Below are 141,939 nucleotides of genomic sequence, written 5' to 3'. Positions count from 1 at the left end.
AATGCATTGGGCTAGAATAACCACCCTGGTGCTACAACCTTTGCTAATAGGGGTTTACGTATTGCTAACCCTACCATCCGATGGTCCGAGGTGGGGAAATTTCTGGTCACCGAGGTGGTGGGGATGCCAACGTCGTGACAAACCCTTCGCGAGATGTTAGATTCTGTGTTGTGGTATACCCTTCATATGATGTTGGATTCAGTGAAGTGGTATTATGGGGGATTATTAATAGGGTTTGCTGGGTAACGATGTGGTTTTAAAGTCGGCACACTCTTGACCCTCACTCGCTTGCATTCATCTAATTGTATTCTATATTATTGTGATTGAGCATTGATACTTGTTTTTGTTTTATTTCATTGATTGGTGCGATTGCTTATCTGTGTATCCCTCACTGGGCTTCATGGAAGCTCACCACCATTGTCACACCCTTTTTAGATGATGATCTAGGGAACCCTCCGGAGTCTGTGGCTAAGAAGCTAGCTCTCTATGGAGGTGATCTTCAGATCGAGGAGCTAGCTATGCACAATGACAACTACGTATGTGATGACTATGATTTTGGAGCACATTATTTTCTTTTCTTTTTGTATATATGCGTTGTAGCCCTAGGGGCATAACTATAATTATGGTTCGCTGTGGAAAATATTCTTTTGTGTAAATATGATAATTATCATTAGAACTGACCAGTGATATTACATTATGACTACTATTATCTATGTGATTGTATAATCATTTCATCATTTTATGAACTTGAAGTACTGCATTGTGGATGCTAGATGGATTGTGGACACGTGTAAGTGTCTGTGTCACCAGCCTTCAGGTAAGTGGATACAAGGTGTGACAAGATTAGCGTAAGAATCTTCCGAGAAGATCTTCTGTAATTAGGGGCCCTGCTCTGTTTCACAATGATAGGAGTATCAGAGGAAGGGGTCAGAGGGGATACAGAGGCTGGCTGTTATTCTATTACCAAACCACCAGCCCCAGAATTGGCAAGAGGCAAGGATTCGAAGTCAGACGGTGGCGAATGGTCACACTTAGGGCCCGTTTGATAACGTTTCTGCCGTTTCTGTTTCAAGAAACGGCAGAAACATAAATTTCCATTTCTAGAAATAGAATCGGAATTGAAGGTATTTGATAAGTCATGTTTTTAGAAGTCGATAGTAACCAATGAAAGAATGGCCACAAGTTGTTTCTAGAAACGGCAACTTGTTTCGTCTAGGTCGTTTCTTGAACCATAAATAAGTAAAAATTTCTATTTCTATTTACGAAAATAAGTGAAACGGAATAGTTTTATCAAACACTTTTTACTCCGTTTCTGTTGTTTCTGGAAATAGAAACGGCAGAAACGCGTTTCTTGAAACGTTATCAAACGGGCCCTTAGAGTCAGAAGAACTGGAACAAAAATCAAGGGATGATGTGGAAGCAGCTTCATTAGTGGAGACATCTTCATCATTAAGAGGATGGGAGTTTCGATGAGCATAGGGCAAAGAACCTATTTGGACCAATGGTTTTAGAGTTGAGAACCACCGGATCAAGCAATGGCCCAGATTTAGTTACCGGAGTCTGCATTTTGTCTAGGAGGGTCATGCGACTGTGGCTACGCCTACGCCGGAGCCTATTACTTTTCCTTTGGCGACCTGGCTTAGCAGGGATAACAGCTTCCAAGGGGGTTTTCTCCTAGGGGAAGCCTGAGAGAGGTCGGGCGCAGGAGCATAGGTTCAAGTATGGTGGCCGAAGGATTTACATGTAGTACAATGAGGTGGAAGCCAATCGTATTGGACTGGTTGCACAAACGAGAATCCATTTTCTTCGACAATGGTGATTGTGGATGGCGGCGGTTCATTGGCGGGGATGTCAACATATATTCGAGCAAATCCATGTCTATCCATTAGCTTGGAACGATGATCGGAGACAAGAGGCTTCCTGATAACTGATCCCACAATACTGAGACCCTTTTCTCCTCAGTAATGAAGAGGTAAGTTGGGGAGAGAGATCCATATGGGGGCTGATCTGAAGTCAATTTTTTTGAGATTAGAGAATGGGTCCCATTTTCTAAGGAAAATAGCCTTACTCCCAGCACACCAGGGGCCTTCTTCCGTGGCACAAACCATGTCAGAATCGTGAGTGAATTTGAAGATAAAATATCCATTGAGCATGAAAGATTGCATCCAGCCGAGAAGACACCATTGCTTCGAGAGGGAAGCTTGGACAATGCTAAACGGTGGCCTACTACCCATGAAATGATCCACAACACAAAGCTGCCACTTCGAGACATCTAGTACCAGGAGACCTGAGGGAGAAAACCTCACCTTCTGATCATCGATAATAGAGGGAGGATCAAAGACCAGAGGGAGGCCGACTCGAGAGGGGGGACAAGGATAGGCTACAGAAGACCAGGTTTTAGTCAAAGCGGATGGAGGTGTTAGAGATATATTAGTTATGTTTCACTAAGGGTAGTTTAGTAATTTGTCATGTTATACCTTGTAAATATATTAGTGAAGGTAATATATTGGTGTTAGTGAGATTTTACTCACAACACATTATTCCCTAATACCATCGATTCTCTTCTTCTCCCTCTTCTGCTTCTCCATCTTCTTCCTCATCCCTCATCTTATTGTTCTTCACTCATCCTTATTTTCTAACTGGAGGATCAGGGGGAGGAGGGAAGGGAGGGAGAGAGGAGGGAGATGGCTGGTCAAAAGGTGGCATGGAGGAAGAGGAAGTGTCTACGGCTACAGGCATTTATGTTATTTCATCATATTGTGGGCAAAATCTGTTTTTAGCTAATGATCTTTACCGGTTGTATATTTCAGTATTTTATATGTCTAGAATAATATGTGAATGTGCTCAACTATTCTTTGATTGTAGAAAAACATGCTAATGATCTTTACCATTTTTTACCTTTAGGAGTATTTTACTCATTTGACCATTTTCAGCACTTTGCGGTCTATATAGCCATTTCAATTCTTCTCAATATAAAACTGCAGAAAACATAAGACAAAGCTGTAGTTGGTTAAATGTAGGATGATAATATGTTTTCAATGTTTATGTAATTTTAGTTCTTAGATTGATAGCAGGATTTACAACTTAAAATCATTAAACCAGTTCATAACAGAATTTTTTACCATGTAAACTTACGACCAATATTTGCACAGGAATAGACCAACAGAGGATGGCCACAACAGAACTTTACCACCAAGTGAAACTGTAGAGCATGTAAACTTACCACCAATATTGTGCACAAGACTAGTCCAACAGGCCTCCCGTCACCAAACTTCCTTCAATAAAAGAAGCTTTACAAGGCTTCTTAAATTTGAATCCTACATTCTTACCACCAATATTGTCCACACAAATAGACCAACAGAGCATTACCTCCCCATACAAGACTTCCTAAATAGTAATCTAACATACTAACCTGGTATGGAAATCCACTACTAATAGATACCTTGGGGGAAACGAAGAACCCTTAATCAAGTAGGCTGATGAATGACGCTGGTTACTGCTGCAGCACTACAAGCATGCATCTTCACTATAGAAAAACAAACAGTAAGAGAAGCAACCGATATAGTGGATAATAAACAGTGCTAGTTACTGCAGCTGCACTATAGTCATGCATCTTCACTGCAGAAAACACAAAAGGTAAGAGATGCTCAGATTTAAATAAAGAATCATGGAGAAAATGTCCATACCAGTCGACCAAATTTGATAAATATGTGCATTGGAAGAAAGATCCCTGCTTTAAGAAGAGGGAAATATAAAACAGAAATAATCCAAAACATAACATATACCTAAACCTCTCTGCAAGTCTTCACACGAACCTCAAAAAGATATTCACATTTAACTACAGAATCATGGAGAAAATTATTATAAATAAGCTTAACCTACCCGTACACAATATAAGTAACCTTTAAAGCAATCTTCAGTAGAATACCAAGCTTAATAATAAAAATAGAGCAATAAATGGCAATGACACGACAAAAGTAACCCTTTAAAGTACCAACTTTGATTCTCACAGTTTGCCCAATGGAGAATATTCCATCTCTATCTCCTTGGAAATTGAGCAATGAAATTAGAAGTTTAACAACAACTAAAGCTATTAGGACCATGCATTTTGCAAAATCCAGATACATACAATTGTGAGAGTTGCCCATCACTACCCATAGTTTTCTGGGGGAGAAGATTTGGGGATGATGGACGTGCTGTAGGAGATGACATGGAACCTTGGAAGCCTAGGGCCCCCGGTCCATCATCCTACAAAACCCAAAAATAAAAGTTTCAGAATAGGAACTGAGATTATTTAACCCACACCAAATCTTTGGTTTAACATACAACATTGAAGCATATGCTTCAAATACTTCAATTTCTCAAAGAATTTTGAAACTTAGTACACAAGCAACAACTATTCTCCAGTTGGTTTTCATCATAGATAAAGAGGGTGCCTTAGTTCATTTGCTTAATAACCCCCCAACCGATCCTGAAATACAAGACTATACAACGAAGTTATTAAGGAATTTAAATTTGTATCTAACTATCCATTTCAGCAAAAGAGGAAAAGCTCGTGAAATCAAAAAATCGTACCTGAAATGGATAAAAAAAAACACTAACAGCTTCAAGGATAATTTCATTACCTTTGTGAGCAAGATCACATCCCTCATTATCAGTTTGTACACATGCTTCTAGGGCTATTCAATTAGCTATGGCACCTGGTACATTTCCCTAAGGGTGTCTTCAAGTTCTTCCACCGAACTGTAGTACGGAATCATCCCCAAAAAACTCGGTCAAAGTGGGTAGTAGACCATGTTATGATCTAAAGGGTTAAACTTTCTATCATCAAATCCACTTCTCAACTTCACTTGCTCAACAGTCACATTTCCTACTACCCCCCGCTACCTTTTAGTTTTTAGTATCGAAACAACTAAAGGTAGACATAAACAACCAGTGCTAAAGAGAAGAAAATAAACAAAATTTGACTACTTGGAATATATCACTCCTCTCCATGCCTGTGATAACACTAATATCACACCCACTGCAATACAAGAGAAAAACAAAGTCTACATTTTGAATCATTTTGACAACCTGATAAGAGCCATAATGGAGGCTGCTTAGACATCTATCGACAGTTTGTAGTCAAGTGCTCTTTCATGCTTCACAATGTGTTAATCATGTACTTAACCCAAGTCATAATAAGCCAATAAGCCCATCTGCCCAAGGTTCTAATGTTAGTTTAAACCTGGGACCTATTCGAAATAGTTGCAAACTTAATGCCTACTAAAATTACAATTCTTGTGGAGAAAAAATCAGGTTAGTTTTGGGGAATTGAGTACCTTTTGTTTGTAATAAAGAAGCTCTGCGAATCAATTCCAGATTAAAATTTTTCCATGATAGTTGAGCACATTTTGATGAGGAAGCTCTGAAAGCAAAACAATCAACTTTAAAAATTCCAGTGAGTGAAAACTTCATATGAACATGAGAGAAAAATTTTGTTGTAAAATTTCTCTTTTCAAGCACATGATTCTCTTTTTAGCTTCAGATTTCAATAGGTATGAAAAGTAAGAAATAAAACCTTTAGTACCTGCACATATTGGTCATAAGTTGGATACTTCGAAAAAGCCTCTCCTGCAAAGCAAGGGGTAAGGTTGCGTATATTTGCCCCTCCCAGACCTCGCTATAGCAGGAGCCTTATGCACTGGGTTGCACTTTTTTCTTTTTTATTACTCATAGATAGACAGTCCTACAAATCACCATGTTGAACTCAACTAAGCATCTACAGAGTCATCAATTCATAATACATATACAACAATAATATTCTATGAATAAAAATTTATTGAAAACAAGAACAAGGTACAGGTCAAATGTGTATTACAAGCAAAAACAGGTAAAATCTATAAAAGGCTGAACTTAAATGTAATTTATTCCCGTTAGCATAAGAGCGCTTGTGCGAGACTCATCTGTATGATGGGGAATGTGACCTTTGAACCAAGTAACATTGTTCAAAGTGACTCTTGAGGAAGTCGTACGAATAAGGTTCCCGATAGAGGCAGAGGAGAAGCGGCCATTGGAAAAAGGTCCCCAGGAAATCCTATCCTGGCGTACATTGCTGGGGAGGGAGGAGGACAACCAAGATATCAAGTAGGGATGGGGAGAGGAGAGTGGACCAAGCATCATTTAAATTGATGGAGTCGACCATGGCATTTCTAGGAATGCTAGAGGAGTACACAGTGCGAGGGCTGACAATGGAGAGGATGACCCTAGTAGGATGCCAATTGTCCAACCAGAAGTAGGTGGAAGACCCATTACCGATGGAGGAGAAGATGGAATTGAGGGCTCATGGTCTGAGGTTATGGATGTTTCTACAGACCCAGGAAGCATCAGATGTAGGGGAGACCATCGAAATGCATTCCCTTTTAAGGAGATTAGAGTATATCCATTTGACCTAGATACTATTGTGCTTGGAGGCAATTTTCCAAGTGAGCTTGAGAGTGGCAACTTTGATGCTATCATTGACTTTTCTCAGATCAAACCCCCCTCAGATTTAGGGAGGTAGACAAAGGCCCATCTAAGATGGTGAAGAAATTTGGATGGATCTGTGCCTTTCCAATGGAAGGCACAAAGGATGGATTTAATGGCTTTGGAGATAGAAACAGGGGGAAGAAGACACCCGACCAGAAGAGGTACATCGATTGAATCATAGATCTAGCAAGGACAAGGTGGCCCTCATAAGAAAGAAACCTTCCTTTCAATAGTTGGAGTTTTTTCCTCATAGGGTCAAGCTGGGGGAACAGTGATGGGTGAAAGTCTGGTAGATATGAGGGGAAGCCCATGGTACTTGACCGGCAATGAACTAAGAGAGAAGCCAGAGATCTGAAGGAGGATTTCTTTAACTGAGTCAGAGACTCCAGCAAGAAAGAGACGGGACTTGGTCAAGTTGATCCAAAGACTAGAGAGGGATCCAAATGGGTTGAGGGAGGAAATGATGAAGGAGATAGAGAGAGGGTCTGCTCTGGAGAAGATCACGAGATCATCAATTAAGGCAAGATGTGTGAGGTTGACAGATATGAATTTGGGGATGGAGATGATGAGGTGAAGGTCAATGGCCGACTAGATGGATCTGGAGAGGACCTCAAGAGTGAGGGCAAAAAGGAGGGGGAGGGAGCACAGTCTTGATTGATACCCTCAGAGGAGTTGAAGTAGCCAGTTGGAATAACGTTAATAAGGACAGAAAACATGGGGGTGGAGATGGAGGAGTGAATCCTCGGATCCTCGTCACATCAATCCTACTGGAGGAAATTGATAGTAACACCTTATCTGGATTCCATTTAGTTAAAAATCATGAAGAGGAAGACTCACATTTTCCTCGAGCACAGCCAATACAAGCAGTCCAATTGAAACTACAAATTGCTTGGCATTTTTATTACAGGAAGTATACCCAGTAGCTATACCAATAACAACCCAAGAAAAACATTAGAGTTTCAGATTGAATTTCATTTAGTCACTACTATAATGTTTGAGGTCTTTTTCTAGGAAATGAGCCCTAAGAGACCCAGAGTTCAGTGGTCCTCTCTACCCCTTGTCAACCTGTACTTTTCTTCATATTTTATATTATTAGCACTTTCCTTTTATAGCCTCCAGTCCGGTCTAGTTATAAGAACCATAGATTCCAGTCCATATAGAGAGACCGCCATAGTGTTCCTTTTAATGCTTCACAAAAGGTGGAACTGAACCAGAAAACTGTTGTAGAAAATCACATTGTTATCAGGCATGTCCCATAATCAGCGCGCCCTTAAAATTAACTAATATTAATTGGTAGTGGTAAGACTGCCTCAGCCTCATATCATGCCATTACAATATCTGGTTATCAGGTGTACCCACATATTAATTATTAGGGGAAAGACTGCCTCATACAGTTTTGAAACATTTGAGGACTTCAGCAGTTACAAGACTCGATGAGATTGCTGTCACTGAAAATTTTAGTGCTAATGCGGACCTACAAATGAAAAAAACCCAGAAATTCGTATCAATCAAACGTTCTAACGAGATAATTTTATTTTGTTCTAAATCAAATAAGATAATCTCCCCACCATTAGAAAGAGACAAAGTCCTGAAAAGAAAATGATGTAGAGAATAGAATAACAACAAAGCGGTAAAAGGAGGGGGAAGGGTCTATAGAAGCATTGCAGGAAAAGGGAAGATTAAATAAGAATTCTTGAGATTAAAGCATGCAGAATCAATGCCCTCATTGACCATTCTTCATGCACCTTGGGATCTTTTGCACATGTATCTTTTACTCATATGCTTGTCTTATATTTTCAATCATTGGATGATATAGAAATCCAATGCGGTTCCAATACCATCAGAAAGATAACGCTTCTTCCAGTAAGTTAACAGGCACACCTTACTAGAAAGAGAGAAGGGTTGACGGGATGCATGAGATAGAGAAACTTCCCGGACTTGATAAATCAAGGGAAAATGAATGTAAAGGGCGAAGATTTACCTTTCTAGGGTAAGAGAGTGAGAGAGGAAAGACTTTGCAACCAAGATGCAGGCATTCTACGAGTATAGGTGGGTTCCCCATCCAATCACTGTGGGCAAGGTTGCTGAGTCACATAAGATCCGGTAAATGGGTGCATTCTTTTTTTTTTTTTTTTTTTTTTTTTTCACTACAGGTTTCTGTTCTTGTCCTTCCACTGGCTGCAAATCTATGCACAATTGAATCTTAGTCAGGAAATCCAACAGAGGTTTTGGATACAAGCAGTCGTGTGCTCCCCAAGATACATCACATCAAATATACACTGCTATGAACAAGTTCATAAGACATGTCCTAATCCAAACAGCTGTGGATGGAATAAGTTACCCTCAGATGTAAATGAAATAAGCTACACACCATTCTTTTGTTCAATACCACTTCCAAAGTGAGGGACTGATCAATACTGCAATGCTTAGTGGCTAATCAACTTACAGACACCATATACTTGAATACTCAGAATCCAGTCATAAATCCTTCAAGAGTATATAATAACTTTTGTTGGTGTTTTAGTTCCCTTTAATTTCAATTATTAAACACCAAAAGAATTCTCTACCATAACTCCCTCATTTCTGTATCCATCATCAATACCTTTGCCAGTATTCTCTAGTCTCTGCTCTCCATTGAACCCAATGGGAACACCAAGTGAATCACACCTCCCCACTTGTCAAGACTACCAATTGGGAAGGGGATTTAGTGTAGGAGACTTACGCTAGCAAGGTCGGTGGTTCAATTTGAGTCCATGAACCACATATTATGAATTCCCCTCCTTAAACCCCAAGTTTAGGCAACTAAACCCTAGAAATGGTGAACCTTGCCCAAATTTTCTATAACCAACCATTCTAACCCCACATTAGGTTGGGGAAAATGAAACTAAACATATGTATGGTGAGTTAGAGTAATCACACAAGCAATGATGGTCCTCTCTTAAGCTCAACTTAGATTCTTTCAAATTTAGCTTAACCTAGGTATGTACATTATGGAATCTGGGTACATTGTGTAACCCTATACTAATTGGACCACTTATTAGACTAAGCTCAACAAAGTGAGGTGTGTGAGTGTGCCCTACCCATAAACCAACCCCAAAACCACCAAACCTAACTTCTAAACCATTCAAAGAAAGGTAAAATTGGAAACAAAGTTGCAATAGGAAATCCTCACAAAATCACACACACACATATACATGGAAAAGGACCCACGTGGCCTGAAGACCAAATCTAGGTAGAGAAATAGCCAAATAGGCTTCACGGGTCAATGGTCACAGGTGGATGAACACCAATCGGTAAGCATCAGTTGGTGAACCTTGTAGACAGAATTTGGGTTATCCACCCCTCTCGGTTTTATCAACTAGTGAGTTCTCTGCTAGATAGGTATCACCCGATGACCATCCACAGGTGAACCATCCTAAAACTGATTTTCGAACCTGTCACACCCCAGTCCCGGCAGACCCAACTTACCATTAGGAATACTGGTGATGTGAGTAAGACATGTACCTGTCTTACAAACCTACCAAGATCTCTGATAGCAGTACCTTAACATTTTTACAATCTCACATCACAAACCAACATAAGCAGCGGAATCAGAGTATAGCAACGGAATTTATAAATAAAATGGGGAAACATCTAATGGTAATATAATAGTAATAGCCGAGTTATTCTGTTACATTCATCCATGACATATACTATAATCTCAAGAAAATATAAAATCTACAACTATATCCAAAAATATCACAATAGGATGTACAATCTCACGGTGCGGCGTAAGCACAGTGGTCGCAAGCACAGTCCTGATCATGCTCCTCTGCTTCTGGCATCCACCAGTCGCTCACACCGTACTCCGACCCAAAAGATACTGGATCACCCACCATCGGTACCACAATACCTGCATCATCATCTAAAAATGGGTGTATAAGTGGCGTGAGCTTTCCAACTCGCTCAATGAGGGGTGGGCCAAGCACATCCAAGCAAGATAATAGTAGTAATAATTTATGATGATTATGGAAATTAAACACATAGTCCATGATGCTCGTGATGCAGTTCATTTATTTATTATCCACCTAACAATACAAACTATGTCTGGTAAATGCTATTATGGCGCATTAGGCTGTATCCCTCGTCTCCGAAATGACATTGACTACGCAACGATATAAACCCTAGCAATGATTAGAAGCTTGTCGGTCCCTGTATGCTTCCATGGGTCACCCAACAAACCCCTAATAATCCCCTCCTGGCAGTCACGGCACCGGTAACACATCGGCCACGTCGGACAGGTTCCCGCCTCTGGCAACAATCACATCGTATCATAGGAGTACCACTTCGAAAAGGCTCATCAAACATACCACAATGGGTTATCCAACACCTCATCCCCTATTGGCAAGGGTACGTAGCGTAGGGAGTGATACCTAACCATATATATATACTACATGCCTTCATAATGATACAGTTAGTATGGATTACACGATACCAGAGAGACCTTAGCCACAAAGTGTAATCCATCTCCAAATACAGTCCCGGGTATACGATACCAGAGAAAACTTGGCCAAAGAGTGTAACCTAAGACCATTTACCTAATTTAGCATGCAAATAGCAGTTGAGTATGGACTATGCAACACCGGTAAGACCTCGACCACGAAGCGTATCCATTTCTAAATGTAGTCATGGGGTACACGATACCAGCGAGACCTTGGCCACAAAGTGTAACTCGCAACTACAACTAACTCTAATGCACATAATCAATGCATGAATGCAACATACATACGGCAATCACGTTACCAGTACCACCTCAACCACGCCGGATTTTTTCTCACACACACACACACATCCAAACATATAGTGATCAAGGTACCGGTACCACCTCGGCCACATTGGAGCCCATCATACATTCCATACAATTCATATCATGATCATAAAATGATAATTTCATATAATTCTAAGTATGTGAGCAATTTAATAAATAATAAACATTTCAAAAGTAAACACAGTCCATCCCTCACCTGTTTTAATATTGGTCGTGTTTGGGTTCAAGTACGGCCACCGATCGATCAATTCAATTTTGGCTTTGGAGCACGTGCATGTCACTATCTTAGACACAAGGGAATCATACATTAGTACACGTCAGAAACATCGGGAGGGACCCACACAGGTCACCCCCAAAGTGTACAGACACTGTCTCCCAATGACAGTATTGTCACCAGAAACAACCATTGGAAACAGGGCATTTCCACCAAAAATATTAGACTTGTTTCCGGTGGAGGTAACAGAGAGCATGTAAAGGTCACATGTTCACCAAAAATATGCCACCAGAAATAGACCCAGTGGATCCGATTGTCAGGATTTGTTCCTTGGAGTTTGTAGGGGGTCCCTAGCATCATTCTAAGCCAAGAAAATTCTAATTCCACCGAGCCATTTGGGAGATACGTCGATCGAATGATCGAAACCCTAGTTGGTCTTTTGGCATTAGATGTTGCCGGAGCTCACCAGGCTTGGCTCGAGCTCGGCAACAACACAGGGAGGGTAGCACACCCATCCTACAACCCTAACATGGTGTGTACACCAAGATTCCATCCATTCCTAGCTTTTTCTGGGTCGAAATGAAGAGAGAGAGAGAGAGAGAGAGTAGTATGAGAGGTTTTACCTACCTCCAGCAGCGATTCCGGCAACAAGGCAATAGCCGGCACCAAGGTAGGCCTTCAATCCCCTTCTCCTTCCTCTTCTTCTTCTTCCCCTCCTCTTTCTATCCTCTCCTACATTGGGTGCAAGGGAAATAAGGAAATGAATCCTCATTTCCCAACTTACAACTTAAGTTGGCCTTAAGGGTTTGTTTGGTTTGGGCCACTTTTGAACTAATCGGGTTAAAGTGAGTTTCAGGGCACGAGGACCTGCACATTTAGGTCCATAAGGTGTTCACATCAAGAGGAAGATGTGAAGAATGATTTGGGATCATCCAGAACCATTTACGATGCGAGTAACGGGACCCACGGGCATCGAAACCTCAATAGCAGCCTGTGGACCCACTGAAAATAGGCACCAGATTCATGCCTAGGTTGCTTCTGGTGGCTTGTTTCCAGTGGTCAAGACTGCTTCCTGTCCCATGGTTGGTCTCGTATGGGTGGTTGTCCTCGGACATTCCCAAGGCTTTTCGGTAATTATGATGCATGCCGAAAATCAAGTGTGGGGAGTCGGATCACTTACTGTCTAGGATCGGAAGGTATGAATTCCCTCTAGTTAGATAGGCATGAAATGCACAAACATGTGGGGTCATCTCTACCCCTTCTAATGCACAGCCGTGAGCCAAAACCCAGTCGTACTTTCGATCTCCGATCTGAGGCCTGTCACAACAGTTCAAATTTGACCAGATTAGGGCATGGGTGTAACATTCCCCCACCTTACATGAATTTTGTCCTCAAAATTGAACGTACCTGGAAAATCAAGCAATCCAAGATATTGCTTCATCATTTCATCTTCTCACTCCCAAGATGCTTCCTGTTTAGGGTGGTTCATCCACTTCACTTTGACGAAGGAAATGGTGCGATTGCGAAGAACATGGTCCTTCCGATCAACAATCTTCTCCGGATACTCCACATAGGCAAAGTCCTCATCCAGCTCATGGGGTATGTAAGTCAAGACGAGAGTCGGGTCAGAAATGTACTTCCTCAACATAGATACATGGAAGACATCACGTGTACCTTCCAACTTTGGCGGCAAAGCTATCTGGTAAGCTACTAGTTCGATCCTCTCTAGTACATCATACGGTCCCATAAACCTTGGACTAAGCTTTCCGTTCTTGCCGAACCACATTAGCCCTTTAACTGGGGAGATCCGCAAGAACACCTTGTCTCCAACACCAAACTCCAGATGTTTCCTCCTAACATCTACATAGCTTTTCTGCCTGGATTGAGCTACCTTGATCCTTTCTCTGATCACATTCACCTTCTCACTGGTAGCCTATATCAAGTCTGGACCCAAAATATGCCGCTCACTAACCTCATCCTAATAGAGTGGAGTCCGGCACTTCCTGCCATACTATGCCTCGAATGGGGACATACCGATGGTGGCCTGATAACTGTTGTTGTAGGAGAACTCAATAATGGAAATGTGCTCATTCCAACTATAACTCATATCTAAGGCACATGCTCAGAGTAGGTCCTCCAATGTCTGAATAGTCCTCTCTGACTGACCATCGGTCTGAGGGTGAAAGGTAATGCTGAAAGCTAACTGTGGGCCCATAGCCTTCTGCACACATGTCCAAAACATGAAAGTGAAGCTGGGATCTCGATCAGAGATGATACTAACTAGTACACCATGCAACCTGATGATGTTATCGACATACAACTTGGCCAACTTGTCCATAGAAAATGTAATCTTGGTTGGGATAAATTGAGCTACCTTGGTCAAGAGGTTCACAACTACCCAAATGGCATCCATAACCTTCTATGTACGAGGTAGGCCCATGACGAAGTCCATGGTAATATTCTCCCATTTCCACTCCAGAATAGGTAGGGACTGTAATAACCCATGGGGCCTCTGTCTCTCAGCCTTGACTTGCTGGCATGTGAGGCATCTAGACACATGCATGGCCACATCATTCTTCATTCCTTTCCACCAGTAGGAGCCTTTGAGGTCCTTGTACATTTTAGTGCTACCGGGGTGAATGGAGTATGGAGAGCTATGTGCCTCTCTCAAAACTGTGTCTCTCAAATCACCATCAATAGGCACACACAACCTCCCTTTGAACTTGAGAATCCCACTTTTAGTCATCGAGAAATCTGGGTCCTTTTGGGTTCCTTCTTGGCATTCTGCTATTAGCTTCTATAACTTTGCATCAGTAACCTGAGCTACAGTGATCCTATCCACCAGACTAGGTTGTACCACCAATGCTGATAGTGACAAGGTGACACCCTCTACTAATAGTTCCAAGTCTAGTCTCCTGGCCTTCTCTAGGAGATACCCATTGGTGGCCAATGATGCAAGAGTCTGTGACTGGGATTTCTAACTAAGTGCATCGGCTATCACATTGGCCTTTCCTGGATGATAGTGGATAGTACAATCATAATCCTTCATCAGGTCTAACCAACACCTCTGCCTCATGTTGGGCTCCTTTTGGGTAAAGAAGTTCTTGAGGCTCTTATGGTCACTAAAGATCTCACTCTTCTCACCATATAGGTAGTGTCACCAGATTTTCAATGCAAAAATCACGGCTGCCAACTCCAAATCATGGGTTGGGTAGTTCTTCTCATAATCCTTCAACTGATGGGATGCATAAGCAATGACTTTCCCGTGCTGCATCAATACATAATCCAATCCCAGATTGGAGGCATTAATATAAACAACCATACCACTTGTACGAGTCAGAATAGTCAAAATTGGAGCTGATACCAACTTTTGCCTTAGCTCTTTGAAGCTTCTCTCATAAGCATCAGACCACTAAAATTTTACACCCTTCCGTGTGAGTCAGGTCATCAGAGTAGCAATGCAGAAGAAGTTCTCGATAAACCTCCTATAATATCCGGCCAATCCCAGAAAACTACGTCTGTCTGCTACACTCTTGGGAGTCTCCCATTCTAGAACTGCCTTCACCTTGCCTGGGTCAACCTCCTTGGCTGAAACAATGTGGCCTAGGAATGCCACTTGTGACAGTCAAAACTCGCACTTGCTGAATTTGGCATAGAGTTGCTTCTCTCTCAGCTGTTGTAGTACTAACCTTAGTTGAACAACGTGTTCCTCTACACTCTTGGAGTAGACCAAAATGTCATCAATGAATACTATCACAAACTTGTCTAAGACATCCTGGAATACCCGGCTCATCAAATCCATAAATGCAGCCAGTGCATTGGTCAACCTGAATGACATCACCAAGAATTCATAATGTCCAACCTTGATCTAAAGGCTGTCTTACTAACATCACTATCCATGATCCTGAGCTGGTGGTAACCTGATTTAAGGTCGATCTTAGAGAACACCTTGGCACCTTGCAACTGATCAAATAAATCATCTATCCTTGGTAAAGGAAACCGGTTCTTAATGGTTAGCTTATTAAGCTCCCAGTAATCGATGCACAGTCTCATAATTCCGTCTTTCTTCTTGACGAACAATACTGATGCTACCTATGGAGACACACTAGGTCTAATGAATCCCTTCTTCAGAAGGTTCTGAAGTTGCACCTGTAATTCCTTCAATTCCATGTGGGCCATGCGGTAAGGGGCTTTTGACACTAGTGCCAAGCCGAGGAGTAGGTCTATAGAAAATTCCGTCTCTCGATCCGGTGGTAAGCCTGTCAAGTCATCCGGGAATACATTAGGAAATTCCCTCACCACATCTAGCTCGATCAATGGCCTAATCTCTACCTCAGTATCCATCACAGTTGCTAAGTAACCTTGATATCCCTTATCCAGTAGCTTCTTCATCTGGAGTGTGGATATGATAACTTTCTTGGGTTTATTGGGCTTATCCCCTTAGAACACAAACTCATAATCATCACGAGGTCTGAAAATGATAGCCTTCTCTGCACATAGCACACTAGCTCTATATGTGGACAACAAGTCCATTCCTAAAATCACATCTAAGTTAATCATTTCTAACTTGATCAAGTGAGCATTCAATTCATGATCACCTATGGTCACTGGGCAATGCTCATAAACATAGATCAAACCCATGACACCTCCTGTAGGGGTACTCACAGCCAAACATTGAGTCAGTGCCTTAGGTGGAGTTCTCATCTTCTTCATAAATGTTGGTGACACGAACGAATGTGAGGCTCCTAAGTCAAATAACACATGTGTAGGCAATAATGATATCAATAATGTACCTTTCACTACACCGGGAGCAGCCTCAGCATCCTCTATCATCATAGGAAACACTCTACCTTGTGGTCTCTGGCCTTGTAAGGACTGTGTTGGCCTAGGGTCTGAATATGTCCGTTGGGGCCTAGGTGGCATAGTGTAGGTGCATTGCCTGGCCTTCGGTGGGGGCATATCCTCGCCATGTGGCCTGGTTGATCACAATGAAAACATCTCGGGCCCAATCCCAAAACTGGGATACTGCACTAGATCGGGAGGATTAGGAAGTCTGACTAGCATCAAGCCTCCTAAACTGCACTGGAGTTGGGTTGACATAAGGCACTTGGAAAAGTTTGCTGCCTCTCATAGAATCAGTAGATCCCATTGGCCTCTTTCCCATTCCTTGCTGAGCCGTGTAGTTATCCCTATGCGGGTCCTCAATAGATTTGGCCACTTGGACCACCTCAGCATAGGTTTGTAGTTTCAACCCCACAATGGTTGACCCAATACCTGGCCTCAACCCTTTCTCAAACTTCTTTGCCTTGGCTCTATCACTTCTCAGATGCTCAGCAGCAAAATGGAATAGCTCCTCAAAGCGCTGCTAATACTCAAGCACAGACTGGGAAACTTAAACCAACTGAGAGAACTCACTCTCTCTCCTATCTCGGAAGCTTTCTGGAAAATAGTTCTCAAAGAAGGCCCCTTTGAAGTCTGCCCAAGTAGGGTTCGGGTTACTAGCCCTCAGAATAGGCTCGGTGGCACTCCACCAATCGCCTGCTTCATTTTGTAACTGATAGCCCATACACAAAATTTTCTGCTCATCGGTGCAGCCCATCAGTCTAAAAACCTTCTCCATTCCACCAATCCATCTTGATGGATACAATGGGTCTTGCCCCACCTTGGAGAAACATGGGGGCCTAAGTCGTTGAAACTTCTCCATCATATTTGTCAAGTCTATCCAGCCCTCCACATGGGCTTGAGCTTGTTCCGGCATTGGGTCTTGTATATGCCCATGCACTTGTGCCCCACCAGATGTTTGAAGGGTAGCCAATCCAGCGGGTATTGGAACAGGTGCCGATGGAGTAGAAGGTACGGGCAGTGCATTGTGGGCTTCCATTTCCACTTGGATTCTATTATTGATCCCAGTAATAAACTGGTTTTACCTTTCTTCCACTTCTCGCATCATGTTATTCATGGTGGATGCCACATACTGGGTCGTAAGTACAGGCAAGGCCAGTGACGTATTGTGGGGTCTACCCCAATTCTGTGTAGGGGAAGTGGGAGGTGACGAGCATAATTGGGAGTAGGATCGGGTGTTCCAGCGTGACATGATTCCTGTGAAGGAATCCGATTAGTACACATGCATAAACAAGGTTGCATGTAATTGGAACACATGCATACACAGTGGGTCCCACACGTACACAATTGGCAAAATTAGGGTTAGAGCATGCATAAGTGGGGTCCACACATATTAAGATCTGATTACTCACACATCCCAAGGAGGCACACCATCAAAGGACCCAAATAAAACTTAGGTTTTGAAAAATTAACATGATTTATTTTTCAAATGAATCCATAGGAAACAAGGAGTCAAACCATCGAAAATATGGTTTAATCCACCAAAAATATCAGTGGTATTTCCGATGGGCAAAACAGAAGCCAAAAACCCAAATTCTACTTCATCGAAAACAGACACTAGAAGCATGCCCAGTGTTTCCAATGGGCTGTTTTCGGTGGCACTAAATCGGCCATAAATAGGCTCAGGCCTTGGGTTATTCACACAAAATCCTATTTACTCTTGTGAGAAAGGTGTGGAAACAGCCAAGGAGTCTTTTGCTACCCATTCCCTACCTTCCTCGCTCTATTTCTTGATCGATTGGTGCTGCATTCGCATCCAAGGTATGTTTTCTCTCTCTGAAACCTAGTTTTTGTGATTTTCTTCTCTGTGAGTTTTGCATGCACTAGGTTTTCCATTCCAAATCCTTCAGAATCATCTTGCAACAATGTTTGGACAATGTATACGTACCCGACGTGCTCTTTTACAAAAGGAGCAAGATGTCGCTGAGCAGTTCAACCCAATCCCGTTCCGCTCTGTGGTTAAGCGAGACCATTGGGAGTTCTTTGAGTGCCGCAACATCGACCCAGGAGTCTATATGGGGACCAACGATTTTTGTGCATTTCGTCTTCATCAACGGTTTGAGGAGATCGATGGTACTACATCCTGAAACCCAATCGATACTACTACCCCACCCTGGTCAGGCTATTCTACTCCAATATAGAATACGTGAACCGGGGTACCAAAGAGATGTGGATCACCTCCTATGTGAAGGGGGTGGAGATCTCCTTTGACATGAGGCAGCTGACAAATATTTTGATGATCAGCAATGCCAACGGCCTAGTGTACTGCCCACCTCGGACTCTGGCATTTGAATTTTAGAGTCTCGACACCTTCCAGGAGATCAATGACATGCTAACTAAAGAAGCCTAGGGATGGAAGCGTTCAGTCAACTACTTTTCCATTCCAAAGGTTGTATGTCGTGTGATTTAGCTGAATGTCCTCCCCACCTGTGGACATTATAATGAGGTGTCTTCCCTGCAAGCCTACGTGACATACTGCTTGTACATTGGGGCACAAACACGTCTGCCTTACCTCCTAATGTGGACCATGGTAACTCGATTTGAAGGGCAGGATCACCGAGTAGGGAACCTATGCTACGGGAGGATATTGACCGACATCGTTCGCCACTTTGGGGTGGACTTGGAGGGCGAGGCACACTTGGATGAAGTGGTCACAAACTTTAACCAAGACTTACTGAGGAAGATGACCATAGATCTGAGGGAGGTGACACCTATCCCAGGAGAGGGTCAGCAGCCTATGGAGGTAGAGGGTGACGGTGTCGGTGATGTTGGTGGTGCGGGAGGAGAAGCTGCTAGGGCTGGTAGGGCTCCACCACATAATCCCTAGGCTATGAGTTTGATGGCAGCTTCTACATCCCAGAGTACTAGGGGTGCGAGGCCTTACGGTCTCAATGATGTTATTGCCCGTCTGGATACCACTATGTCATTGATGAGGAGCATGGACAGGACCTATTGTCTTATGGATAATAGAGTGGCCTCCCTAGAGGCACAGATGCAGGCAATGGTCTTCCACCTCGGCATTTTGGTGCCTCCTCCAAGAATGCATGGTCCAAACCAGGCTCAGGGCCAAGAATAGAACCAACAGCAGCAGTAGCAGTAAGAGTAGTGGCATGCGTGCCACTGTAGCCTTTAGGATTTCCATTTTCATGTTTTTATTTGAGTTTGATGTTTTAGGTTTAGTTGAACTTTTTCATTATATCATATGCTTCAGTTGTTTGATTTCTTAGTCTTAGGCTAGTTAGGATTTCCTGCTTTCCGTACTTTAAATTTTTCATAAAAAGTGTAAGCTATGTATTCAAGTTCTTCATTATAATGAAATGGCTTAACACCTGTACTTGTCTCCTAATTGTCCAAATTCTATTACTGTTGTCTTGAGATTTTTATTAAATCCTAATTTCTCCAAAATCATAGTTTGGTTGAGATTGTGAGTTAAGACAAAGCTTCACGCTCTGATACCATAGCTGTCACACCCCACTCCTGACAAACCCAACTTACCATTAGGAATACCAACGGTGTGCATAAGACACGTACCTGTCTTACAAACCTACCAGGATCTCTAATAGCAGGACCTTAACATTTTCACAATCTCACATTGTAAACCAGTATAAGCAACGGAATCAGAGTATAGTAACGGAACTTATAAATAAAATGGGAAAACATCTAATGGTAATATAATAGCAATAAATGAGTTATTCTGTTGCATTCATCCATGACATATACTATAATCTCAAGAAAATATACAATCCAAAACTATATCCAAAAATATCATAAAATGATGTACAATCTCACGGTGCGACGTAAGCACAGTGGTCGCAAGCACAATCATGATCGTGCTCCTCCGCTTCTGGCATCCACCAGTCACTCACACCGTACTCCGACCTAGAAGATACTGGATCACCTGCCCTTGGCACCATAATACCTGCATCATCATCTAAAAAGAGGTGTATATATGGGGTGAACTTTCCAACTCGCTCAGTGAGGGGTGGGGCAAGCACATCAAAGCAAGATAATAGCAGTAATAATTTATGATGCATGATTACGAAAATTAAACACATAGTCCATGATACTTGTGATGCAGTTCATTTATTTATTATCCACCTAACAATACAAACTAAGTTTGGTAAATACTACTACAGCGCATTAGGTTGTATCCCTTGTCTCAGAAACGACATCGACTACACAGTGATACAAACCCTAGCTATGATTGGAAGCCTACCAATCCCCGTATGCATCCATGGGTCACCCACCAAACCCCTGATAATCCCCTCCTAGCAGTCATGGCATCGATAACACATCAGCCATGCCAGATAGGTTCCTGCCTCCAGCAACAGTCATATCATACCATGGGAGTGGCACTTCGAAAAGGCTCATCAAATATACCACAATGGGTTATCCAACACCTCAACCCCTATTGGCAAGGGTGCGTAGCATAGGGAGTGATACCTAACCATATATATACTATATGCCTTCATAATGATACAGTTGGTATGGATTACACGATACCGGAGAGACCTCAGCCACAAAGTGTAATCCATCTCCAAATACAGTCCCAGGCACACGATACCAGAGAGACCTTGGCCACAAAGTATAGCCCGAGACCATTTACCTAATCTAGCATACAAATAGCAGTTGAGTATGGACTACGCAACGCTGACAAGACCTCGGCCACGAAGCATATCCATTTCCAAATGTAGTCCCAGGGTACACGTTACCAGCGAGACCTTAGCCACAAAGTGTAACCTACAACTATAACTAACTCTAATGCACATAATCAATACATGAATGTAGCATACATACGGCAATCATGGCATCGGTACCACCTCGGTTGTGATACCCTACTTTTTAAACCCGGTCTAATTACACGGTTGACCCAATTTAACCATGTAGGACCCGAACCGGAGAGAGTTAAGGTGGGTTCCTTATGGACCATGATGGCAAGGGTAACTTTGAACACCGGTTGGCCGGACAAGTCCAAGTCAGTGCTAGAGGAGATGGGTGTACCCAAGCCGTGTACATGCACATATCATAAGGCCATATACGGATAAAGCAGGTATGTAGCCATATTCTAAAGCGCATACGTACAATAAACCTTATACCGAGAGTGAGATTCATGCCAAGAGTCGAATCCCATTAAAATCCCACTTGTTGGCCAATTTTTGGCCCTCAGGTGGGCGGTCACAGGTGGGCGCATCCGCCCACCTGAGTGACCCACCCATGTGGTTACTTAGTTATTTTAGAAAGTATTAATAGCATTTATGAGTTTTCCATTTTCTCATTTATGACATTCAGGTGGTTGGTGAAAAGAGTAAAGAGGAGAGAGGAAAGGAAGGAGAAAAGAGAACGGAGAAGAAGAAAGGGGAGGAAGAGGAAGAAGGAATGGATTTAAGTGGCACCAAGGCTTGATCTTCCCATTCCAACGCCGGAAGAGTGATCCCCAACACGAGATCTGCGTTTAGAGGTGAGCAAAGGCTATATTCCCTAAACTTTCACCACACCCAAGTAAAACCCTTGATTTGGGTAGTGTTTCTTGAGGTCTTGTAAATCCCCCTTGAGATGATGAATCTAAGGTTTAATAGATGGTTTATGTGTTGATTTTGAAGGATTTGAAGAAGTGTTTCCACGGTTGGAGGAGCATTGGTGATTTGAAGTGATTTTGGGGTTTTTGAAAGAGTTCTTGAGTAAAGAAGGTAAGATGGCTTCCATTCCTTAAATCTAACCTAGATCTAGGTTAGAACCATCTTATGAGACCTTGAAAGTGTGGAGAATGGATTTGGAAAAGCCCCATTTGATTCTCCAAAGGTTGGGGAAGGTTTTGGGAAAAAATGGCATTTTCCCGCCAAGACCGGTGGGCCAAATGGCCTGCCTGAGGGCACCTGCCGGAGGGCACCCACCTGAGAGGGTAGGCCCTATCGGTGGGCCAACTTGCCCACCGATCTTAGTAGGGCCAATCGACGGGCCCTATCGATGGGCCGACCGGCAGGACCTATCTATGGGCCGACCGACAGGCCAACCTGCCCGCCGGTCTTAGCAAGCCCTCGGGCCAACCAGCGGGCCGACCTGGCCTCCGATCATGACTGGTGGGTCATGATAGGTGGGTTGTCCGACCCACCCGAGAGACTCCCAACGTGATTTCTACGTCCGAATGGACCCAAAACGGACGTGCGACCTTCTTTTAGGATTCTAAACCTGATTTTGTCATCAAATCTTGTTAGTTTTAACCCCCAAAGTGGTAAAATACTAACCCCATTTACTTATAATAGGTTCACCAAAACTTACGCTTCTCGCACCGGATCTCACCCGTACCGGGCATGAGTCTTTGTACACTACAGGTAAGTGGGGAGATGACGTTTGGCCTTATTTTAAGGCTTGTTATGCATCATTTAATTGTATCTAGATTAGCCATGTCATCATGAAAACTATGCGTAGCTTAGTCATCCTCATATGATTATGACATGTGTGAGGTGTTTTACTTTTTCAATGCTAAATGATGATGTGATTAAGTGATGAATGATGACATCTTTGTGCATAATGCATTAATAGACTAGTGCCATAGTCGGCTTGGAAACGAGTGCATTGGTGGCCCGTGGAATGGGACGTGGTGGCACTATGCAATCGTACTATGTCATATAGGAGCATGCGGTTTAGGATTATCATCTTCCCGTGCTACGACCCTTCCTAACAGGGGTTGAGGTTTTGGGTTACCATTTGGGGGGAAGCAGTGGTTGCGGTTGTCGGGTCACTGTGGCGGTTAGACATAAGCCTGGTTGGTCATTAGGACAGTCGACAATCCCGATGGTATATTCAAGAGGGCTAGTCGTACTGCTTTTAAATTGCTGGAGTCAGCACCTTTAATTTATGTCATTTACTTTTATGTTGAGAGGCGGTGGTCGGCATGCTTTACTTTTCTGAGTACTCATGGTGTGCCTTCTCCGACAGCCCTATGGGCGTATAACGGGATGGAGTTCACGGTTCGTACCCGAAGTATACGCGCACTGTGGTTGTAGTAGCACTATACCCAAGACTTAGTAATGTTGTTAGGTGGATGTGATAAAAAAATGGATTGCATACCATATAGTGCATATGATTGTGATTGTTGTGTGGACTGTTGTGTGGTCCTCCTTTTCACTTACTGAGCTAGTGAGCTTATCCCACGTGTACACCTCTTTTAGATGATTTTGCAGTTCACCAGCCTGAAGATCAAGGGTCGGGCCCCACAGTGGAATTCCCCGAGGAGGATTGGAGGGTCCCCGAGGACTATAAGCACTACACGGATTGCACGTGCGAGGGTTGTGTTGTGGGACCACAACAGTGACTCCATACAGGGTTACTTTTTTATTCTTTTGATGATCCCTTTTGTGTGCTTGATATGTAAATTGTATTCTTTTTGTGTAAATATCATGCCTGCGGGCCCACATGTATTTAACTATGTATTACAATTTGGGTATCAAGTATATTGGGGATATTTACAGGTAAATTAAGTCTTCTGTTGAACTGTTGAACATTTTCTTAGTTGTGTGTATGCTGTGGTTGGATACTGTGTCAGATGATCCTGGCAGGTTTGGGTTAACCGGAGTTAACTAGGACACCGATTCGGTTCTGTGTGAACGGGGTGTGGAAACGGTGGTATCAGAGCGTGATGCTCTATTCACTCCCAGCATACCATATAGACCCCATAGAATTCTATAATAAGAAATGAGATTGGGTAAATGTAAAAACTTTAAAGAGTTAAAATCCAAAGAAAGAAGGTAATAATAATGGTTGTAGTTAGTTATTGCATTCATGGCATGCATGAGAGAAAATGACTTGGAGCCAATAAAAGATTAATTAATTGATGTTATAACCCATTGAGTACGAATTTAACAAAATTTCGCCAGCATAACGGTGCAAAACGAGATTTCCAAAAATTTTCCACACAAACACCTGATAAACAACATATATATAAATATCAATGATCATAATTAACAAATGACACTACAACTAAACTACATAAGTTATCAAACATACAAATTCGCCACAAACCATCAACAAAATATAACACCCCACAAATAAGTCCAATTACAGATAAAGTACAAAGAATGAGAAAAGAAAAGAAATATATAAGGATCAGCATCATGGAAACAGGTGAGAAGCTGAGGTGGACGGATGAGTGAAGTCCTCACAGATCATCGTCATCGTCCAATACTACTACTCCATTCACCTGAGGTCTAGAGTTAACGTTGAGTCGACAGTCATAGTAGTCAAACCTCGAGTTCACTAGCTATACATCCCTCCAAAGTGGGGTAAAATCTGTTGAAATGGCATTGGCCGTTGTATCCAAGTCCTGGTCCAACCTGAGAAAGGAATTCTCTAAAGTAGCCTGCCTCTCCAGGATGTTTTCCTCCCTAGAAGTACTCTCATCCAGTCTCCTTAGTAGCTGATTTTGCCCTTCCTTTAAGGCCCTCATAGTAGTCATCATGCCCTTAAAATCAAAGGTACCACTCTTAGGTGGTGGGGCTCTGTGCTGTGGGCCTGTAGCTCTTATGAAGTCAAGATCAGTACCTCTCGAGTCAAGAGGCTCCTCCTCGCCCTGAGGAACATAGTCCTCGTCCTCCTCACTAGACTCCTCCTCCATGGGAACATCCTCCCTATGGGCATTCCCCCTGTCCCTGCCTCCCTGGGCCCCTGCTCTCTGAGGTACATCCATGAGTGTGTGGAGACCCATCCTCAGTAGGTTTCCTTGGTCGAACTTGTCTGCTGGAGTCTTCCCCTCCTCACCACCCAGGTCCACCCCAAAGAACTCAAAGATCCTAGTGAGGATCCTACCATATGGAAACCCTCCGTCCTCAAGGTGTGAGGTATGGTGCTCCATCATCTTGAGGATGACGTAAGGCAAGCACAAGTGCTCGGCACCTCCCTCTAAGGCCCTATAAATGCAGAAAGCTAAGAAGGCTGCCATGAAGGCCACCTGGTTCCGGTGACCTCCTCTGGGGAGCAAGTTGAATTGGACCAAATTGGCAAACACATGAACCTCTGGGTAAAATGATGTCTCGGAATTTGGACACTCCTTGCTGCCACAGATGGTCTCATAGATAACGTCTGGTGTCTCCAAACCCAAGACTGGACCCATGGGCTTACTCCTGGGAGGACTGTAGAAACGGTGCCCAACTGAAGAAATACCCAAAATGCTAGCCAGGGTATCCACAGTCAACTGAATGTCTACCCCCTTCACCATGCTGGTTATCGCATACTCTCCATATTGGTAAGAGACCTCCAAGTTGCAGTAGAATCTACGAATCAGCTGCTCGTAGCACAGACGGTCTATGTGGAGGATAGACTGCTAACCCAAAGCGGTGAACCTCTCTTGAAGTTGAACCTTGTGGAAGTCGCCAACTACCACAGTCTTCTCCATCATAACAGACCTCTTCAGGAAGGCCTGCTAGTTGGTTGCTGCCTCTGAACAGCGGAAGAGTTCCTCATCGTAGTCGGAAGGATCAATAAAGGCAGGTATGGGTCGCCTTGTATGAGGGACTGGGGAACTAGTCCCCGCACTCTTCCGTTTGGAAGCGATGGTCTTACGTCGAGTGCCAGAGGATGTGGGTTCTTTGCCCTTGCGAGAAGACATCCTGGCAAGAAACGAGGAGAAAGAATGGTGAGTAAGGAAAAGGAATAACAAAGTGAATAAATAGATGGGTGAGCAATAAGAGGAAGCCCCAAAACCCAAGTCGTGCAAATAAAAAATGTGACAAGTGAGGAATGCTAGAAAGTCTATGAATGAAATGCATGGCCAGTGACAAGATAGAAATTATGGCAAAACAGAAAGGCGATAAAAGGCATATAAAGCATGGCAAGTAAGGAATGAGAGAAAAACCCCAATTCCCAATGTGCAATGGTCAAAGAAAAATGAAAAGTCTCACAATTCAGTAAAGCAAGGTCTTACATGTTCAAGGATGAAATGTCATCATTCTACAATCTAGAATATGCAAAAACATCTACTATTATGATATTAAGGTGAAAGGAATCCACAAGTATGAAGGGATGGAAAGGGAGTCAAAGAAACCCAACACAAAGAGAGGGGTTTTCATGGAAAGGGATGGGATTTCAAGTATACCTGGCTTTCCATGATCTCTACAACATGTCAAGTACAAATCAAACATAAGGCATTGCATTTGAGTTGTTAGATGGCAAGAAAAGAGCAGAGATTGAAGAAAGCCCCAAATTTGAGAAAACTTGGGCACGGTTGGGGTTTTCTCTCAAAAAAATTGAGAAGTAAATCCTAAAACTAGAAATAAATCACAAAGAAAACATCACATTCACATGAAATCACTGTTCTATGGAAAGAAACACGAAAAAGAATCGAGATTGAAGACTACACATGAGTTCTACCCCCAAAGTACACATTATGAGAAGAAAATGAGGAAGAGACTTACTTGTAAGTAGAGGAGTTGAATCTTCCCAAAATCCGCCAGATCGCTGAGTGAGATCGCGAGTGGAAGCGTCAAGGAACCCTCAAAAATCGCCTGAGAGAGAGAAAGGGGGAAGGAATAAAAGAATATGAGGAACAGGGGCTTAAAAGCCCTGTTCGTATTTCCACTCGGGTCAGACCGGTGGGCCAACCAGCGGGCCAACCTGCCCGCCGATGGTAACCCGCCGGTTGAAAAAAAAAAAGTTGGGGTATTATTTTTATTATTATTATTAGTATTATTCTTATAATAATATACCTGAAAATAAAAGGGTGTGTGTGGCTAGCACCATATTTTCGGGTGGGACCATCGTACTACTTGTTGAAGCACTAGCATTGTAATTTCGGGATTAAGTTATGGCTAGTTGCAAAACATCATCCACTATAATACCCTGTGTGTTGGCATATGATTATGTGTCAATCTAAATTCTAAGGTGCTTAACCAATGTGGTGTATGGTATGGTCCAAGTGCAAGGATACGATGGTACGTACTAAATCCGGAAGCAATGCACGAGGCACCTTGTGCGGTCCTCGTCCGGTCAGTTGACTACCGAATCCCAGGAGGTCTCGCTCTGTGGGGCAAACCCCACTTTCACAACCCCCAGAACCCTTTGGTCAAGGTGTGGCACAAGGAGACCCACCTGTGACTACACTTCCGGACCCTCCACCGGTCATCACTCCAGGTGATGTTGTTACCATAATTCAGCAGTCACAACAGGCTTTCCAGCAACAAATGCTTCAGCAGCAGCAAGCATTTATGACTGCTATACAGCAATAGTTAGACCTTTCTCAAACAGGTCAACCTCCCTGGATACTTACTCCATAGGACCCGCCTGTAGGGTCTTATACGGGGCCACAAGTGGGAGGTACACCTCCAATTCCGCCTTTCAGCGTTCCTCCATATGTGGTACCCCCTCCATACCCTTACTATCTGGCGTATGCACCCAATTACCCACCGACGAATAATACGTCAAGGGTAGTGGAGTCATTCAAGAGGAACTTGCCACCTGTATTCTCTAAGGTGGGAAGTGATCCTCTGGAGCCGGACCAGTGGATCCAAGAGTTGGAGAAGATATTTGAGGTGATTGAGTGCACTGAAGCACAGAAACTTATTTGTGCGGGGTTGCAACTCAAGAAGGAGGCCAACTCTTGGTGGCAAGCCTCCAAGCCCATATTGTTGGCCGCACATCCGGAACCCACCTGGGAACAGTTCAAAGAGTTGTTCTTGGACAATCATTTCCCACGTAGCTTCAGGGACCATAAGGAGACGGAATTTATGGCCTTAACTCAAGGGAGTAAGACTATCTTTAAGTATCAGCAGCAGTTTGAGAGCTTGTTCCATTTTACCCCTAGGCATATGAGGACAACTGAAGAAAAGGCTGCAAGATTTCTGAAGGGCCTAAAGGCATCCATTGGGTCTATACTTGAGGTCTTAGATTTGACAGACTATGGCCAGATTATGCAGAAGGCCAAGACCATGGAAGATAAGCAGAAGGGAGAACAGTCCCTCACACCAGGGTTGTGGAAGAGGTCAAATCCATTTTCGGACATGGGCAACTCCTCCAAGGCGTACCGTGGGTCTTATAGTTCTGGGCCTACATATAGACAGCCCTATAGGCCATCTGGCTACCCTCCTCGACCAGCTGGTGGTTCGGGCTCTACATCTTTTCGCCCGAACACTAGTACGGTGCCTACAGTCCCAAGGCCGCCCCGACCTCCATCTACAGCGGGACAAGTGTAGAGGGGCCCCACCCCGGTTTTGACATCACAGATCCGTTACTTTAACTGCCATTCCTATGGGCACTATGCTAAAGATTGTCGGGTCAGACCAGCCTTGCCCTTCAGTCAGCCCTCTGCGTACCGACCTCCCTTAACTCGGAGGAACCAACCGCAAGGAAGGATGTATGCCCTATCAGCTAAGGAAGCTGAGGCCAGCACGGAGGTGGTAGCAGGTACATTTTAAATTTAAGAAATTCCTTATGTTATCTATTGATGACCTGCTGTACTTATGTGCATTATTACACTAGGTGTCCTATCTATATCGGGCATACCAGCCTATGTCTTATTCGATTCAGGAGCTACACATTCATTCGTATCTAAGAGATTTGCTGAGAAACTTGATATGTCACCCCGGACCTTAGATCATGGAATGATTGTTAGTATGCCTACCGGTAAATTTACACAGTTGAAAGAGGTGTATGGGTCATGCCCAGTGGAAATCAATGGGAAGAAATTGGATGCACAACTCATTAAGTTCAATATTTAGAATTTTGACGTTATATTGGACATGGATTGGTTATCGGCCCATCAGGCTAATGTGATGTGTGCTGAAAAATTAATCAGGGTGATAGGTGATGAAGGAAAAGAATTGGTTTACCGAGTAGATAAAATGAAACGGGCGAGAAAGGTCCTCGTCTCCACCCTTCAAGCGGTAAAGTTGTTGGAGAGTGGATGTCAGGGTTACTTAGCATCGGTACTTGATGTTGATGCAAGGGTTACACCTCTAGAAGAGGTAAAGGTGGTTAAAGAGTTTTTCGATGTCTTTTTAGATGATCTGATGCATTTACCGCCTGATAGAGAGTTGGAGTTTGCCATAGACTTGGTTCCTGGAGCAGCTCCAATGTCTAAAGCCCCATACCGGGTGGCACCAGTCGAACTAAAGGAGTTGCAGATGCAGTTGCAAGAATTGTTGGAGAAGGGGTTTACTTACCCAAGTGTTTCACCTTGGGGTGCCCCAGTATTGTTTGTCAAGAAGAAGGATGGCAACTTGCGTATGTGCATTGATTACCGGGAATTGAATAAGCTAACCATTAAGAACCGGTACCCATTGCCACGCATTGATGATTTGTTTGACCAACTATAGGGTGCAAGGGTAATTTCAAAGATAGACCTTAGATCAGGCTATTATCAGCTCAAGATAAAGAGTAACGACATACCCAAGACAACATTCAGGACTCGGTATGGTGACTATGAGTTCCTAGTGTTATCTTTTGGATTAACCAATGCACCGGCAGCATTCATGGATTTAATGAATCGAGTGTTTCATGATGTCCTCGATAAATGGGTAATTATTTTTATTGATGACATCTTGATCTACTCTAAGACAGAAGAGGAGCACACTCAACACTTGAGGATGGTATTACAAAGGCTGCGAGAACAACAATTGTTTGCCAAATACAGTAAATGTGAGTTTTGGCTTGAGCAAGTTGGATTCCTGGGACACATAGTGTCTAAGGCCGGAATTGAGGTGGATCCTGACAAGGTGAAAGTGGTAGTAGAATGGGAAAGCCCTAAGAATGTTACTACAATTCGAAGTTTCTTGAGTTTGGTTGGGTACTACTAGCGCTTCATTGAGAATTTTGCTCGAATCTCAGCATCAATAACTAAATTAACTAAAAAGGGTGTGAAATTCGACTGGGTAGAGGAATGTGTGAAGAGTTTCCAGGAATTGAAGAAGAGGTTGGTGTCGGCCCCTGTGTTGACCATTCCTAAAGGCACAGGTGGAATGACAGTCTACACTGACACTTCTAAGGTTGGTTTGGGTTGTGTCCTCATGCAACGCGGCAAGGTAATAGTGTATGCATCCCGACAACTAAAGGAATATGAGAAGAACTACCCCACTCATGACTTGGAATTAGCCGCAGTCATCTTTGTCCTAAAGATTTGGCGACATTATTTGTATGGGAAGAAGTACGAGATATACAGTGATCACAAAAGCCTTAAGTAATTTTTCACCCAAAAAGATTTGAACATGAGGCAAAGGAGATGGCTTGAGCTCATGAAGGATTATGACTGCGACATTCAGTATCATCTTGGCAAGGCTAATGTAGTGGCAGATGCGTTGAGTCTGAAGGCACAGACTGTATCACTCTCACATTTAGCAGTTAGCCCACCACTCTTGCAAGAAGCGACGCTAATGGATGAAACCCTCCTATATGAAGGAGCAACCTTAGAGCTTGAATATCAACTAGAAAACCTTAAATGGTTGACTGTATCACTAGTGGCTCTACAGTTGTATCCGACTATTAGACAAGAGGTGATAATGAAACAACCTTTGGATCCTGAATTGCAGCGGATCAGAGTTAAGGTTCAAGATCAAACAATGAACGACCCTGATTTTGTTTTAGCTAGCGATGGGGCATTACTGTTTCGAGGCAAATTGTGTGTGCCCGATGATTTGGATATACAAGACAAGATAGTGCGGGAAGCCCATAGCTTTGAGTACTCACTCCACCCAGGAAGTACAAAGATGTATAAAGACCTTAAACAAAATTACTGGTGGCCAAGCATGAGAATCACAATAGCCATGTATGTGGCGACTTGTCTTACATGCCAGAAAGTAAAAGCTGAGAGGCATCGACCTTATGGTACACTTCAACCACTCCCAGTACCATACTGGAAGTGGGATAGGATCACAATGGACTTTGTCACCGGACTACCATGCACACCTAAGGAGATGGATGCGATATGGGTGATAGTCGATCGGCTTACTAAGACTGCTCATTTCATTCCCATCAAGACCAAATTCTCTATAGCCAAATTAGAACAACTTTATATGGATAACATAGTGCGTTTGCATGGAGTGCCAGTAAGCATTGTATCAGATAGGGATCCAAGGTTCACTTCCAGATTTTAGAAAAGCTTCCAGCATGCCTTGGGATCACAATTGAATTTGGGTACTACTTTCCACCCACAGACTGATGGTCAGTCAGAGCGAACCATACAGGTACTAGAAGACATGCTCAGGGCGTGTGCCATGGAAATGTGTGGTAGTTCGGAGGAATATATACCCCTTATGGAGTTTGCCTATAACAACAGTTACCAAGCTACAATTGGGATGGCTCCGTATGAGGCGTTATATGGTAGAAAGTGCAGAACCTCTCTGTATTGGAATGAGGTAGGCGAACGCCGAATGTTAGGACCTGAAATGATACAGATGACTTGTGACAAGGTCGATGTCATTCGAGAACGGATTAAAGTAGCTTAGTCCCGTCAAAAGAGCTATGCAGACAACCGCAGGAAAGACATTGAATTTCAACCAGGAGAAAAGGTATTTCTCAAGATCTCTCCTACTAAAGGGTTGCAAAGATTTCATAGAAGGGGGAAGTTGAGCCCGAGATACATTGGCCTATTTGAGATCTTAGCTCGGGTTGGCTCAGTAGCCTATATGCTTGCTCTGCCACCTTCACTCGGGAATGTCCATAACGTATTTCATGTATCCATACTGAAGCGATACGTTCATGATCCATCTCATGTTTTACCCGTGGAACCTGAATATCTAGAAGCTGATATGACATATACAGAGCAACCAGCTGAAATCTTGGAACGAAAGGTGAAACCCTTCACAACCGCTCCATTTCCTTCGTAAAGGTGTGATGGCCAAATCATTCACTCGAAAAAGCATCTTGGGAGAAAGAGGATGAAATCTAAGCCAAATACCATCATCTGTTCGAACAATCAGGTACGCCAATTTCGAGGACAAAATTTTCAGAAAGGGGGGGTAAATGTGATACCCAACTTTTTAAACCCGGTCTAATTACACAGTTGACCCGGTTTAACCATGCAGGACCCAAACAGGAGAGGGTTAAGGTAGGTTCCTTATGGACCATGATGGCAAGGGTAACTTTGAACACTAGTTGGCCGGACAAGTCAAAGTCAGTGCCAGAGGAGATGGGTGTACCCAAGCCATGTACATGCATATATCATAAGGCGATGTACGGATAAAGCAGGTATGTAGCCGTATTCTAAAGCGCATACGTACAATATACCTTATGCCGAGAGTGAGATTCATACCGAGAGTCGAATCCCATCAAAATCCCACTTGTTGGTCAATTTTCGGCCCTCAGGTGGGGAGTCACAGGTGGGCACATCCGCCCACCTGAGTGACCCACCCATGTGGTTACTTAGTTATTTTAGAAAGTAGAAATAGCATTTATGAGTTTTTCATTTTCTCATTTATGACATTCGGGTGGTTGGTGAAAAGAGTAAAGAGGAGAGAGGAAAGGAAGGAGAAAAGAGAACGGAGAAGAAGAAAGGGGAGGAAGAGGAAGAAGGAATGAATTTAAGCGGCGCCAAGGCTTGATCTTCCCATTCTGATGCCGGAAGAGTGATCCCCAACACGAGATCTGCGTTTAGAGGTGAGCAAAGGCTATATTCCCTAAACTTTCACCATACCCAATAAAACCCTTGATTTGGGTAGTGTTTCTTGAAGTCTTGTAAATACCCCTTGAGATGATGAATCTAAGGTTTAATAGATGGTTTATGTGTTGATTTTGAAGGATTTGAAGAAATTTTTCCACGGTTGGAGGAGTATTAGTGATTTGAAGTGATTTTGGGGTTTTTGAAAGAGTTCTTGAGCAAAGAAGGTAACATGGCTTCCATTCCTTAAATCTAACCTAGATCTAGGTTAGAACCATCTTATGAGACCTTGAAAGTGTGGAGAATGGGTTTGGAAAAGCCCCATTTGATTCCCCAAGGTCGGGGAAGGTTTTGGGGAAAAAAGGCATTTTCCCGCCAAGACTGGTGGGCCAAGACGGGTGGGCCAAATGGCCTGCTTGAGGGCACCCGCCTGAGAGGGCAGGCCCTCAGGGCCAACTGGAGGGCCCTACCGGTGGGCCAACCTGCCCATCGATCTTAGCAGGCCCTTGGGGCCAACCGATGGGCCCCACCGATAGGCCGACCTGCCCGTCGATCATGATTGGTGGGTCATGATAAGTGGGCTGTCCGACCCACCCAAGAGACTCCCAACATGATTTTTACGTCCGAACGGACCCAAAACGGATGTGTGACCTTCTTTTAGGATTCTAAACCTGATTTTATCATCAAAATTAGTTTTGACCCCAAAGTGGTGAAATACTAACACCATTCACTTATGATAGGTTCACCAAAACTTACGCTTCTCGCACCGGATCTCACCCGTACCGGGCGTGAGTCTTTGTACACTACAGGTAAGTGGGGAGATGACATTTGGCCTTATTTTAAGGCTTGTTGTGCATCATTTAATTGTATCTAAATTAGCCATGTCATAATGTAAACTATGCATAGCTTAGTCATCCTCATATGATTATGACATGCGTGAGGTGTTTTACTTTCTCAATGCTAAATGATGATGTGATTATGTGATGAATGATGGCATCTTTGTGCATAATGCATTAATAGACTAGATGCCATAGTCGGCTTGGAAACTAATGCATTGGTGGCCCGTGGAATGGGATGCAGTGGCACTATGCAATCGTACTATGTCATATAGGAGCATGCGGTTTAGGATTATCATCTTCCTGTGCTACGACCCTTCCCAACAGGGGTTGAGGTGTTGGGTTACCATTTAGGGGAAAGCAGTGGTCGTGGTTGTCGGGTCACTGTGGCGGTTAGACATATGCTTAGCTGGTCATTAGGACAGTCGGCAACCTCGGTGGTATATTCAAGAGGGCCAATCGTACTGCTTTTAAATTGCTGGAGTCAGCACCTTTAATTTATGTCATTTACTTTTATGTTGAGAGGCGGTGGTCGGCATGCTTTACTTTTTTGAGTACTCACGGTGGGCCTTCTCCAACAGCCCTATGGGTGTATCGCGGGATGGAGTTTGCGGCTCGTACCCAGAGTATACGCGCCTTGTGGTTGTAGTAGCACTAAACCCAAGACTTAGTAATGTTGTTAGGTGGATGTGATGAAAAAATGGATTGCATAGCATATAGTGCATATGATTGTGATTATTGTGTGGACTGTTGTGTGGTCCTCCTTTTCACTTACTGAGCTAGTGAGCTCATCCCACGTGTGTAACTCTTTTAGATGATTTTGCAGGTCACCAGCCTGAGGATCAAGGGTCGGGCCCCACAGTGGAATTCCCCGAGGAGGATTGGTGGGTCCCCGAGGACTATGAGCACAGCACGGATTGCACGTGCGAGGGTTGTGCTGTGGGACCACAACAGTGACTCCATACAGGGTTACTTTTTGATTCTTTTGATGATCCCTTTTGTGTACTTGATATGTAAATTGTATTCTTTTTGTGTAAATATCATGCCTGCAGGCCCACATATATTTAACTATGTATTACAATTTGGGTATCAAGTATATTGGAGATATTTACAGGTAAATTAAGTCTTCCGCTGAACTATTGAACATTTTCTTAGTTGTGCGTATGTTGTGGTTGGATACTGTGTCAGATGATCCTGGCAGGTTTGGGTTAACCGGAGTTAACCCGATCACCGATCTGATTATATGTGAACGGGGTGTGACATCGATCATGTTAGATTCTGTCTCACACACACATACATCCAAACACACGACGATCACGGTACTAGTACCACCTTGGCCATACTGAATCCGTGATACATTCCATATAATTCACATCATGATCGTAAAATGAAAATTTCATATAATTCTAAGCATGTGAGCAATTTAATAATTAATAAATATTAAAAAATTTTACACAGTCCATCCCTCACCTGTTTTATAATTGGTCATGTTTGGGTTCAAGTATAGCCACCAATCGATCAATTCAATTCTGACTTTGGGGCACGTGCGCATCACTATCCTAGACATAAGGGAATTATACATCTGTACACATCAAAAATATCAGGAGGGACCCACACAGGTCACCCCCAAAGTGTACAGACACTGTCTCCTAATGACAGTAATGTCACCAGAAACAACCACCGAAACAGGTCATTTCCATCATAAATATCAGACCTGTTTCAGGTGGAGGTAACAGAGAACATGTAAAGCTCACATGTTCACCGAAAATATACCACTGGAAACAGAACCAGTGGATCGGGTGGGCTGTTTTCGGTGGAGGTATAGGGTAGTCCAACTAATTTGGGGCTTTCTGAATCGGGCCTAATTGCCAGGATTTGTTTCATGAAGTTTGTAAGGGATGTCCCTAGCATCATTCTAGGCCGAGAAAATTCCAATTCCACTAAGCCGTTTGGGAGATACGTCGATCGAATGATCAAAACCCTAGTTGGTATTTTGGCATTACATGTTGTCAGAGCTCACAGGGCTTGGTTCGAGCTCGGCAACAACACCGAGAGGGTGGAACACCCATCCTACAACCATAATACAGTGTGTATACCAATATTCCATCCATTCCTAGCTTTTCTAGGTTTTATTGAAGAGAGAGAGTAGTATGGGAGGTTGTACCTACCTCCGGCAGTGATTCTGGTAACAAGGCGGCAGCCGGCACCAAGGTAGGCCTTCAATCCCATTCTCCTTCCTCTTATTCTTCTTCCTCTAATCTTTCTCTCCTCTCCTATGTTGGGCAAAAGGGAAATGAGGAAATGAATCCTTATTTCCCAACTTATCACTTAAGTTGGCCTTAAGGGTCTGTTTGGTTGGGCCACTTTTGAACCAATCGGGTTAAAATGAGTTTCGGGGCATAAGGACCCAGACATTTAGGTCGATAAGGTGTTCACTTCAAGAGGAATATGTGGAGAATGATTTGGGATCATCCAGAACCATTTACAATGTGAGTGGCGGGACCCATGGGCATTGAAACCTCGACGCAGCCTGTGGACCCACCAGAATTAGGTACCCGATTGATGCCCAAGCTACTTCCGGTGGCTTGTTTTTTATCGTTGATAGATTGCTATCCCATGGTTGGTCTCGCATGAGTGGTTTCCCTCGGACATGCCCAAGGCTTTTCGACAATTATGATGCATGTCAAAAATCAAGTGTGGGGAGTCGGGTCACTTACCGTCTGGAATCGGAAGGTATGAATCCCCTCCAGTTAGATAGGCATGAAATGCATGAACATGTGGGTCATCTCTACCCCTTCGGCAATGTGCAACCATGAGCCAAAACCCTGTTGTACTTTCGATCTCCGACGAGATGCCTATCACAACAGTTCAAGTTTGACCAGATTAGGGCACAGGTGTAACAGAACCCTTTTTGATTGCTCATGTGTCCCACTTCCCTATGGAAAAATGATTTTCTTAAAAACCCTATGTACCCTAGGAGTAGAACTAAGAATTGATGGGATAACACGACACGAGACCATTGGGTGTCCACCAACACTTGAGACTCGACGTGAATAGGTGATTGCATGTGTTTTATGGAATTTTTACAACATAATGAATATGTGTGTGATCATTGGCCGAAGGTAGGTTCTGACACTGTATGCCCACGGGGTGTGTGAGTGTGATTGTAATGTGATGTAGTATGTTATAATTCATTGAGCTAGGATAACCATCTAGGCGCTACAACCCTTGCCAATAGGGGTTTACGTATTGGCTAATCCTACCATGTGATGGTCTGAGGTTGGGAAAATTTTCGTTGACCAAGGTGGTGGGAATGCCGACACGTGACAAGCACTTCACGAGTGTTGGATTCTGTGTTGTGGTATACCCTTCATATGATGTTGGATTCAGTAAAATGGTATTATGGGATTATTAATAGGGTTTGTTGGGTAATGACGTGGTTCTGGAGCTGGTACACTCTTGAGTCCCACTAGCTTGTATCCTTTGGGACCAATAACATACATTCGTGACTGAAGAAAACCACCTATGTTGCAGTAGCAATAATACCTATTATTATAGACTTAGAATCTATCACTTAGAATTGTTTGCTAATAAACCGGATCATGTAATTGCATTCATCTAATTGCATTCCATATTGTTTTGGTTAAGCACTGATACTTGTCTCTGTTTCATTTCATCAATTGTTGTGATTGCTTGTGTATACCCCTCACTAGGCTTTGTGGAAGCTCACCCCCATTGTTGCACCCTTTTTAGATGATGATCCAGAGAACCCTCCGGAGTCTGTGGCTGAGGAGTCTGCTCTCTACAGAGGTGATCTTTGAATTAAGGAGCTAGCTACACATAATGACGGCTACGTATGTGATGACTGTGATTTTGGAGCACATTAAGGATGAGACTATCGTCCTTTATTTTTTATTCTTTTGCGTATATATGCGTTGTAGCCCTAGGGGCATAACTATATTATGGTCCACTGTGGAAAATATTTAGAATGTTTATGGAGCTATTACATCTTTTCTACTCTTTCTTTCTTTTATTAAGGAAAAGAAGGTTTTCTAGCTCCATATCGTCAAGAATCCACATGTCTCTTAAATCAGTTCTGGGCTCGATGAGAATATAATATTATAAGCCTACCCAATGTACCTACTAGATCCAATTGAATTTAACCAAATAAGCATGCTCAATGTACCTTCTAGTTCTAGTTTAAATTTGAAACAAAGGAATCAAATGCAGTTCAACAATATGGCTCACCTTTCCACCGATACTAGTTTCACAAAGAATTGAGAAACGTTACTAGTGCCCAAAACATACAATGTCGATCTCCAGTGACCTTCTAAACTAAGTAATGCTCCACCTTCCTCAATCCAGAGAAGCTCTCGTTGCAGAAAAATTGATGCAGACATAATTAGCTAAATCTAAGGAGGTCAAATATGCATTACAAGAAAAAAAAATTAAAATCAAGAAAAAGGCTGAGCTTAAATATAATTTACCCCCCATCAGCATAATAGTACGAACCTCCTCAGTTTGAGGAACATGCATATTCATTTCATCTCCATCAAAGTCTGCATTGCATGGATTGCAGACAAATTCATTGAATCTTAGTGTTCTCAAAGGCATCAACCTAGCCTACATTCATAAAGAAAAATAGAAGAAAATAAATGAAGACAAAAGAAAAAGAAACATCATGTAAAATAAATTTAATCTACTACCCTATGAGGCATGGTAGACATTCAGTGCAAGCTTGGTTTCCTGTTAACAAGAACAATGTCCCCAGTTTCCAAATGGAGATCCACTATATAACAAGTTTATGTTCATCAGCAGCATGTTTTTTGCAGAACACCTCAAGTGCCGGCAAAAAAATTTAAGTGATCCCACTATCCTAACATGAAAACTGAGCTACCTATTAGAGGAAATGATTGAAAAGAATAGTAACTAACATCAAGACATCGTAAGGATATATAACTAGATTAGCCCTGAGGTACTTATGAGGCCCACTACAGACATGTTGTCTCAACTTCTCAGTGTCGCGCTAGGAAACTCTTACAGGATAAGTTAGAGCCAGAGCCATTAAGATTGGTATTGCCACCTAAAACCACTAAACAATTTAGAAAGATCAATATCAGCGATATGGTTAGTACTTAATAAAACAAAAGCAGGCAAAGATTTCCAAAAGATGCAACTTTCCTATTGCTAGGACTTAGTAAAGGAAGTTTATTAATGTCCTACCAGCCCCTAGATGATGGTAAATCCTCATAGAGAGAGTTCCCCCTCCCCCTTTAAGCTTTGGGATGGGAGGTGAAAAAAGAAAGAAAGAACCACAATGTAGAATCATTTATGCCAGGAAAAAAAAAAAAAGGAGCACAATGTGACAAAAAAGAAATAGTTTTCCAAGTAAGCCCTGGTATACCTCTGTAATTTTAAGGTTGGTATCAGGCGAAATGATAGTTCCGCTAGTAAATTCAACACGCTTCCCAAATAGGTTCCCACGGAAACGTCCATGCTTCCCCTTGAGAAGTTGAACAAAACCATGTGTTGGCTTTGAAGGATGAAAAGCTAACAGAATGCCAATAACACTATTTATATATTATGCAACGTAAACTTGGAGAAACTCCTAGTATTCCTAAATAGAAATTCCAGCATGAATACCCATGCACATAAATTCAAATGATACAAGAATGAGAACCTAAAATTCTAATTTTAGAACTTTCTAGGACAGAAGAGTTACATCAATATTCTTCATTTCCTTTGTTCGGCTAGGAAATTCTAATTACAAACATGATTCAGGAACGGCAGTCGTTCCTAAAGAAATTTAAGAAAATATATAGCACAATCATATTTCTATAGTTTAATTGCTTCCCGTGCAATGCAAGAAGAAATAGGATACCCAGAATAAGTAAAAATCCATGAGAAAATAAAATTAAAGATAACACAAGTAGTAGTACTCAACAAAAAAAAAAGGGAGTATTTCCAATTAGGGCAAACTGGAAAAGCATTAAAATTTTACCAAATTAGTTGATTTTATAGGATATGACTTACGGATATAAGGGCTTAAAAGAATTTCATGGCTATATACACAGACAAAGAGCCTGACAAGCATAGTCCACAGATGAAGGGAAATAATAAGAAGAAATTGCATTTATTGATATAAAATGATTTCAGTCAATATTTTCTAGAATTTTAGATAATCCAAGATCCCTTCGTAGCGGCACTTTACGAGGAAATGAAATAGGAAATGAGTGTTAAGCTTTATTATAAGCGTTTAGAGGTCAAGTATCACTAAGCAGTAGAGAAGTTCTAGATGAACTATTGAAAGATGGATACATATATTATACAAATAAATCCAACTAAGACCACCAAGCAGATGAACTACATAAGCTCCCTGAATTTCACTAAACCGTAGAAATTAATGTAATGAATAAGATTTATCTCAATCAGAACATGAAATTCCAATGAAATCATGATCACAAGCAAGTGCATATCATTAATAGGGGTTCTAGAGTTATACTTCCTTTTTTTTTTTTTTCAATACCATGGATGTCGGAGGCAAGAGAAGCTCCTCCTCGGATCTGGTTCTGTTTTGTCACTTTTTAGTTCTCAGATGAACATCAAGTCTAGCCAGTTCTATTACCACTCTCTGGATGTCTAGCTATCATCTCAATTGCTTTATGTTTCTCCTCTCATTTGGAGAGAGGTATCATACAAAATTTTTCTTTTTCCTCGGGTGGGAGGGGGTGGGAACAGAATCTGCAATCATTCAATCAGGATAGCCAAATTGATATATTCAGTAAAAGTCATCTCTCTACAAAACTTCTAGGTTCAAATAAAATGTGTATACTTTGAAGCCATCACCAAGCTAAGCGTGACCACCCCATAAACTTAATAACAAAATAAGGGGGAAAACAAGAGAAGGAAAGTACAAGAAGAAAATCCCCGAGTTAACTGAAAGCATCCAAGAAATATCCTCATTTTTCCACACATGGATCTAGAAACTGCAAATACTAGGGATATAATGTACGATGTTGATAAGAGAAGAGCAGAGAGAAAACATGCATCAAACTTACACTTCGAATGAAAGAACAGATACGAAACTTAAAAGAGACTCAAGATAGAGTTAGGGACTCGATATGGGATGATAGATTATGAAATTAGAGCTGAATTTATTCTAAAACTTAAATCAAGTAGGAAAATTAGAAAAAATAAATGTGATCAGAGAGAATTATTGAAGACAAGGAGAACTAGAGAAGCTCAATAACTCGCAAAAGAACAGGTCAAATAGCGACAAAATTTAAGTTGAGTTGCCTTTAGGAGATGACCTTGTAATTATGTAAAAATATTAAAAAATAAATTATCGAGAAAATGCGATTAAACAGAGCAGGTATAGGGCAGCATCCATTAGAGGAGTTAAAAGTTTAAAGCTATTAATCAGAAGAGAACCATTAGGAAACAATAACAGAATTTTAAATATTAAATCTCAGATTGATAAAATTAGAACGATTGAGTAGGAAGCACTAACAAAGACTGATAAGACAAAAACCTCTCTAGGAATAGAGAACAAGAACAGAAACCATCTGCAAGAACAACTAATACACTGAGCCAAACCTGGGATTTCAGCAGCATTCATGTGCGCACATGCACACACTCAAGCGTCCATTAATTTCACTACGTAAATCAAAATTCATTAATCGACAAGAACCATAAGGTACAGTAGAGAACTAACCCTTAATGGCTTAATTATATGCTAGAATGAGGTCTAAAATCTATTCAAACAATAGCTTAAATTAGAAATCAAAACTCTATTAGAATAACCAATTATTAGACCTCGATTGGACTCCTAGTATGGTTTTTTGTTGGACTGGATGGCTTGCTAATTTCTTTGTTAGCGCTTTCCTAGGTCAAAGCATTTATTCTTAATTGTGAAAGGGACTTCTGATTGGATTTGGAAGATATTCGCTAGATTGGGAAGTGCTCTACATATATATTATGGTAATTCTCCTTACCTTGGTGACGAGGCTCAGGATAATGACATCATTGTCTTAGATCATATCCATTCTTCTGATCATGGGCCAAGCCCTCTTTTTCAGAGAAAGTGGCTCAAAATTATTTTGTCTCTTCTTTCCTTTTGGCATTGAATCATATAGAATGCGCCCTTAATTGCAGTTTCAAGTTCAATTCCACATTGCCACCCTCTTCCTGAGGAAGAAGGCTCCTTTATAAGCATGAGGGCAAATATACCTCCCTTGAGGCCGTTTGATGCCCTGACAAGTTTGTCTTCCTACATCATTGGCTTTAATGTTTAATTGTTTTAAGTTATAACCTTCTTGGAAAAAAAGGTAAAGGTGTCATATTTCATATGTGTACCTAAATAAAATAACAAATGCTCAGACAACTAAAACCCTGTTGGCCTACTACACTAAAGTAAATCAACCCAAAGTATTTGATCCATCTCTCTTATCTCTTATCTAGCTATGCAGGCCTAATACTCAATCATCAACAAATTTCCAGATGCAACAATTCTTAAATCATATTTTAGTTGTTTTAATAGAATTGTGTGTGAATAGTACTAAATTGTGTGTTATATACTGCTACAAAGGTGGTTTTCCAAGTGGCCAAAAAGCCAAACTATCATTCTGGTGTCATTCTTTTACAATCTAAGGACTATGGGCCTAATTGTACAAGTTTTTGGCCCCCAAAACTAATCATCGAAATTCTGAGAAAAAAAACCAAGTTCCAACCAATATTTCGGTAGCCTAGGAACCAAAACCTCAATCCTTGGAAAAAAAAATGCAAAAACTAATACTAGTTTTGTTTAATGTACAATATATTTGACATGTTTTTTGCAAAATTGTCGTGTATAATGCAAATTTAAGTTTTTATTTTGTAGAACGGCTTTTTACCCTAAAAGGGCATTTATGTTTTTTTTTCTTTTTTGGATGAATAATTAAATTCATTACCAAGGAGAGAAGAATACAGAAAAGGGAGAAGGGGGGAGGAAGGCTTAAGCAGGCAAGGAAAAGCCAACCCAGGGGGAGAAAATACATTAAAGTAGCAACCTAAACCAATCCATCAGGACCAAAAGGGATATAGCCAAAAAGGGAAAGGAGGGGGAGGAAAGCAAAAAATGGGGGATGAGGGATGGGGGGAACATCAAGGGTGGGGATGTTAATCATCCAACAAGTTCTAGGAGGCAATGATATTACTTTTCCTTAGGGAGTTTGGGACAGGGTGAGAATGAAGGGATTGGATTTTAGAGGTAACATTAAAGTAGATGGCTTCCCAAATCTTATTTGAAGAATGAGAGTTGAGAACAATCTACAAATGTTACGCTCCATCCAAAGCTGATTTATGGTAGTACAAAAAGTAAATTTACTGAGGGTGTCATAGATGTAGGAGCCTGCAAAGGTTAAATCTATCCAAATATGTTCCCTATCAAAAAAGAGAATGGGTCTGCTACAGGAAAAACATCTTGTGAGGATAAGTTAGCAGACGGAGGAAGAGAGGGGGGCAAAAAATGAAGAGGTGAGGAATATCCTCAAAACCATAGGGGCAGCAATAGCAGGAGGAAATGGCGGGGATGTCACAGTAAGTGAGGAAGGAATGGGTAGGGAGGCAGTTGGAGAGGCATCACAAGACAATGAAGCTATGGCGAGGGATATGACCCTTGAACCAGATGAGATTCACCAACGAACCACAAAACCAGAGGGTCTGAAGGACCAAGCAGAGGCAGAGGAGAAAATCCATTGGAAGAAGGTAGCCAAGTGCATTTGTCTTCTCTTCCTCTGTGCCCAGGGGCAGCTGAGGGAGGGAGGACCAAAGGTCAGCCTGAGGGGGGAGGGAGGGGAGACTAGTCTAAGTAAGATAATATATGGAAATCAATCAGATTTGGAGAGACTAAAAGTGTAAGTAGTCCTAGGAGTGATCAAGTAGGATAGGATGCCCGAAGTGTGCCAGGGTTCCATCCAGAGGAAGTGAGGGGAGACCAGTTTATGAGAGATAATATGAGGACGACAAAAGCAGATTTGGAGGGCCCAAAAGAGTAAATAGTCCTGGGAGAGATCAGGTAGAACAGGATGCCCAAAGGTGCTAATGGTCCTGGGAGGTAGTCTGGCCATTGCCAATAGTGAAGGAGATTGCATTGAGAGCAATGGTCTCAAGATCTAAGAAGCATTAAGAGGGGAAGGAGTCGTCCAGAGAGAGTTGTGGTCGAACAAAGATAAATGAATCCAATCAACCAAGATACTTTCTTCTTAGACACAATTTTCCACGGGAACTTGAGGATGCCCACAAAGTTAACCTCTTTGATTCTTCTAAGCCCTAGACCTCTAGGCTTATGTTATTTCATTATATTGTGGGTAAAATCTGTTTTTAGCCTATAAGAGGTTGTATATTTCAATGTTTTATAATGTCTAGAACAATATGTGAACATGTTCAAGTGTTCTGTGATTGTAGAAAAACATGCTAATGATATTTACCATTTTTACATTTTAGGGGTAGTTTACTCATTTGACCATTTTACGCACTTTGCAGACTATTTATGTCACACCCTGCCTCCAATAGGCTAAGGCATGCGGCAGTGGACACCTCATCGTATCTAGTCAGCCTATTTCTCCAGGATCTAGACTAAGGTAGATCATAACACCACAATTACACTATGAAAGATCAAAGTTCATATACACATGCATAGTCCAACAATAAGATATTTTACATAAGCTCCAGTGCCAACTGAGTGATAAGATATATTTACAATTATCCTGATGAGAGTTACATACCTTATAAAAAGAGAATATTTACATAGTTTACAGTATCTCAGTAGTAGACTATATACATCAGAGTATGCATCAACAGAAATATATACACAAAAAGACATAGGAATAGTCCATCCTATTCCTCGGAAGAACTAATCTCCATAGGCATAGTCATTGCATTCACAGTCTGGTCCATGGTCGATTCCATCTTCTTAAAGATTAGCCAAGTCATCTATGGCCACTGTCTCATGATCAGAGCAGAAAGTCAGAAAAATACTGGTCTCGACATTTAGGAATAAATAGAAGGGGTGAGCACGTCATGCCTAGTGAGGGGTTGGGGCAAGCATGCAAACACAATACAAATAATGCAATGCATGTTGCACAACTCATATGATGCTCATAATTTCATTTAACATTACACTACTTCTTAGTCCATTACTAAGTCTGAAATCAGAGGTATATTTCTACGCAACGTAGGTGGCATTCCCTACCCTGTACGTTGGGCTTCAAGAATACAAACTCGTTGTAGGCAGGAGTTAGCCAGTCCTAGAAAGAACCTCAGTCCCCGAGCTAACCCCTAAGTTAGTAACCCCGGGCAGTCAAGTGTACAGTATGTCGTACCCTGATGCTATCCGTCTCTGGGTATAGTACGTCATACCAAGGAAGTGTACTGCTTATCAAGCAGCCATGGATCAGGATTAGTCAGTACCTATCCCCCTACTCACAAGGGGTTATAGCACTCGGGTGGTGATATCCTAGCCCATAATTTCTATATGATGCATATCCAAACATCAACCATTCACAACACAACCAATAATTGCTAGGCACTCACAAGTATCCCGTCTTACCTGTCTTATCTTCTTCCAGCTGTTAGATTCGCCAAGGTAATATCACAAAAATAATATTCATAATATACACACAACAATATATATGATATATAAGAAAAATAAGATATTTGAAACACTCCATAAAACAAGTCAGGGCACCCACTCACCTTGGTATTCAATTCTGGCAAGTTCACTTCTTAGATTCAAGAAAATTCCCACACTGTCACTTATGTTCCCTATTCAACAGATATTTGAATCATTAGGTACATCACAAAATCCTACATTCTACCCACTTGCTTTAAATATAGCATTCCCATACTCAACCTATAGAGGTCTTTGTCTATTCCTTCCCATATACATATTGATTCCTTGATTTCTTAAATCTCCTCTATAGTAGAATTAGATATAGAGAATCACTAATAGATCCTCATTGGATGAAGGGGTTTCATCCATACTTACAGTCCTCGAGGTCATATAAAAATCCAAACATTGGACCCTACAGTCATGGGTTATGTTTCTCATTAATTCTTATATATTCAAATCCAAACTTATGTCCAAAATGTCTACTAACCTGTTACACAGCCTATCTGGCTTTGGGAACCCTAACTGGTGGGTTACCTGGATCAAAACCAGTAGGCCAATCCGGACCCATCGGTTCTCCTTATTCTGCAAAATCAAATTTTTCCATGCTATACGCTATTGCTCAGGTTACTGTTAGGCTAAATTAGGCCTAATTCCCCCTTCTGGAATCTGATCTGACATACTCGGTAGGAGGAGTCTGGTTAAATTTTTCAATGACCCATATCTGGGTTTCCAATTGTTCATTTTAGGTTTCTGCCATTAAATTCTATGGGAATTTTAAGGTTAAATCTCAATTTAGGGAATCATGTGGAATTTAAGCTATTTTCCCTAAATTAATCATTGAATTGGGATTGAGTACAAAGTCTGGCAACCTGATACATATGATTTCAACCCAATTTATACTTAGAATAGAATTTATAAAATGACTTAATTGTAATGGAATTTCAATTCTGGTAGCCATTAAAATTCTGTCCTACGGTAATTCTACTTAATTGATCTCAATTCCCATCCTAGATTTTCTCATTAATACTAAAATCATAGAAACCCTAGCTTCTAGGGTTTAGGGTTTCTAGGGATAGGTTTCCCACCCACCTAGGTTCCCAACAACCCACAAAACTTAGGGCTTTTCCTACTGAGCAACTGTACCATTCACAGAAATTCCCTAGGCAGCAAACAATTGGGTAGAATCCTACCCTAACCCTCCGATTAAAGTAAAATACCTAATTAACTACCCTTACTGCAATAGTGATTCCACTCACCTGGGGGCAATATTGATCCAGTTGTAGCCTTAGGTGAAGATGTTCTCTTCCTGCTTCTTCTTGTTCCTTTCTTTCCTTCTCCTTTCTTCTTCTTCTTCTTCTCTTTTATTTCCTTTTCTTCTTATTGTTACAGCCATGATTTGGGTGAGTTATCAGCCCTTATTTCCTTATATAGGGCAGCCCAAACAGACCCTTTGGCTTCCATTTATTTCCATATACATTACATATATATATATGTGTGTGTGTGTGTGTGTGTGTATAAAAACTAACGGTTTATAAATTAATTTCCTCCCATTTATTTATTAGTATAAAATATGAATTTCATACTTCATTTAAGTCTCTTCCCATAGGGGTATAATGGAAATTTGCACAGTATAGGTGTGGGCCCTACAATGCAAAAACCTGAAAATTATGTTATGTCAGTGCAACATGCTGGCCGGGTTGGATCTATCGGTTTGGGTGCGATCATACTAGCACAACTGCACTGAATCCCATCAAAACTCCGTAGTTAAGCGCTTGGGAAAGAGTAGTGCTAGTATGGGTGACCCCTTGGGAAGTTCTTGTGTTGCACCCCACTCTTTTTTTTTTTTTTTTTATACTTAGTCTTATAATTAACTTTACCTATTCTTAATTTTATAATAACTTTACATCTTTGTCCAAACCTCCTGATGAGTTCCCCAGTGATATTGGCAGGTTGAACAGGAGCAGGTGGGGTCAGTACTACCTTCTTGGCACTCCTCAACTGCCAACTATGCCAGCATTGGCTTCCTCTACTCTTTCTTCTTTCCCATCTACAAGTAGGGGTATAAATATCAGATTAGGGTGTTACAATTTAGGCATGTCAATTCTTTTCAATACGAAACTATAGAAAGCATAAGACAACTGTTGTTGGTTACATGTTTATGGGTAGAATGATATTATTTTTTCAATGTTTATGTAATATTAGTTCATAGATTGATAGTAGTATTTACAACATAAAATCATTAAACAAATTCATAATAGAATATTTTACCCTGTGAAACTGCAGAGCATGTATACTTACGACCAATATTGTGCATAGGGATAGAGCAATAGAGGATGGCCACAATAGAACTTTACCACCAAGTGAAATTGTAGAGCATGTAAACTTACCACCAACGTTGTGCACAAGACTAGACCAACAGAGGATGGCCTCTTGTCACCAAACTTCCTTCAATGAAAGAAGCTTTACAAGTCTTCTTAAATTTGAATCCAACATTCTTACCACCAATATTGTGCACACAAATAGAACAATAGAGCATTACCTCCTCATCACCAAACTTACTTCAATACAAGAAGCTTTAGAATACTTCCTAAATGGTAAACTAACATACTAACTAGGTATGGAAATCCACTACTAATAGACACCTTGGTGGGAAAGGAAGAATGGCACTGGTTACTGCAGTAGCACTACAAGCATACATCATCACTATAGAAAAACAAATATTAAGAGAAGCAACCGATAAAGTGGATAATAAACAGCGCTGGTTACTGCAGCTACACTATAAGCATGCATCTTAACTATAAAAGAAAAAGAAAAAAGGCTAGAGATGCTCACATTTTTTTTTTTTATGAATAAATAATTCATTACCAACAGGAGAAGAAAATATAGGGTGAAAAAGAGGAGAGGATGCCTAAGCCAACAGGTAAAGGCAAGCCCCAGGGGTAAACAAAAACAATGCACTAAAACTCAAAATGAGGCAAAATGGGACCAAATGGAAAGGGGGGGGGGGAAGAAAGTCACACTTAGTGGATGAGGTCCACATGCAGGTTCCAAGAGGAGATGATGCGGGAATTCTTTAGGGATATTGGGGATAGGCCAGGGGTGAAGGGTAAGAAGGCTATGGAATTTGAAGGTAACATCAAAGTAGATAGCTTTCCAAATCATATCCGGAGACCTAGATTTGGGGGTCCATCTACGGATGTTGCGCACTATCCAAAGATGATTAATGGTGGTACAAAAAACCAATTTGGCTACAAAGTCATGAATGGAAAGGCCAGGGAATGTCATGTCGAACCAGATACATTCTCTGTCGAAGGGAAGGATGGGTCTAGTATTCGGCCAGCATTTAGAGAGCACTGATTTCCAAACCAGGGCAGAGAAGGGACAGGAGAAGATGAGATGGGGGATGTCTTCAACACTCATGGGGCAAAGACAGTAAGCAAGATTGGTTGGGATGAGACATTGAATAAGGATTGGGTGGGGAGACAATTGGTTAGGCATCTCCAGAGGGTGAAGCTGTGATGGGGAATATGACCCTTAAACCAGACTAACTTGTGCCAAGGGACGATCGGGGAAGGAACTCTAATGTGAGATCAGTTGATGCCGAAGAGAAGGTCCCATTGAAGGAGGGGTGCCAAATGTAAACATCTTCTCTTCCTTTGTGACTAGGGGAAGAGGGGGGAGAGAAGACCAAAGATCAGCAAGAGGGGAGGAGGGGGAGACCAGCCATTCGGGGAGAGGATAGAGGAGACCATGGCAGTAGTAGGGAGACCACATGATTAGATAACTCTAGAGGTAAAGAGGTGAGAAAGGATACCCGAAGGATGCCAGGGGTCTTTCAAAAGGGAGGTAGAATGTCCATTGCGAATGGAGTAGGAGATGGAGAGAGCACAACAGGTCTATGCTCAAGAATCTTCCTCCAAATTCAGGAGGCATCCGAAATGGAGGGGACAGTCCAAATGGGGTTGTGAGGTAGTTCAAATGGGGTTGTGATTGAGAAGACTAGAGTAAATCTAGTCTACCCAAATTTTTTCGTGCTTGGACGCAATTTTTCAGATGAGCTTGAGGACACCAACTGAATTGGCATCCTTAATTCTCCTAATCCCAAGGCCTCTTTCTGATTTAGGAAGGTGGACTTTTTTCCAACTGAGAGGCCTAAGGAATCTAGAGGACTTTGAGCCTTTCCAAAGGAAGGAGCAGAGAAGACCTTCAAAAGATTTAATAATCGAGGCAGGGAGGATGAAGGTACCAGACTAGTAAAGGTACAATGGTTGGAGAACAGATCTGATCAAGGTAAGGCAGCCAATAAAAGAGAGGAGTTTGCCTTTCCAGATTTGAAGCTTCTTTCTGAGATGATCAAGCAAGGGGGCAATGGTAAGAGGAAGGCCTAGGTATTTGACAGGGAGGGAGCCAAGAGGGATGCCTGAAATGCCATAGATGATTTCCTTTGCCTCTAGAGAGATACCAGAGAGGAAGATGTTAAACTTAAAGAGGTTGATTTTGAGACCTGAGAGGGTCTCAAAGGAATAAAGGGCGGACATGATGGTGTTGATGGAGAGAGGATTAGCCTTGGAGAAGATTATGATGTTTTCGGCAAAAGCCAAATGGGAGAGGAGGAGATTTTTGCACTTAGGGATAGGGAAGATAAGATGAATGTCCATGACATATTAGATAGAGCGGGAGATGATTTCAAGGAAAAGGGAGAAAAGAAGAGGGGAAAGGGGGCATCCCTGACGAATGCCATGGCCTAAGAGAAAGTAGCTAGTTGAGCTACCATTCACAAGGTTGGAGAAGCGGGGAGAGGAAATACAAGTGTCGATCCAATGAACAAAGGAGGGGGGAAGGCCATTTGGAGTAGCACATTTGAGATAAAGTTGTAGTTTATCATGTCAAAAGCTTTGTGGATGGCATTCGGGGAGTGATTCTTACGGTCAAAACCCATAACGATCTCATGACAAAGGATTATATTGTCGATAATACTCCTACCTATAATGAGGGTGGATTGGTTGGGGCTGACAAGAGAATCGATGACCTTCTGAATCCTATTGGCAAGGATATTGGCAATAAATTTATAGAGGTGGCTATAGAGGGAGATAGGTCTAAATGCATTCACGGAGGCCACCCCTCCTTTTTTAGGGTGAGGCAGAGGAAGGTGTGATTGATCCCCTAATTTGATTAGGGTTGAGGAAGAAGCTACGCACCATATGAATGAATCATTTCGAATTAAATTCCAACCGGCCGAGAAGAATCCCATAATAAAGCCATCCGGTCTAGGGGCTTTATTGGCATTGTGAGAAAGGATGGCTAAAAGGATTTCGTCATCACAGGGAATGGATTGGAGGAAGGGAAGGAGGTCATCAGGCACAAACTTGTTGATGAGATTAGAGGGATAGGGGATAGGGGATAGGGGATAGGGGATAGGGGATAGGGGATGGAGGATTGGAAGGGGGGCTGAACATCCTCTGGAAATGGGAGACAACCTCAGCCTTGATTAGATCAAGGGAGAAGAGTTTTATCCCTAAGGAAGAAATGAGCTTGGGGATGGTATTGGTATTGTTCATGGCTTTGAGGGAATGATGGAAGTAAGCCAAATTAGAGTTGAAAATCTCAAGCCATTTAATATGAGCTTTTTGGCAGAGAAAGCATTCCTCTTTCTCAAGGAGCAAGGAGAGATCCGAGGTAGTAACTTTTTCTTCCTCAACTAGGACAGGGTCAAGGATATCAAGCTGAAGTCTACCTTGGATGGAAAGGAGCTTATCTCGGCTAACAAAGACCTGAGTAGAGATGTTCCTGAAGGTGGAGGTGTTCCAGAGCTTAAGGTTGCTTTCACATTTTTGAGTTTTTCTACAAAAGCAAGGAGGGGAGAAAGAGAGCAGGAGATGGGGATGTTCCAGGTACTGTGAACTAAATTATGGAAGTTTGGATTGGAGATCCACATATCGAAGAATTTAAATGGCTTAGGCCTGAATGAACGAAAAGGAAGAACATGGAGGGATATGGGACTAAGATCAAAAATCCCAGGGAGATTGAAGCATGCATGGGAGGATGGGTAGGAGTCCAACCAAGCTTCATTAATGAGGGCTCTATCAAGCTTGCAAGCGACCCAATCGGATCTAGCTCTCCTATTAAGCCTAGTGAATTTGACTCCCGACCATCTGAGGTCAGTGAGATAGAGGTTATCAATGTAATTAATGAAGGAGTCAACAACCTGGGAATCAATGTGGTTTCCACCATGCTTTTCATGGCCAAAGCAGATAACATTGAAATCACCAACAATTGCTCAAGGCCTATATCCAGAGGAAGGGGACAGGGAGAGAAGATCAGACCACAAGGATAGTCTCAAGAGGCTCTATTATGGGCATAAACAACAGAGAGCGAACAGGTGAACAGACCAGAGTGGTGAGAGATAGAGAGGTGCATAACTTGGGCAAAAGAGAATAAACAGGAGATGGACAGGGTGGAAGGGTCCCATAGGATCCAAATCCTCCCATTAGGGCTTTGGAGGTAGTTGGCTACAAAAGACCAATGTGGGACAATGACAGAAGCAATGCGGGAGTCATTGGATTCAAGGACCCTGGTTTCCAGGAGACAACACAGATTGGACTTGGAGGAACAGATGAGGGAGCACAGATTAGCCTCCTTTCTCTTATTATTTACTTGTTGTCCTTATTTTTCATCACTTTCTAATTTACCCCTGCTTCATAAATCTAATCTCGGTTATGACCTTCTCCATTAGCTACCAAGCAACACCATAAGACAATGGGTTATTTAAAGAATGCCATTAATTTGGTAACTTTAGTTTATTTACATGAATTTGCCAATTGTTTGATATTTGACTATTGTACAATTGGTTGGGCCTCTAAGCGATCCGATTCTAGTTTTGGAACCAGGATCTACAATCAGTCCTCCCCTAATCTCTTTAAAAAGAAACAAAAGAAAAAGGTTAGCTATTAGGAGAGAGAAATAAGAAATATACAAGAAGGTAGCGCTCAAGAAGCTCAAAACAGGAAAGAAATGGATCTCTGATTAGTTGGGAACAAGTTAGGAACTATGACTCATGATCCTGAACACTACTTCTATAAATCCTAATCTAACTTATCCTGTCAATAAAACAATGTGTATATCTAAACTAGCATGCAAATAGGGAGAAATTCCAATCAATGTATCTAGGTAGGCAGAAGCAACTACGGAAAGCATATGGAGGATCTCCATATATAGTGCATCAAGCTACAATAGCTTTGGTAGGATAGATGTATCTAGGTAGGCAGAAGCAACTACGGAAAGCATATGGAGGATGTCCAAATGTAATGCATCAAGCTACAATGGCTTTGGTAGGATAGATGTAGTGATTATGGCTTTCAAACTCATCAAGATTTAGAGCCATCATCCTCGCATAACTATTGTTGTCCTTCAAACATGATACCAACAGTTCCAATAGCAAAGAACAGAGGCTCCTCAATGAAAGACCTCATCATCGGATCCTCGTCACATCAATCGTACTGGAGAAAATTTATAGTGAGTAATGCCTTATCCAGATTCCATTAGAATAAAATAATAAGAAAATGATAAAGAAGAAGACTCACATTTCCCTTGAGCATTCTTGCTGATCACAAACTAGAGCAATTAAGAGAAGGGAAATAGAATACCTTTTGTTTGTAATAAAGAAGCTTAATTTACCTGATAGGGTTGTGAATCAATTCCAGAAAAAAAAAATTTCCATGACAGTTGAAGACACTGCAATGAGGAAGCACTGAAAGCAAAAAAATCAACTTAAAAATTTCAGTGAGTGCAAACTTCATAGGAACATGAGAGAAAAACTTATGTTATAAAATTTCTCTTTTCAAGCACATGGTTCTCTTTTCAGATTCAGATTCATATTTCAATAAGTATGAAAAGTGAGAAATAAAAACTTTAGTACCTGCACATGTTGGTCATAAGTTAGAAACTTCAAAATAGCCTCTCCTGCAAAGCAGGGGTAAGGTTGTGTACATTTGGCCCTCCCAAAGCATGCTATAGCAGGAGCCTTGTGCACTGGGTTGCTCTTTTTTCTTTTTTATTACTCATAGACATTCCTACAAATCACCATGCTGAACATAATTAAGCATCTATAGAATCATTAATTCACAATACATATGCAACAATAATATTCTATACATAAATATTTATTAAAAAAAAAAAACAAAGTACTGTTCAAATGTGCATTTTTTTTTAGGTGAATTAATAAATGCATTAAAAGAAGGGGGAGGGAATATATCACCTAAGGGAGATTACAAACCCTATAAGGGTAACCAAAGTCCAATAGGACAACAACCAAAGCTCAGTGGGCTTAAGGAGTGGAAGACATGTCACAAATGACATGTCTAAAACAACACAAGACCTATAAGGGAAAAAATAAGAGCTAGAATCCCAACAACTTACAATTCAAAAGCCCACATGGGCTAAGTAGGAACCTAGAATCCCAAGAAGGAGGGGCAAACTAGAAAATTTGAAGGTAGGGTTCCACCAAACCCCATTAACAGGTCTCAACACTTCAACTTCAAGTTGTTAAGACCTGAATCAAAGTTTCAACGGAAAAGGCAAGCACGGCGGTAGGGCGTGGTCCTCAGGAGGGCCATGGCCAAGATAGAATCTGGCCTCACGAAGGAGACGGCCGTGAAGGGGGCATCGACCTTTCAGAGGGAGTAGGCGAGGCGATTGTCAGCCAAGCATGACTGGAAACCTTATAGAATACAAGACGTACATAGAGCTTACCAAAATCACCGGGATAACACTGGTCAGCCATAGATTAAGAAGAGGGCATGGCTAGGTTAGTGACACTAAAGCATAATTGAACAACGTAGCGACTTGAGGATGAGTGCCAACAGGCCCAACGAGCGACAGCAGAGGGGGAGGAGCCAATGATTCATTTCAGGAGCAGGTCAAAGCAATGGATGGTGATTTAGATATGCTCGAACAAAGTAGCAACTCGAGGAAGAGTAACGGCAGGCCTAGAGCTTGTCGAAGGAAGAAGGAGCCAACAATTCCAATAAGGACGATCATGAGGATCCCGGCAAGACCATCATCAGATCAGAGACAGGAGTGAAAAGAATGGGAACGTAGCTAGGGTGGATCATGACCTCCTAGACATGTGAATGCATAAGAAAAGGAAGGAGAGCAGAGGATGCGAGGGAGAGGGAGAGGGAGAGGATGAGAGAAGAAGAAGAGGAAGGATGGAGTGGGGGGAGCAACCTGGTAGGAGGCCAGGCTGCTTCAAGCGCCGACACTGATAGGGTTCCTGTTATTCTCACGAGCATTAGGTTAGAGTGTTGATTCGTGAGTTCAAATGTGCATTACAAGCAAAAACAGGTAAAATCTACAAAAGGCTGAGCTTAAACATAATTTACCCTCGTCAGCATATGAGCATTTGTGTTACCTCTGCTTTATAATGGGGAATGTGACCTTTGAACCAAGTAACATTATGCCAAGGGACTCTTGAGGAAGTGGTACAAATAAGGTTCTAGGCAGAGGTGGAGGAGAAGCGGCCATTAGAAGAAGGGCTCTTGGAAATCCTATCCTCGCGTACACTTCTGGGGAGGGGGAGGACAGCCCAGATATTAGCTAGGGATGGGGAGGGGAGAGTGGAGCAAGCATCATTTAAAATGGAGTCCACCATGGCATTTCTAGGAATTCCAAAGGAGTACATAGTTCGGGGACTGACAATAGAGAGGAGGACCCCAACAGGATGCCAATTGTCTAACCATAAGTAAGTGGAAGACCCATTACTGATGGAGGAGATGGCATTGAGGGCATGTGGTTTAGGTTAAGGATGTTTTTCCAGACCCAGGAAGCATCAGGTGTAGAAGAGACCATCAAAATGGATTCTTTTTTAAGGAGAGGAGTATATCAAGTTGACCTAGAGACTATTGTATTACACCCATGCCCTGACTCGGTCTAATTTGAACTATTGTGATAGGTCTCCGACCGGAGATCAGAAGCACAACCAAGTTTTGGATCGTGGTCGCACATTGCTAAAGGGGGAGAGATGACCCCAAGTGTTCATGCATCGCGTGCCAGTCTAATTGGAGGGGATTCGTACCTTCTGATCCGTAACGGTAAGTGACCCGACTCCTTACACATAAGTCCAGGCACGTATCGAAGTTGCCAAAAGCCCTTGAGCATGTCCGAGGGCAACCACCTATGCAAGACCAGCCATGGGACAACAAGCAGTCAAGACAGAAAGCTATCTTACCATAGAAAATATGCCACTGGATCCACTGGGCTTGAATCCGGTGGGCTATTTTCGGTGAGCATATCAGGCTGCTATCATGGTGTGGATGCCTGTGGGTCCTGCCACTCACATCGTAAATAGTCTCGAATGATCTCAAATCATCTTCCACACTTTACTCGTGACGTGAACGCATTTGAACCTAAGTAGACTGGTTCTCGGGCTCCGAAAGTCATAATAACCCGATTGGTCTAAATAGGGTCTAACCAAATAGACCCTAAGGTCCATTTAACTTATAAGTTAGAAATGAGGAATTCCTTTCCTCACTTCTATTGTGTCCAACATAAGGAATGAGAGAAAAAGGAGAAAAAGGAAAAAGAAGAAGGGGAAGAAGAAGGACAAGGCTTACCTTGGTGCCGACTGCCGCCAAGTTGTCGGAATCGCTACCAGAGGTAAGTACACTCACTTCCACCACTCTCTCTCTTCATTTTGACCTAAACAAAGCTAGGTATGGATGGAATCTTAGTGTAAAAATCATGGTAAGGTCATAGAATGTGTGTTCTACCCTCCCGGTGTTGTTGGCGTGCTTGAACCAAGCCCGGTGAGCTCCGACAACATATATTGTCAAATGATCAACTAGGGTTTCGATCATTCGATCGACGTATCTTCCAAAAGGCTCAATGGATTCAGGATTTTATTGGCTTAAAATGATGCTGGGAACATCCCCTATAAACTCCACGAAATAAATCCCGGTGGTCGAGCCTGAGCTGGAAAGCCTCAAAATGGGTGGACTATCCTGAACCACCACTGGAAATAGCCCACCAAATCCACTGGGTCTGCTTCCAGTGGTATATTTTCAGTGGACCACTAAGCCTTAGGAGCTCTCTGTCAGCTCCGTCGGACACAGGACTGATATTTCTGATGGAAATTCCCTGTTTTCGATGGGTGCTTCCGATGACATTACTGTCACTGATGGATTTTATCTGTACCCTTTAGGGGTGATCCATGTGGGTCCCTCTTGATATTTTTGACACTTACTGATGTACGATTGTCCTTGTGTCTAGGATAGTGACTACATGAGCCCTGAGACCGAAACTGAATGGATTGATCGGTGGCCTTATTTAACATAAGCAGAGATCAACAAGGTGAGGGATGATTGTTTTATTTTGGATTGTTTAATTATTATAGAATTGTTCACATGCTAGATTTAATATGCTTAATTATATTGCTTACATGATGATGGTGATTATCATATGTTACATTCTTATGGATTTCATATGAACTGTTCATTTATATGTATGACGGGATCCAATGTGGTCGAGGTGGTACCAGTACTGTGATCGCCATGTGTTTGGTTGTGTGTGTGAGACAAAATCTGACGTGGCCGAGGTGGTATCGGTGTTATGATTTCTGTGTGTATGTTGCATTCATGCATTGATTATGTGTATTAGAGTTAGTTGTAGCCATGGGTTACACCTTGTGGCCAAGGTGTCGCTGGTATCGTGTAACTCGGGACTGCATTTGAAAATGGATATGCTTCGTGGCCAATGATTGGTACCGGTGTCACATAGTCCATACTCAACTGTGATAAACATGTTAGATTCGGTAAATGGTCTCAGGTTTCACTTTGTGGCCAAGGTCTCACTGGTATCGTTTACCCGAGACTATATTTGGAGATGGATTGCACTTGTGGCCGAGGTCTTGTCGGTATTGTGTAATTCATACTAGTTGTATCACTATAAAGGCATGTAGCATATATGTGGTTAGGTAACACTCCCTATGCTATGAATCCTTGCCAACAGGGGTTGAGGAGGTGGATAACCCATTGTGGTATGTTCGATGTGCCTTTTTGAAATGCCACACCCGTGGTACGATGTGATGGTAGTTGGAGGCGGGAACCTGTCCAGCGTGGCCGATGTGTTACCGATGCCGTGACTGCCAGGGGAGGTTATTAGTGGTTTACTAGGTGATCCATGGATGCATACGGGGACTGGAAGGCTTCTATTCATGGCTAGGATTTGTATCCTTGTGTAGTCGACGGCAGTTCCAAAATGATGGATACAGCCTAATGCGCTGTAGTAGCATTTACCAGACTTAGTTTGTATTGTTAGGTGGATAATAAATAAATGAGTTGCATCACGAGCATCATGGACTATATGTTTAATTTTCACAATCATGCATCATAAATTATTACTGCTATTGTCTTGCTTGGATGTGCTTGACCCCACCCCTCACTGATCAAGTTGGAAAGTTTACCCCACGTATACACACTTTTTAGATGATGATGCAGGTACGATCGTGCCTATGGCTAGTGACTCTTTTTCCTTTGGACCTGAGTATGGAGTGAGCAACTGGTGGATTCCGGAAGCGAAGGAGTATGGCTATGAATGTGCTTGTGACTTTTGTGCATATGCGACGCCATGAGGTGTTCGGTATATTTTTGATTATGTTGATACAGGTCTGTGAATATTATGTTTTAAACTTGATATATGTAAGTCTTAAAGGATTGTAAACAGAGTAACTTGGTTAACGATATTATGTTTATCATTAGACAATTTCCCTATTTGTATCTGATGATTTTGCTATTATACTCTGATTCCGCTGCTTTTGGTTGGTTGTGATGTGAGATTGTGAAATGTTAAGGTACTGCTATCAGTGATCCTGGTAGGTTTGTGTCTTACTCACACCATCGATATTCCTAATGGTAAGCTGGGTCTACTGGAATTGGGGTGTGACATATTGTGCTTGGAGGCAATTTTCCATATGAGCTTGGGGGTGGCAGCTTTGATGTTATCATTGACTCTTCTCAAATAAAGGACCCATCAGATTTGAGGAGGTAGATAGAGAGGCCCATCTAAGAGGCTAAAGGAATTTGGATGAATCGGTGCCTTTCCAATGGAAAGCATAGAAGGTGGATTTAATGGCTTTGGAGATAGAAATAGGGAAAAGAAGATACCCAACTAGAAGAGGTACATCAATTGAATGACAGATCTATAAAGGACAAAGGGTCCATGTAGGAAAGAAGCCTACCTTTCAATAGCTGGAGCTTTTTCCTTATACAGTCAAGCATGGGGGAACAGTGATGGGTGAAAGTTTGGTATAGATGAGGGGAAGCCCAAGGTACCTGACCGGCAAGGAACAAGGTAGAAGCCAGAGATCTGATGAAGGATTTCTTTAATTGAGTCAGAGACTCCAACAAGAAAGAGTCGTGACTTGGTCAGGTTGATGCAAAGGCTAAAGAGGGATCCAAAAGAGTTTAGGGAGGAAATAATGGAGGAGACAGAGCGAGGGTCCACTCTAAAGAAGAGCATAAGATCATCAACGAAGGAAAAATGAGTGAGGCCAACGAATAAGAATTTGGAAGGTCAGTGGCCGATTGGATGGATTTGGAGTGAACCTCAATAACGAGGGCAAAGAGGAGGGGGGAGAGAGGGCAGCCTTGCTTGATATCCTCAGAGGAATTGAAGTAGCCAACTGGACTACCATTAATAAGGACAAAAAATTTGGGGGTGGAGATGCAGGAGTGAATCCAATGGATGAAGGCTGGGGGGAAGGACATTTGGCTAAGGACCCTAGAAATGAAATCCCAATTAATGAAATCAAAGAATTTATGGATATCAATTTTGACAAGGGCAACAGCAGAGAAAGATTTTCTATCAAATCCTTTACCACCTCATAGCAAAGGGTGATGTTATAAGCAATACTTCTGCCAGCAATAAAAGCATATTGATTAGGGTTTACCAGAGAGTCCACAATCGATTGAATTCGATTGGAGGAGGCTCCCTCATGCATGGGGATAGGTGGTGGAAGGTGCAGTTAACACCTTTGATCTGGGATGGATAGAAAGCTTCTGATGGCAATGATGAGGTCTGGTTTGATAATTTCCCAATAAAATGATAAAAAGGCAGAGTTAGAGTCTCCAAGCTCAAGCCATTCAATTCTAGATTTCTACCAAAGAAATCCTAAGCTTCCTAGCAAAGGTAATAAGAGGAGGGGAGAAGACCTAGATAGGCAGGAACCAAGCCTCATGAATAGTTGGGAGGAAGATTTGCTCAAAGGTCCACATATCAAAGAATTCGAATAGTTTGGGTCCAAAGGATACACATGGAGTGAGATAGAGGAATGATCAGAGATGTTTGGGAGATCAAAGGTAGCATGAGAAGAGGGGAAGGTCATCAAAAAATCATTACCTAGAACTCTATCAAGTTTGCTAGCAACTCTCCTAGAGTCAAAACTATAGTTTTACCAAGTGAAATTAGCTCCAAACCATCTACGGTCCAATATACCAATATTACACCCGTGCCCTAACCCGGTCTAAATTGAACTATTGTGATAGGTCTCGGACCAAAGGTGGAAAGTACCACTGGGTTTTAGCTCGTGGCTGCCCATAGCAAAAGGGGGGGAGATGACCCCACTTTCTTGTGTATTGCTTACCAATCCAACTGGAGGGGATTCAAGCCTTCTGATCATAGACGATAAGTTACCCGATACCCTACACTCGAATCCCAACATGCACCAAAACTGTCGGAAGGCCATGTGCATAACCTAAGGCAACTACCCATTCAAGACTAACTTGTGGACAATAAGCAGTCAAAAACACATAGCTATCTTGACCACCAAAAATAGACCACTGGTTTTGATGCCCGTGGACCCCACCACCCGCATCGGGAATAGCCTCAGATGACCACACACAATCTCCCACACTTTTCCTATGACTTGTATTTCATATGAGTCCAAAGAGATGGGCCCACATGTCCTGAATCGTGAAATAACCCATTAAAACCAACTAAGGGCAAACCAAATAGACCTTAGAGTGAGGTTTACTATATAAGTGAGAAATGAGATTCATTTCCCATTTTCTCACTTGTACAAATCATAGGAGAGGGAAGGAAGAGAAGAGAAAGGAAGGAAAGGAAGAGAAAGATAGGAAGAAGAAGGGGAAGAAGAGGAAAGGACTCACCTTAGCTCCCAGCTACCCGCTTAGTTGCTAGAATCCTTGCCAGAGGTAAGTGCCACCTCTCCTACCACTCTCTCACTTCATTTTGAGCTAGGGTAAAGTGTGTATGGATGTGAATCTTGACCTCCACACCTCCCCAAGCTTGGGGAGTACGTATTTCACGTCCCTGGTGTGGTTATCGAGCTCAAACCAAGTCCGATGAGCTTTGGCAACACTTGTGGCCAAATGACCATCTAGGGTTTCGATCGTTCGATTGTTGTATCTCCCAAATGGCCTGATGGAATCAGGATTTCTTTAGGTTAAATGATGTTAGGAACATATCCTATAGACTCCAGGGAACAAATCCAGACAGTTGGACCCAAGCCAGAAAGCCCCAAAATCCATGGGCAGTTTTTATGTTTATACTGGAAACACTGGGCTAGGATCTGGTGGCTGTTTCTGGTGAGGTATCTGGGCCTTAAGAGCTCTCTATCAGTGCCAACGGATTCACACCTGATGAATCCGATGGGTTCTAACCCTATTTCCAGTGTCTGAATCCGGTGACACCCTGGACTGTCAAGATTTGACAATACATTTACCCTTTGGGGGTAACCCCTGTGGGTCCCTTCCAATGTTCCCGACACATAGTGAAATTTTACCTTTGTGCCTAGGACAGAGATGTACACACACCCCGAGGCTGATAGTGAATTGAATACCCAGTGGCTGTACTTGAAACCCAATCCATTCAAACTTAATCAAGGTGAGGAATGGTTGACTTTTATTTTGGGATTGTTTAATTATTATAGAATTGCTCGCATATGCAGGATTTTCACTTGATTATTTAAATTGCTTAAATGATAATGATGTTCCATAACCTATTATATTGAGATGAAAATGATATGAAATATATGTTATGAGATGAAATCCGGTGTAGCCAAGGTGGTTCCAGTACCGTGATTGTTGTATGTTTGTTGCATTCATACATTGATTATGTGCATTAGATTAGATGTAGTTGCGGAATACACTGTGGCCGATGGTTTCTCGGTATCGTGTATTCCAAGACTGCATTTGGAAATGGATACGTTTCGTGGCCAAAGGGAATCTCGATATTGCATAGTCTATACCTAACTGCTTTGTATGCTAGAATAGGTATATAGTGTGGGTTACACCTTGTGGCCAATGGTATCCTGGTATTGTGTACCCCGGGACTATACTTAGAAATGGACCCTTTTCGTGGCCGATGATGATCCCAATGTTGCATGGTCCATACTAACTTATCATTATGAAAGGCATGTTGGATATTGTGGTTAGGCGACATTCCCCATGCTATGTCCCCTTGCCAACAGGGGGTAAGGTGTTGGATAACCCAATGGTGGTATATTCGATGAACCTTTTCGGAATGTCACACCTGCGGTATGATGTGATTGTTGCCAAAGGTAGGAACTAGTTCAGAATGGTTGATGGTGATCCTGGTGTCGTGATTGCCAGGAGGGGGTTATCAGGGGTTCGTTGGGTGATCGATGGACGCATCTCGGGACCGGCAAGCTCCTAATCATGGCTAGGGCTTATATCGTTATGTAGTAGATGAGCGGTTCTGAGACCAGGGATACAGCCTCATGTGCTGTAATAGCATTACCCAACTTAGTTATATTGCTAGGTGGTTTAATAATAAAATGGATTGCATCATTCACATCATGAACTATGTGTTTAATTCCTATATTCATGTCATTATGGAATATTATATATGTGAATGCTTGTGCTTGGTTGTGCACAAACTTCGCCCCTCACTGAGTAAGTTGGAAGCTCACCCCACGTATATGCCCCTTTTTAGATGATGATGCAGGTATAGTAGTGCTGCTTAGTGGTGACTCGACCTCGACGGGGCCTGACTATAGGTGACTAGTGGATGCCATAAGTCAAAGAGTATGATCAAGATTGTGCTTGTGATTATTATGCATACGCGACACCATAAGATGTACGGTGATTTTTGATATTCTAATACCGACCTAATGATTTTATATTTTTGACTTGTTATGTATAAGTCTTGAATTTTTGTAATGGAATAACTTGGTTATATTTATATAGTATCACTAAATGTTCTCCGTTTTAAGTTATGATTCTACTATTATACTCTGATTCCATTACTATTGGTTTGGTTTGTGTTGTAAGATTGTTTATGTTAACGTACTACTATCAGAGATCCTGATAGGTTTGTAAGACGGGTATGCGTCTTACTCACACCACCGGTATTCCTAATGGTAAGTTGGCAACTTACCATTAGGATGTGACAACCAATGTCTTCAATATAGTCATTAAAGGAACCCACCATTAAAGTATCAATCGGGGGCAGCACCCAACTTTTTGGCACTGGTTCTGACCACATTAAAGTCCCCCAAAAGCCCCCCACTGGAGGGAGCCTGCATTGGGAGCAAAGGATTGGAGGTCAGACTAAAGATCTTCTCTATCAGTGGCACGATTAAGGCCATAAATCACAGAGGAAGCAAAAGTTGAAGCTAGACAGATCAAAGATAGAGAGATGGATCGATTGGGAGGTGGAGGAAAGGGAGGAGACATTTAGCTTGGATGGGTTCCAAAGGACCTAGATATGCCTTTTGGGATGGAGGGAGAAATTGGAGATGGCTAAGTAGGAGCAATGCGGTTGAAGATGCGGGCGCATTGGACTCAGAGACTTTGGTTTTCAACAAACAGCAAAGGTCAGATTTGGAAGAGCGGATGAAAACTCCAATGACAGACTGCATAACTAAGGAATTTAATCATTTGGATGTTCCAAATTGCTCGAACTATGGCACCGAGGGCTCAAGGGAGCCAAGAGAGGGGTGAGAAGTAAGGGCCCGTTTGATAACGTTTCAAGGAACGCGTTTCTGCCGTTTCTGTTTCCAGAAACAGCAGAAACAGAGTAAAAAGCGTTTGATAACACTGTTTCGTTTCACTTATTTTCAGAAATAGAAATAGAAATTTTTACTTATTTATGGTTCAAGAAACGACCCAGGCAAAACAAGTTCAACTTGTTTCGCCGTTTGTAGAAACGACTTGTGGCCATTCTTTCACTGGTTACTATCGACTTCTAAAAACATGACTTATCAAACACCTTCAATTCCATTTTTGTTTCTAGAAATGGAAATTTTTGTTTCTGCCGTTTCTTGAAACAGAAACAACATAAACGTTATCAAACGGGCCCTAAGTTTCTTCTTACAGTGATATTCATTGAGGGGGCTTTGCTTTATTTCTTTTTCCGAGAAGATCTTCTACAATTAAGGGCCCTGCTCTACTTTTTCTCTCCACTCTCCCTCCCCCTACTCTCTCTACATCTCACGCTCCGATAGTCTCCCCTGCTATGATTATTTCCACACAGCTTCCTTCGCCGCAATCCTTTTGCTTTCCTTTGTACGAACCTGGCAAAGATTTCTGCCCCCTCAAAACCATCGCTATCTCTACCATTCGAGACCCAAGATCCTTGCCTCTCTTTATCTCTCACCTATGGGTCGGATGCCAATTTAGATACTCAAGTAGAGTTAAGCCTATTTTGTACACAGGAGAAAAGAAAATTTCCTGTAATGCTAAGAGAATGCTTGCCTTTTAAATAGACAGTGAGTGCTCAACTTCGCATTCAACCTCACGGTTGGGATGCCAAGTTGTTCACTCGAGTCTATCTTACGCATTCAAGGACGATAGTTAGCCATATTCACTTAATTTTTGTCAGCCTAACTAGGTTTGATGAGTGAAATGGAAGAAGCAAGATTTTTAGAAGATTTATAGTAAATAAAATTCCATTTCCAACAGATTTCAAACATTGTTTTCCTTATCTTGTTTCATAAGAGTATGATATCCAAGTCTAATGAAGGTCAATCCCAAAATGGCACCTAAGAGAAGCAAAGACTGAGGGAGATGAAGTCACCAATAGCCTCTATCATGGATCTCCCTTCGCATAACCACAAACAAAGACACAAATTACCATTTCTTTTCAGAATATTTATGGAGCAATTAGTTCTTTTTAACTCTTTCCTTCTTTTTTCAAGAAAGAACAGGTTTTCTAGCTCCATATCATCAAGAATCCACATATCTCTTAAACCAATTCTAGGCTCAATGAGAATATAATATTATAAGCTTGCTCATTGTACCTACTAGATCCAATTGAATTTGAACAAATAAGCATGCTTATTGGACCTACTAGTTCCAGTTAAAATTTAAAACAAAGGAGATGTAGTTCTACAATATGGCTCACATTTCCACCGATATTAGTTTCACAAAGAATTGAGAAAGCCAATGCCCAGAACATACAATGTCCATCTCCAATAACTTTCTAAACCGAGAAATGTTCCACCTTCCTCAACCCCGGAGAATGGCACTATCTTAACATGAAAATTGAGCTACCAATGAGAGGAATGATTGAAAAGAATACAAATTAACATCAAGACACTGTCAAAATATATAATTAGACTAGCCCCGGGGTACTTATGAGGCCCACTACGGACATGCTGTCCCAACTTCTCAACATTTTGATGGGAAACTCGTTTAGGATAACTTTTTATAGAACTAGAGCCATTAAGATAGGTATTGCCAACTACCATTTAAAAGATCAATATCAGCGATATGGTTAGTACTTAATAAAACAAAAGCAGGTCAAAGATTTCAAAAAGTTGCAACTTTCCTATTGCTAGGACTTAGTAAAGGATGTTTATTAGAAATAAGTGTAATGTCCTACCCACTAGATGATGGTAAATCTTAACAGAGAGAGGGTTCCCCCTCCCCCTTTATGCTTTTGGATGGGAGGTGAGAGAAGACAGAAGAAAAAGAGCACAATGTGATGAAAAAGAAATACTTTTCCAAGTAAGCCCTAGTACACCTCAATAGTTTTAGGCTATGTTTGGTAGCCAAGAGAAGAAAAGAAAGAAAAAAGAATCTAGAAAAGAAAGGAAAAGAAAAGAGAAGAAAAGAAATGAAATGGTGAGAAAAAAAAAATATGTATGTTTGGTTACAATTAGAAGAGAAGAGAAATTTTTATATTTTCTCATGTTTTCTTATGTTTTTGGTAAGATTTTTTTTTTTTTTTTTTTTTTTGAGCAAAAGAAAACTTTACAATTACCAAGGCAAATTTTAAAATTCAACAACTAAATCTTCTCTTGGATGAGGACATACCAAGCACAAAGAGAAATTTTTAAACCAAGAAAATTGTACTTTTTTCTTTTCTTTTCTTTTCTTTTCTTTTCTTCTCTTGGCTATCAAACACAGCCTTAAGGTTAGGATCAGGTGAAATAACAGTTCTGCCAATAAATTCAACATGCTTCCCAAATACGTTCCCATGGAAACATTCATGCTTCCCTTGAGATGTTGAACAAAAGAATGCATTGGCTTTGAAGGCTGCAAAGCTAACGGAATGCCAATAACACTATTTATATATTGTTCAACATAAACTTGGAGAATCTCCTAGTATTCCTAAATAGAAATTCCAGCATGAGTACCCATGCACATCAATTAGAACTTTAAATGCCCATGAAATGCATGATCACAAGAAAGTGCACATCAACCTTTTTAATACGGGATCAACAGTTATACTTCCTTTTTTTTCAATACAATGGATGTTGGAGGCAAGAGAAGTTTCTCCTCGGATCTGGTTCTGTTTTGTCACTTGTTCATTCCCAGATGGACATCAAGTCTAGGCAGATCCATTACCACTCTCCGGATGTCCAGCTATCATCTTAAATGCTTTATGTTTCTCCTCTCATTTGGAGAGATGTATCTAAGATGCTGCAAACAAATTCAAAGAAGACGTTCTTTGACTCATTGACTAAGCCTATGGAAGATCCCCTTGTTCAAAGACGTAAATATCACCAGATGGATTGTATGGTTAATATTGTAGAAAAGTACCCAGAGAATGGTGTGTGTAGCAGCCATTTCAATAAACAATGCAAATAAGACTAATTATACAAAAGTTTTGTTTTTCCTGGGGTGGGAGGGGGTGGGAACAGGATCTGCAATCATTTGATCAAGATAGCCACATTAAAGACACATTCAGAAAAATTCATCCCTCTACAAAGCTTCCAGGTTCCAAAAAAATGTGTATACTTAAGAAGCTGAAATAATATAAAAGTCTATAACATCACCAACCTAAGCATGACCACCTCATAAACTTAACAACAAAGTAAGGGGGAAATTAAGGAACGTACAAGAAGAAAATACCTGAGTTAACTAAAAGCATCCAAGAACTATTCTCTTTTTTCCACCCAAGGATCTAGCAACTGCAGATACTAGGGATAGAAAGTCCGAATTCGGCTGATAAGAGAAGAAGAGAGAAAACTTGTATCAAACTTACACTTCGAATGAAAGAACAAATATGAAACTTAAAAGAGACTTAAGATTCAGTCAGCGACTCGATATGGGATGATAGATTATGAAATCAGAGCTGAATCTTATTCTAAAACCAAAACCAGAGTAGGAAAATTAGAATAAATCAATGTGATCAAAGAGACAAAATTATTGAAGACAAGGAGAACTTTAGAAGCTCAATAACTCACAAAAGAACGGGTCAGATGGCAACAAAATTTAAGTTGAGTTGCTTTTGGAGATGACCTTGTTATATGTAACAATATAAAAAAAAAAAAAATTGATTTATCGAATGCGATTAAACAGAGTAGGCATAGGGTGGCATCTATTAGAGGAGTTACGACTTTAGATTTATTAATCAAAAGAGAACTATTAGGAGCAGAAAGCATTCACCGGAAGAACTAATACACCAAGCCAGACCTGGGATTTCAGCAGCACTCATGTGTGCACATGCACACACAAAAGCGTCCATTGATTTCACTAACTAAATCAGAATTCATTACTCAACAAGAACCATAAGGTGTAACAAAGAACTATCCCTTAGTGGCTTAATTATATATTAGACTGAGGTCTAAAATCTATTCAAACAATGGATTAAAATAGAAATCAAAATTCAATTAGAAGAACCAATTATTAGACCTCTATTGGACTCCTAGTACAGTTTTTTGTTGGACTGGCTGGCTTGCCAATTTCTTTGTTATCGCTTTCCTAGGTCAAAGCATTTATTCTAAATTGTGAAAGGGACTTCTGATTGGATATGGAAGATCGTTGATAGATTGGGAAGGGCTCTACATATATATTATGGTGATTCTACTTACCTTGTTGACGAGGCTCAGGACAACGACATCGTTGTCTTAGAACATATCCAGTCTTCTGATGATGGGCCATTCCCTCTTTTTAGAGAAAGTGACTCACAAAATTATTTTTTCGCTTCTTTCCATTTGGCATTGGACCATACAAAATGCTTCCTTAATTGCAGTTTCAAATTCAATGCCGCATTGCCACCTTCTTCCTAAGGGAAGAAGGCTTCTGGAGGCTGTTTGATGCCCTGTCTAGTTTGTCTTCCTGCATCACTGGCTCTAATAGTCATACCCGTCTTGGAAAAAAATTAAAGGTGTCATATCATACTTGTACCTAAATAAAACAACAAATGTTCAAACAACTATAACCCTGTTGGCCTACTCCACCAAAGTAAATCAACCCAATGTATTTGATCCATCTTTCTTACCTCTTATCTAGCTATGCAGACCTAATGCTCAACCATCAATAGTTTTCCGGATGCAACAATTCCTAAATCATATTTTTATGCATGAATAATACTAAATTGTGTGTCGTGTACTGGTACAAAGGTGGTTTTCCAAGTGGCCAAAAATCCAAACTAACATTTGGGTGTGTTTCTTTTACAATATAAGGGTTCCACTTTGGGCGTAATCCTACTAGTTGTTGGTCATCAAAACTAAACATCAAAATTTTGAGAAAAAAAACAATGTTTTGACCAAAATTTTGGTAGGCTTGAAACCGAAACCTCAATCCTTAGAAAAAATGCAAAAAGTCATATTAATTTTGTTTAGTGTACATTAATTTTACATGTTTTTGCAGAGTTGTCGTGTATAATGCAAATTTCAGGTTTATTTTTTAGAATAGCTTTTTGCCCTAAAAGGGCATTTATTTATTTATTTATTTATTTTAATGAATAAATAAATTCATTACCAATGAGAGAAGAATATACAAAAGGGGGAAGGGGGAAGGGGGAAGGGGGAAGGGGGAAGAAGGCTTAAGCCAACAAGAAAAATCCAACCCAGGGGAGAAAATACATCAAAGTAGCAACCTAAACCAATCCATTAGGATCAAAGGGATATTGCCAAAAAGGGAGGGGAGGCAGAGGCAAGAAAAAAGTGGTGGATGAGGGATGGGGCGACATCAAAGGTGGGGGATGGTAATCAATCCTTAAGTTCCAGGAGGCAATGATATGTTTGTTCCTAATGGAGTTTGAGGCAGGGCGAGAATGAAGGGATTAGATTTTGGAGGTAACATTAAAGTAGATGGCTTCCCAAATCTTGTCTGGAGAGCTAGAGTTGAGGACCATCTATGGATGTTACGCTCCATCCAATGAGTGCTTACTTCATAGGAACATGAGAACATCTGACAGAAACCGGGTCACACAGATAAATCGCTTTCGAATTTAATAATCATCGAACATCCGACCCGTTAACTCGGTGTTCGAGTTTTCCAATTTGAGGCTTTTTCCATTGGGCTATGTTTGGAGAACAAAAAATTCTTCATCTCAGTCTCATCCCTGGCACAGGATGGAAGATGAGCATAAGAATTTTTCGAAAAGATCTTCTACAATTAGGGGCCCTGCTCTGCTTCTTTTTCTCCCCCTATTCGCTCTACATCTCACTCTCTAGTACTCTCCCTTGCTATACTTCCGCAAAGCTTCCTTGGCCGCAATCCTTTTGCTTTCCCTTGTATATGTTTGAACCTGGCAAAGATTTCTGGCCCCTCAAACCTATAACAATCTCTACCATACGAGACCCCTAGACCCTACCTCTCTTTCTCTCTCTCTCTCTCTCTCTCTCTCTCTCTCTCTCTCTCTCTCTCTCTCTCTCTCTCTCTTCTATAGGTCGGATGCCTATTTGGATACTCAAGTAGAGTCAATCATATTTTGATTCACACGAGAAAAGAAAATTTTCTGTATTGCTAAGAGACTACTTTCCTTTTAAACGGACGGTTGAGTGCTCAGCTTCGCACTCAACCTTACGGTTGGGATGCCAATTTGTTCACTCGAGTCTATCTTACGCATTCAAGGAAGCTAGTTAGCCATATTCACCTTAATATTTTTCAACGCAAATAGGTTTGATGTGGGAAACGAAAGAAAGCAAGATTCTTAGAAGATTTATGGTAAGTAAACATTCCATTTCCAACAGATTTCAAACATTGTTTTCCTTGTCTAGTTTCACAGGACGATCTCATAGGAGTATGATATCCAAGTCTAATGTAGGTCTATCTCAAAATGGCACCTAAGAAAAGCAGAGACCGAGGAAGATGAAGTCACTAATAGCCTTTGTCGTGGATCTCCCTTCGCATAACCACAAACAGAGACACAAATTTCCATTGCTTTTCAGAATTTTTATGGTACAATTAGTTCTTTTCACCACTTTCCTTCTTTTCAAGTAAGATAGGTTTTCTAGCTCCATATCATCAAGAATCCACATGTCTCTTAAATCAGATCTAGGCTCGATGAGAATATAACATTATAAGCCTCCTCACTATACCTACTAGATCCAATTGAATTTGACCAAGTAAGCATGCTCACTGTATGGTCTGTACCTACCAGTTCCAGTTAAAATTTGAAACAAAGGAATCAAAACTGGGTTGGCTCGTTCTCTCTCCCTCAAAATCGACTTATCAGGAGAAAGCGCCCAGGGACTTAAGTATAGACCGCGGACGGGATCCACGAGCGGTGTGGGACTAAACGAAGGATCTCCTGGATAGACACGCACTCACTCTCCCCTGATCCGCCCAGCTCTGATACCAGGTCTGGGTTGGCCCGTTCTCTCTCCCTCAAAACCGGCTTATCAAGAGAAGGTGTCCAGGGACTTAAGTATAGACCACGGATGGGATCCACGAGTGATGTGGGACTAAATGATGTGGGACGAAATGATGTGGGACAACATGGCTCACCTTTCCACCGATATTAGTTTCACAAAGAATTGAGAAATGTTACTAGTGCCCAAAACATAAACGTTTATCTCCAGTAACTTTCTAAACTAAGAAATGCTCCACCTTCCTCAACGTCGGAGAAGCTCCACCAATGCAGATAAAAAAATTAGCTAAATCTAAAGAGGTCAAATATCCATTACAAGCAAAAACAGGTAAAATCAACAAAGGGCTGAGCTTAAACATAATTAATCCCATCAACATAAGAGTGCAAGCCTCCTTAGTTTGAGGAACTTACATATTCATTTCATCACCATCAAAGTTTGCATTATATGTATTGCAGACGTATTCATAGACTCTTAATGTTCTCAAAGGCATTACCCTAGCCTACATACATGGAGCAGAATTGAAGAAAATAAATGAAGACAAAACAAAAAGAAACATTATGTAAAATAAATTTAAGATATTACCCTATGAGACATGATAGACATTCTGTGCAATCTTGGTTTCCAGTTAACAAGATCAATGTCTCCAACTTCCAAATGGGGATCCACTATATAAGCATGTCTATGTTCATCAACATCATATTTTCTAGCAGAAAACCTAAAACGCCGGTAGAATAATTCAAGTGATCCCCACTATCCTAACTTGAAAATTGAGCTACCAATGAAAGGAAATGATTGAGAAGAATAGTAATAATACATCAACACACTGTTAGGATATATAATTAGATTAGCCCTGGGGTACTTATGAGGCCCATTGTGGGCATGGTGTCTCGTCTTCTCAATATTGTGATGGGAAACTCGTTCAGGATAAGTTAGAACCAGAGCCATTAAAAATTGGTATTGCCACCTAAACCACCAAACAATTTAAAACGATCAATACCAAATATTGTTAGTACTTAATAAAACAAAACCAGGTCAAATATTTCAAAAAGATACAACTTTCCTATTGCTAGGACTTAGTAAAGGATGATTAATAGAAATAAGACAAATGTCCTACTAGCCACTAGATGATGGTAAATCCTAACAGAGAGAGGGTTCCCCCTTCCCTTTACGCTTTTGGATGGGAGGTGAGAGAAGAAAGAAGAAACCACTGTTAGAATATATGTATTAGGGGTACATTTTGAACTGTTTTATCTTAAGTTGTCCTTACATGTAATTTTTTATTTTCCTTATTTCTCTTTCAACTCCCTAAGGAAGGAATATGTAATTCCCTAAACTAATATTTGAATGTCATATGGGTGAGATGAGCAAACAGCTCATTCACGATTTTGTCTTCACCGTATCTCTCTTTTTCTCTCATCTTCTTTCCTTCTTCTTCCTTCCTCTCTTCCATCTTCTTTCCTCATCTTAAACCCTAACATCCTTCATTTCTAACTTGGTATTAGAGCCTACAAAGGTTTGAGAGTCGACTTCTTCTTCTTGCTCCATTCTTTAAGTCTCTCATGGAACCCTAAAAGAAAGAAGAGTCCATTAGAGGCTATACCATGTAAAAGAGTATCCAAGAAAGCTCAATGAAGCTGTGAAAACTAGGTGAAGACATTTGGAGAGAGATTTGAAGGCAGCAAACATGGTTTGGAGCTCACATGGAGAGAAGAAGTCCAAAACTGGATCTCCACCCCTCCTTGGTTTGACTCCTGTTTTCTCTCTCATCCCTGCTGAGTTGGGAGATTGGACTAGCTCAAAGGAATCGCCCAGAGATCCCCTTTTTGACCCCCCCAAGCCTTGCTTTTGGTTATTGGGTGCTGTAAGAGTAGTACACCATTTTCCACCCGCTGCTAGGTATTGTTATATTCTATTTTTTTTTTTTCAAAATATAAGGTCTGAAATGGATAGTAGATTATGTATTGGTTGTGTTTGCTAGAAGTTCACTCCTATAATGCTTGTGTGTGGTTGTTGGATGAAGCTCCATGGTTGAAATGGTGTTTTATTGGCTTTGTATCAATTCTCTGTAGCTTATTGGCTTCCTTTTTTGTTTAGTTCTGAGAAGAAGTTTTTCTCTCTTTGGGGTTGGTGTTCCCCCTTGTTTTGGATTTTTTTTAGGGCATTCTTGCATTATTTTTTATGTCACTAAACCTATGGAAGCTACATCAGGTGGGTCAAGTAGTACCAACCCTAGTTCGATTGTCTTCGACAATCCTAACACCCAAATTTTCCTTGTGAAGTTAGATAGCACCAACTACTTGGATTGGTCACAATCTGTGAAGCTATCAACAATCTGTGAAGCTATCCCTGTGGAGTAGAGGGAAGCTAGGATATATTACTGGGGCTATCAAGGCTCCAGCTGTCGCAGACCCAGGATATTAGAAATGGAAAATTACAAACTCTACTGTTATAACTTGGCTTCTTTTCTCCATGAAACCTGAGATAGGTAGAAGATTTATAAGGAAGAAAACTACAAAGGATATTTTGGATAGTGTCTGTAGAACCTATGACAAGATAGATGACTCTATGAAGGTTTATCAGCTTCTACAGCAGGCACTCTCCATGAAGCAAGGGACTAAGTCTGTTTCTGAATACTATAATACTATTATAGGACTCTGGGAGGAGTATGACCATTATCGAGATCTTCATTTGACCAATCCTAATGATGAAGCCAAGGTTTATAGATCTCTTGAAAAAGAGCATCTTCTGATACTTTTAGGAGGGTTGAATTTAGAATATGAGTAGATCTGGATACAAATTTTGGGCCGGCCACCCCTACCTACGCTTGATGAGGTGTGTAGCTACCTTCTGAGTGAGGAAACTAGGAGAGGTGCCATGGCTTCTACACCTTCACTTGAGAGCTCGACTCTTTTCTCCACTACTCACAGAGACTGGCATAGAGGCGACCGAGGTCAAGGGCCCTCCCGTGGAGATGACAGGGATAGACGGCAATTTGATCAATGTGGAAAACCTGGCCACACTTGAGAGCAGTGTTGGTCCTTCATGGTCGTCCTAGTGTAAGTGGGGGATCTACTAGCACACATGGTGGCCGCAGAGGTGGGGCTATTGCCCATGTTATTATGGTAGAGACTGATACTAGAGGTCTTGTACAGACAGATACCAGTGCCTTATCTAAGGATGATATTGCAGTGCTTTACCGATTAATGTCTTGATAGCCCATCTACCTCACAAGATGCCTCAACATCTGCTATGTATGTCACCACCTCGGCTCCTTCCACCACTCTGTCGTGGGTCATCAACTCTGGTGCCATTGACCACATAACTAATACGTCACATTATTATGATTCCTGCAGCATCTGCTCTGGTAAGGATAAGGTCTGGGTTGCTGATGGGACCTTCTCCTCTATCTCTGGTAAATGATGTATTTCTCTTACCCCTTCCATTTCACTTGCTTCTGTTATTCATATCTCAAACTTTACTTCAAACCTATTGTCTGTGAGCACTTTAACTAAAACCTTGAATTGTTGTATCATATTTTTTCTTTCTCATTGCCTTTTTCAGGATTTAAGGACAAAGAGGATTATTGGCAGTGGACATGAGGAGGGTGGCCTATACCGTCTTGAGCTGTAATTATCTCTTTTAACTACACCACAGTCCTACGTATGTGGTAGTAGTGATACTAGCTCTATCGACTCTGTGATGCTTTGGCATTAACATTTGGGACACCCATCTTTTATTGTTATAAGGAAACAATTACCTCATTTGTTTACATATTTTTCTTCCACTCATGTATTTCATTGTGAACCATGTACTTTTGCTAAATGTTGTTGCTCATCTTATCCTTATCATAATAATAGATCTGTTGTTCCATTTCATATTATGCATTCTGATGTTTGGGGACCTAGTCCTACTACCTCTTTGTTTGGCCACCGTTATTTTGTCTCTTTTGTGGATGATTTTTCTCGTTGTACTTGGACCATTCTTATGAAACATAAGAGTGATATTTATGATGCCTTCAAAAACTTCTATCAAGTGGTCCACACCCAGTTTGAAACTAGGATCAAAATTATCCAGTCTGATAAAGGGGGGGAGTACATATATGGTGGTCTACAAGACTTCTTTACTGACAATGGTATTATCCATCAGCTTGCTTGTGTTAATACACCCCAACAAAATGGGGTAGCTGAGAGGAAAATTGCCGTTTGTTAGAAGTTAGATGAAGTCTTTTATTTGGTTTGCATGTTCCTAAAACTTTTTGGTTTGAAGCCATTCTTGCTGTGGCTTTCCTCATCAATCGGATGCCTACCAAAATTCTTAGGTCTCAAAACCCAATTGCCCTCTTATCTGCTCAGTCTTCTGCTTTCACTCTCCCACCAAAGATGTTTGGTTGTGTTTGTTATGTGTATGTTAACAAATCCTCCCGCACCAAACTTGATCCCAAGGCTTTAAATGCCTATTTCTTAGGTATTCTTCCACCACCAAAGGCTATAAGTGTTATCACCCTTCCTCTCACAGGCGATTCCTTTCCAAAGATGTCACCTTTCTTGAGTCTGCCCCTTACATTGCATCTCATCAGCATCCTTTTCAGGGGGAGAATGGAAATGAAAGTGAAAAGGCTACTGATGCCATCCCATTTCTTACTTCATTACCTCTTACTCCTTTTTCCATTGATATTGGTAAAAATAAAGAGGTGGATGATGTTGGTATTGTGGATGAACCTTGTACAGAGAAGGCACATGATATTGTGTACACAAGAAGGACAAAGAAGACCTGCCAAGAGTCCTCCTTGTCTCCACATCCTAAGCTTCCTCTTCCTCAGTCAGGTAACATCTCCTCCCCTCATTTGGAGTTGGATCTTCCTATCATTATCCGTAAGGGTAAGAGAGCTTGTAATAATCCTATATCCGAGTTTGTTTCCTATAATGCTTTCTCTCCTATAGGTGTTGCTTTTATTATCGCTCTTTCTTCTGCTTCCATCCCCATAACTGTTACTGAGGCTATGTCAAACCCTAGGTGGAAACAAGCCATGTCAGAGGAAATGATGGCTCTTGAGAAGAAATTTACCTAAAAATTGGTTGACCTTCCTAGGGGGAGAATCCCAATTGGATGCAGATGGGTCTATACGGTCAAGTACTGATCAGATGGTGATATTGAGAGGTACAAGGCAAGATTGGTGGCCAAAGGGTACAGTCAAGTGTATGGAATTGACTATCAAGAGACCTTTGCTCCTGTGGCCAAACATAACTCTATAAGAGTTCTCTTATCTGTGGCAGCAAACAAAGATTGGCCCCTATATCAGTTAGATGTGAAGATGCCTTCCTCCATGAAGATTTAGAGGAAGAAGTGTGTATGCTGCCTCCTCTTGGCTTCAAGTTTCTAGCAATAGATGGGAAGGTGTGTCTCATAAAGAAAGCACTTTATGGTCTAAGACAGTCATCAAAGGCTTGGTTTGAGAGGTTCAGACAGGCTATTCTGAAAAATGGATACTCCCAGAGTCAAGCAAATCACACATTATTTACCCAGAGAGGTAAGGGCACCATCACAGCACTGCATGTTTATGTTAATGATATTGTGGTAACTAGAGATGATAATGAGGCAATAACTAGGCTGAACGCTTATTTAGCTAAACAGTTTGAGATCAAGGATCTAGGACACTTGAAATATTTCTTGGGTATTGAAGTATCAAGGTCTATGAAGGGAATCAATGTATGCCAGAGAAAATTTATTCTAGACCTGTTGAAGGAAACAAGAATGTTGGGTTGTAAACTAACAAGTTCTCTTATTGAGCAAAATCATAAGCTAGGAGAGGATTATGGGCCTTCCCTTATTGATGCAGGGAAATACCAGAGGCTAGTGGAGAAACTGAATTATCTGTCTCTGACTCACCCAGACATTTCTTATACAGTGGGAGTTGTGAGCCAGTTTATGCATGCACCCAAGAGTGGGCAATTGGATGTTGTGTACCATATCCTCAGATACTTGAAGTCCTCTCCAGGAAAAGGACTTTTGTATACCAAGAACAATCACTTGAGGATTGAAGGCTATTCCGATGCTGATTAGGCTGGATCAATTTCTGAATACATCTTGTTATTACACATTCGTGGGTGGCAACTTAGTTATATGGAGAAGTAAGAAACAGTCAGTTGTAGTTAGATGCAGTGCAGAGGCCGAGTACAGAGCAATGGCTCATACTGTTTGTGAGCTCACTTGGTTGCGTCGGTTGGTTCTCGAGTTGGGGTATGACACTAAAGGACCTATGAGACTATTGTGATAACAAAGCAACAATAAGCATTGCTTACAACCCAGTACAACATGATAGAACAAAGCACATTAAAGTAGACCAGCATTTCATCAAGGAGAAGATGGATTCCGGTAATATTTTCAAACCCGTCGTGAGGACAGGTGATCAATTGATGGATATCTTCACCAAATGACTCATTCCTCACCAGTTCAGCACTCTTTTATGCAAGCTGGCAATGCATGATATTTATTCTCCAGCTTGAGGGGGAGAGTTAGAATATGTGTATTAGGGGTACATTAGGAGCTGTTTTATCTTAAGTTGTCCTTACATGTAATTTCTTATTTTTCTTATTTCTCTTTCACCTCCCTTAATGTAATTCCCTAAACTAATATTTGAATGTCATATGGGTGAGATGAGCAAATAGCTCATTCACGATTTTGTCTTCACCGTATCTCTCTTTTTCTCTCATCTTCTCTCCTTCTTCCTCCCTCTCTTTCATCTTCTTTCCTCATCTTAAACCCTAACATCCTTCATTTCTAACTACCACAATGCATAATCATTTATGCGGGGGAAAAAAAAAAGAGCACAATGTGACAAAAAAGAAACAGTTTTCCAGTTAAGCCCTAATATACCTCTGTCATTTTAAGGTCGGGATCGGGAAAAATAACATTTCTGCCAGTAAATTCAACATGCTTCCCAAATAGGTTCCCACGGAAACATCCATGCTTCCCCTTGAGACGTTGAACAAAACCACGCATTGGATTTGAAGGCTGCAAAGCTAACGGAATGCCAATAACACTATTTATATATTGTGCAATGTAAACTTGGAGAATCTCCCAGTATTCCTAAATAGAAATTCTAGCGTGAATACCCTTGCACAAAAATTCAAACTATAAAAGAATGAGAAACTAAAATTCTAATTTGAGAACTTTCTAAGACAGAAGAGTTATATCAATTCTTCATTTCCTTTGTTTTCGCTAAGCAGCTCTAATTACAAACATTATTCAGGAACGGCATTCGTTCCTAAAGAAGTTTAAGAAAATATTTAGCACAAGCATATATGTTTAGTTTAATTGCTTCCAGTGCAATGCAAGAAGAAATTGGATGCCCAGAATAAGTAAAAATCCATGAGAAAATGAACTTAAAGATAAGTATCACTAGGTAGTAAGGAATTTCTACATGAACTATTTAATGATGGATGCATATATTGTACAAATAAATCCAACTAAGACCACTAAGCAGATGAACTACATAAGCCCTCTACAATTTCATTGTGTAGTAGAAATTAATGTAATGAATAAGATTTATGTCAATCAGAACTTGAAATGCCCATGAAAGGCATGATCACAAGCAAGTGCACATCAACCTTTTTAATAGGCATTCAACAGTTATACTTCCCTTTTTTTTTTTCAATACGATGGATGTGGAGGTAAGAGAAGTTTCTCCTTGGATCTGGTTCTGTTTTGTCACTTGTTGGTTCTCAAATGGACATCAAGTCTAGGCAGTTCCATTACCACTCTCCGGATGTTCAGCTATCATCTCAAATGCTTTATGTTTCTCCTCTCATTTGGAGAGATGTATCTAAGATGCTGCATACGGATTCGAAGAAGACGTTCTTTGAATCATTGACTAAGCTTATGGAAGATCTATCACAAACTGGATTGTATGATTGATACTATAGAAAAGTACCCAGAGAATGGTGTGAGTGTAGCAGCCATTTCAATAAACTAAGCAAACAAGACTAATCATACAAAAGTTTTCTTTTTCCTAGGGTGGGAGGGGGTGGGAACAGAATCTGCAATCATTCGATCAGGATACATTACCACATCGATACATTCAAAAAAATTCATTCCCTTACAAAGCTTCCAAGTTCAAAAGTATGCTTAAGAAGCTGAAATAATATAGAAGTCTATAACATCACCAAGCTAAGCATGACAACCTCATAAACTGAACAAAAAAATAAGGGGGAAAACAAGGAAAGTACAAGAAGAAAATCCCCGGGTTAACTGAAAGCATCCAAGAAATATTCTCCTTTTTCCAAACAAGGATCTAGCAATTGCAGATACTTGGGATAGAAAGTCCAAATTCTACTGATAAGAGAAGAAAAGAGAGAAAACTTGCATCAAACTTACACTTCGAATGAAAGAACAGACATGAAAATAAAGAGAGACTTAAGATTCAGCTAGGGACTCGATATAGGATGATAGATTATGAAATCAGAGATGAATGTTATTCTAAAACTTAAACCAGAGTAGGAAAATTAGAATAAATCAATGTGATTAGAGAGACAGAATTATCTGAGACAAGGAGAACCAGAAAAGCTCAATAACTCACAAAAGAATGGGTCAGATGGCAACAGAATTTAAGTTGAGTTTCCTTCTGGAGATGACCTTGTAATATGTAAAAATATGAAAAAAAAAATTGATTTAGAGAATGTGATTGAACAGAGCAGGTATAGGGCGGCATCTATTAGAGGAGTTAAAACTTTAGATCTATTAATCAGAAGAGAACTATTAGGAAACAATAACGGAATTTTCAATATTAAATCTCAGATTGGTACTGTTAGAATGAGCAAGTAGGGAGCACTAACAAAGACTAATAAGACCAAAACCTCCTTAAAAATAGAGATAAGGAACAGAAAGCATCCACCGGAAGAACTAATACACCAAGCCAGACCTGGGATTTCAGCAGCACTCATGTGCACACATACACACACACACAAGCGTCCATTGATTTCACTAACTAAATCAGAACGGGTCAGATGGCGACAAAATTTAAGTTGAGTTGCCTTCTGGAGATGACCTTGTAATTATGTATAAATATTAAAAAAAAAAAAAAATTGGTTTAGAGAATGTGATTAAACAAAGCAGATATAGGGCGGCATCTATTAGAGGAGTTAAACCTTTAGAGTTATTAATCAGAAGAGATCTATTACAAAACAATAACAGAATTTTAAATATTAAATCGCAGATTGATACAGCTAGAACGAGTGAGTAGGGAGCACTAACAAAGACTGATAACACCAAAACCTCCCTAAAAATAGAGATCAGGAACAAAAACCATCTACCGGAAGAACTGATACTCCAAGCCAAACCTGGGATTTCAGCTGCACTCATGTGCGCACATGAACACAAACAAGCATCCATTGATTTCACTAACTAAATCAGAATTCATTAGTCAACAAGAACCATAAGGTACAGCAGAGAACTAACCCTTAATTGCTTAATTATAGACTAGATTGAGGACTAAAATATATTCAAACAATGGCTTAAATTAGAAATCAAAATGCTATTAGAAAAACCAATAATGGCTTAATTATATACTTCCTCTCTGTTTATCGATTTTTTAGTTAGGGGATTTTCTTTTCTTCTGTGTAAGACGGTATGTGGCTGGAATTAGGGCATTTTCGTTTCTTCTCTAGTTGTCGTTTTATTTATTGCTTTTTAGTGATGATATCGCCTCTTTGGTAGGGTTCTATCTCCCTAGTCTCTATTACTTGGCTGAAGCCTGCAACTGCAAAACAACCATTAGTTGGGTACCTAGTTTATGTATGTAGTGTGTCTGGTGAACCTACTAATGTTTATGATTTTTGATGACTTGATCTATAACTATTTGTCAATAATTCATGCTGATTTTTTATGAATTGACATCGTTAATGTTGATTTTTTATGATTTGATATTGTTTAATGTTGATTTTATATGTTATATGGTATAAATTGTAGGATTGTAGCATACTAAATAACTATAGAAAATAGGGGAAATAAAAAATAACATATGGGCGATTTGACCACCATGGCAACACCATAACAGGTGAGTCATACATCGTCGAATCAATTAGCCAACTCTCTTGGATCGCCATGACGTCGTGACAACTATGTTGACAACTAAGATTTATAAAAATACAGACATCATGTGTTCATTTACTGCTACTTTCTTAATTACCAACAATCAATTCGAAATTTAACTTCTATAACAAGGAGATTTAGCTTATAGATCAACTATTGGGATTACTATTGCTCTTTTACGTTTAATATCGATAGACACAACCTACGGAAACAAAGTTCAGGAAGAAAACATTAATACTAAACCTGCTTGAAAATTGGAACCTAGTAATCTGTTTACCAAAGAACATAGAACATACTAGCATTAAATCACCTTTGTATATCCAATGTTTCATGCGAACCCATGAGCCCACAGAAGCTGCACTGGTTTACTTCTAGTGAGGATTAAATGGGGATCTTCATTTTTTTGTACGTGTGAATATCTACTAGAATAAATACTATGATTTTAAATGCCTGAAGCGTAAATATTGTAAATCCTATATATATAATGAATAAATAAATTCATTACCAAGAGAAGAAGAATATACAGAGGGAAAATGGGGGAGGAAAGACCTAGAAGGAACAAGCCCGACAAGTTGGGAGGGGGGAGAAAAACCAAGCACAATGGTGACAAACCAAGAGGGGGCTAGGAGAGCCGGGGAGGTCTAGGGGGTTGGGGAACAGTACTAATAATAATAACAATAATAAACATCTTTCTAACAACAATAATTAAGATAATAACAGCTAGAATTTATAAATACAATATAGCATATTGATAAACTTTTTAGCAACAGATTAACAGGTAATGGAAGATACCTCAATTACGTCAAATTTTCTATAAGCTTTAATGAAAATATAACCTTTTGCATGCTCAAGAGAAATACTCTACAGATTGGTTCCAAGAGATTGCAAGTCAACATATTTTTGGACGAGGCAAAAGAATGGATACCACTCACATCTAACCTGCATCCAGTATATTCTCAGAACAAGCAGTGAAATAGGTAATAAAACTATTTCAATAGTTGATGTCCAAAAACAATCAATTGATCAGACATCATACAATGCACTTAATCCAAGGAGGTTGCTCAATTGGCAAGAACCAACAGCTCAAAATTAAGAGGTCATGAGTTCAACTCTACTTGGGGTACTAAATATTGAAAAAAGAAAAAAAAAATTCACTTAACACCCTCCAAATTATTAGATGCTGGTTAGAAGGCATAATTCCATTTCCCACGAGAAATTTTAGCCTCCTAATCTTCTCTGGCATAGACAACCTACCACCTAGGCCTATAACGTTCCTCCAACGATTCCACAAGCTCTTCATCACTCAACTCCTTTTCTTTAGGAATAAAAAGGAGATGATGGGATATCTAGCTTCATTCTTGTCCTTTAGTTCTGCGTCAATCTTATCCCAAAAATATGTCAATTGAAAAAAGAGTCAACAACAACCACCTAGCCTTTTTCCGAAATAAATGGCAGCCACAATTGAAAAATAGTGGACATGATAAATCTACAATTTTCACACCAGATCATCTTCGAAGACACGAAAGTAGATTTCCAACCACTAAAACAAGCTATGATACTCCCCAGCAAACAAGGCTTAGGTTGCACCAGTGCATCCTCATAAATCATAATTCATTACAAGTATTAGAGATGCACCAACTAGAGTGCCAATAGAGGAACCTGAAAAGAAGAAAAAGAATAAAACAAAACTCCTTTCAATTTTCAACTAACAAGTTTCAAGCAATCGCATAGAATATCTTATGTTCTCACATAGAAATCATTTCCCACAATATATATATATAGAGAGAGAGAGAAGGCTCAGTTCAACTAAACAGTTGGGATGTAGCTTTAGAAATGTTTTCCCATGAGAACAATTGTACCCTGCCTAAAAACCAACTAATCGACCATCAAACACAAATTAAGGGAAACCAATCATTAACAAAGAATATAACCTACATAACAGGGACAAATAAAGAGCAATCTGCGTGTGGTAAGCAACCAAAGAATTTAAAACAACAGAAAGACTCTTAAATTGCATCAAGATAATAGCAACAAAGATGTCTTAGTCAGATTTCCCTCAGCCCTTAGGAAAATAATGGTTTTCATAAAACATGCAATATGTGTGTGGTAGGCTATGCTTGATTTGGTTAGTAAAAAACTACGCAGTTGAGGATGGGGTATCATCCCTAAATGAAATGCACTTATGAAACACGATATGAGGTTCAATTTAGGGAAACAAATAGAACCATATGTTGTGGAGGGGTTTGTTTAGATTCTTCTAAAGTTATTGATCCTCGTATAATTGGCCTCTCAGCATCCCCATATGTTAAGGAGGAGTTTGTTGTGGTGAGGGGTTTTTCAATGAGTTCTTGGTTTGGATTCAATAAGCTTCAAAATTGAGTATTACTTACTGACACCTTGGCTTTAGTTTTAACGTAATCACACCATCTTATGCCAACAAAGAAGACAAAAACAAAAGTTCTAAAAATAAATAAATAAATAAAAAATAAAAAACCATCTCTAAAAAGTAAGCATGAAAAGACCAGCTTAATTTGATTCAAAAAGTCTTAGTTTCGTTTAGAGTGTTTCTAGCTACTACTTTGTCGGCAACATACTAAAGAAAAAGGAGCTTAAAAGTTGCCAGAAACCATAAGATATTTTTATGGGACTAGGGTCACTAAACAACTAGTAACACCTAGCGCAACAATAGGACCGATGGGTACGGTGATACACCAAGTATAACCCTTACTATGAAAAATCATATTTCTATTGTCATTAGGAATTAACCGAAATAGGTACAAATAAAAAAAATATTACCTGATATGTTAGAGAGAGAAGAAAATAAACTAAATTTGACTACCTGGAATGTGTCGCTCCTCCATGCCTATGATAACACTAATATCACACTCATTGCAATCCAAGAGAAAAAACAAAGTACATTTTAAATCATTTTAACAACCTGATAAGAGCAATAGCGGAGGCTGCTTAGACATCTACCGACAGTTTGTAGTTAAGTGCTCCTTCATCCTTCACAATGTGTTAATCATGTACTTAACCCAAGTCATAATAAGCCAGTAAGCCCATCTACCCAAGGTTCTAATATCAGTTTAAAATTGGGACCTATTTGGAATAGTTGCAAACTTAATGTCTACTAAAATTACAAGTCTGAGAGAAAATCAGGTTGGTTTTAGGGATGTAAGGTCAAGATGAAGTAAAAGTTCACTCCAAATAGTAGGATATTGTAATAAAATAAAAAGGATATTTATTATATGGTTGCCAAGGTGTCAAGGCGACCCAAGGCAGTGGAGGGGCACCTAGGCGCTTAGGCAACAAGGTGCCCAAGTGTAATTTCCCACTCCCTTTTTTATCCCATGATCTTATCAATTAGTATGCTATATATATCATGTAACTTATATAATATAAGTATTCTTATATCATACATTAATAATCAACATTATGCCACATCAACTTATCAAAAATCACTAAGAAAATTAGTATTAAGTGTATAACCACTAACCAAAATACAAACATACAAACATGAATACAATCAATCTCAACCACAGAATCATACAATTGTGCAAACTGTAACTGCAAATAAGTTTATCAAAACTTTAAATGAAGTAATCATTAATCATTGGTCAAGGAGGATGGCAGCCTGTAGCAATGTCGCCGCACAACACCATGGTAGGTTCGAGATAGGATTGAACCATGTTGTTAAGGCTAAACACCGAACAAGTGGAATAACAAACAATGTATTGGGTACTCTCGGATTATAATTAACTGATGCAGATAAGTCACTTAATGGGCTTATTTTATTACAAATAAGCCTTGGGTTGGGTTATATATGTGTTAGGCCTTTGATCCTATGATTTTCTTTGTAATGGACCACTACAATGGGCCAAAATTATGGGTAGTAAGTAGAAAAATGGGATTTAATTCATTAGTTTAGTTACAGTCTTGTTTTGAGTCTATTTCCTTTGTAATTTCAGTTTCCTAGTCAGTTTAGGTTTCCCAGTTAGTTAGAGATTGGGTTAGGCCTTTCCTTTTTAGGGTTTGAGTCAGTTTTGAGTCCTCTTATAAGTTTGTAAGTGGCTACAACAATGAACACAAAATTATTAATGAAAAAAATATGACTTATGCTGTTGTGGGTGAGATGCCCATTCACTAATTCTTCTTCCCCCTTTTCAAACCTCTATCGAGTTCTCTTTCCTTTCTTTATTCTCTTATTTTTTTTATTTATTTTTTTTATCCCTAAATTTGGTTTATATTGAATTTAGTAGAGATCCTACCTGAGATTGGATCACTTGTGATTCGATCTTACATTATTTGATATCAGTGCCTAAACGAAGATGGATCACTTGTGATTCGATCTTACATTATTTGATATCAATGCCTAAACGAAGATGGTTACAAAAGTTCGTTACTTTGTTAGATAAAGGGATACTTGCTACATCATTGATTGGCTAGATTCTCTGGAGGAATATTTTGACTACTATAAGTTGACAGAGTGTTACACCCGTACCCTGACCCTGTCTAATTTGAATTGTTGTGATAGGTCTCGGACCAGAGGTGGGAAGTACCATCGGGTTTTGGCTCGCAGTTGCCTAGTGCAGAAGCGGGAGAAATGACCCCACATATTCGTGTATTGTTTTCCAGTCCAACTGGAGGGGATTCATACCTTCTGATCCCAGGAAGTAAGTGACCTAACACCCCACACCCGAATCCCCGCACACACTAAAACTGTTGAAAGAATATGAACGTAGCCTAGGGCAACCATCAATATGAGACCAACTAGTGGATAGTAAGTAGTCAAGATAGTTTGTTGTCTTGACCATATAAAAAACAGCCTGGGCCTGTTTCCGCTGACTGTTTTCGTTGGCCATTTGGGCTACTAGTTGGGTTTTAATGCCCATGGACCCCACCACCGGCATTGTGGACAACCCCGAATGATTCCAATTGCTTCCCCACACCTTCCTCATGATATGTGCACCTTACAGACCAAAGAAGTCTGGTCCACGTGCCCTGGAAGTTGGATTAACCTCCTTGGACCGAACTGAGGCCAGCTAAACAGGACCTAAGGCCTAACTTACTTTATAAGTGGAAATGAGGAATCATTTCCTCATTTCTCACTTGTCCAAGATTGTGGGAGAGGGAAAGAAGAATAGAAAGGAAGACGAAGAAGAGGAAGAAAGAGGTGGGAAGCTCACCTTGGTGCCAGTTGCCCACCTAGTTGCTGAAATCCCTAATGGAGGTAAGTGCTACCTCTCCTACCACTCTCTCTCTTCATTTTAAGCTAGGGCAAGCTAGTTGTAGGAGGAATCTTGGCCCATAAATCCTTTTGAGCTTGGGGATTTCGTATTTCATCTCCTTGGTGCTGTTGTCGAGCTCAAGCTAAGTCCAATGAGCTTCGACAATAAGATTGACCAAATGACCACCTTGGGTTTCGATCGTTCGATCGATGTATCTCCCAAATGGCTTGGTGGAATCAGGATTTTAATGGCTTAAAATGATGCTAGGAACATCCCCCACAAACTCCACAGAACAAATCCCGATGATCGGGCCTGAGCCAGAAAGCCCCAAAACTCACGGGCAGTTTATGTACTGCCAACAGAAACACCCCAGCAGAAACACTGGGTCTTTTTTTTCTAGCTATTTCCGATGACATAAGAAGTCTTAGGACCTCTCTTTTACACCCATTGAAAACAACACTGATATTTTCGATGGATAGTGACTATTTTCGGTGACAGTACTGTCACTATGAGACTTTGTCTGTACCCTTTGGGGGTGACCCTTGTGGGCCCCTCCTGATGTTCCCAACACGTATTAATATTTGGTTACCTTTGTGCCTAGGATAGTGATGCGCACGTACCCCAAGGCTGAAATTGAATTGAATACTCAGTGTCCGTACTTGGAACATGATCCGTTTGAACTTAAACAAGGTGAGCGATGGTTGACTTATTTTTTTGGGAATGTTTATTTGTTTTAGAACTGCTCACATGTATAGATTTTGCATAATTATTTAAATTACGTAAATGATGTTGTTCTATCACATGTATTATTTTGGCAAAAATGACATGAGATGTATATTGATATGTATGGTGGGATCCAGTGTAGTCGAGGTGGTACTGGTACCATAATCGCCACGTGATCGTTGTATAGATAAGAGGAATCCGATGTGGTCGAGGTGATACCGATACTGTGATTATCGTATGTTTGTTGCATTTATGCATTGACTATGTGCATTTGAGTTAAATATAGTCACGGATTATACTTTGTGGCCGATGTGTTACCGGTATCGTGTACTCCAGGACTACATTTGAAAATGGATACGCTTCATGGCCGATGGAGATACCGGTGTTGCGTAGTCCATACTCAACTGCTATGCATGCTAGATAGGTATATAGTCATGGGTTACACCTTGTAGCCGATGTGCTCCCGATATCATGTACCCCCGGACTATACTTGGAGATGGACCCGCTTCGTGGCCGATGGATATACTGGTGTTGCGTGATTCATACTAACTGCATCATTATGAAGGCATGTAGAATATTGTGGTTAGGTAACATTCCCCATGCTACATTCCCTTGCCAATTGAGGATAAGGTGTTGGATAACCCAATTAGGTATGTTCGATGAAACTTTTCGGAATGCCACACCCGCAGTACGATGTGATTGTTGTCAGAAACTGGAACTTGTCCGACATGGCCGACGGACATACCAATGTCGTGACTGCCAGGAGGGGGTTATTAGGGGTTTATTGGGTGACTGATGGACACATACTGGGACCGACATACTCTTAATCACAGCTAAGGTTTGTATCACTGTGTAGTCGATGACGGTTTCGAGACTAGGGATACAGCCTAATTAATGTGCGGTGGTAGCATTTACTAAACTTAGTTGTACTATTAGGTGGATAGTAAAATAAATGAATTGCATCACGAGCATCATGCACTATATGTTTAATTCTTGTAATCATACATCATGAATAATTTATGCGATTACCTTCGCTTGGTTGTGCATAAACCCCACCCCTTGTTGAGCGAGTTGGAAATCTCACCCCACATATATGCCCCCTTTTAGATGATGATGTAGGTACAGTCGTGCCTATGGCTTGTGACTCTCTTTCCTCCTGACTCGAGTACAGAGTGAGCGACTGGTGGATGCTAGAAGTAGGGGAGCATGACCAGGATTGTGCCTGTGATGTATGTGCTTACGCAGCACCAAGAGGTGTTTGGCGTATTTTATTTTTCTGATATAGATTTATGTTTGGTATACTTTGAACTTAATTTTATAAGTCTTGGATATTTGTAAACAGATAAACTGGTTAAGGATATTTACAGTATCACTAGGTGTTCCCCATTTTATTTATGATTCTACTATTATACTCTGATTCTGTTGCTATTATTTGGTTGTGTTGTGTGATTTTGAATCGTTAAGGTACTGCTATCAGAGATCTTGGTAGGTTCGTAAGACGAGTAAGCATCTTACTCACACCACCGGTATTCCTATACGATAAATTGGGTCTACTAGAAGTGAGGTGTGATACAGAGACATGAAAGTATATGATAAATTGGGTCTACTGGAAGTGAGGTGTGATACAGAGGCATGAAAGCTTCAATTTATTTGCTTCTGGTTGATTGATTGCTAGAGAATGGTGGAGAGTCCATGAAAAGTGACTCCGAGTTCGTGGACATGAGCCTAAGACTTGGGAAGAGATCAAGTACGAGTTACGACACAATACCTCCCTGTATATATCCAAAGTAGGCTCTTTCCTTTACAGGATTCCCATCAAAATACATCTACAGGTTTCCAAAAGCCACCGACAGGTGACAAGAGCATGAAAGAATTGTTTGACCACACGACTATCAACAAGAGAAGACCCCTCCAACCAATGAACTAGAATCAAAAGTTGAGGTTAGTGTTGAAGAAATTCTAGTAATTCTTCTTGTCAAAGAAGAGCTAGTCATTGATGTTCCCATCAACGAGACTCATGTGGAAGAATTCGAAAGCAACAAGGTCGCCACAATGGACAATGAGATTGAGATTGAGGAACTTGACACTATAACAACTGTGATGACTGTGAACAGCTAAGAGGAAGATCCTAAGGAGCTTGAAATTGAAATTGTGGAGGTCAAGAACATAGTGGTTGAAGGCGTTTATGTGGATGATCCCATGGATACATCTAAGGTTGTTGAAGCTGAGCATATAGAGTTCGTCATGCCACTAAAGTATCTTGAAGATTGAGCTCCTCACATATAGTCTTCTTCATTATCAAAGAGCCACCTAAATTTTTCTACGGCTTGAAGATAGACGTGCACCATGATATAATCACCCTCACACTTTACAAAATTCGAGGATAAATTTTTTCTAAGAGAGGGAGAATTGATGCAGATAAGTCACTTAATGAGCTTATTTTATTGCAAACAAGCCTTATGTTGGATTATATATGTGTTGGACCTTTGATCCTATATAGGTTTTCTTTGTAGTGAGCCACTTTAATGGGCCTAAATTATGGGTAGAAAGTAGAAAAATGGGATTTAATTCATTAGTTTAGTTAAGCTCTGTACTATAACATTCTAAAAAATGGATTATGTTGTTTTTTTTTATTTTTTTTAACAGAAATACGATAAAAACTACATGGTAAGCCCGGTTCAATTTCTAACTTTTTTAAAATGAACTGGACACTTTTTAGGTTTTAGAGTTCTTTTTTGAAACATAAAAAGTAAGCTTCTCACACTCAGAATTGATTCTGAGCAAAAGGTGCAGAATCAAGGCTCGCACTTAAGTATGGAGGGGTAAAACTGGAATTTACACTCAAAACATAAGAAAAGGGCTGATCGATATGTTCAAAAACCCTATCACCTTCTTCTACCTTGGAACAGCTAAAGAGAGAAGCAAACAAAGAAACCTAAGCTTCATCGCCTGCTGTCGACGAGGTGGGATGTGAGATCAATCTCTCTCTCTCTCTCTCTCTCTCTCTCTCGATCTCTCGATCTCTCAATCTCTTTCTTTCATTCTACCCCCCGATTTTTTCTTGTTTTGTGAGGTCTGCTTCTTATGGAGAAGTATCCTCTGTGCAGAACATAGAGTCACCCATGTATCTTTCTCTCACTAATTTTTTGTGGTAATTAAGAACATTCGTGGAGTATATAGATTCTTCTGGGACTTCCTCGTCAACAGAATGGTTACTACAGAACATAAAAACCATATATTTCCCTCATCGATCACTATAAGGTTTATGTTCATATTTTCAATTTATTACTCAGTTTATGTGCTCATTGCCCCCATCTTTTCCCATCCTCATCTGTTACACCCGTGCCCTAATCCGGTCAAATTTGAACTGTTGTGACAGGCCTCGGATTGGAGATCGAAAGTACGATCGGGTTTTGGCTCACGACTATGTATTACCGAAGGGGTAAAGATGACCCCACATGTTCGTGCATTTCATGCCTATCTAACAGGAGGGGATTCATACCTACCGATCCCAGAAGGTAAGTGACCCGAATTCCCACACTTGATTTTTGGCACGCATCATAATTTTCAAAAAGCCTTGGGTATATCCGAGGGTAACCACCCATGTGAGACCAACCATAGGACAGCAAACTGTCAAGATAGCAGGCTGTCTTGACCACTGGAAACAAGCCATTGGAAACAGCTTGGGTATGAATTCGGTGCCTGTTTCTGGTGGGTCTATTGGCTATTATTGAGGTTTCGATACCCTCAGGTCCCGTCACTCGCATCATAAATGGTAACAGATGATCCCAAATCATCCTCCACGCTCTCCTCCTGATGTCAACACCTTATGGACCTAAATGTGCGGGTCCCCATGCCCTGAAACTCATTTTAATCCGATTGGTTCAAAAGAGGCCCAAACCAAATGGACCCTAATGGACCCTCATTTCCCTTGTACCCAACGTAGGAGAGGAGAGAAAGAGGAGAGGAAGAAGAAGGGAATTGAAGGCCTACCTTAGTGTCGATTGCCTCCTTGTTGCCAGAATCACCGTCGAAGGTAAGTACAACCTCCCTTGCCACTCTCTCTCTTCATTTCGACCTAGGCAAAGCTAGGTATGGGTAGAATCTTGATGTACAAACTATGTCAAGGTTGTGGGTTGGGTGTTTTACCCTTCCGGTGTTGTTGCTGAGCTCAAACCAAGCCCGGTGAGCTCCGACAACATGTAATGCCAAAGGACCAACTAGGGTTTTGATCGTTCAATCGATGTATCTCCCAAATGGCTCGATGGAAATGGAATTTTCTTAGCTTAGAGTGATGCTAGAAACATCCTCTATAAACTCCATAGAATAAATCCCGGTAATCGGGCCCAAGCTGAAAAGCCCAAATTCGAGTTGGACCTTTCCGTGTCCACTAGAAATATGGCATAGGAAGCACTATAGCTATTTTCGGTGAATAAATGAGCCTAATGCGCTCTCTATCACTTTCATTAGAAACAAGACTGATATTTCTGGTGAAAATGCCTTGTTTCTGGTGGTTATTTTTTGTGACAGTACTGACACCTAGTGACAGTGTCTGTGTATTTTGGGGGTGGCCTGTGTGGGTCCCTCCCGATGTTTTCTACACGTACTAATGTACGATTCCCTTTGTGTCTAGGATAGTGACATGCATATGCCCCATATGAACCTGAACACGACCGATCGTAAAACAGGTGAGGGATTGACTTTGTTTATTTTTGAATTATTTATTTTTATTAAACTGCTCACATGCTTAGAATTACATGTTTAATTGAGTGGTCATTTTACAATTATGATATGAATTGTATGAAAATGTATGGCAGGATCCAGTGTGGCCGAGATGGTACCGGTACTATGATTGCCATGTGTTTGGATATGTGTGTGTGTGTGTGAGACAGAATCCGACGTGTCCGAGGTGGTATCGGTGCTGTGATTGCCGTACGTATGTTGCATTCATGCATTGATTATGTGCATTAGAGTTAGATGTAGTCACAGGTTACACTTTGTGGCCAAGGTCTCACTGGTATCGTGTACCCCGGGACTGCATTTAGAAATGGATGCGCTTCGTGGCCGAGGTCTTGCCGATGTTGCATAGTCCATACTCAACTGCTATTGTATGCTAGATTAGGTAAACGGTCTCAAGTTTCACTTTGTGGCCAAGGTCTCTCTGGTATTATGTACTCGGGACTATATTTGGAGATGGATTACACTTTGTGGCTGAGGTCTCTCCGGTATTGTGTAATCCGTACTTACTGTATCATTATGAAGGCATGTAGTATATATATGGTTAGGTATCACTCCCTATGCTACGCACCCTTGCCAACAGGGGTTGAGGTGTTGGATAACCCATTGTGATATGTTTGATGAGACTTTTCGAAGTGCCACTCCCGCTGTACGATGTGATTGTTACCAGAGGCAGAAACCTGTTCAACGTGGCCGATGTGTTATCAGTGCTGTGACTACCAGGAGGGGGTTATCAGGGGTTTCTTAGGTGACCCATGGATGCATACGGGGGCCGATAGGCTTCTAATCATGGCTAGGGTTTGTATCACTTCGTAGTCGATGTCGTTTCAGGGATACAGCCTATTCGCCGTGGTAGCATTTACCAGACTTAGTTAGTATTGTTAGGTGGATAATAAATAAATGAACTGCATCACGAGCATCATGGACTATGTGTTTAATATTTACAATCATGCATCATAAATCACTACTGTATTGACTTGCTTGGATGTGCTTGACCCCACCCCTCATTGAGCGAGTTGGAAAGCTCACCCCACGTATACATCCCTTTTTAGATGATGTTGTAGGTATCGTGGTGCCGATGGCGGGTGATCCAATATCTTCTGGGTCGAAGTATGGTGTGAGTGACTGATGGATGCCAGAAGCGGAGGAGCACGACCAGGACTGTGCTTGTGACCACTGTGCTTACGTTACACCGTGAGATTGTATATCATGTTTGGATATTTACGGATATAGTTATGGATTGTATATATTGTTGAGGTTATAAGTATATGTCATGGATGAATGTAACAGAATAACCTAGTTATTTCTATTATATTACCATTAGATGTTTTCTCATTTTACTTATAAATTTCGCACCTATACTCTGATTCTGCTGCTTATGTTGGTTTGTATTGTGAGATTGTAAAAATGTTAAGGTACTGCTATCAGAGATCCTGGTAGGTGGTAAGACAAATATGTGTCTTACTCACACCGTCGATATTCTTAATGGTAAATTAGCTCTACTGTAAGGTAGGGTGTGACAGTTGTGGTATCAGAGCGTGATAATCTGTCTTAACTCACAATCTCAGCCAAACTATGATTTTGGGGAATTTAGGATTTAATAAAAATCTCAAGACAACAATAATTGAATTTGCACAATTAGGAGACAAGTATAGGTGTTAAAAGCCTTTTCATTATAATAAAGAACTTGAATACACAGTTTACAGTTTTTATAAAATTAAAGTACAGAAAGCAAGAAATCCTAACTAGCCTATGACTAGGAAATTAAACAAACTGGAGCAAATGACATAATGTAAAAGTTCAACTAAACCTAAAAACATCAAACTCAAATAAAAACATGAAAATGGAATTCCTAAAATCTACAGTGGCAGACATGCCACTACTCTTGTTGTTGTTGCTACTGCTGGTTCTGTTCTTGGCTCGGAGCCTGATTTGGACCATGCGTTCCTAGAGGAGGCACTGAGATACCATGGTGGAAGACCATCACCTACATCTGTGCCTCTAGGGAGGCCACTCTATTGTCCATAAGACAATAGGTCCTGTCCATGCTCTCAAGGCAGTTGTCCGTACTCCTCATCAATGATATAGTGGTATCCAAACGGGCCATGACGTCATTGAGACCATAGGGCCTCGCACCCCTAGTACTCTGGGATGTAGAAGCTACCATCGAACCCATAGCCTGGGGATCAGGTGGTGGAGCCCCACCAACCGCAACAGCTTCTCCTCCTGCACCACCATCATTGACACCACCACCCTTTACCTCCATAGGCTATTGACCCTCTCCTGGGATAGGTGTCACTTCCCTCAGATCTATGGTCATCTTCCTCAGCGAGTCTTGGTTGAAGTCTGTGACCTCTTCACCTAGGCGTGCCTCACCCTCTAAGTCCACCCCAAAGCGGCAAAAGATATTAGTCAATATCCTCTCGTAGCATAGGTTCCCTACTCAGCGATCCTGCCATTCAGACCAAGTTACCATAGTCCACATTAGGAGGTAAGATAGACATATCTGTGCCCCCATGTACACGTAGTATGTCACGTAGGCTTACAGGGCCAACACCTCATTATAATGTCCACAAGTGGGGAGGACATTCATCTAAATTGCACGGCAGGCAACCTTTAGAGTGGCAAAGTAGTTAACTGAGTGGTTCCATTCCTGGGCTTCTTTAGTCAGCATGTCATCGATCTCCTGAAAGGTATCGAAACTCTGAAATTCATACGTCGGAGTCCGAGGTGGGTAGTACACTAGGTCACCGGTATTTCTAATCATCAGGATGTTGGCCAACTACCCCATGTCAAAGGAGATCTCCACCCCCTTCACATAGGAGGTGATCCACATCTCTTCGATACCCCGATTCACTCATTCCATGTTGGAGTCGAATAGCCTGACCAGGGTCTGGTAGTAGTATTGGTTAGGTTTCAGGATGCAGTACCACCCTGATCTCCTCAAACCGTTGACGAAGATGGAATGCGCGAAAGTGGTTGGTCCTCACATAGACTATCGGGTCAATGTTACGACGCTCAAAGAACTCCGAACAGTCTCACTCAACCACAGAGCGGAACAGGATTGGGTTGAACTGCTCAGCGGCATCTTGCTCCTCTTGTATAAGAGCACGTCGGGTACGTACACGGTGTCTAGACATTGTTGCAAGATGATTCCTAAGGATTTGGAGTGGAAAACCTAGTTAAATGGTTGCATGAAAAACTCACAGAATAAAATCACAAAAAAACTAGGTTTCAAAGAGAGAAAACATACCTTGGATTCGAATGTGGCTCCAATTGATCGTGAAATAGTGCAAGGAAGGTAGGGAATGGGTAGCAAAAGGCTCTTTGGCTGTTTCCACACCTTTTTCACAAGAACAAATAGGGTTTTGTGTGAATAACCCAAGGCCCGAGCCTATTTAAAGGCAATTTAGTGCCACCAGAAACACTGGGCATTCTTCCGGTGTCTGTTTCTAGTGGAGTAAAAATTTGGTTTTTGGCCTCTGTTTTGCCCACCAGAAATACCACTGATATTTTCGGTGGATTAAACCATATTTTCGGTGGTTTGACTCCCTGTTTCCAGTGAGTTCATTTGAAAAATAATTCATGTTAAATTTTTTTTCAAACCTAAGTTTTATTTGAGTCCTTCAATGGTGTGTCTTTGGGATATGTGCGTGATCGGATCCTAATATATGTGGAACCCACTTATGTATGCCCTAACCCTAATGTTGACTATGGTATACATGTGGGACCCACTGTGTATGCGTTTGTTCCAATTACATACAACCTTGTTTATGCATGTGTACTAATTGGATTCCTTCATAGGAATCATGTCACGTCGGAACACCCGATCGCGATCCCAATCACCCCTGTCGCCTCCCGCTTCCCCTGCACGGAATCGAGGTAGACCCCGTAATACACCTTCGGCCCCGCCTGTACTTACGACCCTGGATGTGACATCCATCATGAATAATATAATGCGGGAAGTGGAAGAAAGATAAAATCAGTTTATGGCCGGGATCGATAATAGAATCCAAAAGACAATGGAAGCCCGCAATGCACCGCCCACACCTCCTACTCCATCGGCACCCGTTCCAATACCCACAGGATAGGCTACTCTTCAAACATCTGGTGGGGCACAAGTGCATGGGCATGTGCCAGATCTGATGCCGGAACAACCTCAAGCCTATGTAGAGGGTTGGACAGACTTAACGATGATGGAAAAGTTTCAACGGCTTACGCCCCCATGTTTCTCCAAGGTGGGGCAAGACCTATTGAATGGAGAAGGTTTTTAGACTGATGGGCTGCACTAATGAGCAAAAAATTTTGTGTGTGGGCTATCAGTTACAGAATAAAGCAGATGATTGGTGGAGTGCCACCGAGCCTATTCTAAGGGCTAGTAACCCGAACCCTACTTGGGCAAACTTCAAGGAGGCCTTCTTTGAGAATTATTTTCAGGAAAGCTTCTGAGATAGGAGAGAGAGTGAGTTCTCTCAGTTGGTTTAAGGTTCCCGGTCTGTGCTTGGGTATCAGCAGTGCTTTGAGGAGCTATTCCATTTTGCTCCTGAGCATCTGAGAGGCGATAGAGCCAAGGCAAAGAAGTTTGAGAAAGGGTTGAGGTCAGGTATTGGGTCAACCATTGTGAGGTTGAAACTGCAAACCTATACTGAGGTGGTCCAAGTGGCCAAATCTATTGAAGACCGGCATAGGGATAACTACACAGCTCAGCAAGGGACGGGAAAGAGGCCAATGGGATCTATTGATTCTAGGGGAGGTAGCAAACCCTCCCGAGTGACCTACGCTAACCCAACTCCAGTACAGTTTAGGAGGCCTGATGCTAATCAGACTTCCCAGTCCTCTCGATCTATTACTGGATCTTAGTCTTTAGGATTGGGCCCGAGATGTTTTCATTGTGATCAACCGGGCCACATGACAAGGACCTACCCCCACCGAAGGCTAGGTGATGCATCCTACACTATGCCACCTAGGCCTCAGCAGACATATTCAGCCCCTAGGCCAGCACAACCCCTACAGGGCCAGAGACCACAGGGCAAAGTGTTTGCTATGACGGTAGAGGATGCTGAGGCTGCACCCGGTGTAGTAACAGGTACAAAGAAAGTTATCATATCCGCACTCCAGATGAAGAAGCTACTGGATAAGGGATGTCAAGGCTACTTAGCATCTGTCATGGATACTGAGATAGAGATTAGGCCATTGACTGAGCTAGATGTGATGAGGAAATTTTTTGATATATTCCCTGATGACTTGACAGGTTTGCCCCCGAACCGAGAGACAGAGTTTGCTATAGACTTACTCCTCGAATCGACACCAGTGGCAAAGGCCCCTTACTGCGTGGCCCCCACAGAGTTGAAGGAATTGCAAGTGCAACTTCAAGGCCTTCTAAAGAAGGGATTTATTAAACCTAGTGTGTCTATATAGGGAGCGTCGGAATTATTTGTCAAGAAGAAAGGCGAAAGTATGAGATTGTGCATCGATTATCAGGAGCTTAATAAGCTAACCATCAAGAACCGGTATCCTTTGCCAAGGATAGATGATTTATTTGATCAGTTATAGGGTGCCAAGGTGTTCTCTAAGATCGACCTTAAATCGGGCTACCACCAAATCAAGATCAAGGATAGTGATGTCAATAAGACAACCTTTAGATCAAAGTATGAACATTATAAATTCTTAGTGATATCATTCGGGTTGACCAATGCACTGGCTGCATTTCTGGATTTGATGAACTGGGTATTTTAGGATTTCTCAGACAAGTTTGTGATAGTATTCATTAATGACATTTTAGTCTACTCTAAGAGTGCAAAGGAACATGCTGTTCATCTGAGGTTGGTACTGCAACGGCTAAGAGAGAAGCAACTTTATGCCAAATTCAGCAAGTGCGAGTTTTGGTTGTCACAGGTGGCATTCCTGGGCCACATTGTTTCAGCCAAGGGTATAGAGGTTGACCCAGGTAAGGTGAAGGCAGTTCTGGAATGGGAGACTCCCAAGAGTGTAGTAGACATACATAGTTTTCTAGGATTAGCTGGATACTATAGGAGGTTTATCGAGAACTTCTCACTCATTGCTACTCGGATGACCCGACTCACACGGAAAGGCGTAAAATTTGAGTGGTCTGATGCTTATGAGAAAAGCTTCAAGGAGCTAAGGAAAAAGTTGGTATCAACTCCAGTTTTGACTATCCCAACCAGTACAGGTGGTATGGTTGTTTATAATGATGCCTCCAAGCTGGGATTGGGTTGTGTATTGATGCAGCATGAAAAGGTAATTGCTTATGCATCCTGTTAGTTGAAGGATTATGAGAAGAACTACCCCACCCATGATTTGGAATTGGCAGCCATGATTTTTGCACTGAAAATCTGGAGGCACTACCTGTATGGTGAGAAGAGTGAGATCTTTCGTGACCATAAGATCCTCAAGTACTTCTTCACCCAAAAGGAGCTCAATATGAGACAGAGGCATTGGTTGGAGCTGATGAAGGATTATAAGGGTACTATTCACTATCACCCAGGAAAGGCCAATGTGGTAGTTGATGCACTTAATCAAAAATCCCAGCCACTGACTCTGGCATCCCTGACCATCAATGGGAATCTCCTAGAGGAGGCCAGGAAGCTAGACTTGGAGCTGTTAGTTGAGGGTGTCACCTGGTGACTATCGGCATTGGTGGTACAACCTAGTCTGGTGGATAGGATCACTATAGCTCAGGTTGCTGAAGTAGAGCAGCAGAAAATGGTAACAGAATGCCAGGAAGGAACCTAAAAGGACCCAAATTTCTCGGTGACTAAAAGCGGGATTCTCAAGTTTAAAGGGAGGTTATGTGTGCCTAGTGATGGTGAATTGAGAGACACAGTTTTGAGAGAGGCACATAGCTCTCCATACTCCATTCACCCCGGTAGCACTAAAATGTATAAGGACCTCAAAGGCTCCTACTGGTGGAAAGGAATGAAGAATGATGTGGCCATGCATGTGTCTAGATGCCTCACATGCCATCAAGTTAAGGCTGAGAGATAGAGGCCCTATAGGTTATTGTAGTCCTTGCCTATTTCAGAGTGGAAATGGGAGGATAGTACCATGGACTTCGTCATGGGCCTACCCCGTACACAGAAAGGTATGGATGCCATTTGGGTAGTTGTGGACTGCTTGACTAAGGCAGCTCACTTTATCCCAATCAAGATCACATTTTCTATGGACAAGTTGGCCAAGTTGTATGTCAATAACATCATCAGATTGCATGGTGTACCAGTTAGTATCATCTCTGATCGAGATCCCAGGTTTACTTCCAAGTTCTGGACATATGTGTAGAAGGTTATAGGCACACAGTTGGCTTTCAGCACTGCCTTTCACCCTCAGGCTGATGGTCAGTCAGAGAGGACTATTCAAACAATGGAGGACCTACTCTGAGCATGGACCTTGGATATGAGTTATAGTTGGGATGAGCACATTTTCCTTATTGAGTTCTCCTACAACAATAGTTATCAGGCCACATCGGTATGTCCCCATTCAAGGGATAGTATGACAAGAAGTGCTGGACTCCACTCTGTTGGGATGAGGTTGGTAAGCGGCATATTTTAGGTCCAGACTTGATATAGGGTACCAGTGAGAAGGTAAATGTGATCAGAGAAAGGATCAAGGCAGCTTAGTCCAGGTAGAAAAGCTACGCAGATGTTAGGAGGAAACATCTGGAGTTTGGTGTTGGAGATAAGGTCTTCTTACGAATCTCCCTAGTTAAAGGGGTGATGCGGTTTGACAAGAAGGGAAAGCTTAGTCCAAGGTTTATGGGACCGTATGATGTACTAGAGAGGATCAGACTGGTAGCTTACCGGATAGCTTTGCTGCCAGAGTTGGAAGGTACACACTATGTCTTCCATGTATCTATGTTGAGGAATATATTTCTAACCCGACTCATGTCTTAACTTACATACCCCGTGAGCTAGATGAGGACTTTGCTTATATGGAGTATCCAGAGAAGATTGTTGATCCGAAGGACCATGTTCTTCGTAACCGCACTGTTTCCTTCATCAAGGCGAAATGGATGAACCACCCCAAACAAGAAGCATCCTAAGAGCGAGAAGATGAAATGATGAAGCAATATCCTGGATTATTTGATTTGCCAGGTATGTTCATTTTCGAGGACAAAATTCTTGAAAGGTGGGGGTGTGTTACACCCATGCCCTAATCCGGTCAAATTTAAACTGTTATGATAGGCCTCGGATCAAAGATCGAAAGTACGATCGGGTTTTGGATCATAGTTGCGTATTGTCAAAGGGGTAAAGATGACCCCACATATTCATGCATTTCATGCCTATCTAACTAGAGGGGATTCATACCTTCCAATCCCAGACGGTAAGTGACCCGACTCCCCACACTTGATTTTTGGCACGCATCTTAATTATCGAAATACCTTGGGCATGTGTGAGGGCAACCACCGATGTGAGACCAACCATAGGACAGCAACTATTAAGATAGCAAGCTGTCTTGACCACCGAAAACAAGCCATCGAAAGTAGCCCGGGTATGAATCCAGTGTCTATTTTTTGTGGGTCCATTGGCTACTGTCGAGGTTCCGATGCCCGTAGGTCCCGTCACTCGCATCGTAAATGGTATCGGATGATCCAAACACCCTCCTCTTGATTTGAACACCTTATGGACCTAAATGTGTGTGGGCCCCCATGCCCCGAAACTCATTTTAACCCGATTGGTTCAAAAGAGGCCCAAACCAAACAGACTTAAGTTATAAGTTGGGAAATGAGGATTCGTTTCCTTATTTCCCTTGTGCCCAATGTAGGAGAGGAGTGAAAGAGGAGAGGAAGAAGAGGAAGAGGAACGAGAACAGAATTAAAGGCCTACCTTGGTGCCGGCTGCCGCCTTGTTGCCAGAATCACCATCGGAGGTAAGTACAACCTCCCATGCCACTCTTTCTCTTCATTTCAACCTAGGCAAAGCTAGGTATGGGTAGAATCTTGATGTACAAACTATGTCAAGGTTGTGGGTTGGGTGTTTTACCCTCTCGGTGTTGTTGCCGAGCTTAAACCAAGCCCGGTGAGCTCCGACAACATGTAATACCAAAAGACTAACTAGGGTTTCGATCGTTCGATCGATGTATCTCCCAAACAGCTCTATGGAAATAGAATTTTCTTAGCTTAGAATGATGCTATAAACATCCCCTATAAACTCTATGGAACAAATCCTGGTAATCGGGCCAGAGCCGAAAAGCCCCAATTCGAGTTAGACCTTTCTCTGTCCATCAGAAATATGACACAGGAAGCACAGTAGTTGTTTTCGGTGGGTTGTTTCCAATGGACAAATGAGCCTAATGTGCTCTCTGTCACTTCCACTGAAAACAAGACTGATATTTCTGGTGGAAATGCCTTGTTTTCAGTGGTTGTTTTCAGTGACAGTGTCTGGGCATTTTGGGGTTGGCCTATTCCATGCGAGGATAGGTTGGTTCGAGGATCCGTTAGTCAAAGGAAAGGGGAGGTCCTGATTTTAGGAAGGTGTCGTATGACGCGAGTGTCACGTACGATTCCTTTGAGAAGGGTGTGATACCACCACCTATCAGGCCTGATGAGCAGTCCACAGAGCTGCATCCCTACTCACCTGGTCTATGCACATTGCTCTCTCCAGGAGGTTGGCCGCCTATCCTAGATCTTCCCAACATTCCCCAGAGCTATCGATCAAGTGGTGCCCTGAAGGAGAAATTCACATAGGTGCCTTTTCAGCTGATAAAGGGATTACTTTATGGTTTGGAGTACTCCGTGTGTATTTGGAATAAGCCTCTGATGTGATACGAGAGGCACACCAGGAGTTATCGGAGGCTTTGATGATAAGGCGGGCCCTAAGTCCCTCCCGATGTTTTTGACACGTACTGTTGTACGATTCCATTTTTGTCTAGGACAGTGACAAGCACATGCCCCGAAGCCATAATTGAATTAATCGATCAGTGGCCGTACTTGAACCCTAACACGACCGATCGAAAAACAGGTGAGGGATGGAATTTGTTTATTTTTGAATTGTTTATTTTTATTAAACTGCTCACATGCTTAGAATTACATGTTTAATTGAATGGTCATTTTACAATCATGATATGAATTGTATGAAAATGTATGGTGGGATCTAGTGTGGCTGAGGTGGTACCAGTATCGTGATAGCCGTGTGTTTGGATATGTGTGTGTGTGAGCTAAAATTCGACATGGCTGAGGTGGTACCGGTGCCATGATTGCTGTACGTATGTTGCATTCATGCATTGATTATGTGCATTAGAGTTAGTTGTAGTCGCAGGTTACACTTTGTGGCTAAGTCTCATTGGTATCGTGTACCCCGAGGACTGCATTTAGAAATGGATACGCTTCATGGCCAAGGTCTTGCCAGTGTTACGTAGTCTATACTCAACTGCTATTGTATGCTAGATTAGGTAAACGATCTCAGGTTTCACTTTGTGGCCAAGGTCTCTCTGGTATTGTGTACCCGAGACTGTATTTGGAGATGGATTGCACTTTGTGGCCGAGGTCTCTCCGGTATCGTGTAATCCATACTAATTGTATCATTATAAAAGCATGTAGTATATATGTGGTTAGGTATCACTCCCTATGTTACGCACCCTTGCCAACAGGGGTTGAGGTGTTGGATAACCTATTGTGGTATATTTGATGAGACTTTTTGAAGTGCCACTCCCGTCGTACGATGTGATTGTTGCTGGAGGCAGAAACCTATCCGGTGTGGCCAATGTGTTACCGATGCCGTGACTGCCAGAAGGGGGTTATCAGGGGTTTGCTGGGTGACCCATAGATGCATACGAGGACCGACATGCTTCTAATCACGGCTAGGATTTATATCGCTACATAGTTGACGTCATTTCCGAGACGAGAGATACAGCCTAATGTGCTGTAGTAGCATTTGTCAGACTTAGTTTGTATGTTAGGTGGATAATAAATAAATGAATTGCATTATGAGCATCATGGACTATGTGTTTAATTTTCGCAATCATGCATCATAAATCACTACTGCTATTGACTTGCTTGGATGTGCTTGACCCCACCCCTCACTGAGCGAGTTGGAAAGCTCACCTCATGTATACACACCTTTTTAGATGATGATGCAGGTATTGCGGTGCCGATGGCAGGTGATCTAGTATCTTCTAGGTCAGAGTACGGTGTGAGCGACTGGTGGATGCCATAAGCGGAGCACGACCAGGACTGTGCTTATGCCGTACCGTGAGATTGTATATCATGTTTTGATATTTATGGATATAGCTGTGGATTGTATATATTCTTGAGGTTATAAGCATATGTCATGGATGAATGTAACAGAATAATCTGGTTATTTCTATTATATTACCAATAGATGTTTCCCCATTTTACTTATAAATTCCGCTACTATACTCTGATTCCGCTGCTTATGCTGGTTTGTGTTGTGAGATTGTGAAAATATTAAGGTACTACTATCAGAGATCCTAGTAGGTGGTAAGACAGGTATGTGTCTTACTCACACCGCCAGTATTCTTAATGGTAAATTGGGTCTACTGTAAGGTGGGGTGTGACATCTTCTCTCCTTTAGATTTCTTATTAGGTGCCTATTGTATAAAGTTCAAGCAAATCCATAATTGTACAGTAGACAGGATCATGATCGATAATAACCTAATAGTTATCTTAAAAATCTCATTCTGGGGTCACAATTGGCTCTCCCCTGTATATCCCACTTTGTGGAATTTCAAAGGTAGAAGAGAAGAGTACGAGCATGAAGAGAGGAACCTTCAATTCCCCATTAAAAAGTTGGTACTGTATTATTGTGATTTGTATGAAAAATCTTCCCTTGGAGTTGTTGGGCCATGGAAGGAGGCTATATATATCCCATCTAGTAACAAGAATGGCACGCTCCTTATTGTCTTTGTGTAAGGAATATCTTATTCCACTATTGTAGTGCAGGAGGAGTATTAATTAGAGAGTAGTTAATGTAATATTCTAGTCCATACAGTGGTGGTCTATATATAATTTCTTCACTCCATGCTTGTACTGTCATTGTTGTACTATATGGTGTCTTTATCATACTTTTTCTAGGTTCTTCAAAGATGCAGATGATCATGTTAATGCATGGAAGCCCATCCTAGGTACAAATAAGGCAAATTCGTTTTGTTGGGGGGGTGGTTTAATATTAATATCGAGCATTTCGTACAAAATATTAGTTCAGTGAACTTGTAAAAATGGAACATGTTATGGTTTTTCTGAATAAACCATTTCATTTGAGGTGAATAGCCCCATGTCTGACATAGCTAGCACAAGCTTTGCAGTACAATCAGTAAGCACAGCAATTCAATAAACCAACCTAACTATTCCTAATTTACCTGAAATTTATTATATTTTTGGATGATTTATGTAAATATTAGTTTCTAGCAAAAATTATTCTATCAAGTGCAAACCATACAGGTTTCTGTTTCTTTGAAGTTATAAAATCATTTTTGTTTTTGGGTTACCATACAGCATTTAAGACACAAAATCACTCCAAAAAAATAGAAATGCAAAAAAGTGTGCCAGACCCAGAATTAAGTTTAAAAAACAGAATTGTTACAGTACAGAGCCTTAGAGTCTTGTTTTGAGTCTATTTCCTTTATTATTTCAGTTTCCTAGTCAATTTAGGTTTCCCAGTTAGTTAGGGATTGGGTTAGGCCTTTCTTTTTTAGTGTTTGAGTTAGTTTTGAGTCTTATATAAGTTTGTAAGTGACTACAATAATGAACACGAATTTATTAATGAAAGAAAAGATGGCTTATGTTGTTGTGGGTGAGATGCCCATTCACTAGTTCTTTTTCCCCCTTCTCAACCCTCCATCGAGTTCTCTTTCTTTTCTTTATTCTCTTATTTTTTGTTTATTCATTCTTTCGGTCCCTGAATTAGGTTTATATTGAATTCAGTAATGATCCTACCTAGAATTGGATCACTTGTGATTCGATCTTACATTATTAATTCTCTATTCTTTTTTTCTTTTTTTACTACAAGAATACATGTATCTCACCTAGAATTAGCTAACCTTATATTGTTAATCAAGCATCCAAATGGCATAGAGGAGTATCTCTATTACCAACTGATAGGTTATTTTACCTATAAGAGCAAAACTTAAAAATGAAGGCATGCGATTGGCAAGATATACTGATCAGAGAGTTGCACCATATAGTACAAAATGACCAAGAAAAAAAAAACAAAAATCCAGGCAAGCAAAGAACTATAACATTCCAAACTGATATTGATCACATGACTTCAAGATTACAACAACATATATGTTCCAAAATTTAATAACAGAGAAACTGAAGACATTTTTGTATAATGCCAGATCCAAACTTTCCAAATTACAAGCAAATAGAACATTACCAGAGTTCTGAATATTAAAGAGTGCCACAGGATAAGAAGGAAGTTAAGAAACTACCACTCATAACCTGAAAGGGATGAGGTCTAACTCCTTAATTGTTGTAGAAGGCAGGGTTGCTTGGCTACTCCACCTTACACTCCATTCAGCTATCAAAAATTTATAAGACAATTAGGTCCAAATATGGCACCATTGGGTTAAGGTGTGCCCATGATTCTTTTTTCCACTCAACACCCAATACTTAAATGTATTGTTTCGTTCAAAGGTCACATTCCCCGCCAAAGCTTCACCCTTTGGAGATGCCTATCCAATTGGCTTCCCACCCAATCCTTCCTAATCCATCATTACATCTCTACTAACCCTTCTTGCTGCCTTTGCCCCCATGACACCAAGGATTTCCCGCATCTCTTCTTCTCCTGCCCTTTCTTCTCCTAAATTTGGAATTTGGTCCTCGCTAAGTGTTGGCCGACTCAAAGACCTATTCTCCCTTTTGACAGAGAACGGATCTGGATTGACATGACTTTCTCTGGCTTTACTATTTGTGACACTGTGGGCAAACTGGCTTTTTGTGCTACCATAAACCACCTTTGGACGAAATGTAACATCCGTAGATGGACTCCCAAATCAAGATCCCCTCATTAGATTTGGAAGGCTATCTACGTTGATGTTACTTCCAAAGCCCAAACCCACCCTGTCCCCACCACTTCCAGAAATTCCCACATCTTTACATCTTGGAACTTTCAGGTTGATATCAACTCCACTGGATAGCTTCTTTGTTAGGTCTTCCCCCCTCCCCCCCATTTTTCTGGCCAAGTTGTCCTAGGATTTGTATTTTGTTGTTCTTTTAGGGAGCCTTTTGTTCTTATTTTGTTTTGTTGCCTTCATTTGGCTAGTTAGCTTAGGCCTTCCCCACCTTTTCCCTTGTATATTTTTCTCCTCTTGGTAATCAATTATTTATTCATAAAAAAAAATATATTGTTTCCCTCGCTTCTGAGCTCATGTGCTTTTCTGTTGCCTATAGAGATTCACAATGGTGTGAACAAGCCAATGGTTAGGGACTTCAATGGTTTCCTCAAAAGTGGCATGTGGCACTCGGAAGCAATACTCTCTGAATACCACATTGCAATCAAGTGGAAAGATAAAATAATCAACAGTGAGACATGGAATTGATGTATACGCATACATGGCAACTTTTAACTTTTTGTATCTCAACTTTGAGTCATTCCAATGGACACAAGTAATTAGGCCCAAAGTTGTTTCATAAATAAAATTTCAATGATTGGAAATCCAACTTTAAATACTATTTTTATCTTCAGTTGCTACTTTACTTTAGTTAATTAGGGAAGGGTTCAGGAATTCAAGGTTGAAAAGAGTTTCCACTAGGTGATTATGACACAAACATTCAAGTCCCAAAGGAATAATCTCAGAAGCATTTTGCTTTACCTTGAGAGACAACAAAAATGTGCTGAATATTTTCAAGATGTTATGTTTGAACTGAAGATCTTCAAGTCATAAATGTAAGAGCGTCCAAAATTTCTTGAGTGAACAATCTGACTTCTGAAGTGTCCAAATTTGTCATTCTTTTTATTTATCATTGGGTCGTAGTTGGGCATTGAGTTTAGGGATATCTTTTGGTTTTATTCCTTTAGTTCTTTCCTTTTTAGAGTTAGAACTTAGTTTGGTAGTATTCTTATTTCAGTGAGATTTTACTTCTATTTTTAGATTAGATGCAATATTTGTTTTAGCTTCAAAATAGGAAGTATGTTTACTTTAATCTTTAAATATCAGCTTGTACCCAATGATTTAATTGGATTTTTTTAGGATTGAAAATCTGAATGAAGCTTTGGCTTGATACAATGAGTGCCATGATTGCTTTTCTCCTTCTCCTTCCTTGACCTTCTGTCTTCTCTTTTTCTCTACCTCTTTCTATTTTCTTTTTAGGTTTACTTTTGCCCATCCCTGTTACTGGGCGATAGTTGCAGCCCGATTCAGATTGATCAATTTTTCCATGGTCTAATCTATTAGGACTCGGACTTTGGTCATAGGTTTATTCCCTTTGGGAGAAATAACTCCTCAAGCCCCAGCTACAAAGCCCTCCTCCAACCTGAGATCCAAGCCAAGTTAGAGGCCTGAACTGGAGGATATCGCCAAGCCTTGTGTCACAAATTTATTAGTTGATTTCAGTGTTTGTTGCGTTGGTTTAACAGGTTAGTGGGTGTGGAATGCTTCCTTGAGGCTTTAGCTCAAATCTATCTTGTTTGAGGGAGTACTGTTGCTCAAACTCATCTTCTCTTCTGGTTCCATCGCCTGTAGCCCCTTCCCAAGGTTGAAGATGACCCATGTTTCTCTCCTTATTCTAATTAGTTAATGCCTTTACCCTCACCATTTAGATTGTCCTTCCTTTCTTAGAATTTACACCTTGCTATTGAGTATTGTCCATTCTAAGATTACCCCTCTCAACCTCATACATGGCTTCCTCCCTTTGTCGAAACTCAGTTTTGTATTTTTGTCTTTGTCTTTTGTGTTGAAGCCTTTCTTTCGTTTTTATTCTCATATCATTGCCCATCATTTCTCTTATTATCTACTTGCTGCCCTTATTTTTTTTTTCACTTCCTAATTGATCCATGCTTAATAAATCTAATCCCTATTATATCCTTCTCCATTAGCTACCAAGTAACACCATAAAACATTGGGTTATTTAAAAGAGTGCCATTACTTTAGCAACTTCAGTTTATTTACAAGAATTTGCTATTATTGTTTCACATTTGACTATTGCACTATTGGTTGGACCCCTGAGCCATCCGATTCTAGTTTTGAAATCCAGATCCGCATCAGTCCCCCCCCCCAATCTCTTTAAAAAGAAAACAAAAGAAAATGGTTATCCAATAGGAAAGAGAAATAAGAAATATGCAAGAGGGCAGTGCCCAAGAACCTCAAAAGAAGAAAGAACAGAAGCTCCTCAATGAAAGACCTCTATCATCGGATCCTCGTCACATCAATCCTGCTGGAGGAAATTGATAGTAACACCTTATATGGATTTCATTTAGAATCAAAATAACAAGAAAATGATGAAGAAGAAGACTCACATTTTCCCCCAGCATTCTCGCTGATCACTAACCAAAGCAGCCCAAATAAGAGAAGGGGAATCGAATACCTTGTTTTTGTAATAAAGAAGCTTAATTCACCTGACAGGGCTGTGAATCAATTCCAGATGAAAATATTTCCATGACAGTTGAACACATTGCGATGAGGAAGCCTTGAAAGCAAAACAATCAACTTTAAAAATCCCAGTTAGTGCAAACTTCATAGGAACATAAGAGAAAAACTTCTATTGTAAAATTTCTCTTTCAAGAACGTGATTATCTTTTCAGATTCAGATTTCAATAGGTATGAAAAGTAAGAAATAAAATTTAGTACCTTCATTGATGGCTATTTGACGATCAAACCAACTAGGCCTAATATATTTTATATAGCTTATATGTGTTGTATCAACTGCTATTATCTGTCTTAGGATGAGTCCAAAATCAAGTTGCTGAATAAACATCCAAGCCATATAAGGGTTTGTCCATGCATTCAACAACTTGTGCTTTAGGATTGACCCTACTTCCTACTATTGTAAATATTTGGAGTAATCCTCACTTAACTAATCCTTTTGGAATAAATAAAAATCCAAGACCTAAAGTTCTCAGCCCCAAAGTCCCGTAATCATTGCAAAAAGCAAAGAAATAAACAGAGTAATGCAAAGGAAGAAACAAAGTAATGCACCAAAAGTATAATAAATTTGCAACCAAAGAAATAAATGATGTCCAATTATATAAACAAGCGGAATCTTGGATGAAAGTAAAAATAAAGAAAGAACACTGATTACTACAGTAGATCCATCTCAGACTTGCAGCTTAAATATAAGGTTACCTATAAATTTGCAATGAAACCCACTAATATGGACTTAGCCTGAAAACATAGCAAGAGACCTGTCCAGAACAGGCGTAGCCAATGCACGAGGTTCCCACCACTGTGGTGTTTGGGGAGGGTAATAATGTCTGTAGTCCTACATAATAGAAATGGGTAAAGTTTTTATCTCATGACATTTACTTTAGAGAAAATTGATTAAAACAATAATTGGAATATCTTGATTAGCTGTTTAGTCATCCCAAGGATAAAAAGACTCATACATAAACTGCAAATTGATAAAGAAAAAAACCATAACTCAGAAACAAACTTTAAATCATAAATAATCTTATTTTAAAAGCGATAATGGATGAAGAGGATGATTTCAACAATGTCATGTAGCTGGTCTCCAAGTAGTTGTAAAGATAGATGGAGTGGTTTAGTTGTGATCAAGCTTAGTTTCATTTAGCTCATAACCAACTTGTCACATAGCTAACCAAGTGGTTCCACCTCTCATTGGCCAAATTTGAACACAAGAAATGCCTGAATTTTCCAAAAAATTAAGGGCAATAATCAGCATACTAAGACAAATCTTTGGACAATAAGAGTTCCAACTCCTGCGATTTTAGCAAATATTCTTAAGAAATAAGGTTGAAACCTAGCTGTAATCAGGAAGCTTATAAAATTAGAAAATAAACATGCAGCTCTCACCAAAAAAAAAAAACACGCACACACACACATCAGCCAAGCTGATGATCACCCTTGTCTTGCTACTATATGCCTTAGTCATCTCAAATTCATCATCATCCGTCAAAGGATAATAGGAGTTAGTGAATGCTTCCAATTTGTGAGAATCAAGGCCCAACCCAGTAGAACATGTAGAAAATATTCCAGAACTCAGATGAAGCCCCTATGCTGGTCGATCTTCCGTATCTAAATCTAGTTTCTGCCTATCAATTAATTCTGTCTGTATAAAGGAACTAGACTTGGTAGAGGACATAAAATGAAGAAAAACTATTTTCAGTCGACAGTTTTATTTCTCATCTTAATTAAGGAACAAAATAAGATAATGTCATTTTGGAAAAAATGCTTTCTATGGCTAAAACATCACAAAAACCAGATTCTTTACCAGCTGATGTAAATTATAACTTTTATTGAATAGAAATATGTTAATAACAGAAATTGCAACCATAGAACACAAATTTTAGTAAGCAAATACATTCTAAACAGAAAAGGTGGAAGGGAGTAGGAAGAAAAGGCTCAAACCAGATAAATTACGCCTCTTGAAGCCCTGTTTTCACATTCTCAAGGGCACCAATGTCAAACTTGTAAAAGGCAAGATTGCTTGGCTATTCCACCTTGCATTCCATTCAGCCATCAAAATCTCACAAGACAATTAGGTCCAAATATGGCACCATTGGGTTAAGGTGCCCATGATTCTTGTTTCTATTCAACACCCAATACTTAAATGTGTTGTTTCCCTCGCTTCTGAGCTCATGAGCTTTTCTGTTGCCTACAGAGATTCGCAATGGGGTGAACAATCCAATGGTTTGTGAATTCAATGGTTTCCTCAAAAGTGGCATGTGGCATGTGGCACTTGTAAGCAGTACTCTGTGAATACCATCCTCTTCATCTTTACTCTCTTAACTCTACTTTTTCTAATTCAATGAGCAAAATATTTCTTATATTCCTTGAACAAAATGCTGTTAACCATTTAGATCTCTAAAATCCTAAACATTACAATTGGTGAAGTTATTGCACATGTGAAATATTTTACCATGAGCGCAGTTTATATGTACAAGTGTTTTACTACAGAATTTTTTATTTAAATGTTTTTCATTCAAGTTCATCCTGTATGGCTTATCTACTGAACAGAAGAACAGTGAAAGAGAGCAACAAGCGTGTACGAAAAAGGGCTTACCAGGTTCTTGATTTAACAGAAGGCACCTGGCGCAAGAAAGAGGCATTGAGATGCATGGAATTCAATTATGTAGTGAGAAAATCCAAACTACAATCTGGCTGTGGATTTACTGCTACTCCATTAATGTTTTTAGGACACCAGAGTTCCAATTTGACAGCACCCCTGCATCATCAAAACCCACAATTAGATATATAGACCAAAAGTCAGAGTTTAGAAATCAATACTCTTTGAAAAAATACATAAACAAAATAAACACAATCTTTCACAGCATGAAAAGAACACCAAAGAAAAGAGAGAGAAACCAATGACATATGACTTACATGTTTCACCCGGCGCCTATGACTCCAGCAAGAGAAACTGAAAGCAAGGCAAATGGAGTAGAAGGAGATGATATTGTCCGATCTTCAATCTACCATGACAGAAGCTTCACCAAGCAATAATGGAAAAGAGAATTTGAAATTTAACTGTGGTACACCGACGAAAATTAATTTCATTCTTCCAGAAGTTCCCCTTTGCAGAAAAAAAAAAAAACAGAGAGAGAGATAGAGGAACATTCACCTGCGATATTGAGGATGTGCGATCGATTTTCACACCAGAGCAGTGGGGAAAAGATAGGGTTTGAGAGAGACGAGCAGCCAAAGTTGAAGAGGCTTTTGGGATTTTGGGATTCTGTGATTTGGCAATCGAGTTCTTTTCCAGGCTCGACTTCTTACCGTTACAACCTGATTAACTTTTGAATTTTGAATCACACTTGACCGCCTTTAATAAACAGGATCGGGACTCAGGATACCGATTCGATACATATCTCCCTGGTTCGGCCGGATCGGCCTAAAAACTTGAAAATCCCACTTTATATTTATAAAAAAGGAAGAGGGATAGGCATGCTAGTGGGTGACCTTAGAATCTTACATGCCAGCAAGATTTTAGCCATTGGATTTGATTAACTTAAATAAAACCGTTGAATTAAGAGGAAAAGATCCAAACTGTCTCCACTACTGTGCTACACATTTCTTTCCCTTCTTTCTTTCCCTTCTTTCTTTCTCCTAGCCCCCCTACAATTAACCCGTGCGGCTACTTGACCTAAGTTTTGAGAACTCTACATTTGCCTCTCTCTCTCTCCCTCTCTCTCTCTCTCTCTCAAAATATGCTGCAACAGAAATCAATGAATCAAAGCCAACCATGGCAAAAGCTACAGAGAATAAAGATGAAAAACAGGAAAGAAAAATTAGGTATATGAGAAAGAAACGGGAAGAATGTGAAACTAAAAAGGAATTTCAAATATGGGGGAGAACTGACATCATGAAGTGAAGAACCCATCTGCATTTGAAATAAAAAAATAAATAAAATAAGAATAAAAAAAATCTATATTTCAGAAACGGCAGAAACATAAATTTCCGTTTGATAACGTTTCTGCCGTTTCTGTTTCAAGAAACGGCAGAAACATAAATTTCCGTTTCTAGAAATAGAAACGGAATTGAAGGTGTTTGATAAGTCATGTTTTTAGAAATCGATAGTAACCAATGAAAGAATGGTCACAAGTCGTTTCTAGAAACAGCGAAACAAGTTCAACTTGTTTCGCCTGGGTCGCTTCTTGAAGCATAAATAAGTAAAAATTTATATTTCTATTTCTGAAAATAAGTGAAACGAAACAGTTTTATCAAACGCTTTTTACTCCGTTTCTGCTGTTTCTGGAAACAGAAACAGCAGAAACGCGTTTCTTGAAACGTTATCAAACGGACCCTAAATTCCCACAATTTGAAGAATATAGCCTTGATGTCCTCATTGTTGTCTGAGTATGTGCTGCTTTTGGCGATTCTTTTGATCGTTTTTAGAATCTCAGAAATTATAATCACTAGCTCTGCAGAAAGGTTTTGGGAAGGGGAAAAACCCAAAAGAATATATATATATATATATATATAAGAGAAATTTGGTTTGATGATGATGAGAGACAATATGCAATATAGACTATGGCAATACTGTTTGGATTATTAGGATTTCAGTTTTAGATTAGAGTTTTCCATGATTGTTTAATAATCTACCCATTAAAAAAAAAACGACATTGTTGTTTCCTACTAATATCATAGGAAAGATTTAGGAGGAATATCGGTGGAAATTCAAAAGCCGAGAGAATATTGAACTCTGAAGAGTCGATGAGAGAGAGAGGCAGTGGGGATCAAAGAATTTGTGCAAGGGAGTGGGAGCCGAAATGGACAGGAAGGAGAAAGGATTGTGGAGCGGTGGCATTGGGAAGATTATGTAAAGTAATATTTACAAATGGATGAGATTCTTTCTGTTTCATCTAATGGCTAGGAGATGCTAGTATACCTTATTCCAAGGTATTCCGCTAACATGCCTGACCTTTTCCTTTATAAAAAATAATTACATTTAAAAAAAAAATTGGTACTAAATAAAAAAAAATGCAAAAAAAAAAAAGTTCGCAAAAATAATTACTTTAATGGAATACTGACCATTTTTTTTGCCCATAATGTGTACCCTATTCTCAAAAAAAAAAAAAAAAAAAAGATAAAGATAAAAATATTGATGATATTAATCAAGATAATACTACAAAATTCATAAAATGTTTTATTAATAATTAAATGAAAAATTAATATATTTTTGGTGGAAAATTAAAAATTTGATCAAAATACAATCAAAATTATAATAAAAATGTGGAAACTAGATAAATAAATTTTAAAAATAAGAAGATATATTAATAGACAATAAAATAAAAGCTATGGCATAAAGTTCCCAACTCACATACAATAGGTAATGTAACATAAAAAAGAAATGGACAAAATTGTGGGAAAAAAAAAAGATTGATGCAATAATAGTATAGAATATCATTCATTCACTCCACAAGTACAGAAATAATGGTATCACAAATTACCCTTCACTCTTGTCATCATCAATAATCTCACGTTAACATCATGCGTCAACTTACAAGATTACTCACTTTGGGGTTTGCTCTTACCAAATTACTCTTGTCCTTACCAAATTACTCATGTCCTGTTTCACTTCCCAAAATTACATAATATTGGGTTTTAGTTTACAAAACTATCTAATATAGTTCTCCATCCTCATTTACATATTTTTTTGACATTTTTACCCCAATGTTTATTTTGTCCCTCGTATTCTTCCATATTCTTCTTCTTCAAATTGTCATCTTCTTCTTCAAATTGTTATCTTCTTCTACTATTAAAAAAATAATTTTTTCTTCTTCTTCTTTGATAATCGTTGCATTCCCTCTGGCCAACCCACCCTTGCATTCCCTCCAGTGGACTTCGGACCATTTCAGATTAGTAGAAAGTCAAAAAATCCCTTGCATTGGCATCGTTAACAACGAAGACTACTTTCAATCTTCAAAGTGAAACTAACTTCCAAACACTTTTTCTCTCTCTCTCTCTCTCCAATGGAATCACCATTAGTTCATTTCTTCTCAATGAGTTGATCTATGTACCCTATAAAAGGACGTACTAGTGTTTTGTGACAAACTTTACCGTCTGACTCAACTACCCCCATTTACTACTTTAATTACGATTAATGCCCCCATTTAACATCTCCCCATATTTAAATCTCTCCATAATTATTTTTAAAAAAATTTTCACTCATCCTTTCACTATCCATATTTCTCTCTCTCTCTCTCTCTCTCTCTCTCTCTCTCTCTCTCTCTCTCTCTCTCTCTTCCCTAAACGCGGAGGAGAAAAATTCGCTCCCTCCCACTATCCATAATTAATCAAGGAATCAAACTTCGTACTGGATCTCTCCATATTTAAATCTCTTCATAATTATTTTGAAAAAATGTCTCACTCATCCTCTCTCTCTCTCTCTTCCCTAAACATGGAGGAGAAAAATTCTCTCCCTCTCACTATCCATAATTAATCAATGAATCAAACTTTACTAATTTAAATCTCTCCATAATTATTTTATTTTAAAAAACACTCACTCATCCTCTCACTATCCATAATTATTTCTCTCTCTCTCTCTTCCCTAAACCTGGCCTCCCCACTATCCATAATTAACTCTCTCTCTCTTCCCTAAACGTGGAGTAATAATTAGGAATCAAGAAATTCTTCCCTACAATTATAATATGCCCCCCCATTTACTATTTAAATTACGATTTTTTTTGGCAAATGTTACCAATTTAAGTATCTTCATAATTATTTTATTTAAAAAATCTCTCTCTCTCTCTCTCTTTCTCTCTCTCTCTCTCTCTCTCTCTCTCTCTCTCTCTCTCTCTCTCTCTCTCTCTCTCTCTCTCTCTCTCTCTCTCTCTCTCTCTTCCCTAAATGTGGAGGAGATAAATACTCTCCCTCCCCACTATCCATAAATTCAAACTTAGCAAATTGCTGCCCATTTGTAACACCCATAGTCTCTCATCTTCTGAAATAATTACCAAATTCTCTCATTCACTCCTCTCTTAAAGTCACGACTCTCATTCACTCTTCTCTTGAAACGTCTTCAGATTAATCTCTATAGAGATCCTAAATGGTCACCTAGGATGATTGTATATATTACATCCCTCACCAAAAGGAATTCAAGTGCTTGGGAACCCGAACAGACATTCAAGCTTGGGGACGATTAGGTATGTTTTCAAAATCTTTGCTTCTTCATCACTATCTCCTACCCTCCTCTAATATCCTCTCTCTCATTCGGCTAGGTTGCAGCAATTCTTCTCTAGCTGATTTCATCAAAACCCAGTTTGGAAAACTTGATATATTGGTACGTTTAACAACCTTATCTGTATTTTTTGCATCTGCCATTCGGAATTTCATCAAAATCCAATATGTAGAAATCTAGAAATCTTGAACAAATGGATTGATTAGTTTAAGTTAATAACTAATTGCAGATGAACAATGTAGCAATTGAGGTCTCAAATGATCTATTGCAAAAATGCTTGGCCCTGTAAAAAATGTAATAAATGATCCCATTATCTATTCACTTTAGAATTTCTTTTTGAATGGCTTCCTTCATCATAGGGTTAACTCTTCTCTGGGGTTCCGTTGAAGGTTTGGACTCCTCAATAAGGTGAATATGATGTTGAACAATAGAAAGACTAATTCCTTTGATGTCAGCCATGGTCATGGTCCATCTTATGGCTTCCTTATTTTCCTTTAGAAGCTCGATCAAATCCTCCTTCTGACTTGAAGTCAAATCAGAAGCAATGATGACTGGAAGAGTGTGATCCTTACCTAATAAAGCATACTTAAGATTAGAGGGAAACTCCTTCAACTCAAGCTTAGGGGGTTCAACAATGGAAGGCTTAGGCATTAAGGTAGACAAGGGTCCAACTCTATAGGTGGTTGGAGACTCCAAACCTCGGACATAATTCACCTAATTGTTCCATACACTCTTGAAATTCAGAATCAAAATCAATATCAAAATAAGCCTTAATGGAATCTGGAATTTCTTGGAGCATATGAACTTCTTCCTCATAGGGATTTGGTTGCTTATCCAACCTAAAGACATTAAAATCCACAGAAGTGTTGTCAAAAGAAAGCTTTATGGTACCATTCCTACAATTGATTATGGCATTACTGGTGGCAAGGAACGATCTGCCAAGAATGATTAGGATCTGGTCTCGAATGTTAGAAACTGGTTAGGTGTCTAAAATAATGAAATCAATAGGAAAAATAAATTCCCCCACCTTAAGTAAGACATCCTCAACCATCCCTTTTGGAATCTTAACAAACCTATCTACCAACTGAAGAGTAGTTCCAATGGCTTTTAATTCTCCCAATCCTAGTTGCTTATACACATGGTAAGGCAAACTATTCACACTTGCGCCAAGGTCAAGTAAGGAATGCTCAATGTAGGTGTTGCCTATGACACAAGCTATGATAGGGCTCCCTGGATCCTTATACTTGGCAGCTATAGGATGAGTAATTATAGAACTAATGTTACCTACCAAGAACACTTTTTTGAGCAAACTAGTGATACATTTACGAATATACAAATCTTTCAGGACCTTTACATAGGTGGGGATCTAGGATATGGCATCAAAAAGAGGGATATTCCCTGGAACCTTTTTGAAGACTTATAAAATCTTGTCCATGGAAGTAGTTTTCTTTTTGTTTACCAAACGATTAGGAAATGGGGAACACATAAGAATTGTTAGGGTTTTGTTTCTTTTTTTAGAAGAATCATTTTTGATTTCCTCAATCAAATCATTTTTAGTTGCTTTAGGTTCATCAGACGAACCTGGAATAAGAGGCACACTTGTGTCCTCAACAGAAGGAGAGTTAACAAAAGTAATAGATGAGGAAGGTTTAGGAACACTATGTTGGTACTCTTGGCCTCTCCTAAGGGCATAAACAGCGCATAGTACATTGGTTGGAGGGCCCTTGTTGGGTCTAACCTTGTACCACATTCAGTGATACATTAGTTGGTGCTTGTGAACTAACAGGCTGATGGCTAGGGTTAGGCTCTGGTTGACTGGACAATGTTTCTTTCTCCCTCTCAAGCAAAATTGACACAACTTGGGTGAGTTCTCTTATAAGATTTTGATGGCTTGTCATGAGGAGGGCCATATTTTTTTCCAAGTCACTCAATCTACTTGCCTCTCCAGTGTCAGTAAACCCAGGGGGCTGCTGATAAGATGATATAGCAGAGGGGGTCTAGGGAAACTAGTCTGAGGTCCTATATTTGGCTGAGGAAAAGTATTTAGGGCAAAATGCTATTGAGGCCTTTGGAGTCCAGGTTGACCTTAACTATAGGAATTAAAAGGCCCTGCTTGGTTGCCCTGGTTCCAAGAGAAATTTGGGTGATTTCTCCATCTTGGATTATAAGTGCTACAATATGGATTATTCTGATATAAAGCATTAAACTATCATTGGAAGTGCCCCCAGGGGTGTTGGGGCATTCTTTTATAATATATCTAGGGGATTGGCACCAAGCACACATCTTAACCATATTGACTGATGATGGCTTTCTAGGAACAATAGCCTCAATCCTTTTGATTAGGCTATCCAAGTGGGCTTCCTTTGCTACTTTTCCATCCATAAAATATCCCTTCCCTCCTATGGTTCTTTCACTTTCTTGGGTTGATTCCCACTCACGGATTTTGTCAGTTAAGTCAAGTAAGAATTCTCATGCCTTTTCTTAATCTATAAAGGATGTGAATCCCTCAGGGCACATAGACTCTATCATTTGTTTAGTTGGGTAATCAATACCCTCATAAATTATTTGGCATAAATGCCATGAGTCTAGGCTATGGTGAGGGCATTCTTGGAGTAGATTCTTGAATCTCTCCATAAGTTTAGAAAATGACTCACTAGGCTTTTGCCTAAACTGAAGGATATCACTTTTAAGCTTATTGGTTTCGTGAGTTGGGAAAAACTTCTTAAGGAAGACAACTGTGAACTATTCCCATGTGGTTATGGAATTTGAGGGTAACCCACACAACCATTAGCTTGGTCTTTCAATGCAAAAGTGATGAACCTAAGCTTAATAGCATCATCAGAAAGCTGTTGGATCTTAATTATAATACATACCTCTTCAAATTCCATAAGGAATAGGTATGCATTCTCAAAGGTCAGCCCATGGAAGTGGGGTAACATAGTGATGCATTGAGATTTGAGCTCATAATTATTGCCCTGGGCTTGTGGTAGAACTATGTAGGAAGGTTGGGCTTCTCTAGTAGGGTAGAACATTTCTTTCAGAGTAGGAGGAGGGGGTTGTGGTGGAAGGTTTTGGTGTTGGTCTCGGTTGGCCTATTCTAGTAGGGTAGCATGGTCTCCCATAATGACAGGTATTGATGAGAGAATATGTATAAGATCCCTACTTGATGGATTTCTCCTTTCTAATCGATTCACAGTATTACGTACCCACCGAGTACTCATACAACAGAACACTACATACAGCTAGAATAAGACTAGCACAAATACAAAAGAATGGAATTTTTTTTATTTTTTTTTGGATTTTTACGAGCTTACCGGCAGTGATCCAAGGTTGCCCAATTCCTGAGATACTGCTGCAAGGAAAAACCTGTCTTTATCATACTGTGAGGCTTGGCGACCTTCACCGATATAACTATTATTGCAAGTTGTTATTCTCAGGAATTCAATAAATTATAAAAGAATAAGAAAACAAAGCACTCCAATTTACTAAAAGAAAGCAAAAAATAACATGGAACTGTCTCCCCAGCAACGGCGTCAAAAACTTGTTTGAGATTTTAAAAGTAACCGCAAGCGTACGGATCATCATAGCTACGGGTCAAACACAAGGAGGTGGCCACTTTATTTTTAGCTTCTTCTAGTAACACGAAAGTGTGCGGCTTGATGATTGTGATCTATTTCTAACTACCACCCTAAAACACATGCATCTAAAATAATGTCCTAACCAACACAACTAGGGAAATTGGAATTGCAATGGAAATTAAAAACCTAACTATTCACATCTAACCCTAACCATTCATCATCTAAGAATTTAAATACTCAAACCACATAAATAAAAAGCAATAAATAAAAAGTAACAGAAAAGGACTGAAATAAAATAAATAAAATAAAAGGGAAGTCAAGCTAGAGAGAGGCACACAAGTAGGTATCTCTACTTAGCCCGAGGGATGCACCGTCAATAGTACAAGCTTCCCTACTTGACCAGAGAGTACTCTTACAAGGGATTTTCTACTTAGCTTTAGGGAAAGGGATGCAATGTAAATAATAAAGTTAAAAATATTGTTCCATGGCTAGAGAGGGGCAAAGCCAACACATGCATCTAGCCAAGGACCTTGGGGGAAAAAGAAAGTATCAAAGTAAAACTGAAAATTAAAATCTTGAATTAAGAATGAATGGGTAGTAAGAAGAGGGAATGAGAGGGGGATGAGAAAACTTATTTAGAGGCCTAATTACCTGAACTTCAATCATTGATTTAAACTTGATCGATTTGAAATACTACCAGCCATAAAAATCATATATAGAATAAACCAAATCTGAAATTGCTAGGCCTGGAGAAAACAAATTTGAAGAAAAACTTACACTTAAACAGAGATGCTTCAAAGCTTGGTTCTTGTCACCTAAATCTAAGCCTTGAACTAGTAAATTAAAATTATTACAACTTGAATAACATGAATAATAAAAGTAAAAGACATTGCATTCATTAAATAAACCAATTACAAAAGTATTCAAAGAAAAATCAAAGAAGAACTAAAACTAGAACTAAAGCATAATGAGACCTAGAGAAGAAAAGAAGAAGAGAGGAAACCCTAAAAGAGAAGTGTGCCCTCCCTCTTTGGTCGACTCTCTTATATAGGGAATGGGGAGGTAGTCCAACAATTTTAGTTTCCTAGTTTAGGGGATTTTTTTTTTTAGATTCTTGCTGATGAGGTGGAAAATAGGAGAGAAAAGAGAAAAGAGAGAAAATAAGGGAAAGAATAAGAGAATGTCCAAGTGTGGGCCCCTCTTGGATCGTGTGATGAGGTGGAGGGGAGAGAATGGAGAGAAAAGGAGAGAAATTAGGGGTGAAAAGATCTCCAACAATTTCTCCTTCTTTTTTCCTTTTTTTTATTTTTATTTTTTTTTCACTCTCTTCTTGTGCAAAAACCTTCTTGGACAATTTTTGATTCCTTTCTTTGATCAATTTGGACAATCTTCTATTTTAATTTGAAATTCCGTCCATGCCCCTTGTCTTTAAGTAGGTGGAAAATAGGAGATTTTCAACAAAATCTCCAAAAACATAGGAGATCTTGTGTTCCATGCCTAAATGAGAGAGAAAGTGGCACCCAATGTGGGTCCCTCCTACTTTGTTGCAATCTGGACTGTCTCTTGTACCCTTGGGACAACTGTAGAAGGGCTAGGCCTGCATCTCAGTTCTCTTCTAGTCCATTATTCTTTTTCTGGCCCGAATAGAATATTCACGTGTACGGGTGCCAAAACGAATGTGTACTTTTAATGCAACATATCCATCTTGCTTAGAATTTCATCCTCTTCACAGCCATGAAAAGAAATAGGACCTCTTTAAATTTTAAATTGGAGATATGACACCCGATATTCCCTAAGGCCTTTAAAATACAAAACCTGCAAAAAGAGAGTAAAACCCAAAATAGCTCCACTCCAAGTATGTAAAAATGCATGCTTATATCCTAAGATTTCACATATAAATGTGCTCATCAGATATATATTACTTAAAGGTGGGAATGAAGTGTTAGTACAGGTGGGGTTGAAACATTGTGTGTCTCCGATCCCCCATTCCCCTTGTGTTCATTTCTTAAAAGATTGGAGTATGCTTGGCCCAAGGGAGTGAATAGTGAGTGAAAGATCTAAACACGCATATATATAACTTCCATAATATGTATTTAATCAGTTCTTGATCATTTCTTACCAGTTACTCGGTTAGTTCCACATGAGAGGGCTATCTGGCAAACCAACCACTAGATATCTAAGAACTTATGCAGATAAGCTGTGTGAAGTTTCAGACTCAAGTTAAAATAATGTACTCTTTCATATACATGTTCCCCTTGTGTTTTCAAGTGCCTATTTCTTTTTCGAAGTTTCACATTCTACAAGAAAAAAATCCCCAGAATTTAAACAAACTCATAAAAAAACTAATCAATATTTTATAAATAAGGGGTTTAGTGGCTTTTTTTTTTCCTTTTAGGCTTTTGAATGCATTTTTGGGTTGACCTCATTGAAAGGAAAATTGATTTATTAAAGTTTTGACCCATAAATATTTTTTTCCTAATTTTACACAAAGAGAATAATTAGAGGGAGTAGATTGGTGGTTGAAAACTTGGCGGAAAACGTGATTCTGAAACCCAAAAAAAAAAAAAAAAAAAAAGGAAACTAGAATGATGTATGGAAGAGGCTTTAGTAGAATTGCTTCCAACACTCATATATATTTAATAAAATGCAATTTTTACTTAAATATTTCCATAAATGGAAGTTTTTTCAATGAATTTTCCAATGCAAGTGTAACATCCTAAACTTGAAGCAGCTGAGCCCAATGTCAGGATCGAACTGGCACAAGAAGTGGGTTGTTATGCTTTGGATCTAGGAAATACAGAAGCAAAAGAGAGCATTTTGGCAGAACCATAGGTTAAGTAAGGGGTAAAATGGTCAAAAATGAGTGGGACCTGTCTTACATTGAGTAGACTTACAAGTCCAAGAGGTAGGATAGCTAAAGAACTAAAAATGGGCAAACTGGCAGGATACCCTATTGCCAACCGACCAGCCAGTTCGGCTAGAAGAATGTAGGAAAATTTGGATTTTCTTGTGGGGCCCACATGCCTACACCCCCAGGCCTCGCACTTACCTAACATGTAGAGGTCATAATACTGACCAAATCCACCTAATGGGTCAGTATATGTGTAACACCCTAATATCATAACCCCAAGTCCTAGAGAAGAAATTTTATGAAGAAGGGTATTTGGTGGAAAGAAATAATAAATTAATGGAGTAGGTGAGATAAATAAATTGAGAATTTAAATGAAGGTTTTGAAGAGGCTTGGGAGTGACCATAATGGTAAAAAGGGTCCCACATAAGGTGAGTAAAACTGGGGCAAAAATTGGACAGCAAAGGTTAGACTGGGCATGATCGACTGGAGAACTTCTGTCTAACCGGCCTGCCTGTCCTGGGGACAGAATGCCTAGAATTGAGGATTTTCCTCTGTGGACCCCACCAATTGAAAGGGATTTTCCACACACTTTTTACCATGAGTAAGGAAATGTTTGGGGGTAATTATGTAGGTGGTTTCATGTCAATACCTATTTTCTACCCCAAGTTATTAAGATTTAAAGAGAAGGGTAGAAAATAAATTTTTATGAAAAACCTGCCCAGCCAAACAAACCTTAATTGTTTAGCTTATAAATATGTGGGAGAGTGGATTATTTCTATCACACCCCATTCACACAGAACCGGACCGGTGACCAAGTTAACTCCTGTTAACCCAAAAACTGCCAGGATCATCTGATACAGTAACCATAACACAACATACACACATACTAACCAAAGAAAATTCTATATTTCAGCAGAAGTCTTACATGTACATACCTATAGATACCCAATACTCTTGATACCCAAATTGTATTACATAATACAGTTACATGTGGGTCTGTAAGCATGATATATACACAAGAAATACAATTTAAATATCTAGAGCACAAAAGGGGTAACATCGTAAAATAATAAAAAGGAATCCCAGGTTGGTATTCAATGTTGCTGTCCCACAACACAACTCTCGCATGGGGCCCTCAGCCCCATGCCCAAAATCCTCGGGGACCCACTAGTCCTCAGCTATAAACTCCACAGCGGATCCTGGCTCTAGCTCTTCAGCAAGATAACCTGCAAGATCATATAAAAATGATGTGCACGTGGGATGAGTTCACTAGCCCAGTAAGTGAAACGAAAGACCAAGCAATCATTCGCAATACAAATTCCCCTATAAGTATGCAAGTCCATTTTATTATCTTAAACCACCTAAACATCACATCTAAGTCATAGGTCATGTACTACTTGCAACCACAGTGTGCGTATGCCCCGGGTACAAGCTGCGAACCCCATCCCGCGATACATCCATAGGATTGCCGGAGAAGGCCAACTGTGGGTATGAAAATAGTAAAATGGGGCTTGCCCTACATTAAAGTAAAATGGGTCTTGCCCTGCATTAAATTAAAAGCAGTACGATTGGCTCTCTTGTTATATCACCAAAGTTGCCAATTGTCCTAGTGATCGACCGAGCATACTTCAAACCGCCACCATTGGTACGTAACATCGGGCTTTCCCCCAGTGATATGCCCAACACCTAAACCCCTATTGGGAAGGATCGTAGCACAGGAATATGTCATTCCTAACCACATGCTCCTATATGAGATATTACGACTGTATAATGCCACCGCGTCCTGTTCTACGAGCCACCAATGCATTTGTTTCCAAGCCCACTATGGCATCTAGTCTAGCAATGCATCATATTCAATAATTTAAAGTCATTCATCTCATAACTCCAAGCAAGAATAATCACATAACGATTAAAGATATCAGCATATCAAGCCATAAACGAATTTCATAATGCACACATCAATGCATGCAAATGGCATTTGTGAATGACTAGTCTACAACAATAATGGAATGATGCAGAAACACTCCAAAAATAAATTCAATGTTCTCTTCCCACTTACCTAGTTGTGTATAATGATCACCCTTGGTATGAGGAAGATTCGGCGTGTGATGACGTGAGTTTTAGTAAAACCTATCATAAAAGAGTTGAGTCTAGTACACCTCTACTTTAAGCTCATAACCAATGAGATACGATGATTCTAACATGTTTAGAATCATCAAAGGAGGTTTCTCGACAAATTTGGGCCCAATCAGAACCCGAAGGGTCAGACCGGTAGGTCAACCGGCAGGTGAGGTACCCATCGGTCCTTGCCCGCCACTCAACTCAGGGGCCCTGTAAGGACCGGTGGGCCAGGTACCCACCAATCTTGCTCGCTGGTCTAGCCAGTAGCCCATCTAGGATAGGCGGGCTCCAGATTGGTGGTTCCAACCATTTTCAAGCACCCACCACTCAGAATCGAGATTTTACTATTCACTCCCATTCTTCATCCCATCTTGGGGAAGCCACCACAGGTCAATTCAATTACATTTTTCATAAATCTAAGGTCCCATATCATGTTTCCAACATAGATCTGGGATCGATTCAAAGTTTCAAGCTTAGGTTTTACCTCTTTGCTCAAGAACACCTCAAAAACCTCAAATTTTCTCTTTAGCTCGAAAGATCAACAAATGCTTCTCAAACCTTATAATTTATTCCTTAAAACCTTCATAAATAGCATGGAGTTCCTTTATTAAACCATAGATTCACATGCTTAAGAGGGATTAACAAGATATAAAGGATCTAAAGGATCTAAAGGATTCCTACCCAAATCATAGGATTTCACTTAGGGTTTCATGAGGGTTTAAGAAATACAATCTTTACTCACCGCAAATCATAGATCTCAAGATGGGTGTCGCTAATCCGGTGTCGGATTCAGAGGATCTGACCCTAATGACATGCAACGATCATCTTTTTCCCCATTTCTTCCTTCCTCTTCCCTTCCCTCTCCTTCGTTTCTTTCTCTTCTTTACTTTTCTTACCCACTTCGTAAAACAATAAATGAGGAGAAAGAAAAGTAATAAATGCTATTTATACCTAGGTCAAAATATCTAATGACCAGAGTGGTAGGTCACACTGGTGGGTCCAACCAACCTATGGCCACCCACCAGTCGGCCAAAACTTAGCCGAACTATTGGGATTTTGATAAGGTATGACCCTAACACATATTTCACTCTCAGTATTTAATTAACATGCATACTTGATATAAATTACGGCTATGTACCTTTATTGTGTACATGGCCTGGTAATACGTGCAAGTGCATGGCTTGGGCACATGAACTTCATTAGTTACCGACTCCAACTCACCGAGTTCAAAGTCACCCTCGTCATCATGTTCCATAAGGTACTTGCCTTAGCTCGCTCAGGTTTGGGTCCTTCAAGACCAAACCAAACCAACTAGGAATTAGACTGAGTTTAGAAAGTAGGGTATCACATTTATCCCCCCTTTTTAAAAATTTCGTCCTCAAAATTGTAGTACTTTGTTGTCCAAAAAGATGAGGATACTTAGCTTGGATGTCATTATGAGGGTAGCAGCCAGAGATGGACTGAAGTGTCTCTCTTCCCTTGGGGGGAAAGGACTTGCATCCTGACCTCTCTCCTCTCTCTTTCTCTTTCATGTGAGGAGAGGGGTTCGTGTCGTGTGTGCTTTGCTTATTGGTCCTGCATCGCCATATCACCACTTAGAGATACGTGGAGGCCTATTTCGCAAGAGTGTAAAATTCATCATTTGAGGCGGGGGTTTGATGGTGTTCCAATACGGGGATTGGGATCATACAAATGTGGTTTGGAGTCATCAACTAGGGTTATAGGCCTAGGACTCGGGGGTGGGCCTGAATCCTGATAAAAGGGCCCAAAATTTGGTCTAGTCCAGAGATTTAGGGTAAGTGTTAGGTTACAGAATTGGGAAGGTGTTAGGCACCCAATTTGCCTGGTTTAACCGGTCTTCCTACTAGATGCTTAAGAATGAACATTTTCCATAATTATTCCTATTCCACATGCATGGCTAAGTTATCATGCATATATACATTGACTGAATTTAAACTACTATATACACTAAAACAATGTCTATATAAAGTCTACATTATGACAAGTTGGTTGAGAAATTATACCTGAACTTAACCCCTATTTCGGGTCAAGAGGGGTAGGCCCCTGATTAGTATCGGTTTGGACTGTCTTTCAAATTCTCCTAGCTCAGGGGAAGATAGTCTTGACCTCCAACTTCCTTTCTTAAGATATGTTGATTGTGATGGTATTCGGATAGAGTTTCGGCTAGGAACGGTCACTTTCGGATTTGGGTTTGGACAGAGCATTGGCTAGGGAAGGCTATTTTTGGATTTAGATTTGGACAGAGCTTCGACTAGGGAAGGTTATTTTCAGGTTTGGATTCGGATAGAGCTTCTGCTAGGGAAGGCTATTTTCAAATTTGGATTCGAACAGAGCTTTAGCTAGAGAAGGCTATTTTTCGATTTAGATTCGGACAGAGCTTCAGCTAAAGAAGGCTATTTCTGAGTTTGGGATGAGGTGGCACTTTGGAGGAGCTTCCGTTGGGGATAGGATAGGGGAGGGTTAGGCTGAGGTGGCACTCCAACAGAGCTTCTACTGGGGATAGGCTAAGGGAGGGCTAGACTGAGGTGGTACTTCGCTAGAGCTTCCGCTGGGAATGGCTATTTCTGGAAAGATTTCAGGAGGCATTCGGAAAGGGCTCCACTAGGAATGGCTATTTTTGAAAAGATTCCAGGGGCATTTAGACAGGGCTTCCACTAGGATTGGCTATTTTCGGAAAGAAACGGGTTGACCTAAAAATGGACTGAAAACTCCAAAGTACCGAAGAACACTTTGAAGATCTGAACAGAAATTAAGATCCTGACAAAGATCTCTTTGTAGACCCGAAGAACCTCAAAGGGGGGATTTCTATCTCAAGAACACTCAAAAACACTCAAAAACACTCAAGGGAGGGGGCTTAAGAACATATTGTTTTTGACAAAAAAACTTGATCTAACTAAGAACTTGGATTGAAGATCTTCAAAATCCCGAAGAGGGGGAGCTTCTTTATCCAACGGACGAAAGGGTGAGGTTTTGCTTAAGGTGGGGGATAAGGCTTTCGTCCAATGGGTAAAGAGGGGGGTTGGATAGAAATGGGTGGGGAGGGTTTTTGTCCAATGGGTAAAGAGGGGAGTTTTTGGGAGAGAGAATTACTAGCGAAAAAAGGGTTTTTTTGGTTTTTAAGTGGGTGAAGAGGGGATTTCTTCACCCATTAGGTTAAGGGAACACCAATCCCGACCATTGACGATGGCGTACAGGACTCGGCTAAAGTGCCCGAAGTATGGTCAGTTTAGGTAGGTAGTGCAGGTGACATCATGGATGTGCGACGGATGACACGTGGGTAATGGCCAAGGGGACGCGGGCATGGGCAGTGAGCATCTGCATGCAAGGGTAGTAGCCAGCACACATAGGTGTGTGGGATGGCTTGCTGGCCAGCGCACGTAGGTGTGCGAGCTTACCTGCTGGCCAGTGCACCCACACACACATGGGCTGGCCTGTTGGCCAACACACATGCCACAGGATAGGTGCAGGCAGGGTTGGTAAAGCCGCGGGCTTGTGCCCAAAGGGGCGCAGGCCAGTAGGCCAATGGGTAGGGGCATTGTCCAGTAGGGCAGCAGGCCTGTGCCCGTGGGGTGGCAGGCCAGTGCCCGCAAGGGCCCTAGTCTATGCCCACGGGGGTGTAGGATAGTAGGCTAATGGGCAGGGGCTTTGTGCATCATGGTGTAGGCATGGTAGGGGGCTTGGCATGGTCACAGGAAGCACGTGCTACAACCCATGGGTAGCAGCCATGTGCCGTTGCCATAGGCAGTAGCCATGGGTAGCAAGCATGCACTGTAGCCATGGGCAGCAAGCATGCACTATAGCCATGGGCAGCAAGCATGTGCGCGGGCTGGCCCGCTGGCCAGCATGTGCGTGGGCTGGCCCGCTGGCCAGCACGTGTGAATATTGGGTTTTTTGGTAATGATTATGGGAGATCCGTCGATCCAATTTTGGTGTATCATATATCGTCAGAATCATATTCTTAAGTACTATTCATCTATACAGTCATCTTGATTGGATTCCTTCGTATTGAAAGCCAAAATTAGACCCCTTCTCTCTCGCGAGGGGATTTCCAGGGTTTCAGGTCCAAGAGTGTTTCTGGGTTATCGGGGTAGGTAAGGGATAAACTTTAGGGTGTTTGAGGTAGGTAGGGGATTTTTCTAGGTTTCGAACAGGACTGTCCATGTGTGCGGCATACGTATAGGAAAGTATGTTTTTTCGAAGATGATTGTGGGAGATCCATCGGTCCAATTTTGACGTGTCATATATTGTTAGAATCACGTTTTCGAGCACTATCCATCTGCACGGTCATCTTGACCAGATTCCTTCATATATAAAAAGTCAAAATTAGACGTTTCTCTTTCTCGTGTGGGGATTTCTAGGGTTTTGGGTAGGAAAATGTTTCCATCAGCATCTCTATTGGTCGAAAGTCAAAAATCACGTCTAAGATCCATATTTCATCATAGCTAGAGGAGGGTGACAAAAAGGATGTCTACAGAATGCCCTTTTTTGGTCAAGGCCTGTGCCAATGGCTGAAGGGCAAAGAAAATAACGACCACATTTTGTCACCCAAAGTATGTACTTCCGTCATTTTGCTGATTAATGACATAGTTGAAAAATACAACAGATAATGTCTCTAAAGTTTTAGGGTTTTAGGACTTACTTGAGCTGCCAATTATGGAAATGAATTCACTGCTCGTCCCATCCTGCAAGAAAAAGGTTAGTACTCCTTAGCTGGGCTTCACATGTGCCAATTCAGGGAATATAGTCTCCATGCTGGGTCTTTTGACCCAATCTGGACTCTCTGGGACCGATGGTTACAAGAGAGGAATTCGCTGCTTTTCCAATCTTGCAACAAGTAGCAACATTTGATTCTTTGATTCTCATTATCTAGGCTTCACATGTGCCAATTCAGGGAATTTTGGTCTCCGGGTTAGTTCTTTTGAACCAATCTGGATCATATGGTCTTCCAGGTGGGTTTTTTTAAACCGGGCTGGGCTATCTAGTTTTCCAGGTAGGTTCTTTTGAATCGGGCTGGGCTATCTGGTCTTATCAATTACATGAAAGAAATTTGCTGCTCTTTCTACCCTATAAAATACATTAACAATTGATTCTTGATTTTTGGCCTTTGATCTGGAATTTTGTTCATTGATTTGGATTTAAAATTTGATTTGAATTTTGATGCTTGATTTGGAATCTTTTGATTCTTCTTTGAATTTTGAGTCTTGATTTGGATTGAATTTGGACTTTTGAATCAGAATCTCAAAAATGTTTTATTTTTTTATTTTTTTTATTTTTATAAAATGGTCCCCCTCTCCTGTCCATTCTTTATTCTAACTTTTATGGGTGAGTTTTGAGTTCCTGGAGCTCTCTGGTTTTTCTTGAAGTTTTCCTTTTTGGTCTTGGAGTTTTTTACCTTGCTCTTGACATTCTTGAAGATCTTCATCTTGTTCTTGAGGAAGAAGTTATTGCGAGAATTTGATATTCTTGTGGGCTTTTTTACAATTTGAGAAACTTCTTGGGTTTCTTATAATTTTAAAAAGTTTCTGGGGCTCTTTGCAATTTCTAAAAATATGTCTGAAAAGAGGAAGAGGAAGACTCTGGGAGAGGTCTAGCTCAAGAGTTGCAGCAGTCCTTCCCATACGGATGAGGGTCTGGCCGATTGGTATTCCGGGCAGACTCTTCACAACAGCCGGAATCACATCTGCAACTCCATATGGGGTTCATGGGTAAGTCTTTACATTGTGTTCATTTTTTGATTATGTTTTATTTTTTGTCTTGTTTTTCTTTTTTATTGCTTTTACTTTTTGTTGTGCTTTTTTTTTTTTATGTATTCTTTATTTATTTTTTATGTATTATTTACTTCCATTAGCATGAGGGGAAAGAACCACCTACCATGGCCTCATATGGCCACCCGAACATGGTTCAATCATGGCATAGGATTCTCCCTCATAGAGTGAAGGAGATGATTGATGCATCCTACCTGTGTCAGCTAGCTATTGTAGAGACCCGAAAGTTCAATCCGGCACTAGTGGGGGCCCTGATGGAGCGATGGTGGCCGAGTACTCATTCTGTCCATCTTCCTATTGGCGAGATGACCATCATGCCCCTATGCTTCTATGCCTTGACAGGCCTTCCATTTGGGGGTAGATCCATGACCCTACCTGTAGGATTTTCGACCGCCAGGGTGTTTGCAGATCTGACCGATATCACCATTAAGGCCGGCCCGATAAACATCTGCCTTGGGGAGATTAGTGCCCTATGGTGGAAATTTGACCTGGGGGAGAATCCATGCAACATGTCACAGATAGCACGTTCCTTCTTGCTCTTTGCCTTGAGTCAGTGCCTCTTCAGTGACCTCCGAGGGGGAGTAGATATCCGCCTGGTGTACTTACTCCAAGATCTTCACACAGTAGATTCCTGGGACTGGGGTGGGGCAGCCTGTGCATATCTCCTGCGGTCCCTGGACCTATTGTCCTATGGAGATAGGGGCCTCAAGGGGTAGGCTACATTATCCAGGTAACTTTCCTTCTCATATCTATTTCCTTTCAGTCATTTAGTCTACACTTTCTTACTTTGATTTCTTGAAACAGCCCTGGTGTTTTGAGTACTTGGGGACCATAGCCCCTAAACTAAGGGATCTTGAGACATTCTTCTTCCCCCTGGCCACAATGTGGGGAGATAACCAGGTGGTCAGGGCCCGACGCCATCCTCTCGGGACCACTGCTTGTCTCTTTTGAATGATCTCTCTGAGGTATGCCATTTCTGACACTTAAACTCATTTTTTCTTATGCTTGTACTTTACTTTTCCTTAGTTTTGTAGGTTACTTGGAGCCCATTCCATGACATTATATTTTCGGACCCTGAAAGAGATGCCTTGGCTAAAAAATTATCCGAGAACTGAGTCCTCTTCTAGGGTATGTAGGGCCTCTTCCGATCTTCCTCCACCTACCATGCACTGTCCAGAGATCATCCCAATGGACGAGATGAGATGCTTGGCTAACGGAGTATGGGAGGAATCTTTTCTTGATCCAGATAGGGACTATGGAGCCTTCTTGGAGGAGGAGACAGTGTGCACCCCCTCGATCCTGATGGTCCAGTGGTATGTTGCTCTTCCTTGAGTACTTCCTTCAAATGCTTTCTTGTTTTGGTCTTGATGATGCTTTTTCAGGGAAGAGTGCAAAATGTAGACCCTTCTACTATCTGGTTGTATGCCAGTGCTACTGATCCTTCACAAGTAGGACCCTCTACCAGCACAGATGGGTCTCTCAGAGTTGCCAGCACCCCTTTCTATGGCTTCCCTTCTTAGAATTATCCTAACACGGCCAACACCAGTCTTCCTCATCTATTGGAGTAGAACACAGGTGTTGACGCTTCCCTTGGGCTGCCCATTCCTTATGATTATGTGAGTATTTGATCATCCTTCAGTTAACTCTTGACTTCCTCGGGCTGATAAGCTCTTTTTCAGGTGTCTCCGGGGATGTATGTTGAGATCAGGAGGATGCATTATGGCCTGTGCAAGGTGATAGAGGCCAAGGATCGAGAGATTATATGGCAGGATGCACTGATTCAGGACCTAACCCAGAGGCTGGAGCAAGTTGGACTAGCACCTACTGGCTCCCTGGTACTTTATGGGGATGATTCAGAGTACGGCTCAGACGATGACTTTTGACCCATAGGGATTTGTTCCTATATTTTCTGAAAACACAAAAACATGTATATTTTCCTTTTTCTTTTCCCCTCCTCTTATTTGTTTATTTTAGCATCTTATGAATGAAAACTTACTTTTGGTATAAAGAAAATCTTTTCTTCTTCTTTTTTTTTTTTTTTTTTGTTTGTTTGTTTACAACATTTAGGCATAATCAATTCCATAACTCAAGTTATAATTAGAATAATCGGGATAACACGAGAATCCAATTACTTCCTCATTCTATTACTAAATGAATTACATGAAAAGGGGACAATTTCCCTACCATAGATGGGATAAGTGAATAACAAGGTGGGGAGACAAGTCTTGAGGTGGGTGAAAGTTTACTAACACTTCTGGTTCCATCTCCCCTAGCTCGTATTGTCGACTGATGTACATAGGCAAATAAAAGGGATGTGTGAGTCAATCCCATCAATCTGACATAGTTGTGGTTAGGGATCTTCATCAAAAAATCTTTTTGTGGCTTCCCTGGGCACCTCCATGAAATATCCTGTATAGTCCTTTCCTGCAGGTATTTTTCCCAATCCGTGATAAGGTCGAATTTCGGAACTTCCCTCTTATCTCGGTAGCAAAAAATTCTGAGTGAGCCTCATTTTAATGGCTTGGTTAACTTTAGTTTCTCGAGGAGCCAAATCTAAAAAATAGTAGGACTCCCCTAATAATGATCTAGTCCAAATTTGTGGCCATAGCTCATATCGTCAAATCCCTTGTGCGTTTTTGCAAGAACCAGGGGGACGATGTCACCTCCCTTCTTCAGCTATTTTACTACCTCAATCAGGACAGATGGTACACCATGTCCGGGAGTGTGGAGAACATAACGAGCTATCATGCAAAGTAAATAAGCATCTTGTGATCTCTGTAGATGAATTCCACCCATTGGTAGATATTAGATGAAGATCTGGGCCACCTTCAAAATGTCGATCTTCTCATACCTGAAAAATTGCTGTATTTCCCCTTCTCTCCATCTGAAGAAGTCTTGAATTTCCTCTGAGCAATCTTTTTTTTAAAGATGGTTGGAACAAACTACCTTTGGGTGGTGATAGCATACAAACACAGAACTCTTCGATAGTTGGGCAGATCTCCACTAATCCAAACCAAAATACATGTAGATTGGCATCCCAATGTTGAGGCACCTGTCAGAGTAATTGGTGATGTAGCTTCATACATTCAATCCATCCCAGAAATGACACATTCATGGATTTCAGCAATCCTAGTGCCCACATATTTATGTCTAAGGTCCATTTCCTCAACGTCTCATCCAATAAGCTCATGACTTTTCCTGAAACCATCACAAACAAAGTGATATGATGATTTATCAACGCATTAATCATTAGTTAATGACTCAAACAAGCATTTACCACTATTGCATCAAGCTCTTCTTTTTTTTTTTTTTTTTGACTAATCAAGGGTGGGGAATAAACTGGTGCTGGGTGGCGATTTTCTTTTTGGGGATAGAATCTTGGATAAGCGTTAATTGACCATAGGTGAATGACAGATACCTAACGGCCTTACATACCAAATAGCAATTCTTGGGGTTTAAATCCTGGAGAAGAAGTGAATGACCAATGGGTAGATGACAGATACCTAATGGCCTTTCATGCCAAATGGCGATTCTTGGGGGACACAAACTATGATGATCTTTTAAGATACTTTGATTATTAATCAAGGAACTGATTTATTGCCTTTAGATGGTTGAAACTGCACTTGCACATGTCTAGTTGCCTACGTATCCCTCGAAAGGAATCAGGTCTGACGTAGTTCAGGTTATTCACCCTTTCAGACATAATATTTCTTGATTTGATCCATGTTGACCAGTTCGGGTATTTCTTCGCTGTTGTGGTCTACGAGTTTCATAGCTTTTCCTAGTAGAATTCCTTTGACAATGAATGGGCCACTGTAGTTGGGCCTGAACTTTCCCCTAGGACATTAATTGGGGCTCTTTGTTCTCAAAGAACAAGTTTGCCCACCTTTATATGACGGGGCTTCACATTCTTGTTAAAGGCCCTGGCCATTCTCAGTTGATATTTCTTCAGATTATCCATAGCTTTTATACACCTTTCATCGAGAAAATTGAGCTCATCATATCTGGACTTCACCCATTCTCCTTCAGGTAGCTGACTATCAAGGAGTATCCTTAAGGATGGTACTAAGATTTCCACAGGTAGAACTGCCTCAACTCCATATACCAAAGAGAAAGGTGTTGCCCCTGTCAAGGATGGTATAGAAGTTCGATATACCCATAAGGTAAGGGGTCACTTACCAGCCCAATCCTTATGTGTTTCCGCCATTTTCTATAAAATGACCTTGATGTTCTTGTTAGCTGCTTCTATTGCCCCATTGGTCTGTGACCTGTAAGTGGTAAAGTGATGCCTTCTGATATCGAACTTTGTGTAGATTTTGTAGGTCTTACCCTAAATGTGGGATCCTTGATCTGATATCAATTCTTGAGGTACTCCATATTGCCAATGATATTTCTCAGATGAATTTGGCTACCTTAGCAGATGTGAGGACCACATAGGACTAAGCTTTTACCCATTTGGTGAAATAATCAATGGTTACCAAGATGAACTCGTGGCCATTGGATGCTTTAGGGTTGACCTTTCCAATGATATCAATGCCCCAAGTGGAGAATGGCCAAGGTGAACTGAGTGAATGCAACTCTGTTGGCGGGATATGATGATGTTAGCAAATATCTGACACTTGTGGCATTTTCTGACAAAGTCCACGCAAACTACTTCCATTGTGTTCCAGTAATATCCTAGCCTGAGATTCTTTTTAGTTAACACCTTGGCATTTATGTGGGGTCCACAGAGACCTTGATGAATTTCTTCCATGATAGTTGTAGCTTGTTACTCATCTACACACAACAATTGTATTCCATCATAGGATCTCTTGTATAACAGATCCTCTTGGAGGATAAACTGGGTCGCATATCTTCTCAGAAACTTCTTCTCTCTATCATTTGCTTTAATGATGTACTTCCTTTCCCTGATGAAATCCACTATGTGAACGAACTAAGACCAACCATCCATAGTGAGAGAGTTCACAGAATTCTGATAAATGGGCCTACTTCTTTGTTCTACCAAGAATGGTCAGACTCTAGCCATAGGGTTGTACTCTACCATAGAGGCCAAGGTTACAAGGGCATGAGCAAACCTGTTGTTATCCCTCTGGGAGTATTCAAAAGAAATCTTTTCAAAGTGTTCAATCACCTCTTCCAATGTTCTTGATATGGCTTTTGCTTCTCATCTCTAGTTTTCCACTTTCCCTGTGTCTGACAGATGACAATGGATGAATTACTATAAACCTTGATCCTTTTTCACCCCAATGGTTAAAGCAGTTTCGAACCCCAAAGCACAAGCTTCATATTCAACAATATTATTGATATAAGGGAAGTCGAGGCGAAATGATGAAGGCAAATAAAGGCCGTCAGGAATGACAAGCAATATTCTCGCACTACATCCCTTCTGATTGGCTGCTTCCTCAAAGAATAACTGCCATTCATTAATTGTATCTTCTTCCTCTACCACTGTGATTTCTTCATCAGGAAAGATATCATCTAAGGATCTTCCATCTTCTGTGGGGTGAGCAATCAAATGATTAGCTATGGCCTGCCCCTTGATAGATTTCTGAGTAACATAGGTGATATCAAACTCTGATAGCAAAAGTAACCAACGGGCCATCTTTCCAGTTAAGGTCAGTTTCTTGAAGAGATATTGTTGGGATCCATCTTTGAGATCAAGTGCACCGAATAGGAAACCATGTAGTGTCGCAACCTTTTAGTTGCCCAAATCAACACAGCACAAGTTCTTTCCAAAGATGTGTACTGGACCTCATATTCCAAAAACTTCTTGCTGAGGTAATATATGGCATGCTCTGCCCCCTTTTCTATCTCCTTCGGTACTAAAAAAAATCCCATAGAGTATTCTCCCACGAACAGATACAATAGAAGTGGTTCTCCTTCCACCGACGGTGTCAACACTGGTGGGTTCATGAGGTATCCCTTGATCTTGTCAAAAGCTTGTTGGCATTGGTCATTCCATTCCATTGGCTGATCCTTCTTCAATAGCTTGAAAATTGGTCCATAGATTGTAGTCAACTAAGCTATGAATCTGCTAATATACTAGATGTGACCCAAAAATTCTCTTATTTGCTTCTCAATCTAAGGTGTGGACATTTCCTAAATTGCCTTGATCTTGATAGGGTCGGCTTCAGTGCCTGTTTCACTCACCAAGAAGCCTAACAACTTTCCTGCCGTTACCCCAAATACACACTTCTAAGGGTTTAACTTCAGTTGATACTTATTGATTCTTTCAAAGAATTGCCTTAGTGCGGGAATATGCCCCTGTCAATTTTTTGACTTTACTATCATGTCGTCCACATAGACTTCCACATCTTTGTTCATCATGTTATGCAATATGGCTGTGGCTACTCTTTGATAAGTTGCTCAGCATTCTTTAGTCCAAAAGGCATCACCTTGTAACAATAGGTTCCCCACGGAGTGGTGAAGGTTGTCTTCTCACGGTCCTCTGGGCGTATGCTTATTTGGTTGTATCCCAAGAATCCATTCATAAATGATAATAAAGCATTCCCTGCCGTATTATCCACCATTACATCAATGTGAGGTAATGGGAAGTCATCTTTACGGCTCATCCTGTTAAGATCTCGGAAGTCCACGCACATCCGTACCTTTTCATCTTTCTTTGGTACTAGTACAATATTGGCCAACTAATTGGGATACTTCACCACCTGTAGGAACCCCACATTCCATTGCTTCAAAATTTCTTCTCTGATCTTTTCACTCCATTATGGTCACATTCTTCAGAGCTTTTGTTTTACCGACTTTGCCCTAGGGTAAGTCGACAATCGATGTTGCACGATGCTGGGGACGATACCAGGCATATCCTCATAAGACCAAGCAAAGACCTTGGTGAACTCCTTCAAAAGACTAATCATCTATTCTGCTCCTTCATCGTCAAGGGTAGTGCCAATTTTTACCTCTTGAAGGCATTGGTCGGTCCCTAGATTAATAACCCGAGTATCCTCACGGATGGGTTGGGCTTTCTTTGGTTTGCATTGTTTTATTAATTCTTGATATTTATTAAGATCATCATCAGAAAAAGGAGGCAAGTCATACTTGGAATAAAAAATTTCATTCATGAAAAAAGGTGTAATAGACTCAACATAAAGGACCCTGGACTCTCCTCTAGAGGGGAGACTGACACAAATCATAAACAACAGATTTGACTATAGACTCAATAACTGGTTTGATGCTTTCGCCAGGGGTATTCAGGATGGTTGACTCAAAAGCATGAGCAAACTTGAAGTTTTCTCTAATGCTTGTCCAATTCAGGAGTGGTTCAGTGGCTTAATGGATGAGGAGGTATGGAAAAGGGCCTTCCTTTCCTTCCGAGAAAGTTGCTGCTACTTCTTCAGTGGCACAACAGTTCTCCTGGATGGGTGCTTGCTTCTTCACGAATACCAGTTGGTCAATCTCATGCTCTCGGAAGCCAAACTTTCTGAGGGGTGAAGATTGCTGGAGACTGCTCAATCCCTTTTCTATGAAGTCCATCTTTTTTAGCTGTTGAGGGAAGCCATCCCATTGCCTTGGTCACATCTTTGACCACCTTCACGAGACTTCCCGTTGCAGTTAGTTCGGGCACAGTATATACAGACCATCATTCTCTGTGCTTTTCTTTGCTTTGCATACACACTTCTTCCTCTGAAATGGTGAAGCTTAAGCTCATGTAGCTCTCGGGCTCTTGTCTCTCATAGGAGGAAAAAAATGAAGCCTTTCAAATCAACGGAAAGCGGCAGACTCCAGGTGAGCCTTATCTTCTTCTCCCATTCTCTCTTCATGAGAACTCGAGGACTAGTTGCCTCCTTTGATTGGATCAATGTTGTAGGATCACCAGAAGAAGACCCAGTCTCAATCAGTGCAATTTCTACTATCCTAGTGATGCAGTTGTCTTGGTCACCTTCATTGACTTGCATTTTCTGTTGTTCCACTTCATGAGTAACCCAGTCGAACTAGTCTTAAAAAACACTTCAAATCTTGGTTGCCTCTTTGCCGTGGTTTCATCAAACCATGGATCCACATTTCCACAAAAGGGGAAATCCTCTCCTTCTTTAACAAAATACCCATTGAGAGTAGGATAGTAAGAGACAGAGATCTTCCTAGTCATCCTCAGCACTTTCTGTCCTTTGGAGGTCAGAGGAGTGTACTCGAGACCATTCTTCCCTTTGTTCATTGCTAAACTAGGCTGCTTTGGAACTCCTTAATGATATTTCCTTAGTCCCATGCCAGAAAAATATTACATATTCTTCATCATATGATTCACTGATGGACTCTAGATGGCTTCATAGTTAGCTAGGATTTCATCTTTTGGAGCTCCTTTGGCAATGGCTACACATGTGGTATCTAATTCAAAACCACTCAGTTGGAATTCCTAGTCTTGTTCTTCCCCATTTTCAATGTTGGCCAAAGTGTTAACTACTTCAAGATCTCCGGCCACTATGACCACCTTTCCCTCATGTATGAACTTCAGTTTTTGGTGAAGACTAGAGGATACTTCCCTTGCAGGATGCAGCCAAGGCCTTCCTAAGAGCATGTTAAAAGCTGCCAATATATCAATGACTTGGAAATCAACATCAAACTTCACTGGGCCAATCTTTATAGCAAGGGAGATGATGCCAAGAATCCTCCTCTTGGTATTGTCATATGCCCTTATGGTTTGGGTGGTTGGCCTCATTTCCTCCAAGTTGATGCGAATACTCTTTACTGATCTCAATGGTAGCACATTTAAAGCGGATCCATTGTCAATAAGAACCTAGGGAACCACTTTGTCAAGGCATTCAACTGTAATGTGGAGAACCCAATTGTGTTGGGTTTCCTTGGGAAGCTCAAAATTTGAGAACATCAGGGACTGCACTGCATATGTTACTCCTACTATATGTGTGAGGCGTTTCAGATTTATCTTGATCGACACTTGCACATTAGAGAGAGACTTCAAGACTACTTCACGGTGCGAAGGGGACGCCATTAACAATCCCCAAATGGAGATATTTGCTTGGGACTTCTTAAGTTGAGCCAAGACTGGGTTCTCTGGCTCTTTCTTCACGCTGCTAGTTCCCGCCTCATTAGCCCTTGGTTGTTCTACTGCTAGAGCATTGCCCTTGTAGTCTTTCCCACTTCTAGTTTCCATCACGTTGATTGGTTTCTTCACAATAATCTCTATGGGATAACTATCTTCATTATCACTATTGGTTAGGGTGAATATCCCTACCATGGTATCATCCTCTTCTTTTGACTCCCTTTCCCTACTTGGGGTGAGAAGTCAAGGCCCTCTAGTAATATCCATAGCTCGGGCTCACATTTTGTGACTGCATTAGAAAGCTGTTGGAATGCAACATCTACTGCCTTTGCGATTGTGTCATTTGGTCCTATTTTCTCTAGATCATCCAATTTCTCCCGGTAGTAGAGATCACTGACGGTTACTTCCCCCAACATATTGTCAATTTCTTCTATCCTTTCTTGTATCTTTAATGCAATGGAGTATACTTCACACAGCTTTTGTTCTGGCTCGACTAGGGAATCTAGTTCCTCCAAATAAACTTGCAACGATTCTCTAGATACTTCATTACTGTCTGAGTCTAAAGTGAATCATATCCTTCTATGCAAAGGGAAGGGTAAATGCCATATGTTGAATCAGTTATCAAATCATCACCACCAACAGTATAAATTGGGAAACATGTCAGATGTTTTGGCGAGTAGTATTCTGATTCATCATCATTATCAATGTATCCAGGCCCAAGGTAGTCATCCTAGTATGGATACTCATCATCTTCCTGAGACTCAGAGTCATCTCCATCATTCTCATCCTCATCCTCATCCTCATCATCGTTGTCATCATCCTCTTCTTCACTGATTTCACTCCCACTTGATTCTTCATTAGATTCCTCAGGACCATCAAATTCTCTGGCATCCAAATGCTAGTAGTATTCAGAGCGTATGGACCAAAATATTTCTATAGGGTTGGTCTTATCATTACTGGCTTAAAGTTAGACTAGTCCCGACTCATCATCCTCAGTGTCACTTCCTATGGGGATTAAGGAAGTGTATTCTTTGATCTGCTCTCCTATGGCCAATGTGGTTACCACTCTGAGAAGATCAGCTGTAATCTCTTCAATTACTTCTAGATTGTCTTCTGAAGATACAACAAGCTGAATTAAAGAAGTAGGATCACTTTCCTATTCTTCTCCTAGAGTATTCACCAATTCTGTTTATGAGGTCATCTTTGGGAAATCTGGTAGCATATCCTTCCATTCGTACCCATCCATCCATCCTGCTCTTGGGTTGCACACTGAACCTTAAGAATGTGATTGGTATGAGGGAGATGACGGATAAGAAGTGGGATGGTATGAAGATGATGTAATGTGGGAAGTAGGATATGAAGATTGGGGGTGATAGGATGAGGAGGTTCCTTCACTTTGATGGTGGGGGAAAGCTAATGATCTTACGGAGGCTGATAATATGGTGGAGTTTGATAATATGGGTGTTGGTAATGTGGTGTGGTGGATTCTTCTAATGAGGAAGGATGAACGGGGGGCATCCGATCTTCTGACTCTTCCTCTGATGACTCTCTTCTTCTAGGGGTTCTTATGACTCTAGCCCTTTGACTCATGACTCTCTTGTAAGCACGAACATTCATATGATTCTTCCGAGCTCTAGGTACAATGAGTTGAGTAGGGTCACTTTTTGTGTCTTCTTCCTCCAGATTGTTCACATGATCAGGGAGTGGAATGGTGTTGACATTGGGGGATTGCTTGATCTTGACTTCAATGGTCCCGTTGTCTACCAAGTCCTGAATTGCATGTTGTAAACCCAAACATCTTTCAGTGTTGTGCCCCTTTTGAATGTGGTAAGCACAATATTCATGATCCCTATACCAAGTTGGATGAGGGTTGCTGATCACTCTTGGAGCCACTATCCCTAGCAATCCCTGTTTCTTTAACTTCTCATATGCTATAGTCATAGGCATTCCCAAATCAAAAACTACCTTTTCAAACAAGAGGCCTTCTGGGAGGGTGCATCTGCTTGTATTATAAAGGGTTGTGAAGAAGTGGTCGGTAAGCCTGACTATTGAACTGCACTCATCATATTAGTTTTTGAACTCTTTCCATGTCTGAATCTAGTGTTCTTACTTGCATCTTGGGAGGATCCTTGATGATACTGGGCCTCTCTCAGAGTTCTATTCTCCACCAGCGTGCCTGTGGCTATCAAGGAATCAAAATTTTGGAGATGTTGATAGTAAAGAACATCATAATAGAGCTTTGACAAATTCTCAATTAACATCTCCACCTGCTCTGCTTATGAAGGCCTATCTACCATCTTTGCAGCCTTATCTCTGAATCTCATCAAGAAGGTGGTGAATCCTTCTTTAGGCTCCCGACGCTTCACATCCACCTCAGTATTATAGGAGTACTGCTTGGTGAAGGCTTTCACTACCGTTGCCCAATTCTAAGTTTGTGATGACTCCAATTGTGTGAGTCACCTTAGTGATGGTCTCGATAGGGTTAGCATAAAGGCTTGCCCCATTTGGTTATTGGCAAGCTGCCATGACTTGGCGATGCTCAGGAAGACTTTGAGATGGGCTTTGGGGTTTCCTGACCCACCAAATCTGTCGGTCTACCACTTGAATTTCTAGGGAATCCTTACCCTAAAAAAGAAACTCATTTCGTCTGACACTACTGCTTGGCTTTCGGAACCCTTCCCTGCTCGGAACATATTCTCCAACTTTTTCAGTTGTTCCCTGACTTTCTTTTCTCTATCTATTTCTGGAGGCTCTATTCAGACATGTACTGCAAACTCCTCATCCTCGTCTTCCAATACTACCCTAGGAGGAGGGACCCTGGAATAGGCCCCTCATTGACCATTGGGATGGGTAGGTGAAGATCCTCTTTGGCCGGTTGGCCAGACATGCTCTAGTTCTCCTGAGTCAACTTCAGCAAGAATTCTTATGATGACCTGTAGCTCTAGTCGGGTCTACATCTCCTGTAGCTGGTGCCAGCTCATTCCTGGGAACAGTTCTGAGAGGATTCTGAAGTGTATGCAGTATCTGAGCTATTCCTCTTTTGAGTCAACCATTTCTGTCTGCAAGGTCTCCACGGGATAGGCCCAGGCCTGTTCGGGTGTTTCCATGTTGGGTGGATCCATGCTTACTGGGCTGTAATCACCTGGTAGTAGACAATCTTGAAGAGATGAAGGAGGTGATTCTGGACTTAGGCCAATCAACCGATTACCCTGAAGCATCCAAAGGGACCGTGGAGAATACTTGAGGTGTGGAATTGTGCCTGATTCAAAAGTGGTTTATTTTAGGATTCTTGAATTCCCAACCCCTTGTTTACACATTCACTAAATTAACAACCATTGATTTATCCAAAGTTAATCAACTTAATGATAGGGGGTGGATAGGGTTTGATGCCCCTGGTCCACTCAATGTCATAAGTGGGAAGTTCATACAAATGGGTTATTGAAAACATTCCCATAAGACATTCCATGTAATAAAGTCATGCTTTCCTTGCTCTTTTCCCACTAGGTGTCCTTCCTCCTGAATTTTT

At 40.8% G+C, this 141,939-nt stretch overlaps 1 long non-coding RNA gene, 1 other non-coding gene and 1 pseudogene across 5 annotated transcripts; 2 read left to right on the top strand and 1 right to left on the bottom strand.

The window, feature by feature from the left end:
• Nucleotides 1-20,304: 20,304 nt before the first annotated feature.
• On the bottom strand, nt 20,305-111,118 carry LOC122078600. 4 transcript variants are annotated; one of them, XR_006140126.1, is made up of 9 exons: nt 111,005-111,118; nt 110,767-110,910; nt 110,447-110,608; nt 108,550-108,685; nt 66,828-66,920; nt 53,408-53,561; nt 53,167-53,239; nt 38,091-38,465; nt 20,305-20,361 (listed from the first exon to the last, which is right to left on the bottom strand). It is a non-coding gene; the product is annotated as an uncharacterized LOC122078600 (long non-coding RNA). The 4 variants fall into 4 exon arrangements; XR_006140127.1 differs by lacking the exon at nt 20,305-20,361 and having other exon boundaries at nt 38,027-38,254; nt 38,355-38,465; XR_006140129.1 differs by lacking the exon at nt 20,305-20,361 and having other exon boundaries at nt 38,027-38,254; nt 38,355-38,401.
• Nucleotides 47,206-47,322, top strand: LOC122080416 (annotated as a pseudogene).
• Nucleotides 111,119-117,650: 6,532 nt separating the features above from the next.
• On the top strand, nt 117,651-117,757 carry LOC122080434. Its single transcript, XR_006140729.1, has one exon. It is a non-coding gene; the product is annotated as a small nucleolar RNA R71 (small nucleolar RNA).
• The last annotated feature ends 24,182 nt before the right edge of the window (nt 117,758-141,939 follow it).

This window comes from Macadamia integrifolia, chromosome 5 (genome assembly GCF_013358625.1).
Source record: "Macadamia integrifolia cultivar HAES 741 chromosome 5, SCU_Mint_v3, whole genome shotgun sequence".
NCBI classification, from domain to species: Eukaryota; Viridiplantae; Streptophyta; class Magnoliopsida; order Proteales; family Proteaceae; genus Macadamia; species Macadamia integrifolia.
The sequence above is the reverse complement of the archived record's forward strand: the minus strand, read 5'-3'. Positions and strand labels throughout refer to the sequence as shown.